At 37.7% G+C, this 106,532-nt stretch overlaps 4 protein-coding genes across 6 annotated transcripts; 2 read left to right on the top strand and 2 right to left on the bottom strand.

Annotated features, from left to right (window-relative positions):
• Positions 1 to 4,265: 4,265 nt before the first annotated feature.
• Positions 4,266 to 17,480, bottom strand: LOC124163730 (motile sperm domain-containing protein 1-like). Of its 3 annotated transcripts, XM_046540802.1 has the most exons (5): positions 17,082 to 17,470; positions 16,759 to 16,922; positions 13,810 to 14,002; positions 8,332 to 8,496; positions 4,266 to 4,713 (listed from the first exon to the last, which is right to left on the bottom strand). In XM_046540802.1, the coding sequence occupies exons 1-5, from the start codon at positions 17,221 to 17,223 to the stop codon at positions 4,682 to 4,684; spliced, it is 696 nt and encodes a 231-aa protein (XP_046396758.1). In that variant the 5' UTR covers positions 17,224 to 17,470; the 3' UTR covers positions 4,266 to 4,681. The 3 variants fall into 3 exon arrangements, with proteins under 3 accessions (XP_046396758.1, XP_046396760.1, XP_046396759.1); XM_046540804.1 differs by lacking the exons at positions 4,266 to 4,713; positions 8,332 to 8,496 and adding an exon at positions 8,522 to 9,142 and having other exon boundaries at positions 17,082 to 17,476; XM_046540803.1 differs by lacking the exons at positions 4,266 to 4,713; positions 8,332 to 8,496 and adding an exon at positions 9,328 to 11,769 and having other exon boundaries at positions 17,082 to 17,480.
• Positions 17,481 to 17,779: 299 nt separating this feature from the next.
• LOC124163733 (sm-like protein LSM3A) lies at positions 17,780 to 24,408 on the bottom strand. The gene is made up of 3 exons (XM_046540806.1): positions 24,125 to 24,408; positions 23,938 to 24,039; positions 17,780 to 18,167 (listed from the first exon to the last, which is right to left on the bottom strand). The coding sequence occupies exons 1-3, from the start codon at positions 24,143 to 24,145 to the stop codon at positions 17,985 to 17,987; spliced, it is 306 nt and encodes a 101-aa protein (XP_046396762.1). The 5' UTR covers positions 24,146 to 24,408; the 3' UTR covers positions 17,780 to 17,984.
• Positions 24,409 to 24,571: 163 nt separating this feature from the next.
• LOC124163732 (viral IAP-associated factor homolog) lies at positions 24,572 to 35,331 on the top strand. The gene is made up of 5 exons (XM_046540805.1): positions 24,572 to 24,819; positions 24,925 to 25,054; positions 25,331 to 25,556; positions 34,143 to 34,351; positions 34,870 to 35,331. The coding sequence occupies exons 1-5, from the start codon at positions 24,814 to 24,816 to the stop codon at positions 34,986 to 34,988; spliced, it is 690 nt and encodes a 229-aa protein (XP_046396761.1). The 5' UTR covers positions 24,572 to 24,813; the 3' UTR covers positions 34,989 to 35,331.
• Positions 35,332 to 35,405: 74 nt separating this feature from the next.
• Positions 35,406 to 80,363, top strand: LOC124163729. The gene is made up of 17 exons (XM_046540801.1): positions 35,406 to 35,954; positions 36,294 to 36,547; positions 40,478 to 40,812; positions 50,887 to 51,132; positions 52,498 to 52,656; positions 54,428 to 54,660; positions 58,222 to 59,137; positions 60,166 to 60,259; positions 60,806 to 61,047; positions 63,085 to 63,471; positions 65,220 to 65,341; positions 68,496 to 68,778; positions 71,560 to 71,819; positions 72,438 to 72,554; positions 73,858 to 74,054; positions 76,676 to 76,819; positions 78,074 to 80,363. The coding sequence occupies exons 1-17, from the start codon at positions 35,704 to 35,706 to the stop codon at positions 78,418 to 78,420; spliced, it is 4,587 nt and encodes a 1,528-aa protein (XP_046396757.1). The 5' UTR covers positions 35,406 to 35,703; the 3' UTR covers positions 78,421 to 80,363.
• Positions 80,364 to 106,532: the final 26,169 nt, after the last annotated feature.

The following is a 106,532-nucleotide window of genomic DNA, read 5'->3' as shown; positions in this document are numbered from 1 at the left end:
AGGCGATATGATTAATTAAGTACAGTTTACCTGTCACGATACGTCTCTCGTCCTTCTAGTCTTACAAACACATCCTACTTTTATTGAAGTGACTTTTTAATTGCAGGGTCAAAAAATAAACAATTTCAATTTCCATAAATGAAAATTATGTGACAATGTGAAATTATATTAAAATTCACATAGTATGCATGTTTGGTACTAATTTAATGTTTAAAATTGAACTGAAGACCCAAGAAAGTACAGGTGTTTCATGCTGGGATGCCATTCGCCCCCTATACTAACGTAATATGTACATATGTATGTATAAATATACACTCCCAACCAGTGGCATAGCCAGGAATTTTGTTCAGGAGGGGAGAGGGTCCAAGGGAATATTAAAAAAAAGGGTACTACATCTGGCCGGGGAGAGTTGTCCCATGACATTGTAAAAGGAGGGGCAGAGAACTGTGCCAGCACGGTTTGCAGCCAATACCTGTCCCCCAGAGACACCTTAAACCCTTGCCTAGTCAAACAACATTGTCACATGCATATGAAGCTCTGAAACAAGCCTGAACTACCAATAGAAGCCCTTTCTGTGAATCGCCAAAACAAGGGATTCCTCCTTTGGATCTTTCACGCTCGTCCCTTCCTGCTTCTTCTTTCACGGAAGTCTTTTGTCATGGGCGTCTCCCTTTCTTACCTGGCAACCTTGCCCCCAACCCCAAACTAGACCCTTTTGCCTGTCATCAAGCAACTCTCAGTGGCTGGACTCTTAAGGAGAGGGTTTTTAAACATGTTACACAGTCAAGAAATTTTCATTTTTCAAATATGTTGAAAATCCATAAATTTTCAATATTTTGTTTTCTTTTACGATTAAGTATGTGTTTTTTATATTTTGGGGGAGGGGTACACCTCCCTACCTAGACCAATGCTCCCAACCCCCCTCAATCAAAGCAGTAACTCCTGACACCAGTGTAAAGAATGCATTTGAAAAATCTCACATTTTCATCCCCACCCACCCTAAGTATTTGTCTAGTGCACAACTTAATCCTTAGGCCTCGGGTACGATGTGAGCGGCAGCGGTGGCTACAATACGAGCGGCAATTTTCTAACCGCTCAGGTTTCTCACCTTTTCTAATTTCAGTCTTCCTTTGTTTGGCCGTATTCTCACTACTTTGACGTTTCTCTGCTTACATTTTCAACTACACTGAAGGATGAATCTACTGAGCGGCAGTGGAAAAGAAATCCGTCTGGACTTGGAACCATGAGCGGCACTGGGCGGCGCCGCTCACTGTTGCTCGCCACTCAAACATATCGTTCCCACCCTCAATGGATTTACACGCAACTAAATGAGGACCGATATCAGAGCGGCGCCGCTCACGCCGCTTGTATCGTACCCGGGGCCTTAGACTGTGGGAATGCTTTTAAACGTTTTGTTTTTCTGGGATGGTCGCAAGAGTTAAACCATATTAGCGATCCCTTCAGGAAGGGAAAGCGCACTTGGGCTCTACCCGGGTGGCAATTAAAATTTTAGGAAACTGAAGAAGGTAGTGGATCAATGGTCAAACGTTTAAAAACGTTCTTGCAGTCTAAAGGTTAAAATATACTTCCAACCCTTTGGATGTCCCAGGTGTCGTCTATCTCCTCCCCTCTTCCTTGAAATCGCTGTAACTCCTAAAAGGCATTTGACAAAGTGATTTTTCCATGGAGATTTTAACTGCAGTCAGTGATTTCTCCAAGTTTCCTTAGGCATCCATCCATAAATGCAGAAGGAAACCTGGAAGGGTCTCTGCCTACACCCAAGTCAGTGAATCTGGCTCTACGCATTAAATGGTTCATTGTGGCACTAGATAAATTATGAGAACATGATTGAAGATATAGCAATGGAATAAATGCATTCAGATAATCTCATGATGACTAGATTTAGATTTATTTAAATCTTAAGGACTGCTTTTATTGATAAAGCCTGAATCAAATGATCATTTTCTTTTGTCACGAAAAGTGATCACAGGAGCAATCACTTTTGCGACAGGAAAAGTGATTGTTCTAGTGATCATTTTTCTGAATTACAGTCCCTCCCGCCGTCGCCTTTCACATCAATTCCGGTATCACATCTCGTTGTCATAGGACACGCATCACGAAAATATATATCGTTCCCACAATTGTCAAAAATTGCGCTGCAATTGCTCCATACGGGCATGTGTTCTGATTGAATGATATGGTGTTTTAGTGGCGGTTTCAACGACCGGACGGTTGATGAAAAAAGTGATGGGAATCCTCATCATTAGAGTGATCAGTAAAAGGGCATTTCCACGAAAATGTCAACTTTTTCTCTAAAATTAAAATTTATAGTGGAAATATTTTATCTTGATAAATCAACAGTTAAATCATTGAATTTTATGAAATCAGCATTGGATTTGCTCAAACAACTTAGCTACTCATTTGGTGATCGTTGAATTCAAGATGGCTGCCCGAGATTTGCTATGAACTATGTATTTCATTGTAGTTTACAGAGTAATATTTATCAACAAACAACATAAATAGGTTTATATTGCATAGTTAGGTCTTGTGTAGTATAGCTTTGGCAACATTCTGAAACAAGTTTCAACTTTAATATGCAATGTATTCAGGTTTTAAAATACGGATATAAGTGCACATGCAAAATTGGTAATTCCGTCACAAAAACACTTAATTGTTTTTATTTTATCACAAATTTATAACACACTGATTTTATTTTCTTCCTGGAAAAGTAGGTTCAGACACCCTTTAAGTTCTTAAAATTAGATTCTCTCAAAAATGCTTAATCGAGGCCACATAGCAGCGTGACGGAATTACTGTGACAGAATTACCTAAAATTAGGTAACATGAGGTGTGTGAGAAAAGTAATGAGACTGGCAGTATTGCGGGCGATCTGGCAATGCTGTGCCCACCGGCTTTTGAGAGACCAATTTCTTCATCTCTTCCACATCCTCAGTGCGAGATTAAACTCCATACATCAAACACATTATTTTTGACAGTGCCATAAGTGAAGTTGTGTTTTTGTTGAGTGTCACAAAAATGGAGCATCAGAATTTAGAGCAACGTTGTGCGATAAAGTATTGCGTTAAACTTGGTGATTCCGGGAGTGTACCTTTTATATAGTTGAAACAGGCCTACAGGAAACATAACAGGATTTCAGGTTATATAATTAACTTTGTTACTAGGTTTTGTCAGGTAAAGAGATAAATTATTTGTGGGTAAGCTGTAAAAATTATATTTTAAGTTCAGTTGACTATAGTCTCCTTATCTCCACCATAAAAATGCATTGCTTAAATATGGGCTACGCAGACGGTACATGTGCATGAGTATAAATAAAATATCCATAAACTCAGGTTGAAGTAATACGGTCCAAATTTGATGTCTTCAAATTTAACATCTCCATTTATAAGTGGGTTATGTTTTGGAAAAACTTGCTAGTGTGTCTTATGACCTATGGCTGCTGGAAGGGCTGGTTAGTCTGACACAGACAGGAAACTGCAGGTAGCTCAGAATACACAGAAGTTGGGAATTTTATTTTGTAGAAGCTACGTTTTTTAATTTTATCTCGTAATAATTTGTTTACTGTTGATTCAGAGTTGTTTGAAGGTAAATGACCTTATTGTTTTTGAGTTTGAAACAAGAAGCAATTGGTAATTCCTTCACGTGTTTGTTTATGACTCGGATAAACATATTATTAACTTGTAGTTCTGTCAAATTGTGTTATCATAAGCGATGACTCAAACATTGTTCAGAGCCTTATAGAAAGTTTTCAAATTCCACTTAGATTCACAGAGTTTTGAAGATGTTTGACATCATTACACATAGGAGTTTGACCTGGGAGTAATTCCGTCACATGTTAATTTTGGGCATATTTAGAAGGCATTTCGATAATTAATTTTGTTTCTGTAATTGAAAATCACCATCATATAAGTTTTTTGTCCATTCACAGTTAGAATTTTTGTAATTACTTTGTATTTTAAAATTTTATCGAAATATCCTATTGCATCGTTTTCTCTAAATGTAATTCCGTCACAAATGGAATTGCAAAAAGCAATTGCCGGTGATGATCATTTGCAAGTGATCGCGACAGTGATCAGTCGGAAATGACGGATAAAATGATCGTACGATTCAGGCTTAAATTATTCTACAAGGATGCACTAATAAACTTCATTTCAGTAGCACTATCAATACAGGGCAATCTAAGAAAATTGAGCAACAAACAAAATTTCAGGAATGAAGAGAATTAAATTACTCCTAATGCCATCAAATTTGCAATGATATAAATTTATTTCCATAAAAGAATAGGAATTAAAAACAATCAAGGAATATCCATACAAAGGAATAATAAGCTGGGCTTTTCCACTGCAGATCAAACAATAGGTAACATGAGTAAAACTTTACAAAAAGCACCATTCAAACATTTTATCAACCATAATGGTCAAGTCCTCCATTTCCATGGCATTGCAGTTCAACATTCACATTTTTGCCCTTGCGTAAGGGCAACTGAGAGTGACTTTGTTCATTTGAGGCTTGATAATCACTAGAAAAACTCTGAAGTTCACAACATTTGACAAAGTATTCCCAAATTTCAAAAGCTGTACCAACAGTCTTGAAAGATGAAATAGTCAAAACTGTTAAGTACAAACAATGATGACAAAATCTTCTCCAATATCTCTCACTAAGGTCACGATCGTACTATCAAAATTGTCAATACACCTGAAAAAAAAAATCACTGGTCAGCAATTTAAGCACAATATACTATACCACATGGTCAATTGAAAATTAAAATATTTTAAATCCTCAAATTCATAACAATAGTTTTGTTTTGACAAATTTTCCCTCAAAGTTTTTGCTCAGAATTTCCATTAAATTCATTGAAGTGTCTCTTGAATTTCAAATGCTTCAATGAAATGTGACCTGTTACAATTTGCATCAACAGTGGAACCCTAATCTATCTTTCCCACATTCATCATTTGCCGTTCTCGGTGCCAAATCAAGTTCCATACAGACAATGTAATTTTTTCCTTCATCTATCGTTCCCTGAAATATTGTTTTCCTGCATTGATCTTTTGAAGATCGCGGTCCCAACATATACTTTTCCCGTACCCACAGTTGGACAGAAATGAAAGGAAACTAACAATGTGTCATTAATGGCTAATAGCAACAGATGGAACTACCTTAGGAAGAAACTCAGAGCCATAGGATAGAAAAACACAAACATTAGCGCAATTCCCAAAATCTACTATCCCCCTGCATTCAGAACTCGCCCACCACCCTCAGACGCTTTCCTCTTCTCTGAAATCAAACATAAGGTCCCAGGTCATGCAGGCATCTTATTATGAAGACCACAAATCATTACCTTCGAAAGAAAATATCAAGTTACACAAGAACAATGGAAATGTGTTTTACACCTCCCCCTTTCTCGCCCACTGACTTTTCTCAGCCTACCTGCTTCAAAGTTCCCCGTTTCTGGAGGACAACTGCTGCATGAGTCAACTATTAGCCCAAAAGGTATCTAGCACTGACTTTTGGCAATTGGTATCATACTTTCATTAGATTGAAGCATTAGTAATGTGCACGTAACTCAAAAAGAATGAGTCCAAGCACAGCGCATTTCTGACATTTTGGTATTTTAAGCCAATGATATAGTTGGAAAAATACGATGGAGACTTTGCTTCCTGGCAAAACTCAATATCCTCGCAGCTGAGCTTATCGGCAGTTGATGCTGCATTTTTTTCCAATAACAGGATATCAGGTGACAATTTACTAGTTATACTTTTAGTCTCATTTGCCAGAGTTAGTGATGAAGGGATATCTTCTTAGGGTATTTTGTTTCTCACTACTAGCAATTCAAATTCATTTGCTTAAATGATACTATGCTACTTAGAAATGAGTGGGTAAGTTGCCTTCTCTTTAGGACAAAAAATTTCATGGCACAGTCATATTGTCATGCTTCACCAATTGCAGTTGGCTCTATGTACGCCATACTCGATAGCATCAGTTCTGACCTTCACCTCAGACGAGTGGTTCCGTATTTTCCAGGGCAGGTTGACTTCAAACCAGCAAGTGTTTTCCATGTGAGTTTAATAAAGTCAGGTTTCATTTCTATTTTTCTATAGACCATGGCCCTTCCAAAGAAACAAGTGAGAACTTTAAAAGATGGACTGAAAACAACTGAAGGAGAAGAAAAGAATCCGGGCTAGTAGCGTGTGAATATTGCAAAATGCCTCGGGTTGTCTGCTATCACATGACGGTAGGTGTGGGTGTAGAACGAGATAGCTGGTGAAAACATGAAGTGGGATGAAGCTGAGGATCAGGTGAGCGTGCCGTGGTCAATAACACAACATTGCTTACGGTTTACACGATTGCCTCAATTATTTAAAATATACTTATTAGAAAGGAACATTTCAAATAATAGACTATTTTTGGCCTCTTGAGATCCATCTCACAACCAATCACTACCAAGCGGTGTTTTAGGCATAACATGCACAATGCTCTCCAGTGCACGAATACTATAAATGACGTTGGATGGATAAGAATGTTTACATCAGACAGAAATCCATAATAGCAGTGCAAGTGCCAAGACGGAGTGCAAACATTTTTTAGGTGGCGTGTTCCTTTAGGATATTTGAAAGAGATAATAGTCGAATCAACAATATGCCCTTAGAGTTACCATAAAGTACTAATATTTCAGTAAACAGCTAAAATCTCATTTGAATCCTTCAATGAATATAATAATTATTCACAAAAATCATGTGATTCCTGGGACATCGGCAACCTAGTCAAACATTCCCGCATTCATTGTTTTCCCACATTCATAGTTTTTTGTCCATCCCCTTGAAAAACTATAGATCAAGGTTCCACTGTACTTAATTGCTACCTGAGCCCACACAAACATCACTTTGTAAGCTAGTCATGCCAGGGATTCACATTTAAGAATATCTTGATTATCAGACACGAGTAAATAGGCTACCTTTCCAGATTTCCAATTTTAGTATTAAGGACAGTGTGTGTATTGTTGTATAGTGTTTAACATTAATGTTGGCGTTGTCACTTCATTTTTTTGTATTCACACCAAAGACTGATTAGAAGTGAAGATTCTTGTTCCAGTTTTTTAAATTTATCTCATTGTCATTTATTTAGGGTAAAAGCTGATCGATTTTGGTTTTTTCACTGGCCAGTAGTGTGCTAATAGGAAAGATAATAGGTCAATAATTTAATGTATTTCTGTGTTCTTTTCCTTGTTTTTTTTCTTATTGCATTAAATTTTCTGTCATACTCATAATCTGTGTGGTAAGCTCTCGTTATTTCATACATGCCAGCCATCTGCAAAGAGCCCCTCCCACAACACAACTTCCCGTTTCTCCCCTCTCTCCTTTTTTCCCCCCTCTCCCCAACCCACATCCCACGACCACTTGTCCGACCCCTGACCCTCCCAGCGAATCCTCCCCCACCATATCACAATATATACGTTAGTAAAATGGACTCAGTATTGAACATTAACCCTTTTACTGCCATTGGGCCGATATATCGGCCCAGGCTGGTTGAGAAAAAACTGCCAGGGGCCGATTTATCAGCCTGCCTAATTGGCCTTTTTTTTCCGTGATTGTGGCCTTTTCAATGGCTGTAATTTAAGTAAACCCCCATAATCTATCTATGGTTATAAGATATAAATATATCTTCAGTATTGGGAAAAAATCTAGATTTATTAAATGAAATTAATAGCTTTTCGTCTGAAGACTTTCACAGCTTCTTTTATCTATGTTGCTGGTGGTTTTCGGGTATTGCTGTGTAGAAAACATTTTAACTAAAAAATTTAATTTTTTAGTTAAAATGTTTTCTACACAGCAATACCCGAAAACCACCAGCAACATAGAAATTAATAGCTGAAAATTTTTAAAATCTGAAATGTTGCTCATTCCGGAAAATAGCCTTGGCAGTCTTAGCACATCCCACCCGAAATGGGCTGGGAGTAAAAGGGTTAACCTATGGAAGATGAACCGTCACATACAAGATGCAGTTGATTTTTTTGTAATTAATTTGGAAAAAAGTGTTATATGTCGCAAAATGTTGCAAATTGATCGTAATCCCTTGAACAAAATGCTAGGAATCTAAAAAGTGTTGACAATAACAAGTTGTTGCAGCATATTCCACCAAGTTTTATATGCAGTTATCAATTCGATTGCTGATTACTACATAAAAAACATAATGGAGGAATTTAACAGTACCAACACGCATTAGTGGCAAGCAAAATATTGTGTAGGAAATTGTCAGAATATAGTGAATGTAAATTGCAATGCATCATAGCACTGTGTGTGTTTAATGAGCACTTACCAAATATATACGCACACAGAAGCTTCAAATTTACTGAAACATGGAGATCAGGAGGTAAGATGGATTTGGTGTCTCCTTGTAATGGCAAAAGCAATGCAGCTATACAAACACAAGCTGCACAAAGCATTATTAGTTTATTTGGTTCACTACCTTGATTAGCTCTTCCTAAAATGAAAATAAGTTAATATTAATAACAAAATATTAGACAAAGAAGACATATTAAACCAAATGTTTATAAAATTTGTCCTTAATACCCATTAATTGACAGAAAGCAGTGAAAAAACTGGGTGCAAAAATTATATTAAGACTGCAGTTGAGGTTTCAAAGAAACATCAAATCAAGTCGGTTCAACGTGAATTAAAGATGCCACAAGTTACACCAGATATCACTCTACTTGAATATACAAATATTAGAAGAATCCACAGTATATTTATAAACAATTCAACAATGAATTTCATTACAAAATTAAAATAGAGAGGAAAGACCACAATAATTTAAAATATTCATTGTGGACCAAATGAACTGACATGATCTGTACACCTCATTTTCCTTAATCAATTCAGGTGGACATACAAGTACACAATATTTAGCTTTCTCTGTTCCTTATACACCATGAATTCTCATAGCCGGGTCACCTGCATTTGCTCTGACCGTAAGCGTCTTCCCAGTCACACATGATGTATGTCAGTGCATGACCTTGTGCACATTGTTCAGATATATATCAAGGCTGTTATCTAATTGCTGAAGCCAACGTGAAAATCATAAAAACTTGATGAAGTATGAGCAGGAAACTTTCCCCTTCCCAAAATGCCTGCAAGAGCCAATGCGTAAATACAGGTCAGTTAAAGTGTTAAACATTGATTAGGGAACCAAAATCTAATATTTATGGCTACTCTGATCATGGTTCTATGGCATGTTTTAGTGTACCCCCAAAAACCCCCCCTTACCCCCCAAGGAATTCCTCTGAAAATCCTCCTAACTTTTTCGCTCAAAGGCCCTCTGAATCAAAGGCTCGGAGACTCTAAGTCTCGGAACTCTTGTCTCTGAACTCTGACCTCCGAACCAGCCCAACCTGGAGATCAAGACTTATATAGCAAGTATGGTGGAGGAACACTTGCACCTGGAAATCCAGGGGAAGTTGGTGCTGAGGCATAAGATAGCAGTTAGGAGTGAGAAGTCACTTTGTCCTATCATAACTCTCTCTCCCACCAAGACCTCATCCTACCATGTCATTCCCCTCTTTGACTTCCAATGGCTTGCCTGAACTATTGATCACACCATTTGCCTGTGTCTCCAACCCAGAAGATAGAGGAGAGGAAACCCAGCCGTATGCTGTTCCCCCCAGCCCCTGGTTGGATGACGAGAAGTGTTCCAGAGTTTCCTGTAAACACGGGCTCTTTGCGGGAAATTGGGACTGTGGCCCATCTGGCACATCGAAGCCCTCCTTCACTAAATCTGCCACTCCATTGTGCTTTGTTCCGGCTGCCCTCTCTTGCTCACGGGCTTTCATTGCGGTGACATCGGTCGACTTGTGAGAGTGAATATCAAATCATTTTTTTGGTGCTGACAGGCATAACAGATTTGTACTAAATTTTCTCTTATAGGTTAAGATTTGCTTTGATATTATTAGTTATAATTGTTGATTATTGTAATACTTGTGATATTGAATATTTCCACCTCGGAATACTATTTGATTGAAAATAACTTGTAATTTTTTCACAATTGTTTCTCTGACTGCTGATTATTCTCGTTTTGTGGAGTCTTTCCCCCATCCAGTTAGTGACAGACAATCAGAGTTCCCTGTGTCTGGGCTTACATTACGAATCTCCAAAGATTTAAACACGTAATCCCACAGTTTGGTCACTGGTTATGGATGTTGGAGAAAAGTTGGTGAGAGTAATAATGCTCTTGGAGATAACATGGAAAGCAAATGCTGGCTAGGCCATCATCAGAGGATGTTGGAGCACAGCATCAGGTTGGTTGTAGGTTGAGTGAGTGTACTGCTTGCAGGATGCATAGGAGTGTGTCGTGAATGGGGATATAGAAGAGTCGAAAGTGCAGCAAAAGGGGTAAAAAGAGTTAACATTTTCAAACCACTAGAATTGACACTAAAAAAAATTCCAAATCTTCAGAAGTGTCATGCACCCATTCACGTAAAATCTTTGGGATAAAATCACTTAAGTGTTCACAGTCTATTAAATGTTTTGCAAATTGGGAGCAGTTGTTTACAACTCATGATCAATGCACTTTTAGTCTGATTTCAAAACTGTACACTAAAGAAGAAAATAAAATTTACTCAAATCTTGTGATACCTATCATGTAGGGACAAGGTCCCTAAATTATACTACAGTAGAACCTTGATCTATCATTCCCACATTGATCGTTTTCCCATATTCATCGTTTGCCGCTCCTGGTCCCAAATAAAGTTCTATACAGACAATGTAACTTTTTCTCACATCTATTATTCCCTGTAGTATCGTTTTCCCACAATGATCGTTTGAAGATCACTGTCCCGATGTAACATTTCCCCGCAACCATCGTCCGACAACAATGAAGCAAAGTATTTACACTGTGTCATTTATGACTAATAATGACATGCATATAGTTTGAATCTTCCCCAAAATATGGAACCTTTTCTCGCCAACTGACTTTATGCAGCCTACCTGTAACAAAGTTCCCCATTTCTGAAGGTCAACTGCCGCATGAGTCATCTATTAGCCCAGAAGGTGTCTAAGAAAGATTTTTGGCAACTGGTGTCATACCATTAATGGATTCAAATATTAGTAATGTGCATGTAATTAAAAAAGAATGAAATCAGACACAACATATTTAAGCATTTAAAGCAAGGAAATAGTTAAAAAAAAATAGGCAAAATACGATGGAGACTTAGCATTCTGTTGAAACTCTATATTCTCACAGCTGAGCTTCTTGATAGTTTATGCTGCATTTTGTCCGAAAACAAGATATCAGGTTACAATTTACATGTTGTACTATGTATCTCACTTGCCAGAGTCACCGAGGAAAGGATATCTTCTCAGAATATTTTGTTTCTCCCTACTAGCCATTTGAATTCATCTGCTTACCTGGAGCTATGCTACATAGAAATGAGAGGGTAAGTTGACTTCTCTTGCCTGCAGTCGGTTCTATGAACGCCGTATGTATTAGCATCAGTTCCCATCTTCACCTCGTACAAGTGGTTCTGTACCTTCCAGTGTGGATTGACTTCAAACCAGCGAGTATTTTTAATGTGGGTTATATGAAGTCAGGTTTCATTTTTATTCATCTTCAGACCATGGTCGCTTCCAAAGAAGCAGGTGAATATATATACACAAAATAATTGAAGAATATGAGAATCCGGGGGAGAAGCGCATGAATATTGCAAATGCCTCTGGTTGCCCGCAAGCACAAGATGGTAGGGATGGGGGTAGAGTGAGCTACCTGGTGAAAACAAAGAGTGTCGGATGAAGCAGAGGATCAGGCAGGCATGCCACTGCTAATTAATTAAAAATACTTCACGCTTTACATAATTGCCAAAATTATATCAAAAGTTTACATATTAGGAAGGAATATTTCAGATAATAAGACTATTTGTGGCTAATGTGATCCATCTCACAACCAATTGAGCCGTGACAATATAACGGATGGATTAATGCCAAGATAGCATGCAAACATTTTTTTAGAGAAGTAACTTGTTCCCTTAGGATATTAGTCGAATCAACAATATACTCAAAGTGTTTCTTTAAAATTCAAATATTCCTGTGAACAGCTAAATTCCTGTATGAATCCTTTAAAAATAATCACGATTCGCCAAAATCCTGTGTTTCCTGCTACACACGCAACCTAGTAGAACATTCCAGCATTAAGCCGATGTCCCACGGTCAAATTTGCGTCAAAATATTTGCATCAAAATGTTTGTCCAAATATTTTGATGCAAATATTTTGATACAACTGGACTGGGGGTGTCCCACGATGCATCTCATTTTGATCAAAAACAAACGAAAGACGATATTTATGTAAACAATTAGGAAACTTGTGGAGGTGGAGGATTTTTTCTTTTTTAGCAGGCGAAATTGTCTGAACAGGCCTCTTGAACATTAAAGATGCGAAAAAAAGAAAACAGAAGGAATGCTGAACTTGGCCTTGGCTGGAAAGGGGATATGAAAGCGTTGGAATAAGCATGCTAAACATGTTGGAGAAGGAGTTGGTCGCCGATGTTCCCGTTTATTATCGATAATAATTGACAAGTGAGGATATTTTCATGTCCCTTATCAGCAAGGTTGAGGGCAGAATAAAACGCCAGGATACAAACGTGAGGCAGTTTATTCCCGCGAGGAAAATGTTATTAATAAATGATGGACATTGTGGTTGAGGAGACGTTATGAATAGTGCTGTAAGCGTGCATTTAAATCACATTTTTCTCTCCTAATGTAGCAGTTTCTAAAATAAGGTCCTTATCCGATAATCATAGTAATAGAAACGGGCAGCTGTAGTGTTCCATAGGTACAATCGTCAGTTCATATAAGTCATTTCTCCAGCTGCTCGCTCGCATTGTATGCATTCCACAAAGCGTAAAATTCGGCCACGATACCTAAAGTAAATCTTTTATTATTTCCAAAACATCCCTCCTGGTATTGCGATTCTAAATATCGCTTCCTTTCTATAAAAGATCAACTAATTATTACGGATTTCCTAGTTGAGAGCTTCCATCGCCTATCACTAAGACAAATTTTTGCTCATATTTACCTTTAGGGCCACTCCAGGCGATGAAATAGACGATCACGAACGTATATATATATATTTGAAATAATGTTTTGTGAATTCACTTCGTGGTGTGTTGATATTATAAATTTAAAACTAAGCCTTTTAGTATTCCATACAATACTAATGAAAAAACTCAACCGGTTTCGATCTTTTCAGGTCCTTATCTAGAGGTTTACGATTAAGATAACGACCTGAAAAGGTGGAAACCGGTTGGGTTTTTAATGCATACTGTGTGGAATACAACAAATTTTATTTTTGTGTCCATAATAGACATAATTATTCATTAAAATACTCATGCAGACGATAAATAAGTTTAACCTATTTGGCCTGTGTGTCAGCGCTTGGCGATGCTTTTTTGTCAAAGGCTCTGTGATTGGTCGGTTTCATCCAATTGGATGAAAATTTAGAACCTGTCCTATCCATTTGTACAAATCGGTGATTTGTACAAACGATAGGACCAAAAGCCAGTTGGACAAAATTTTGACCGTGGGACAGGGTGCGCGTCAGTTGCATCAAATTTTGATGCAAATATTTTGACGCAAATTTGACCGTGGGACATCGGCTTTAGGCATTTTTTTGTCCATCTCCTTGAAAAACGATAGATCAAGGTTCCACTGTATTAAATTCGTGAACTTTAGTTTTCAACTGATAAATATTACACTAACAGAGTATTTACAGAGGGGTAAAAGATGCATTTTGAAATACATATGTATATACCTTGAGATCGACTTTCCACAGCTCGGCCTTGCTTATGCTGTGACTGACGACTTCTGTCTCCAGGTAAAGAGCTGCCAATACTTCCAACTCCTTGCAAGGATTTGAAATCTTCATTTTCTGCTTGAGGATGTTTTGCAGATTCAGGACTTCCACCAGGGAAAAATGTTGCTAGGACATCTCGTTTTCCTAATATCTGTAGAGAAATTATAGAGATAAACTCATAATGAATTTCTCATAATCACGTCCACTGGGTGGTGGGTCAACCTCTAGATACAGAGATGAGCAGCAATAAAAGCTAGTTTACTCATAGAATAAGCAGCAGGACAAAAAGCGAAGTGCATTCGGAGGGGGTACTGACTGACTTATCCTTGGGTAAGGAGGGTCTTTTAAATGATCCTGATACCTGTGAAAAAGCAGTGACTAAGCGACAGAAGGCCACCAACAATTATGCTTCCCAACACGTGGAGGAGTGGGCAGTAGCTCTTCAAGTGAATGAAGGTGGAGACCTAAGTGGTCGAGGGCATGTATACCAATACAATAAAAAATGTTTTCGACAAACTAACTCTCCGAATTCACAAGAAATTTAAAAATTTAGTTCCTATTATTTTCTGAGCAAACTTTGTATTCAGTATTTTGTCTGTTTGCACCTTAGTATGGGCTTTTGCACTAACTGATTGGCAGACAGACTGTAACAATAAGCCACCAACAACCGAAAAACCCTTCCCAAAAGATTCTGTGTGGCAAATAGAAGCAATCAGTATGGCTGCTCCTCCCAAAATGTAAAAGTGGAAGGAGTGAATTGCAGAGTGTTTCCAAAGGCCAACATCATGTGATCTGAATCTACCAACAGGATGCAAGGAAAAAACTCACCCACCAAAAAAATTGAAGTGTCTGGAGATCAACCTCAGTTGGCAGGAGATCAATGCACCAAAACAACAACACATCATCAAGGAAGGCAGCAAGGCTATTTATGTCAATATTAACTTCCTAAAAGTTGAGGCTATAAAGATTTTGTTTTGAAAATCATATTTATTACACTCTAATGAAAAATTTGTTTTTTTTATGGTATCACAATCTCTTGAAATACTTGGTTTTAAAACGCATTCAGGAAGTGTGCCAAAGTAAAATCTACAAAATGGTATACAAAAGCTTGACAATAAGTTACTTCAAACATCCTTTGCTTCTGATTATCACTTGCCAGCGAAATGGTAGATGTTAGCATGAGAGATGTTCCATTATTTAAATCAATGTCAACAGATTTATGGAAGTTATTTTACTTTCAATAGGGATTACCCCAAAAAATGTGTACATTTCTGATAAATAGGTAATTATATATTTATGCTAGTGGCTCCCAATGGTTATCTAAAAATTGAATAAAAAATGAGTTACTCTGGTAGTCCATGCGAGTCATTCCATTTGAAATCAACACAGATGCCAACCTGACCCTCTTCGATAATCATCAAATTAGGTGTGTTCATTGCACATGTCAAGAGAATGAAAAATATAACCAAATCACAGAATTTTATCACAAGTAACATAAGAGTAATGGCTACTCCAACTTCTAAAAATGTGCGGAAAAGTTGACCAACACTCATTACATAAATGGCTGTAGCTTCAGTTCTGATAATGATAGAAGAGTAAACCAGGTAATTTTGGAAAGGCCTTGAAACAAGTTTTGCAATGATATGCAATGTTGTCACATTAGAAGAATTCTCATAGTAAAGGTCAGTGACCTTGACATTTGAACTCTAATATCTCAAAACATATCACCTCCAAAATATATGAAAAAATATATATTTGATTCTTCGTATTACTCTTTACAAGATGGGATGATCATGGGATTAGGAGATATAAATTAATGTATACAGCAATGTGTTGCATTAATTTCAAAATTAACTGTATTCAGATCCCAACAATGGGACTAAAAGCACTGAAAAGGTGGCGTTATAACACAGCACAGTCAGTCAGCCAGAGTCAACTGTCCAATAGCAATTATTGATAATATGTCAGATCACATACACTGATATCTGACCATCAATGATGCAAAACATGGTTTAAGTCTCCCAGCAGAAAATATGTTAGGGAGGCATGGTGTACGGATTCAGAATTACAGACACAAGTATGAAAAATAAATCATCTAGACTTCTTATTCTTCAGTACCAGGAAGCAGTATATATCACTCTTTGAGCTTCCGGCCAAGTGCCCGGGAGAATGAAACAAGGCACTGTAAACCAAAGTATACAGTTGTTATAAGAAGGGGTAAAAGGACTAATACAGTCACCTTTCAAGCTCACCTTGTTGATATTTGGTCTCTACCAATTATCATGAAATTATATTCACTTAAAAAGCAACCTTTCATCAAACAAAACTAAAATAATTCAAAATTTATTTACATTTTAAGGCCCCTAGCACCCCAATTGCTTTTCTTCAGCATTATTTTTGTTTATTTTCATTCATATCTTTTGAATACACACACCTGAATATGTACTACTATGCTAATGGTAATGCCAGAATATTTTCATGGTTTTTTCTTAATTTCATAAAATAATGCAATTATACCTTCAACATTTAGTGCTTTGAGGGAACATTGAATAGCATCCACCCTATAGCCAAGTTGAAAAAAGGCAAGTCGCTTTCACTGATAGAAAAATGGAAAATAACACTTAATATTTCTTAGCATATACAATTATAACTAGTGAGCTGAATAAAAAGATGTTACCTAAGAGGCGATATGAATCAAAATGATATCATGAACCCGAGTGCGACATTTGGAAAACAAAACGGCTTTAGCAATCCCTTATCATACGGAGGTTATAATCCATTCATAAATATTTACAAAATATTTCATAAAAAGAAACTTCGTTGGCCTTTAATGGTCGTAAATATAAGGTTTATGGGATCCAAGGACTTCAGATAATGTATTATCACAATAATTATCAAGAAAATGACCTGTTTTGATCCTTGATCAAGCATCTGAATTCGAAAGGTATCCACACGATTTAAATAGGCTGGATTTACTGCAACAAGACGAATAACTATGTCTATGCAGCAACCTCGCTTGATACATCCTTCTGGGTCGATTACATTATACTTTCTTGGATCTGTACATAACACTGCAAGGCAAGAAAGGTACACCATCAAAATTTACGGCAAATAAATGAGTTGTATTACACTTAATATTATTACTACTACTACTTAATTTTAGACTTCCTACGATTTTAATTACAGACGATATTAACGCTTATGATAAAATTAATTGATAACCCACATACCTTTGAATCTTAGGGGAAATTCATAAGGATTGTAAATGGTCAACACTTGTTTATGTGAGCTATAGTCCTCTAAATAAAAATTGATTGCAGAAGGAAATACAAAAACAGGAATACTTCCATCCAACGCACAATCTGGTTTCATAACAGCAGTTAATGCTCGCGGGACATAAAGTTAACGAAAAAATCTAATTTTCCAAGGAATTTAACTAATAATATGAGTACGGTAGATGAATAACACTACCTAACACCATTCAATGCACTCGCTCACATAAATAAGGACGAATACACAAACCAGCACCAAAGAAATCTTTCACTTTCCAAGTTTTTAAGGCCAAACAGCTGTACTACGCTTCAACTTGTTTTCATCCTACCCTGGCGGCCAAACAATGGAACTAAAAAATGGCGATACCTACCGCGGGAAAACTATGAATGATCGAATATGCAGTAACCTATAAAGGATAGAAACAACATGTTTAGGCAACCATTATTCTTCTCCCAGGTAAAAAGTGTTGACTATCATTTTTATAAAGGATTTTAATGGAAATAAAACTATATATCTTCTAGCCGCAACAAATCATTACCTGGGAAGTACGGTTAAACGACGAACTGCGAGCCATCTGTGATGCATAAAATATTATACTGTCACGTCTCATCCCTCGCATTCACAACAAGGAAATTCATCATAAAAGCAGACTCACTACCCCATGAACCAAAATATTTTATTCAACAGTTACATATAATTAGAAAACCAAACACTCGGCCGTTTCTTTTCAAGTTGTGTACAACTGACACACAACACTGGAGCAAATCATAGCAACAAAAATAGAATCTCATTAAGAAAACAGAGTGTGAAATGGAAAATAAACTTATAAGGTCGACATATTCCGAAGAACAACTAAAGAGTTAATTAACTTCCTCCCGCTTAGGTGGAGATATCAAAATGATTCTATCACCGCGAACAAAGAGCATAGGAATAATTCGCTTCCTCTCCGAAAAAAATTCTTCGTAGGTCTCGTCATCAATGTCAATATCTGTGACGGTTTCTTCGACGTCACCAAGAACCATGTTTAAGTGAAGATCAAAAGCCTAAAATTAAGAGATAATTAAAATCGACATTAGTGATAAGAAAGTGAAACCTTCCTGTTGTATCCAGGGTGGTAGCCCTGTCCCAAGGATAAGACATGTGAGGACGGGGCACGCCCGGCAGTTGTTGGCGGGACTACGCCATGCGTTGTATCGTGCATAGCCCAGAATTAAAAGTTTATTTCCTAATGGACTCTTGTGTTTTCCTGCAATAGAACAATTTGGCGACGAGGACGGGATATTTGGAGTCCGATACTGTCGTGGGTTATGTGTCGTGTGGTTGAGGCTTTACGTGAGTTTCGAAAAAAAAAAAAACTGATCGGTCGACCGCGCCTGTGGTACGTGCCATTCTGTATCTTCACGGACCTATTGCCTAAATATGAGTATAGGAGTTTTTGATCAAAGTGTTGAGAGCATCTCGACCTACCTTCTGCGCCTAAACAGCTATATGAGGACATTACGTCCTCCTGTTGAGGATCTCGGCAAGAAGGATTTCTTAATTGGTCACATAGGAGGGGCAGCATTGGAGAAGCTAGCTGTGAATCTTCACCCTCTCACACCGGACCAGCTGACTTACGAACAATTAGTGGAGGAGCTTAAGACCATATTTACACCGGTGCGCTTCTTTCGTGCTGAGAGGCTGATCTTTCAACGTCGTGTTCGTGAACCCAATGAAAGTTTTTCGGAGTATGCCCTGGCGTTAAAGAAGTTGGCTGCCACCTGTGATTTTGGGAACAGTATGGAAGATAGATTAATTGACCAATTTCTGTATGGTCTTAATAGTGAAGAAATAACCACTAAATTGGCTGGCGAAAATGTTCCTTTTAAGAGATTCGTGGCCAAAGCGTGCTATATGGAAGGATCTGCGGAATACGCCAAAAGCACTGGGGATAGTCCTGCCTCAGTTTCGGTAATTAATAAGAGATCTCAACCTCACTGTAAGCCATTATCACCAAAGAACATTGTGAAATGTTTTAATTGTGGAGGGCCTCACTATGCTAACTCATGTGACAAGCCTTTGAAGTGTACCCATTGTGGCAAGGACGGGCATTCAGTGAAATTCTGCCGTCAAAAGAGTAAAGATAAGTTCAAAATGAAAAAGATGGTAAAATCCGTGCTAGAACAGACACCAGAGGAATCTAGTGACGAAGACTGCCACAGGCATGTGGGGTTGTTGCAGTTGCATCAAGTGCAGGGAACCCAACGAAATCGGCGCACGTTGACTGTTCAGATTAATGGTGCACCTGTAACTATGCAAATAGATTCGGCCGCAGATGCATCCTGTGTAGGAGAAGATATTTATAAGAAACATTTAAGCCACTTGAAGTTGACGCCCACCTCTATGTTATACAATTGTTCCAGTGCCCCCTTATCATTACTCGGCGAATGTCAGGTTAATGTTATGTTTGAAGGAATTGAATATGTGTTACCTCTGGTTGTGCACAAAGGGAAGTTTCATTGCTTGATGGGTCTTCCGTGGCTAGAAGTGCTTCCTATAAATTGGTACAGTCTTTTCCCAAAGAAAGCTGTAAATGTGGTTGCCAATGGTAAAACTGTGTTAGAGGATCTTAAGAAAGAGTTCCCTTCTGTATTCTCTGGAAAGCCTGGGCTAATCAAGGGTTATGTCGCCCAGATTGTATTGAAACCAGATTCTGTACCAGTTTTTGTATCTCATAGACAAGTGCCTATTCCATTGCGAGACAAGGTAAGAAAAGAGTTGGAAAAAATGGTTGAACAAGGGATTTTGGAGCCCACGACCAACACACAGTGGGGTACTCCAATTGTAGTGGTCCCGAAATCCAATGGCGAGGTGAGAATCTGTGGGGATTACAGTTGTTCAGTAAACCGTTGTCTGAGTATGGATCATTACCCACTACCACTGATAGACGATTTGTCTTTACTAAAAGGTGAGTGTTTCTGTAAAATTGATCTTTCTCAGGCATATCTACAGTTAGCCGTTGGTAAAGAATCACAATCTATATTAACTTTGAGCACCCATGTAGGTTGTTTTAAAGTAAAGAGAATGCTGTATGGGATAGCTTCTGCGCCCGCTATTTTCCAGCAAACCGTTGAAAAAATCTTACAGGGTATTCCTAACTTATTTGTGTATCTTGATGATATTCTTATTTATGCTGAAAATTGGTGTGACTGTTCCTCTGTTTTAAAACAGGTATTAGGGCGATTGGCCCAACATAACATTGTCATTAACGTACCTAAGTGTGAATTTTTTGTTAACAGAGTCATATTTTTAGGTCATGTGCTAGATTCTCATGGGTTACATGTTGAAGAATCTAAGGTTAAGGCTATTGTGAATATGGGTGCGCCTTCAAATGTGTCTGAGTTGAGTAGTTTCCTAGGAGCTGTCAAATTCTATTATAAATTCCTCCCAGATGCATCTACTTTTATGGAACCCTTAAATAAACTATTGAAGAAAGATTTCCCTTGGTCTTGGGGTAAAGAACAAAAGGAAGCCTTTGCAAAATGTAAGACAGCCCTTAGTAGTAGCCAGGTACTTATTCCTTATTCCCTTAAGTTACCTATTAGACTAACTTGTGATGCCTCTCAAGTTGGGGCTGGGGCAGTTCTATCTCACATTCTCCCTTCAGGGGAAGAGCGCCCAGTGGGCTTTGCCTCAAAAACTTTTACCTCCACCGAACGCAATTATGCTCAAGTGGAGAGAGAGGCTGCAGCAGTAATTTTTGGTGTCACCCATTTTAACAAATTTCTTTGGGGGAGAGAATTTGAACTGGTTACTGACCACAGTTCTCTCACAATAATTTTTGGGTCAAAGACTGGTGTCAAGCCCCTCGCTGCTGCACGTCTTCAGCGTTGGGCAGTATTACTGCATGGCTACAGATTTAAGATTGTGTATAAAAAAGGGATAAATATCCCTCATGCTGATGTTTTAAGCAGACTTCCATTGGCAGATGATACACCAGTGGAGTCTCCTGAAAATGTAATATGTTTAGTTAAGACATTAGGTGTACCTTTGAATGCCCAGTCGATTGTGCTAGCCACAGAAAAAGATCCTGATTTATTAAAAGTACGGATGTACATCCAGCATGGCTGGCCCTCTAAATGTGATGATCTGCGGTTACAACCTTACTTTAAGAGACAGTTAGAACTCTCTATTAATAACCAGTGTGTCACCTATGGTTCGAAAGTTTGTATCCCAAAAGCTCTACAACGTGATGTCTTAAATTTGTTGCATGATCAACACCCAGGAATGAGTAAAATGAAAGCACTTGCTCGTGGTTATGTCTATTGGCCCACTCTTGACCAGGACATTGAAATTATGGTAGCTTCTTGTGAGCCATGTCAACAGGTCCAAAACTCACTTCCTCAAATACCATTTTCTCCTTGGGCATGGCCAAAATCTAAGTGGGAGAGAGTTCATGCCGACTTTTGTTATGTAGAAAATAAGACATTGCTTATTGTGGTAGATGCTTATTCTAAGTGGCCGATTGTTGCAATTATGAAGGAAACAAGTTCTTCTGCAGTAATTGAAAAACTTGAGTCCATGACAGCTGCATATGGGTTGTTTAAAGTGTTTGTCTCCGATAATGGCCCACCTTTTCAGTCCCAAGAAATTAGTGAGTTTCTTACTAGTATGGGTGCCAAACATCTGTTTTCTCCCCCATACTTACCAAGAGCAAATGGTCAGGCAGAGAAAACTGTGCAGCATGTAAAACAGGCTCTAAAGAAATCGGTGCTTGATAAATCATGTGAAGTATTGTCCTTGCAGCGTAGGATTAACAAATTCCTAATGGCTTATCGTACGACGCCACACACTGTAACTAAGATAGAACCTGCAGAGTTATTCCTGGGGAGGAAGCTTAGAACAAAGTTGTCCCTATTAAATCCAATGAGCATTGTGGAAGACCGGGTGACTTCCTGTAATGAGAAGGTGGCCTCCAAACATAGCACTAAATTACCGGAATTGAAAGAGGGTGATACGGTGTGGACACAGGGTGTTAAACACAATGTAAAACAATGGAAACCTGCGACAATAGTAAAGCAAGTGAGTGCCAAGTCCTTTGATGTCTTGTGTGATGGGAAACTAAAAAAAAATGTCTCCCTTCAATTCCTTCGTCCAAGAATTGTGTCCTGTGAAGATAAGAGAAATGAGTTTACCCCACCTGCTAATGTCAATACCGAGGAGGTTGCTAAAATCCCACTTCCCCAAAATGATATTTCCGAGTCAGACAGTCCAGGATCTGCTACCCATGAGAATACTCATGAACCCTTGCCTAGAAGCCCTGTATTGGCTAAGCCTTGTTCTACTCCCTTGAGTCGCCCATCACGAAAAAGGCAGCCACCAAAATATTTGAATGATTTTCTTATGTAATGTATCTTATGTTTCATGTATTTAATTTTCATGTTTGTAAAGGGTTATTTTAGTGGAGGGGAGTTGTTGTATCCAGGGTGGTAGCCCTGTCCCAAGGATAAGACATGTGAGGACGGGGCACGCCCGGCAGTTGTTGGCGGGACTACGCCATGCGTTGTATCGTGCATAGCCCAGAATTAAAAGTTTATTTCCTAATGGACTCTTGTGTTTTCCTGCAATAGAACACTTAACCCAGTCAACACAACAATTATGGCCACAGTGTGGCCGAACTGTGGTTTACCTGTGGCAACTATGGCTATGGCTAGCCACAGCTTGCCATACTATGGCCAGACTGTGGTTGCCATGTGGCAAGCCATAGTGTGGCTTGCCAAACACATATGCAACTATGGCCACACTTTGGAAAGCCACAGCTGCCACAGATGATGAAGTTTGTTTACGGTTGCTATAGATGCAGACTTGTTGATGAGTTATCAAAATGAGAGTTGGTTGATTTCATTGATATAAAGAAAGTGTGTTAAAGAAAGAATAATATGTATTAAAGGCTTCCACATTATTTATTGATTTAATCTATTTCGGCGTCTTTCGTGAGTACTGTGATGTTGAAATGTGGGGAAGATTAGATAGACCACCGTAAATGTTGTAATGACTAAATATGTGATTTTACCTGTTACAGATTGGTCCATAAGCCTAGCTAAAATAACTTGAGGTGGATGTGTAACATGTTACTGTCTCAAATCCAAGGCAATATTGTAATACTAGCTTATCTGCAATGTTGTTATGTTTTTTAGTGGCTAACCTAGGCGATCATTAATGGTTATATTATGTTATTTATGGTGCATTTACTGCAATAATAAAGTACTTACAAACATCATTTACTAAGTAGGAACTTTTATTTGCATTTACCTTTCTGATACTCTATATCGCAAAGTGCTACTTGGGGTATGGGGTGCCAACCAGAGAGCTTTTTAACGTATTTATTATTTAAATTGATGGTAAATTAAAATTTTTGGTTCGCATCTAATTTTCTAAAAAATCATTATTTTTGCATTGATGGGCATAGCTAGGATTGAAGGAGGCATAATAATACTAGTAAAAAGGAATTATTATATGTATAAATATTAATATATTAGTAGTGGAGCATTGTGGCTAGCCAAAATGTGGCCATAGTGTGGCTATCCACACTAAAGCCACATTATGGCTAGCCACACTTTGGCCACAGTGTGGCCGGGGGTCAAAACCATTATGGCGCCATAATGGCAACCCACTATGGCCATAATGCCTTGCCACAGTATGGCCATAGTGTGGCCACATTGTGGCCATAATTGTTGTGTTGACTGGGTTACTTAAGACTTTTGAATATGGAAGTTATGCGGCTACAAGACTGCTTTCAAGTCACGGAAAATTATGTGAATAAAACATACTTACATGCAACTTCCCAACGAGACGACGCCCATTTCCTAACCTAACTAAAATATTTTCATCTATGCTTAATTTCAATAAGTCAAAGGGGTCCTTTATGACTGTCTCCTACAAAAAATTGAATAAGCTCTAGCAAACATTATATATCGTCATCAAATAACGACAAATAATTTAGAATAAATTATGTGGGTACCTTAATGAATGTGGAATCCATTACGGACCATATGCTAACTCAAACACTGCTGTACGTATAGTTGAATGGACCGAAGCTCCTTAGGATCGTATATGTGGTATATACTTCACAAACTTCGATTCAGCGATGGTTAAACAATAAGCCAATCCACGATAATCTTCTATTCAAATTAGCAATCGTAACTTAAACTATCGGAAAATAAAAATAACTCAAAGATACCCCCATATGATTTCTTCCAGAGCGTAGCCAGCTGTTTAAATTATTATGCCCACCGCGCAGAAAACTATCGTTCCTTTCGACAGTATCGATAGCGACACAAATATCGATTGTGGTAGTCAGCTGCTCGAGTTATCAAGATTGCCAATTTACAGTATTTTAAATGCATATTGACTCCCACGAGTTTTCTTTTGCCTTAGTTAAATCCTTTAAACTCTGTATTAAAATCTTCAATACTTTATTTTACAATTATAGAGATTTCTTTGAGTCTCTTAAGTTGGATATATATAGTTGCAAAGGAAGTACCTCAAAGTGTATGTTGGTAATAATGCAGTCATTTACACTTTCACGGGAAGAAGTGCGTCGAAGAGTATCATGTGGCTAATTTTAGTTTGTTAGATCTTGTAACACGCCTATTTAGGTCATCCTGTAGTTTTTAACCTGCGTTAATATTTGGGAATACCTAACACAAAATGCAGGTGTGCTTGAAATCGAATGGTGTATTGGTTTATTTACATCGTAAAATATAACCTCATCCCTAAAAAATCGTGGAATTAATCTTTATACGGTCGTTTTCGTCGTAGGATCCTAATGCTGACACTGAGTGGAATGATATTCTCCGCAGTAAGGGAATTATACCTAAAAAGGAGAAAGAAATATCTGAAGAGGAAGTGGTGCAAATCGTCGAGTCAACTGTCAATGAAAAAACCCAAGGTAATTGCGGTATCTCTGGTAAAACCCTTGCCTGAGATAGAGTTTCTTTGGTTTCCTATATTTTCATTGTTACGAAGGTACGTAATTGAAAGTGCACTTTGTCAGGCATTGTCAGATCTTTTTGTCCTTGCGTACGAAGTGAAGGAGTACTGAAAGCTGTAATGTCATAAGTTTTGGGTTGATTGGTTAAATTATAGAGTATTATTCGGAGGGTCGTTGAGGATGCCTGCTTTGCTGCCCTTCTGTCTAATGAGATAGTATGTTTTAATTCTTTAGGCAATAAACTAGAGGATTTGACGTTGGATGAGCTTGATGAATTGGAGGATGAAGAAGATGAACGCGTTTTACTGGAGTACAGAAATAAGCGCATAGCAGAAATTAAAGCCGCTGTAGCCAGGAATCGTTTTGGTGATGTTCGAGAAATAAGTGCAGCTGATTATGTCGAACAAGTTAATGAAGCCGGTGAAGGGATTTGGGTTGTACTTCATCTCTACAAACAAGGGTAAGGCCAATGGAACGGTCTAAACTTTTAATAATTATTGAAAATAATCATTCATTGCTGGATTATTCTTCGCAGCAGATGGGCCAAGAATGTATCAATGGTTTCAACTTATATCATTCTGGCGCTTCAAGTATAAAGCTTTTCATAAGTATTATTTCAGAGTAATTGAAGTGATAAATTTTGAACTTGTCGAGGTTTTGTATAACAGCAATGACGATTATCATTGTTATTATACAGGGAGCGCTACCAGCCTCCGTCAAACGAATATAAGAACTAAAAACTCGAGTTATGCCCCTTGGCACATGAGCCTATTTTTTTAAAATAAGATAAATCCCTCTTCAGGAGCAAGCTTCATCAGGTACTTTTGAAAAACTTATTGTATTCTGTGGATAAATCTCTTCATCTATAACATGTTTTTTGTACCGTTTTGTATCTCATTTGACATTTCCTATATTTGATAACAAATCACCTGACAAATATTTGATAGATAAATGATGATCTAATATTTGATCTGGTCCATTATCCAATATTTAGATGCAATAAAGTGTGCATGATTGACTTAAGTTTGTCTTCTAAGGATGATTTGGTCATCTCAGTGCTCTTATATGTACGTACTTGTGGTTTAAATGATTAGTAGAGTAATCAATTTAAAGTAATCGTAAAAACTATGTATAATCTCATGTGACCGCCTTTTCTTAATTTTTGGGAATGTCCACCTGACCAAATATGGACATGCAACTTGCCTGAAACCGTTTTCACGTGATGCTTTTTCCTGTGCAAGTTTGTGGCTGGCCGAATGCACAGTTCGGATGCATAAAATTATAATTATTATGACATAATTAGTTTCACCCTTTTATATTTGTCTTTAGTAGCACCCAGATCCAAATGTATTGTTAACATTCAAGAATGTTCAGTAAACATTACATCTTGCTGCCTTGGAAGTAATATACCAGTTTTTAATAGTATCACTTCTTGCTCCTTAATAGGGTTCACTCCAAAACTCCCCCAAAAAAGCCAAAAATTCCTTATTCCTTCCTCTTGCCTTAAGTTTGAGCATGTCCTCTGTAAATCTCTATCTCGAGATTTCTAGAGAGGGACAATATCATGGCAATTCTTAAGCCTTCATGGAATGTTCTCAGTATCGCCACCGGGTCAGAAACTGCATATGTATAACTGCTGACGTTTGAATGTCCAGCCCGGCCATCGTCCTCAGGGCTGTGAGTGGTCCCGAGAGCACGTCACGAAGTCTACTCCCCTGTAAAGCACTAAATCTTTCCTCAATTCTTAAGCCTTAAATTAGTAGTCATGGTCATAGGTGCTAGAATCCGTATCATGATGAAACCCATGACCCCTGTGGATGTGGCAAAGCCTACTCAGTGGGGAACAGCCAAATCATCAAAACTAACCTCGAGTAGCTATAACAGACCGTTATATGGAAAGAGTGGAAAATAGCTAATGATGCAAGCACAGGAAAAACTTAGAAGTTAGTATGCTATTCTAAAAACCTTGGGGATTGTCTGACGAAGGAAATGATCTGCATACAGATGAAGGAAAATAACTTCAAGTACATTTTACCCCTAATTACACGTGAATGCTAATCTTGGAAGATTTGAAGGAGAATATGGAAATTTTGTGAGGAAATGACAGCCAATATGAAGACACCAGGACAAAAATTTGCTGTGTACATGGGAAAACCTATTGCAACTGCCTTCCCCCACCCCACCCTTCCCCCCCCCCCACCCTTCCCCCCGGGGGCAAAAATAAATTTAGTTCAAAATGAAAGTTATCAACAAATTTTCCTTTTGAAAAAAAATGATATGAGTATGATACATGAAACTAAATATAAATCATTATTTTTTTCAAGCAAATAATTATAAAAACTAATAAATTGCTGTCATAATTTCCTTAAAATTTTGGTTTCATTAACCTTTTCCGTGCAAAAAAGTTACAGCTTGAATGACCACAGCTAGTTTTGCCCCCTCCCCACCCCTTCTAGTTCTGGTTCTGGGTACGCCCATTGCTATGTACAGTCGGATTCAAAAGTATTGCAACAAATAGCCCACTTTTGCAGCAGTTTGGAAATCGAGTTTCGGCATTTTCTATTGTACCAGTGGGAGGGAAGTTTGAACAACATTCTCATCTCCCGTAATATTTTTATAACAACAGCGTTAAAGGGAAATGTATGCGGGATATGTGCAATGATTAATACCACATTATTTATGCAGATCCTGCTAGATAATACATGCATGTTGCTTCATGTGCCAACCTTCCAAGTTTACACCGACCTGGCCCCTTCAATTAAGCGGGTCTCGTGAGTGTCTACGTATTATTGAAAACGATAGAATATTTGGGTAATACGGAAAAGGACTTGATGGAGCAGTTTACCTGACTGAAATATTTTCCATATTATTGGTGCACTGATATTTCTTTAAAAACGAATAATGATACCCGCGGAAAGCAAAAAGAGAATTTTCTCCATTCAAAATTTTAAAACGACAGCAGTGTTTAATTAAGTTAATATGCGTTAAAGTGGATAAAAAAATGTTACTGCAGTACTATGTAACTCCTTCATGCATTCATTACAAGCTTTGTCAGGCAAGGGAATGAACCAGTCTTCTAGTGTCACTAAATCAAGCTGATTTTAAACACTCAGTGGCATTATTTGCTGTGATATTGCGGCGGATATCTAATATGTATGTTATGTTCACTATCGCTGATCGAAAAGCTTCAGCATTAGTTGTAAGACAATATACTTCGACGGATCGGCCAACTTACGAGAGAATGTAAATTGACGTTCTGGACGTAGATGTATTATCTAGCAGGAGCTGCATAATTTATGTGGTATTAAACATTGCATATTTCCCGCATACATTTCCCTTTAACGATGTTGTTATAAAAATATTACGGGAGGTGGGAATGTTGCTCAAATTTCCCACTGGTACAATAGAAAATGCGGAAACTCGATTTCCAAACTGCGGCGAAAGTGGCGCCGCTCCATTTGTTGCAATACTTTTGAATCCGACTGTACAATATAAACACCCATAAGGAAGTGAAGAAGAATAGAGAAAATTAGTAACAATACAAATGCGAAGATGACTCCTGAGGAAAAATGCGTAATTCGTGTGATGTGGATACCCATCAGCTTTGCAGTCAGTATCCTGGATAATGAGGACTGAGTCAGAGCTGGTCCATCAAACACTTTCTTTTTCACAAGAAGCCAGGATCCAACAGATTTGATGGGAAAGCATCACATCTGACATATCATCATCATTAGTCAACAATCCTAAGATTGGTTTGACACAGCTCTCTATTCCTCTCTCCTATCTGCTGTCCTTTTCGTAGCGACGTATTTCTTCTCCTTAACATCATTTATGACCTGTCCAATACATATAACTCATTTTGGGCTGTCCCTTGCCCTTCTTCCCTTCCTCCTGTCCTTCTACGATTGTCTTCATCAGGCCTTGTAATGTGGCCAACTATGTTGTCCCGTATTCTGCTTAAGGTTTTTAGGAGACTTCTCTGTTCTCCCTCTTTTCTTAGCTCTTCCTCGTTATTTACATGTTGTTTTTATGTTTTGCATTACATTTTATCTTCATCATTCTTCAGTGGCACTACATTTCGAATGCTTCCACTCCCCACTTCTCTGCTGCTGCCAATGTCCAAACCTCGCTTCCATAGAGAAACATACTCCATATGTAGCATCTGATGAGTTGTTTCCTTACTTCTAGGCTTGTATGATTTGTATTATGATTCTTTGATCATTCATTAATTGCCAATGGACAACAATTCTTTTAAAATATGTACATATTTTTCCAGAATATTAAGAGACCAGGGTTTTGTACTCGTAGAGAACATATTAACGAATGCTTAATGATTAGGAAACCCCTGGTGATATATATAAATAAATGCTAAGACATGCCACAAAAACGAAGGCACAAATAAAATAAACACCTGCACATGTAGTTTGAAAGTTTCCTCTGCCTCACTGCATGAATTGAGAATCTTGGAGCAGTCCTGCACATGGCTGCTCCAGAAGAAAGGAAAATACTCAAATGGCTGTATAATTCTCCCACGGCTCGTCCACCTTGCAAGTCAAATTATTTTCACTGTGTTGCTGTGCGGGAAGGGGAGAAATTCACCGCAGGGACCAAACACCAGCCTCTCACCCGGAAAGCCCAAAACACGTACACATTCACTCACAACAAACAAACACAACAAGATCCTTTGTGGGGGCTGTAGGGACCTCCACTAAGGATTCTCGCTCCACAAAAAAACGGGATGGGCCTGCTAGGGATAGCCAGTGATTTGTGGAAACACACGCACTCAATAAGCAGTCACTCACACATTCACTCACCTACAGATGGCTTCAATCTTCCGGGAGAAAAAAAATTGCTCCAAAGAGAGCGTCGTCGAGGATCAGCAAGGGGACGAGGAGACCAAACGTATACGTACTTCAGCTTAAAAGTAGCCCTCTTTAGCGTGCTGAAGGACAAACCAAATGCACTTACAACACAAGGCTGAAAGTGACTTCGAAAGTATCCTCCTGGTGTTAACAGGGCCGACTAAATTTCTATGACCCTCTCCTCCTTCCCCTCCCTCTTCCCACCATTCCCCACCTTCTCCCTTCCACTTTCTTATCCTTGCCTCCTCAGCCTCTAGTCATCCTTTCAGTCCCCACTTGTTTTCTTCCTGAAGAAGACCGCGAAATGGTCAAAAATTTGAAACTACATGTCTTGTGAGTGTTTATTTTGTGTGCCTTCGATTTTGTTGCCTATCTAGGCATTTATTCATATTTATCACCTCTGGGCTGCTATTATGGATGGAATAGCATCATGCTATTCTTCGATATTGCAACCGATGTTGCTATAATATAGCGTATTGCAACGCCTATGCTATTTGGTATTACGAACGGTTGCAATTCGTGTTTTTACTACACCGGAAGACGTAATTCTCAGAATAGCATAGGCCCGTTGCTATTTACTATTATGAACGGCGAATTGCAACCGGTAGGCTTGCTATAATATTACGCGGTCTTCGATGCCGAGCAATTCGGTATTGCAACCAGAAAACGTGCGCATTGCGATGTCGAATTGTTTTTCTGAGGTTAAAGCGGTTAAAGTAACCTAATCAAGCATTGAAAAATGGAATAATAGCCAAAAATAAAATTATATCAGCTTTATTTTAATTAAATAATAGTAGCATAAGTGATGAATATTTAACTAGTTAAGTGATTTGGTTAGGAATTAACATTCGAGCTTAATATATGAAGCACAAGCTTGCTTCATCGACAGTACGAAAACAATAACAATTAATGCAAAGAATTACTACCATTAGCCCAAATTTTACGTGTTTTATTCATATTTACAATTCATAATTTTATTTCATCACTTGACTTGCTACTAAAAATATCCTCAATGTAGGCTATCAGGTCGATTCTTGAAAAATTTCAAGCTTGTGTTAACACACTAACTCGCCAAATATATTAATAGTTATAGCTTTCAATGAAAACCATATATTACCATAATAATACCATATACTTTGATCAGCCGTTCATTTCCTCAATTGGACAGTATATACGCAAATACATGCAACGAGTCGAAATTGTTTTCCCCACTATTCGCTGCCTTCTACAATTAAAACTAAAAATTTACTAAATTATAAACACGGGCAGTCGACTTGAATTACTTGCTTGAAAACAAAGGATTTCTCCGAACACCAATAAAGTTTCCGAACAAATATGATTCACCACAAACGTTTAATGGAATATCCATGCACTACATCATTAATGCAATATATATCATGTGGAATTGAATACAAATTGTTTCCTCTATAGACAAGTAAGTTATTCACACAATTAAGTTTCAGTTTATCGGCACAGTTCAGGGTCTATCAAAAATTTCAGTGAGCACATAATAAAATCAGCTGATACGAAAACAATGATAACTGACACAACAGCACTTTCCACACGATTCACTATTGCTAGATTCACTTTTTCACAGCTGTTCCATCCATCCTCAAATTCACCATCACCTCCCTCTGCTTTTTCCAAATATGCAGCTGAAATATCGATACTATTCCATCATAATACATGAAAGCACAGCTGTGACGTTGCCACCTACTTCATTTCCTAAACAGAGAATGAACACTGAAATTAGGGAGTCATATAATATATAGATAACATTAGAAACGAAAGCTTCTAGTTCATACAGTAAAACGATATCGTCACGAGCAATACAATAAAAGTTGATACATATTAATTCTGATATGCAACAAACAGACTTCGAAGCCTAACACATTTACGAAGAAAATCAAACATATTTAGCTTTCAATGATTATTTCGCATAGCATATATCTCACGGTAAAGGACCGATCGGATATAGGTAAATCATTGAATATTTATGTCCGATAAATCATCATTATAACAACGAAATTATGACCTAACCCACCTGTCTGAAGCCATTGGGAAATTATCACAACCACAACAAACAGCTGATTTCTTAAATGAGATTTTCAAAGCGTATTATATATTTCCAAGGTTTAATATAATTTTTAAATGTAAATAAAGCAATTATTTATAATTTCAAGTCAATATTCCGTAAAATACAGAAAAATATATAAAATATCTTCTCCCTCATTGGTTACGCAAACTGTTCAGAAAGTTTTTCATACGGGAAGAGGCGGAGCTTCCAAATAGCTCGCGCAAGAAATAGCATGCTGCTATTCCGAACAAAATTATTACTACGCTTCATTCATAATACGGGGTCGTTGCTATAATGACCCGCAGAATAGCGTATGCTATTTTTTGCAACGCTTATCCATAATAGCAGCCCTGTTGTCCTCCTAAAGTTACATATAAACGGATCGATTTTTCTATCTATAACAAAGGGATAGGACAATACAGAAAATAGAGGAGGACTACATTGATGAAGTCCTCTGATAACTCTGTATATTTTATGAAGTTATGAAATCAATAGTCTTCCTTGTGATGGCCTTTGTCTGATCAAACTCAAATTAACATTGGACTGCTCCCTAAGGATGCCCTATGCATTTATTCTGTAGTTCTCAGCAGTAGTGAAAACAGTGATATGGCTCTTTTTAGGACATCTTGGCTCAAAGCCTTCATTACTTGGTGCTCCTGATTAAAGCTGATTTTAGGTAGAACTGTCTCTTAAAAATTGAAGATACTTCATGCCTTTGGCTACATCGCGTGGTAGATGACTTCAGGCAATGGTAGCAAGGGGGAGATATTGGGGGCTTCATACCTCCCCACCAAAATTTTTCCTTTGTAGCAAGTACCCACGATAAATATGCATCTGCTGAGGGGGACCTGTAAGCCCATGGGCATCTATCCTCTGTCTCTCCATTTTTTGATATACACATATGTAGTTAAATTTCATAATGTCTGCGAATAACCAATGATTAACTTTCAGCATTATTCAAATAAAACGTATAGCAGATTTGAATCAGAACGTGTGTGAATTGACAATAAAATATGTAATAGAAAAGGCAGCTCACTTACCACTCAAGCTCCTACTCTGCGAATTTCCAACTACATATGTACTTGTTGGGTTGGAAAGTGCGATTCCTCCTATGAAATCCTTCTAAAGACTTTTATTAATGCAGGAACTGAGTTTAAGTCTTTGTAAAGCAGCAAGTTCCACCAACATATTTAATGAAGACATACGTTAGTATCAGCATGCCTGGTGAAAAGTTCCATGTCTAAAATGGCATTTTGAACTTGAAGCATTGGAAATGAAAAAAATTATGCATGAATAGAAATCCAGTAATTAGCCTTATAACAATTCATGTGCTTGGAAAGTACCAGATCTACTATCACCTTTCTCAATTTCAAACAATATCCATCACAACAGCCTGCATAAATTTGAACGACTGCAGAAGAATAAAGTTAGACTCGTCTGTTCCCTTCCCTTTTTTCTGATAGCGGGAAGGAAGAATAGGTAAACCAGAACTGGGATTTTTTCAAACTTAGCTGATGTTCAGTGTGGGTGGTTCATGAATCATCCCACTCATGTGGTTTTGTAGTCAATAGTTTAATCAAAAGCATCTGTAAACGTTTAATATATAAATAAAATGACAATATGGCAATGATATACTGGATGTTTTAGAATTGTTCTTTCTTTTCAATTGGCGACTTTCTTTTGTAATGGTAATGTTTGTATTGGTAATTCAGTTTATTGAAATGTTGAAGAATTTATGTATGTACTTCAATTGTTTACATATTTTCTGACTGAATTTATACGGTGTTAATTTTGCTCAGTATTGTTGATATGAAAATAACTTATGTAATTTATTGTGAATCATCTGTAACACCCTCTAAAACGGGAGGGTGTTGTTATTGTAATTTTTAGATGTCCGTTGGTTAGCGACCAAATGTATTTATGTTTACTCTGTGTAACTGATCTGATGTTAATTAAGTGAAGTGTCTTGAGTTAAAGTTACATTTTTCACTTACATCTAACCAGTGTGTTCTACAATTCTGCTTAACGAAACTAACATGAAGATAAGCATGCATGTGTTGGGACGTCTTTGATTTTCATGCAATTATATTCCGCTCTTTGTTTTCAGGATACCTCAATGTGCTCTCGTGAATCAACATCTCACGCATTTGGCCACCAAGTTCCCAGCTACCAAGTTTCTGAAGAGTGTTTCAACCACTTGTATACCAAATTATCCTGATCGCAACTTGCCTACTCTATTTATTTACTTTGAGGGGAAAATGAAGTCACAATTGGTGGGTCCTACTGCTCTGAGAGGAACATCATTAACTATGGATGGTAATTATTTATGGATGTATTATTGAAATGCTCATAATTTTCCATTTAGTTTATGTGATCTGAGGGTACAGCTTATGAATCCATAGGCTACATGAGCCCTACGTCTTCCTTTAAATTGAGTTCTCTTTCTATGAATTAAGCAGTACTAATTTCAGCAATACATAAAAAAATGAAGCAATATATGAGTATTAGATGCAGCTTTTGGCAATGATGGTAGTTTTGGACTCTGCTATCTCATGCTACACAAGGAGCTTGTTAATAAAGCCATGTTCTTTTTATTTGCTCGTGTGTGCATGGACTCAAATTGCTATGCTAATGAAGCGATTTGCAATGTTGATGTTAGTCACTTTAGAAAGAGACACTTAATGGGAATTGTGCATTCCTGGGAAATTCCTGCGTATGATCGGTTTTAATCCTCATTTGCATAAATACTTTAAAAGTATTTACACGTTTTATCTTGTCATTGTTCTCTTTTTTATGTAAGAAACACGATTGAAATTGTTGTATTTCTTCCCTAGAACTTGAGTGGCTGCTAGGGCAAAGCGGAGCTGTAGAGAGTACCATCAAGGAAGATCCTAGGCCAAAAATCAAAGATGTTATGTTTTCTTCGTTGAAGATGAGCGAGGATGACGAGTGAAGATCCCAATCATCGTGAGAGGAAATTCATGTGACGATGACATTACCCTTGGGTGCTTGGGGAATAATTGCTGGCACGCACCAATCAACAAATAATTTATCATTGTGTTACCATAAAAATACGATCATCATTATTTATTAATTTATAAGAAGTATGCATTATGTGACAAATCCAAAAACTGTTATCTAGAAAGCCTTTCTTTCTCAATTACTAAATTCATTTGTTAATCGAATATGAGCCGGTGGTTTCGCAAGTGTTTTTTTGTACTTGGAATTTTAGCTTCCAAGCTTTTGATGATGTTTACAGTATTTTGTAAATTTTATGAATAAATATTATCTCTAATTTTGTTGTGTTTTTCTCCACGAATCGTTATCTCCTTTATTGTTTCGGCGTAATTGAGCAGTTGTGCACTTGACTCTTCGTTCAATATGGTGGATGACAAGGACATAGCATTGAACGAAAACTTTTGAGACCGCACTGTGAGAGATGGATCCTTAGTTAATGTTATATTATTCATGTTAAGCTAATTTAAACCTGTAAGGTGTTTAAAATCTTTATTACCGGAAACAGTTGGTGACATTGAAAGTCTAATCTAGTTCGATCATCGCGAGTCGAGAGTATTTATGTTGTGTTATTCATTGTTTGTATCCCGGCATTTACTTCGACGTCAATTCAAGTATTTGTTAAAATAAGTTTCGCAATAAAAGGCCCTTTAATGGATAGTGACAGTTCAATTCTCTACGAAAGCTGTACTCACTCAGCGGGCGATGTTAATTTGAGCGAAGACGAACCAGCAAGGCTTGCACCATTGGAAAACTGCCTCGAGGAATTCGAAGAAACGTCATACCAAGTTGAAACTCAAATAGATGAATTTGATCAAAATCCTGGAGGTCCTCTAAGTATCGAAACCCACGCATCGGACCCAATCCATGAAGATTTCGAGGTCATGGGAATCGAAAACACATGGTAATATTGTTTTGTCTCTCTTGAATATTTTCTTCTTGTTTTTCCTCTTCAATGGTGTGTGGATATTAGTTTGACAGTGGTAACGTAGAAACTAGTTGATCAAGTATTTTTATCCTTACTATCATTTCTGACATAAATGTCAAGTTGACAATCTGGCGGTGTTATTGTTGTTACAGTGTTGATTATTCTTGTGATTTGCGAAGGCACCACTGTCATAGTCGTATAGTGTGGTTCAACGATATACTGCAATATTCCTTGCGATCCGTTGCATTTTACCTTTTATACTTTCAAGGGCATTTCTTTGTTAGATATTCAGTTTTTACTGGCTACCTCCTACAGGACCGATGAGGATGCCTTCTCTGGAGCTGCTCCTCCTGTTGAGCCTTTTGGAAACGCGATACCACTACCGCCACCTCCTATATCTCACAGGGATGGTGTCATTCCATCAGATGTTCATTTCGATGACCCTGACTACACAACCACCAGCAATGATATTTCAGCGGGTAACATCATCAACCCTCATCATGAGCTCGATTCATTGTTCTCATCGCCGTCTAGTGTACCCACAGACATTGGCCTTGACGATGTGAAGGGTGAGTATGGCTCTTTTGTCAACATGTAGCTAATAGTCTTAATGTCCAAAATTTAACCCGTGATTGTCATCGGACTCGGCATTGATGAATTTTTGTTCAAATATAATCTACCATTTCTATCCCAAGGTGTCCGACTGAAAATTTTTTTAATGCTTTTTTGTGGTTAATATTGGGCTTCATTTCGCATAAAGAATTGGGGGCATGGTGCATTATTTTATTTTGCCCTGCTGCTGAAGATCATTTGAGCTTAAATTTTGTTGCGAGGGAGCATTGGGAAAAAGGGGTACTAGTAGGCGATTGCTGGCAAATATGATGTTTTTCTAACTGATTTCGGTTATAGAGGTAATCATCTCCAGAAGAAGTACGTGTTGAAAAACACTGAATGCCACTCTTGTGGTGCAAAAGGGCATATTACCAAGGTTTGTGGCAAAAGACCATTGATACTGGTAGTATTATAGAAAAGAATAATAAACGCACTGTATGGTGTAAAGAAGGCTGAATTTGTTGAAAAATGCTTGTAAGGAAGCTGAGGCACTCCTATTGTGGTGATACCATAGGCTGACAATACCGTGAGAATTGGTAGAGATTTCAGTGTCACAGTAAATTCTTCCCCAGATATGTTTCATTATCCTCCTCTGGCTATTGACAACTTGTCCTTACTCAAGGGATAATTCTACTGTGCGCTGAATTTGGCACCAGCATATTAACAGCTGATGATAGGGTCGGAATCACAGGATATTTTCATTCTGAAGGAGACTGGTTACAAAGTCTCATTGAGGTGGATGTACAGGTGGAATTTAAGGTGTAAGGTTATTGCCTCATATAATAGGGCAGATCAGAAAAATCAATTTTTTTCAAATGTTTCTGGCCCGATGAAAAGAAGTTGTGGAGCTGAGTTTATTAGGCATTAAAAATTTGAGACCTCTGAGTGAACCCCTGACCCTTGCTCATTGGCCATTTAACGGAGGAGGGTCAGAAATTGACAAATTTAGTCATTCTCTATAGATTTTGAGGGGTTGCTGTTCTAAAGGGCAAACATTTAATGCTTGACATATCTACCAATGTTTAGCCATAAATTGCCGATTGTCTGTGCTTATCCACGAAGAAAATATCCCAATGCCCACCTAGGTTTGAAGATGGAGGAGTAGCGGGGTGCTCTATTTTAATTTCTTTTTATATTTAGTGCATATTGATAATCTTGAAATCCTGTGGAGTTAAAATACTAATGGCAGGAATTTATAGTTAGTAATTCAAGAGCTCTGTAGATGACCCATGCCAGGAGATAGATCCCTGGAAAATGACTTGTTGTAGCACAAACTGGATATAGCCGATGTATGCATCAAAAATGGCTTTTTTCCTGTTTTTGCAGCACAGAAAGCAGAAAATTTGGCTAATTTATACAGTTTTATTTATTCCAAAATTTTGGTGCAATTCCATCAATATTTTAGTGTCAATTTAAGGAAAAATTTCTTTGGAATATAAATAAAGTGGATGACTAGCATGATGACTAATTTGCCATAGTAGTCGGTCAAAACTGCACCAAATGAAAAAAAGTTGATTAATTTACTCACTGATATCAATTGATCCCTGGATAATTGTTCAACAAATGCTTTTTAATCCTAATTTTTATTTAAAAATAATGAAGCTGCATAGAAAAAACTCTTTATGACTTTCAGAAGTCCCACCAGTCAGCAAGAGCACGTTAATGTTACATCCAAGGAGTGGTTACAGTCATAGGGAAAGAACATGGAAACAGTCGTCTAAGTACCATATTCTTGGTCTTTCAGAATTGAGAAATCAATTGTGTGTCAGGTATGGGCTTTTGGACCACCGAGCATCACATTATTGGGCTCCTAGAATTAATGTTTGAACTCCTGGCAATTAATGATGAGTTCTCAGTTGAAAGAAAATAAATTCCCGAAGGCTGTAGTAGGATTTTCTGGGCAAAAAGATGGGGGTGGGAATTTGGAAGGATGACCAAAGAAAACGACAAAAATTTAAAACTAGGAAAATCACGCTCACACTCACGCACCTCACGCATTTTGTTCTAAGGAACAAATGTCTCGGTGGGACACACGCACTCACACACACAGGTTTGTGAAGCTCTTGCTTACGATGGTGAACGTCAAACACTCGGGAGTTAGGGATGGGTAGAAGGGTTGTAAGTGCCCAAGAATGATCTCCGACACCTGGTGTTTCTCTTGCCAAGCAGGCCTCCTCAAAGGAGAATGTTCATTAAGTTTGAAATCTTAGGTCAAGTAATGACCGTTGGTGGATTACTGTGAATGGCTTGAGGCAATTAGTTGAACGAAGGGAGGGGGGAGGTATAGAGCCAATAATAGGAAAGGGTCGGGTTTTGCTCGGAGGGGCCGGGAAGTTGAAGTGGGGGTGGGAAAAGATGTTGGGAAGGGAAGTGTAGGTATGGGAAGGGGGGGAGAACTCTATAGAGCGGGTAGAAGAGAGCCGTTACTATATGTTTTGTTGATGTTTAAAATCAAGGAAAAAAGGCAAGATTTGACTGGCCCTTGGTCTCTGTTCATGGTTTTGCCTCGGTGTTTTTGAATGTGGATAGATTCGTAGAAGTCTAATAAATAATCTGAGGCATGTTTAATTAGGCTGATATCATTAATGGTGATCGAATGAGAATTAGAAGCCATATGATGGGCTACAGATGACTTATTGAAGTGGCTGAGTCTGAAGCACTCAGCGTGCTCCTTGAAGCGTGTTTAAATTCCTCCGTGTCTGCCTGATGTAGGATATATTGCACTCAGGTCAGGTGACTTTGTATATTTCGGACTTCTGGAGGAGTTCTATCAGGTATTTGGGGTTTCCAAGGATAAATCTGAGTTTGTTGTCCTTTTAGTGGATGTGGGGTTATATGGGAGTTTTACGTATTTTTGGTCTTTGGCTGGGATGAGTGTCATGCTGTCTTGAATACATTTTATGTTTTTTAGCTTATTGAGGATCTAATCGATGAGCTGTTCTGAATAACCATTCGATATGGCGGTATGTTTTATGTATTCGAGTTCCTTTTGAAAATTTGTTCTGTTCATTGGTACGTTGACTAGCCGGTGGATAAGGGAATCTAAGGCTGCGTGTTTGTAGCTGCTGTGGTCAAAGGAGGTGTTGTGGATATAGTTATTGGTGTGAGTGGGTTTATGGTATATGCTGAGAGAAATTTGGTTTTCTTTGTTTCAGAAGTTTTTAATGTCTAAGAAGGGAAGAGAGCGATTCTTTTCAACCTCACATGTGAAGTTAATGGATGAGTACTGATCATTGAGCTGTGCAAGGAACTGCTCCATAGGGCAAGCTTAAGAGTCATAAACAGCGAAGGTGTCATCAACGTACATATACCAGACCCATGGGGAGTAGGGTAATTTTTTACAGCAGTGTTCCTCAAAGAAGGACATGAAAACGTTAGCCAGGAAGGGGGATAGTGAATTACCCATTGTGGTACCGAAGTCTTGCTTGTAACAGGTCTGGTTATAGTTTGAAATAGTTTTGACTCGAAAGCCATTTTGATCGATTGTATGTGGGAGAGTTAATGGCTGATATATTAGGTCTCATGGGACAATCTTTTTTGTGTATTTTGGGAAGACGTTAGAGATATGGTAGGCGGGGATTGGAGACATAAAGTTTGAACTTAAGGCCTTTGCTGATGAGATTATTACTGGCAGAAAATGTAGCCTTAGTATCCTGGATCAAGGGGTAAATGGGATTTTTAGGAAGTGTAGTGTAAGGGCCCAAGGACCTGTGTGTGTGAGTGCGTATTATCTTCTGATGGTAGTGCCTGTGTAAACAAGCCAAGGAGCTGAAGGATGGGTTATTTAGTTTTTGCACCAAATTAGCAACAAAGTTTATGAAAGCCCAACATTTCTCATTTTATATTGGTACTCAGTGTAACGTTTGCCATATCTATCACTATCACAGATCCATCAGCTTGTCCGGGTGTGTGTGGAATAAGGAATCTTGGGAACACATGTTTCATGAGTGCTGGGCTGCAGTGTCTGGGTGCGACTCCAGCTTTGGTGCAGAGATTCGTGAATCAGCAAAAATTTCTCACCCCACTGTGCTCATCACTATCTGCACCAATATCAAGCTCTCTTTCTTCAGCATCACCAGCTATGTCAGCATCATCTTCACTGTCATCTCAGTATGCTGCCCTTTTGACTAAAATGTGGAGTGGCCGATACACTGTGGTCAATCCGAGTGAATTCAAGAGAGGATTGGGTATCACACATCCTCAATTTAAGGATTTTAGACAGGTAAGCTTTATTGTTAGAGGTCTGGGTGAATTTTAATATTACTGGTAGTCGTTAGATTATTATAATTTTTATAATTGCTAATATGTTTGTAATTCATCAATCACTCATTTTATTTACTCCCTAGAAAACTTTCACCAGATGATTTAAATTTATGTTTTATTGTGTATTAAATATGTAGTGGACTTACTTCAAACTTTGTGAGACAAAAAATTTGGAATTTCATGGTAATGAACTTCGTCAGAATGTTCCGTTTGAGGAACATCAGCAAAAACATCACATTTCTTTTTCAATCTATGGTGAAATTCTTTAGACATTTTTTTCGTTCCTTAATATTATTCACCTATACTCATATGTGAAGAAGAATGTAAGATTTGTTTCTGCGTTTTTGAAAATTCTACTGAGCTTACACTAAATGTCTCAGAGCGATTACCACCCTCGTCTTTTTGTCCAGATTCACAATGAACTTTCCGTATTTCTTGACTGCTTGGTTGAAGTTGGTGCGACTGAGGTCATTGATGTTTTAACTTCGTCTTTATTCAGAATAAGGCGTTGTGAGTTTAAACTTCCGCGCAATATCGCTTTGACGCTCTCCATTTTCAAAGCAACTGACCTCTTTCAATTTCTCTTCTAGGTTTATGGATTTTCTTGATAACTTCTTGATTTTTCTACCCGCATTCCTATTTTTTGTCATTGTTCTCTTGGTTTTTACTCTGTATGGCTCTATCGAAATCACCTTCTACTGCTGCATTGTATTCCTGAGGTGCTGAGAGCCTACGACTGCTGGGAGGGAATGAAGCCATTGTGTTTGAGACTCTATAGCGGACCCTTTTATGTGTTGATGCTATTCATACGCAACCTGGCCACCACTCCATTTCTCCCCCATGAATACTGATGACCTTGAAGGCTTTAGCGTAGACCCTCTACTAGCAGGGCTATTCTGCTAAACGGGGCCAAACGTCTGGCCGGCCGTAAGTTTCTTATGGCCTGACCCGAAATTACGGCATATTCCAATTCCACTCTCGAGGGGCCATATCGTATGGTCTGGCCTAAAGTCTTAATGCCCTTTCTGTAGGCAAGTATGAGAATTATAATTGGTACTATAAGTTGGGTTCACTTTTTTTTAACACTAGTCATTTTTTGAGAAGGAAGTTTGTTCCAATGTGGTTAAAAAATTGATAATATGTTCCTTAACCAAAATGGACTCTTATTCAAGGATAAATTTGGATTTTGTTTAAACGCTGATGCAGCGGTTGACGCTGGAGATCTTAGAAAAAAGTGTAGAACGCAAATCAAGGACGAGAAGAAGCAGAGCAAATTTGTACCATGTAGTATTATAAAATTCGTGAATGGGGAACTTGCATGGGTTGTCGATTGCTCTAAAAACTATTTTGGATAAGTAAAATGGATACATTAGCCAACAAAAATACCTGAAGGTTCTCCATCCAATACCCAAAGAAATAAAAAAATGGACTTTTAAATCGAGAGAAATATCTCCGAGCCGACCACTGGGCGAAGACACCCGAGCGTTGCCGAGGCCAGGGGTGATGTCATAGGTGCCTCTAAACAACCATAGGGAGTTGGGAAATACGCTTAGCGCATGCTGTAAAATTTGTTTTGAGGGAGTGTTTAGCTGCTCATCGTCACTTTATTTTGTTCTGTTATCCTTGGGCAAGTTTTTCTATTGGTATTGTGACACGATTATTGCTTGGGATATTGATAATGCGACATTGGGATGATGGAGTACAAGCGTTTCACTTCGTATGTTTCAGTTAGCAGAAGAATGGATGATAATGTTGCCCCTCGTTTGAATAGTACACCTACATCTACATCTACAAAATTCCCCGCAAGCCACCTAAAAGGTGTGTGGCAGGGGGTGTTAGGGCACCAGCCTTTTTTTAGGACACCAAAAATTGATGCCACGACCCTCATGGAATTTTTTATGAAAAATTATTGTTGTACGTCAGTGGCAAATCGAGATGTAAAATAAACTTGTAATACTGGAGGATAATGATCATCAGCTTATGAGCTGTGCTGTTGAATTTGGCAATGCCATACTAGCGGAGAAGGTAGTCCTATCCATGCTGCGGTACGAATTCACAGCAAAACTGCACACAATCCACATGTGAGATCGCGAATCGGTTCCGCTTCCAACACACACACACAAGCGACAACCTATTTCAATTATATAGATAAATCCTTGAACAATATACTAGCATATACCATTAAAATATAGTGGGAAATAGGCAAATACGATTACCAAAAACTGTAAGTTACTACCATTCTTATATTCATCGTGTACAACTTACAATAACAGAGCTCGTTATGATGAAAACAACTATTTATTCACTGATTTAAAGCCTTAAATTAGCCCACGCAAGTGACACGGGTGACTTTTCTAGCTAGGCATATAATTGATTCAACTAACATCTCTCTCAAATATCCAAAGGGGACACACCACCTCGCGAAAAAATGATTTCATGCCGTCTCAGCTTTTACACTGCTACGATGGATTTCTGTCTGATGTATACATTCTTATCTACCAATCGCCATTTCAGCGGCACGCCCATCTGATCCTCGGCTTCATCCAACTTCTTATTTTCATCAGGTAGCTTGCTTTACCCCCGCTCCTACTGTCATGTGATAGCAGACAATCCGAGGCATTTTGCAAAATACACGCGCTTCTCCACCAGATTTTCTTCTTCTCAATTATTTTGAGTCCATCTTTGGAAGTTCTCACGAGATAAGAAGATCAATTCGAATTGCTATCAGGGAGAAACCAAATATCCTGAGAAAAAATCATTTCGTCTGTGACTGCAACAATAGAGATTTATAGCACAACTCACAAATTGTAACTTGATATGTATATGTTTTCGGAAAAAAATATCGCATCAACTTCCGAGAAGCTCAGCTGCGAGAATATCGAGTTTTGCCAGAATGCTAAGTCTCCGTCGTATTTTGACATTTATTTCCTCGCGTTAAATGCTCTAATAAAGTCAGAAATACATTGTGTTTGGTCTTATTCTTTTTTAAATTACGCGCATATTTCAATCCAATAAAGGTGTAATATCTATTGGCGAAAGTCATTGTTGGACACCTTTTGGGCTAACAGATGACTCATGCAGCAGTCAACCTATAGAAATAGGGAACTTGGAAGCAGGTAGGCAGAAAAAGGTCAGTGGGGAAGAAAGAGGGAAGGTTGAAACACGATTCTATTACTCTCCTGTAACTTGATATTTTCTTTTGAAGCTTTTGATTTATGGTCTTCGTAATACAAACTCTGCCTTTTGTTTGATTTTGGAAAGGAGGAAAGCGTCGGAGGAGGGGCCGAGGGCTGATGGATGGTCGTAGTTACTATCCCACGGCACTGAGGTTCTACTAGTGGGGGAAACTGGGGATTTTTGGATTTTTTCACCCGATTAATTTCGGTTCCCCACGTCGAACTCTTTTCACTGCTCTAATCCGCGAATTTGATGTACACCCATGTCTCGTATAGCGCAATTTCGATTAGCGCAATTTCTATATAGCGCAAATTCGTTCCTCGGGGAAACATTGCAACGCAGTGTAGCCTAATCAAAAATTTTTAACGCTTTCGTGATAAAACGTGAACTTGCGCTAAGTACACACGTAATTTATATCAATTTACGCATATTAATATTATTTCTTGCCTCAAATCTTCTTTTTTGTTTATATATTAATCGAAATTCATTGCTGTGCAATTGCCAAAAGTATTACTCGTCATTGGGTCCAGATAGCCGGCCTACCGAAGATTTATCTCGTCTCCTTAACAGAATGATAATAAATAATTTAGATCGTTAATTAAGCGTGGGGCTAGTGGAAATGAGTTTTTTTTCAGCAATACGGTTTGAGACGTATTTTTGCCGTCGTAGGTTACCGGGCGATTGACTTCCAGGTAGAGGGTCTACGCTAAAGCCTTCAAGGTCATCGGTATTCACGGGGGAGAAATGGAGCGGTGGCCGAGTTGCGCATGAATAGCATCAACACATAAAAGGGTCCGCTATAGAGTCTCAAACACAATGGCTTCGTTCCCTCCCCGCAGACATAGGCCTTCTGCGTCTCAGGAATACAGTTCAGCAGAAGAAGGTGATTTAGATAGAGCCATACAGAGTAAAAACCAAGAGATAATATGGCAAAAAATAGGAATGCGTGTAGAAAAATCAAGAATTTATCAAGAAAAACCATAAACCTAGAAGAGGACTTGAGAGAGGTCAATTGCTTTGAAAATGGAGAGCGTCAAAGCGATATTGCGTGGAAGTTTAAACTTACGATGCCTTCTTCTGAATAAAGACGAAGCTAAAATATCAGTGACCTCAGCCGCACCAACTTCAACCAAGCGGTCTACACATACGGAAAGTTCATGGTGAATCAGTACAAAAAGACGAGAGTGGTAATCGCTCCGAGACATTTAGTGAAAGCGGTTGGTTCCAGAATTTAAACGGCAAGCAGGTATTTTCAGTGCGGCAATATCAGGTGAATCTGCAAGTGTTGATAGCGCAGCCACCACAACATTTTCTGATGAACTCCAAGCTGTTATTGAAAGTGGCTCCTTTCCCCCTCAACTAGATCTAGTGTTGACTAGACGATATTGTTTTGGGAAAGAATGCATTCTCGTTCATTCATTTTCAGGGAAGGAAAACCTGGGTCAGGTTTCAAGGCATTTAAAGACTGTTTCACGTAGCTGCTAATGACTCGGAGGACTTCAAATTAAAATGATTTATCATTCATAAACTCCGCTAGCTATGAAATGGCATTTAAAGTAGCATTTTCCTGTCATTTCGATGAGCTACAAAAGGGTCTGGGTGACACAACAGTTGTTTTTAGACTAGTTTGAAAAATCGTCAACTGCCGGCAACACATTACGATCCCCTGAGATAGCAGATGTTAGCCCACCCGCACGACAGGATGGAATTTCGAAAGCACGTAAGAATTTTTTTTAACGTGAATAAAAGTCTTTGAATGCGTGAACACTATCTTTAAAGATGTTTTAAACTATAAATATTTATAGACATAATGTTTTCTAAGGCTTTTTATGGGAATATAGATGTTTTAGAGGAAATTCAATACCAAAGACTACCAGGAACGCATCCCTATCTTCCCTATGTTAAAACGCTCTCGTACAACACAAATTCGTATAGCGCAAAGACCCCAAGGAATGCATCCCTTGCGCTATACGAGACATGGGTGTAGTTCGTCAACTTGCCTAAAGTGGCGCTGCATGCACTAAACGACTAGAGTTCTCTACATTTTTCCAAGTCAACTACCAAAGACGAGCCCCCCCAAAAATTCGTTACAGAAGTGAGGAAAAAATGTGTAAGGCTTGTAGATTTTCCCCGGAGTGTCCAGATATCGAGATTCGAGTGATCAGGGTTCTAATGTTGATTATATGACTTCTAAAATGCTTAAAAACTTAAAATTTAATACTTATAAAATTTACCGAGGCAAGGTCCTCGGTTTGAGCCCCCCTAATATTTTTTGTAAGTCGGCACCCTTGTATAGAAGTGTTAAGATTAGGTTTATTGGCTATTATTTTCTCTACCTCCAGTAAAGCGACAATGCGCTATACCGAGTGTTTATTTGAGCACCATGGGGGTCTCGTTTTATCGAGGTTGCACTGTATTTATTTTCAAAACAATCAATGCTTTTAACTTCTAAGTGCTAATGCTCTTTTATATTTCAGTTATAGTCATTATTATTTGAGATAATATTAGTCAGGGTTCCCACTCAACCTTGAAAACTTTAAAACCGTGAATAAGCCTTGAATAACGCATACCATGAAAAATCCTGGAAAAAGCCATGAATTTCATCCTAAAGCCTTAAAAATCTCTCAATCTTGATTTTACTATCGTAGAACTACGATTGACAGATTAAAAGAGAAATGGGTTCTTCGATCATATTTCAAGGTCAGTCACGTTGTAACGTTTCAATTAATTTCACTTCGTTTTCACGTTACTTTCAAACATTTTATTTCACTTTAAATAATACATACTCGGGAGCAAGGGAACACCCGTCCGCCATAACTATCACAATCCGAGTCCTCTCCTTACTTCCTCCCGCGCCGTCAACAATCCCAACAATTACCTCACTCCACCTCTGCTGCTTATTATTGCTTTTATTTCGTCACACCAACAACCAAAACAAACCACTCAAAATTAGGTGTTACAACGTGCAGACATGGCCACGGGTTTATCTGGACACGTATATTGGAAGTGCAATTATTGGTCCGTGTGTCATGATGACACATTGACCTTAAGCCAGTACCAAAGCCGGGAAACTGGTAATCGAAGTGTTCATTAACTCATGCGAAAATTCAGACACTTCTCAACTTCCCTGGCACCCTGGTCCCTCTATTTTCCCCACTCACATCCTTTGGCTGGAGCTGAATTTTGCAAATGATATTTGACATCAGGAGAGGTAGCACTTTCATTGCTACGATTGCATTCACGGTGTCTGTCGCGTTTGTTAAATTTGTAGTTAAAATGCGCCCGATGATTGTTACGTGATTAACCCATTAGTGCCCAAATGATTTTTTTTACAAAAATTTCAATTTTTTAACCTGAATTACTTTATATGAACTCATTGATACTAAAAAAATGATTTTTTAAATTTTTTGCATTTTTCAATGTAGAAATATTTACATGCAACTCAAGTTGCTCGTGGGCACTTGAGTGAACTAAATTCAGGATCTTCATTAGTATTGTAATGAGAAAGATACTTTTTTTTAAATGTTACATGTTAGTCATTTTATTCTTTTATATCACTAATTCGGATGCATCATAGATACAATGAGCATAAAATATTAGAGTTACATTTTTTTAAACAGTTTTTACCGGGTGTTTCCACCATGTACAAAATATTTCGTCATTTCTCATGAAATGCAAGAAAACATTCTGGGTGTAAAGAAATATTACATTTTTTGCAAATGTAAACTGTTCTTTTTTTACACTGAGCACATACTTTATACTTCGATGACCCTTTAGTTATCAAATGGTCTAAGTGATCAGTCCTGATTTCCTCAGCCCCCGTATGTGATTGTCTAAAACCACGTCCAGCAGATGGAGATCCAAAATGCCTCATCATGTACAGAGCGCATTCTCGTCGAAACTGTAAATGGTCCATTGTACTCCCCACATGTTGGTGTAACAACCAGCCCTGAACACATGACACGTCTACTGCCCAGGCGAAAAATGGCCACCACCACTTTTTTGTCCTGATGTTCACCCTATACATGGCCAATAGTTGGTCACATAAATCTACTCCTCCCATGAATTTGTTGTACTCTGCAATGGCAAGAGGAATAGGAACAGTAACATTTTTTTTCTCTTTCCTTGAGTAACGGTTTACAACCTTATTTCCTCCCTGGATACAATTTGTCATCATTGTTACCACTGCATTATCGTTCCAGCGAGTAACAAGTATGTCACCATTGGTTCTTTCCTCCATCGTTCCTCTAGCTTCTTTTTTGAATTTATTTTTTTCTGTTAACTCATTTTCTGCATACTTCACTCGATTTTCACGTAGTGTGCCAGTCCCTCCAATTTGCATATCCTTTAAAGTGTACAGTAACTTTTCAGATGTGAAAAGGTTATCGAAGAACAACCTTGAACCTTTTTCTAGTTGACTCTTTTCCAATAAGCCCACAACTACATCACCTCCTTGACCAAGATCAGACTTCGGGATTCGAGTACACAATCCTCCATAGGGCTCTGCGTGAATTATATGGCCATTTGATTCTGCCAGACACCATAGTTTGAACCCAAACCTAATTGGTTTTCCTTTTATAAACTGCTTTGCGCCATGTTTTCCATAATATGGAATTATAGTTTCATCAACACAGCAGTTCATCCTGGGAGGTAATAGCTTAAAATTTCTGTTTAAAAATTGAAATATTGGCCGTATTTTATATAATCTATCAGAAGTATCAAGGTTTGTGTTGTCTGCTAAGTGTAAGTAGCGGAGAATATCATCAAATCTATTCCTTCTCATTGTTTCTCTGACAATAGTGACATTGCAGTCATCATCTGTGTTCCAAAAGAGGCGTTTTCTGGGTAAAAAGTGGTATCCAGAGAATAGCAATATGCCAAGAAATGCATATATCTCTTCACTAGCTACGCTGAATCCATGATTCCCTCTCAAGTTCGCATACATATTTGTTTGTTCTACTATGTGCAACACGAAATCCTCAGAAAAGAAAACCCTAAAGGAATCGAAGGGTGACTGATTGATCGAGAATCTACTCGGAGTTAGAGGGGGGATAAACTCAGGTAATTTAAAATTTAACTCAGTTAAATCGCGCGACCATTTTTTTGTTGAATCTTTTAACTTGCGTTTTTTGGCCATCCTTTTGCACCCTTTGTATGTCGACGGTTGCTCTGACTGCGATTCTTCAGGCAGAGTTTCCCTCGAATGAAGCTGTCCTTCTGCATCCAAAACACGTCGTGGTAGATGCGTTGGATCTCCAGTCACTTCCGCATCTGATTCATCGGAATCTTCATCCGTAATAGCCTCAGCACCTTCCTCCGGTCCAGTTATAATTATTGTCTGCGGCCTGTGTTCGTCACCCTCTTCCTCAAGTATATTTATTATTTCATTTACGGTCAGACGCTGTCGAGACCTGAAAATACATCATTTAAGTTTATATTTACACGGGAAATCGTAAATTCATATGATATAAATAACTTGTTAAATGAACTTACATTTTAAAAGAATGTCTCAATAGACGAACAGTCTCAGCAAGAACAGCCCTCACTGCAAATCACTCGGCACCTACAAATGCTAATAGCAAAAAAGCTAGTTCATAAATGTTATAGACGTTTAAAGCATGGAAATGATCAATATTATGTAAGGTAATGTGGGGAGTATGCGACCCCTAAATAGCATACATCAATTTTAACTAGCTTAGGAAAATTTTCTAGGCTTGCTAAAACATGAGATTCAATGTATAATATGTAGGTGAATCACTGAAAAAATTCTCTCTCTATACGGCGGGGAAAGTGCGCCCCCCCATCTAAACTAAATATAATACCCGAGTTCCAAAATTTAGAGTAAAGCAAGGAAAACCATTCCATAAAGAAGAGGAAACAAGATACAGTTCTTACCTTACACCTCCGATGCGTTTATTCTTAGAGAACTGCGGTGTCGCCTCTCATCAAAACCAACTAAGACTACGAGATGAATGGACGGGTATATTTTCTAAGCATGTGAAACGAGAACTAAAGGGATAATTATTACAAAGTTGTTGGCTCTGGTTCCATTACAATGTATGGAATATGTTGCACTACCGCCACCTGCTTTGAGAACAGAAATACGATCTTCCTCAAGGGAGGTCGCACTTATCCCGCAGTCGCACTTACTCCACCTCACCTTAACATTTAGTAAGTAATACATAAGAAAAACCTTTTTACACCTTGTTGAATGCATGGGAAGAACTGAAACTGGTATTCAATTTTTCAAGGCAAAGGAGACAAATTCTAAGGGAAAGGCAAAAATTAGTACTACTATGTGCCCACGAGCAACTTCAGTTGCATCAAAAGTTTGACCATCAATAAAAAAATTATTTTCTAGCCAAATCACGAAATATTTTACTCAAAGAGAATTACATATTTACTTACCATTTTGGAGTATTCAAATCCAATATGCATTCCGCTGGACAGATGGTATATATTCCCGAGCAGCACAGAGTCAGAAGCACAATTGGCGGCGACGGACCCTAAAAGGGTCGGCGCAGCAAAGCACCGTTATCTCTTTGCTTGGACGCTTTTAAAAAATAACCTAGTTAGAAGAAGGAATAACCCTTAAATAGGGTATTCTCCTGCATATTTGTGAGCTTCCAGGAGGGAAGGAGAATTTTTTTTCCTTGATGCAACTTAAGTTGCTCGTGGGCTTTAATGGGTTAATATTTCTGCCTAAAATGGTTTATCTACAAAGGGTGAATTTGAAGACATTTGGACCGTAAAAACCTGGAAAAAAGTGACTTTTATAATTTAGATTGAGTAGGAACCCTGTTAGTTAAACTCTTAGCTTGATATTTATGTAGAATAATGGATAATTTTTTTGCAGCATGACTGTCAAGAATTCTTGGCACTTCTGTTGGATACCCTTCATGAAGAGCTAAATACTGCCACTGCTAAAAAGATGCCAGCATTCTCCAGCAACTTCCCCATGTCCCCCACCCCTATGCTTTCATCTGTACCATCTGGTTTATGTGCTATCCCATCTCTGTCGCTTCCATCCAATAATTTATCCAATGGATCAGCTACGAGGGAGAATAAGGCTGCAGGCTGGCCAAAACCTTTCTTTTGGAGGGTAAGTTAGCTTCTTTATTGTTTTCACATGTCATTTTTTTATGAACCATCAAATTTGACAATTTAGTCCTTTAAATTCCAAGACAGAGGCCCTTACACATATTTGGACCTTAACCTCCAGCCTCACCTCCTTGCATATCATTGCCAACTCTATTTTTAAATTGCATTGCATAGTCATTCTGGTGGCCACTTAAGAATTCTACAGCAATGGAGTTTGACTCCATCGCTGAAGGTTGGCCCCGGATGTCTTCTCAAGAGGAGGTGACATTGGAGGAGACCAATATTAAATAAATAAGATGGAAAACTCACTTCCCAAGTGTATCACCTAGAATAGTATTTCACAAATATATAAGTTTTCACAGCATCCTATGCTTTAATCATCATTCCTTTTGAGTTAACACATAAGTGGTTTCCTGTACCAGTTATTTATATTAAAATAATCATTTTCTCTTGTCTTGCGTGCCTTCTTTTGTGCTCTAAAACTTAATTTTCCTTCTCGTACAGTTGCAGTGTTTATTGTTGTGTTGATGACTATTGAAGCATTCTAATTACATGGTGAAGTACTGAAGGTGTAAACGTCTGCACCTATGTTGTGATATTGTCGTTTTATGTTATTATAAACACTTCATTAGTAACTTACACTGACAGTGTGAGCATGTGGAGCTGTTAAAGCCATAATGTACCTATACCGCATAATACTCTTTATTACCTGAACTTACTTACCATCAGATTGTTCATATTCTTTGTTGAAGGAGAAGCAATCTGACCCATGTTCATGGAGATAAATTTGTATCTACATATATAGATGTAATTATTTGGCCCTGTCATAGGTAGAGTAGATGATTTACTTGGAAGCGTCTATGCTTATGGAAGCTTATCTTGGAAGCGTAATGATTGAATTTGCAACCAATCTTCATCAATCTTCATTCAGTATGAATAATCACTTCATAACTAAGCACAGTTAGTATAAGGAATTATGCAATAAAAGTAGAATAATGTACTGGTTAAATTGCTCCAAATATTTAGCCTATCAGAAAAAATATCTATGTAGGAACACGATTCCTGCAATGCTCAACGCATGTTTATTAACGCTCAAAAGTCTTCCAAAGCCATGGTCATACCTACAATCTTTGTGAGCTCCATGTGGTTTCCATGTCTCAAAAGTAACAGCCAATGGATTTACCTTTAGTGGAGGGGGCATGGTACTTACTAGGCTGTATATCTTGTGTAAAAATCAATTTGAACATTTGGAACTTTGAGAAAGAGGGTTTTCACATTTCTTGATTTTAAGCAATTTGAAATTGAATCTAATGCTGTGTAATCCCTCCTATTGTTGCACGAAATTCACGAAGGTACCTTTTTTCAGGACAACAAATCTTCAGGTATCTCAGAAGAAATGGATACATCGACTAATGAAGAACATAGTAACACAAAGGAAGGCAGTGAGGAGGATGCTCAGAAGTTGGATGGTGAACAAAATCAAGAACAGCGTGAAGGAACTGACGGCAATAAATTGTTTGAAACGGTAATTATAAAGTGATATTTTACACGACTGACACTCAAACAAGCTTGGATTATTTAGGGAAGAAATCATTGTTGATTTTTTCAATTTTATTCACTAATTAAGTTTTTTTTTTTTGTGTGAGTCATGATTCATTATTTTTAAGCGAGACCATTTTAGTATTTGAAGGTTGATGTGCTCCCTGTATTTAGGATTATCATTCGGAAACGGTACTATATGATTTTCTTAAATTTGGAAGTACATACTCACAAATCAAGTGAATATGTATTACAGTTCGTATGATGTAAAAGAGAATTTACTTGAGTTGAGAATGATATTGACTTGAGAATGGGTCCTCTGACAGATGAAGTAAATTCCTGTTCTGTTTACAAAATACTTGATGCAGATTTTTAGACAAAATCACCCACTGTGCCGAAGTGTTATTTTCATTATTATATTAAGATATTACGATCGCTTTATTACTTGGAATGTTTCCATATGAGTTTGTGTTTGCATTCAGCTACGTGCACGGTGTTGGTCACCTAAGTAGCAGTGACCAATGGTGTGCTATTAGAGGCCAAAAAAGTGAATCATTCTTCGGTCATTATGACGGAAATGGCTGTGAACATATTAAGCATGCATAATACATATGCTTTATTAAATACATAAAAATAACCCTACATGCTCTTAAATGATAAGTTTACCAGATTTCCTGAAAAAATTGCATTTGCAAACTTCTTTATGGTAAAACAAAGGTAACGAAGATGAGAATTTTTTGCATCTGCGATGGCATAAAAGATCAGGTCATTACTGAAAATAACTCGAGTTAGGTAATATTTCAGTAGATTGAGGTTCTTATTTTTAGTGCTAAAAGTGAAAATCTTTTCTCTTCATGAATATATATAAGCATAGTTATCTTTATGGATTTTTTCCTGGAATTTATTAGACAAAACAAACACATCATCTTCATCATCAATTTGTTGTGAAATTAAAAAAAAAACTTGTCATGAATAAAATGGTTGTTGATCGCAAGTTTCGCCTATTTTCCGAATCCATCCTTTCTTTTGTTGGAAACTTGCAAACTTGAAGCTCCCGTAGGCAGGATGGATGGATATGAGTTTCTGCCACTAAGAGACACTGTTCGGAGAAGGCTCCTAGTGAATGGCATGGGTAAGAGGCGTAGGCTTTGGGGCTTCCAGGGTGGGATAGAGAGTTTAGAACGTGGTAGGAGAAAGAGGAGTGTGGTGAGAGGCCTTCGTCCTCGACAATGGTTATGCAGTGGTGCCAGGATTTTTATGTCACACTCATCCACCTCCATGGAGGGATAAGATTTTGTGTGCACTTATCCATTATTGGTAATGGCACACCAGCTTCTTGTGGGAAAGGACTTCTGCTATAGAGAAGTTCTGAATTATGGCCTTATCCATTGGCTGTGACTACTTTATGGTCATGTTTGGGGGTAGAAATAGCACTTATACAGGGCCCGTTCAATAAGTATCGGGACTGGTTCGCTGTAGGCTCAACAATGCAGTCAATGTAGAGGGGTCCCCGACCACTCAAGTGCACTTTAGTTCAGTCGCCTAAGGGCAAGTGTTGAGACAGCAGGTTGATTGTTGTGACGTGTGATTGTTTGTGGTGTTGTCGCACCAGCATGGAGCACACTGTCGAGCAACACTAGTTTGCGTTTAATTCCTTTAATATTAAGTTCCTTTAATAAAAATTTTGTTCCAGGCTAAAAAAGTTTTCCTTGACTACATAAAGAGTGTGCTGATTGATGATATTTTCTTGAAAACAGCTCCCTGTCACACCAACATTCATCAGAAATGAGACATGTGTTAGTGGAGCTCTGGAGGAACCAGCAACCTCATGGAATCACTGCAGTCCTTGTCTCACACCCTCATCTCGCAGAATTGAAAAAAATGAGGTTCAGGCTCAACAGATGTCCATTGAAGCAAAGACACATGGCGAAGAAATTGGCCAACTCAGAAGAACCTTGCCTTTTCCTGGAGCTCTTCCAATTCCATCCAGGTTGAGTATCAGTTTGTCAACATACATTTGAGTACCAGATATTCAGGAATTATTTGTGAATTTGTATAACCAGCAAATTTCATTCAATTATTGCTGAGGTTTTGCTCAAAAAAGCTACTAGCCAGAAGTCAAAAAATTGTGTATAGGAGATGTTTGGAAATATGGGTTTCATGATTCAATCAAAATCTTAGTAAACTGGTAGTTCATCAGGAGATTCCCAATAATTAGAGATCTGTGAAAATTTGTGAGATACGATTTCATGAAATACAGCAAAATTGGTAAATAAAAACCAAATTTTGCCTTTTTTGCAAATTTTAAGTGAATTAGTAAAAAAAAGCACATTTAATGAGTCATAATCTATGAAAGCCTAAGCCTTGTTTAATGCTGCTGTCGTTCATTCTCTCTACCTAATTACGTTTCCAAAGTCAATTGGCTTGTTTTGTCTAGCACATATTGCATTCACATAATATCGTGCACTGTAGTGATGTCTCTGCCAGAATCTGCTGTTGAATTAATCACAGCCTCTCTCTTCGGTTCGCATTTATCAATCTTGAAATTCTCGGAAATATCTAGAAAGATGTGCTTTCTCTCCTGAAGAATTAGATAATCTGAATCAATAAAGTGCTGAAAGAAATTTAACGTGGCTGCAAAAAGCGGAAATATAAGCTCACGCACTGTTGTGCCATCAACGGCGCAATTTGTCTCGTTTGAAGATATCCTTAGAAACCCATGGTTATTTGAAAGCATGAAGAACTAGCAGTTGGAGTAAGGGAAGAAAGGAGCAGAATAATAATAATATATATTTATTGGGCAAGATTGGGACTAGAAATTCCCATCTTCCATCTAACCCCTAACCAGAAAGGATAGGAGGAGAGGGGGTGCTAATTATTTATGGATGGATCTTTGGATAATCAGCTCTCCACTGAGCTTCATTGCAAAAAATATCATTTTGACACACCCTGGTTCAAGTTTCTTTGTATGCGATTGGGTTCAGCAGTGTTATCATACTTTTAATCTGAGAATGATTTTTCTGCTGACTTAACTGATGAAGAAATTTTGTTAATGTAACAAAAGCAAGGCTTTGAAGTCACAGCTCGTGTCATATTGATACCAAATTCATCTTGCTGTAGATGGGATAAAAAAGTCATTTTGGATGTTATTCTATTTCCCTTAAGGTTTCTTGCATTTTTCTCATCTTTTAGTGAGAGAGTATTGAAGAATCACTGCAGCAATAATTAATGCTCAAATGGGGATTAGAAACCTGGCCCTAATAAAGCAAAGCCTTGTTATAGCAATCTAAATTTTCAGTCCCTTCTACTTCTTTATAAATGACCTCATTGTTTAACCCTTTGAGTGCCATGGGTTTTTTGATGGGTACTCCCAGAAGTGCCATGGGTATTTTGCTAATTTTGTAGACCTTTATTAAAAACTTAATAATTTGCTTATTTATTGCTGTTTTTGCACAATTCTTTTTGTATTTGGTAGTGAATTCATTCATCTAAATCAAAATTTAAAAAAATTGGCAGTTTTCTTTCGTAAAGCTCAATTGTTGTAGTTAAATTTTAAATTTTACGAGATTGAATTATTTAATTTTTCACTTTTGACCAAAAAATGGGCAAACAAAATCCTTTTAATATGAACCAAACAAAAATAAATATGAAATACCATTGTTTTTCTATAAAATAGTCACAATTTCGCAAAGAAAATTGCTCAAATTTTCAGTAAATATCTTTTTTATTTTTCCAATGATAGTTGCATAAAATTCAGGGGTAATTGAATCGTATTTCTTGAAAACATCTTTCCAAACCAAGGGATTGAGCGAGAATTAGTGGACCAGTCCGAAAAATATGGATGTTCTTCTAGTGATTTGATTTCCATGAACACCGTAATAAAAGACCTCATTTCCTCCACTCTGACTGGACACCATTTCTGCATTCTCGAATTCGGTGAGAGTCTATTATGTGAAGCCTAAAACTGTTTAGACCTAAAAGAGTACCTGTTGGTCTCCTTTACAACCATGTTCCAGAATGTGATGGCAAAGAAGAGGTTGAATTACACAATTGGAGGAGAGTTTGGTGGCGGTAGACGTTTGGGCCCAGGTTTTTCAAAATTCAAAATTTGGAATCTGGGGTATATCACAATTGCCCTGAACTTCTACAAATTCTGGAGTGTGTTCACAGCTTCCACTTCCACTGTAAAGTTCATCAGAACTATTACTATCATCACTAAAGTCAATTATTACCGGTGTCTTCTTAGCAAAGAGTATCACACTTTCATCTGAGTCTGATAACGTTCCCCTTCACTCTTGTTTCGACGAGAATAGGCGCTGTCCCCACTTCGCACAGAACCGTTGTCATGATCACTTCGCTAATTTATGAATTCAACTAATCTGTCATCGTCAACACCAGACGCTAACTCAGTTCTCGACGTTGACGCTATTTACTAAACCATAAGGCTACTTCAATTTCGAAGAGGTAAAATGCGACTACAATCCCGCTCGTCGCAGGATGAAACTGGCCAAGCCAACAAAACTGTGAGCTTTACATATATGGGGTAATTTCATTGAGTAAATGACAGCAAAAGACGGCAAACAACGAATTCTTTTGAGCTTTACATATGTGGGGTAATTTCATTGAGTAAATGACACCAAAAGACGGCACACAACGAATTCTTTTCAGCTTTATATATGTGGGGTAATTTCATTGAGTAAATGACACCAAAAGACGGCACACAACGAATTCTTTTATGTTCACCGTCATCATATTTCAATTACTACTGCCTTTGATACCATGAAAACAACCCGGTGCACCGGGTCGACAATGTGACTCCGATTTCCAACCTCCGCGGTGCCCCAGTTGACCGGTACACAAGCTGTGATTGATTGCACGGTATCAATTACATACTTAGTACCTTACCTTCTCTCTTTCGGTGCTAAATATAAAAAAACGTGATTGAAATGGCACATTCAGCAACAAATTATATCTTTCGAAGTAATAGAGCATAGATACAAACCTCGTGCCTTCCAGTAACGATCATATATCGCTCGCGCTCTGAAAAAAATAAGACGCGCTTCGCAGTGGATAAAATGTTTCAAATAAGTTTAAAGGAAATAGGAACTAGCCAAAAATAACACCACTGATAGATATACAAAGTACAAGGTATATTAGATGAAAGCCAGTTGATTTTAGGCGACAAACAATGCGGCTTATGAAGTGTAATACCAGGAAGCTGTTTCGTAAGAAGCAAAAATGGCGCTCAGAAATTTCCATCTGTCATATGGTCACAAAAATTTACAAATATGTTGATAATTGCAATTAAAAATTCAAATTATATTGCAACATGGTAAAAAATAAACTGTTCTGGCGTTATGTACTATAAAAAATACCAATTGAATGAAAAAACATTGTTTTAACAGGGTTCATAGTCAACAACGATATATCGTCGTTGGCACTTCTGGAACATTCTGCAATCGACGATATATCGTTGCGTGGCACTCAAAGGGTTAAGGAAATCCCTTATGAGATTACTGATCATTTACTTTGGTTTTCTTTTCCTTTTCAGGGGAAATGTTGGCATTGAAGACATAATGAAAGAAGCCAAGACATCCAATGTGAATGTTCTGGCCTCTGATTCGTCAAATAATGGTGGCATGAAGTTTGACTCAGACAAATTCATACGCAGGGCGAGAAGGGGAGTAGTTGAGTGCCGTGGTATGGTTCAGGGAATTGGCATCAGCAGTACAGAAGGAGATCTCTCACATAACGATGGTTTATCCATGCTCCAAGATCAACTCGATGGGGAGGACAGTTTACCAGTGGAAGGTGAAGTCTTGTCTGGGAAGACGAAGAGGGTTAAAGACACAAACATAGTGTTGCGGGGTGTCGGTGGAATGTCTCCATTGTCTGAATCGATGCAAGATGGGGAGACAGACTTGATTGTGGCATCATCAAAAAATCCAAGTGAGCACTTCAACAATGTGAAGCGAATGCGACTTGCTGGAGCCAAAACCCAGAGCTACGCTAAAGCAAATGGTATTCTAGGTAAAAGTATTGGTCTCATTGGATGTGAAACGGCTGTGTTAGGGAAAAATGCTGAAGTTATGCAAGGCATGGGAGATGAAATGGATGGTTTTGATGGTGATGGTAGTATTTATTCGTTAGCAAACAAGGTCACATCACCAAAATTTGGTGTTGCCCTGAGCAAGAGAGAGAAAACACCTTCACCCACAGAGTGCGTGGTGGACAAGATTGGGAGCCTGAATGGACTCAATGGTAGCTTTGGCAAAACTACTCGCATTACTGGTGGTGGAGTAGTTGGGGGAAGTGATGGACTCAGCAGCCTTGCTGAAGATGATTTCAGCAGCACCAGCGACAGTCTCGAGGCTGAAGAAGAGGAAGCAGACCGCCATTGGCAAAAGCATCTTGCGGCCAACCGCTCAACGATTGTTGATACATTTCAAGGGCAATTCAAAAGCACCGTAAGTTCATTCTACTTTTTTCTTAACCTTTTTTGCAATATTGTTGCATAATATTAAACCTAACATTTTGAATAAGGTTTAATTTGAAGAGTGGTTTGCTTCCCTCTTTGTAGAAGCATTTAGTGGTTGGATAATGAGAACCGGTGTTAAATTTATGTGGTATGTAGTTTTGGCTTTTGGACCTGGAGACCTGAGTTCAAGTCTTTGGTGAGCAGCTTCACAGAGCATATTGAAATACATTATGCATGTCTTTCCAAGTTAAATTACTTTTATTAGTATTCATAATTACATCACCAATCATAGATCAAAGTAAGGGAAAATGATGAACAATAATTGTGAAACAAAAGGGAATATTGAGTTTAAAGTGATTATAATAACACATTTTTCAGTGTGAAATTGTTCTTATGTACCCAAGCTATGAAGAATTTTATTTTCAAAATTACGTTGTAAATTTCCTACCTTACGTGTTTCCTGTTTTTGTTTAACTCTTTTTTCTTCTTTTGTTAATGGATTTTTGTTAAATCATTTTTTCAATGGACTTTGATGTAAACAAATTTGTTGTTATGGCTCTCTGTCATTCTAGTTCCTTTAAAGGATCACAGCTATGCCATCAGATTTTGGTGGAAATTTTTTGAACGAGTCGCCATATTTGATTTTAAATCCTGAAATGCAAACGAAATATGGTTAAAATCGTATTAAAAGTGTTAGAATATTGCATTTTCAACTGGTTCTGGTAATTTATTTTGACAACATCATCCAAATGCAGTGGTGGCGTTAGATAAATGAAGTTTGTTATACATAGTTAAATTCATTAATTTAAAGCATTTTACATTTTGCATTCGTTAATTGTAAGTAGATTAATGTAAAATGACTTAAACCATGCAATGTAAAATGAGGAGACAATGTATCCTTATATCAAATTATTGGACTTTCTGCCGTCCTACATATGGCCTTACCTTCTCTTTCTTTCCATCCACCCCAAGTTTTTGAACCTGAAATGACATTTTATTCCTGAAATTCTTTCACAGGTAGTATGCTCTGCTTGTAAACATGTTTCTGTGACATATGAGCCGTTCATGTACTTATCCGTCCCTCTACCTCATGCAATGGAACGCCAAATATGTGAGTTTTTGCAATTTATATTTCCTCCCCCATGTGCTCGATTTTTTTAATGCATATGCTTTTTGCAGTGTGTGGTGCATTCAGTCTTCTCAAGTATAGATAATTTTCTCTTTCTGGTTGAGAATTAAATTTATGTGTCTTATTAATGAAATTATTATTTCTTTGAAGATTTAGTTGTTGGTATCAATATTCATAAATTTTCTAAATTTGAGGTGTTGTTGATTTTAAACTTTTGAACCATGAGATTTTTTAATGCATATGCTTTTGCAGTGTGTGGTGCATTCAGTCTTCTCAAGTATAGATAATTTTCTCTTTCTGGTTGAGAATTAAATTTATGTGTCTTATTGATGAAATTATTATTTCTTTGAAGATTTAGTTGTTGGTATCAATATTCATAAATTTTCTAAATTTGAAGTGTTGTTAATTTTAAACTTTTGAACCATGAGATTTTTAAATGAATACATCATGTTAGATATTTCCCAAGTAGAATTTACACAAAAATTTCTCTGTTATTGGTCTTGAAAGCCATCCCTTAATTCTTTGTAGGTGTCACATACATTTCAGCGGAAGCCAGACAACCTGTTCGTTACCTTTTAACTTTAAATAAACAGGGTAAAGTTTCTGAAATGAGACAGCAGCTTTACAAGATTTTGGCTGAAGAAAGCAAATGTAATTCACCAGCTTCATTGTCATCTTCATCTTCATCTGAAATGAAAAATTTACCTCAAGACAATAAACCAGATCTTGCTTTGGCTGAAGTCCTGGATAACCATATTGCAAAAATACTTGTAAGTTTTTATTTCTCCTAAAATATAAATCAGTCTTTACTGTGTGGAAAGGTAAATAGATTAATTCCTCCAAAAATGTGCTTCATCTTACCTCCATTATCCGGGTTCTTAATATCAGACTGTGCTGTACTGTTATTATTAATCTTACTTCCAGTATTCTCCTTGCTTAGGATATCCTAGATCTTATTCCTCTTTCGTATACATATTGCTAAGTAAATATTTAATTTCAACAGTTAGTTTTGTATCTTTAAATGCTCACCAAACTTAATGTTCAAAAGTGCTTGCTTCAAATGTTAATTTCTCTTATCAGTATAAGAGTAGTCACTTGTTTGTTCCTTGAGCATATGGCTAGAATTATTTTAATATAGATATGTGCGAATAGTATCAGGGAATACTCGAGTACCTCAAATACTAGAAAGTATTCGAGATCTTGAATAATTATGCTTAAAGTATGATCTCGAATACTTTGAATTTTGTGCCATACACTGTCGCACACACTTCATTCATAGTTGACTAGGAAACAATGAGGACTCTATAGTCGTTTAGTGCATGCAGTGCCGTTTTAGGAAAGTTGACGAACTACATCAAATTCATGGATATTCACGGAGTGGTGAATAGATATTGTTTGGCATGGAGGTCCGAAAATGATTGGGGGAAAACTCTGAAAACCCCTGATTTCCCTCCAAAACCCTTCAAAAAAATTGAAAATGGCGGGGGAAAAAAATTGACTTTTGGGGTGCCTTCCGTCACGCATTCAGCTACTGCTCCCAAACCATTCCACTCTTCGGAAAGATCATCATGAATTTGAAGGCTTAAAGGATGTGGGGTTCCTCTGACATCAATTTTGTTTCTCTATGCCAAAGGACGCCTCCTCAATGATGCGTCAAAATTGGAAAAGGATCGAAATTTTCATTAAAATAATGGTAAAAAAAACCTGTGGGTCTCGTCGGTGACTTCAATGACCGCATATTCGGTAGAGGTGGGTTAAACTGTTCATTTTGATGAATTGTTCACTTTGAAACTGTTTAGTTAAAAGAACAGTTGAAAATATCTGTTCATGGCGAACAGTCAGGGTCATTCAGGTAGAAAATACTGTTTATCGGTTGTTTAGGGTAAATGAAAGTTTAGTGTGGTATCGTATGGGTTTTACAGCTTGTCATAGTAATTTCAAGCAAATTCTGTCCCAGGCCTTTACTTGGTTATCCATGTGCAGGACAATATCTGCTGTCCACTTGTAGAATAAGCCAGAATAAAAAGAATATTTATCAACCCAGCATCTGATGTTATTCGTGTATTTAACACCGGAAAAGTTTTTAAATGCTGTTCTTATGAGCAATTTAGACTTTCATACACAGCTCTTTCTAAAGTTCTTTATAAATATGTTTAGTATAAACGTCATTTGTGAATCTCTCTCTTAGACTCCTCGGTAAGATATCGATTTTTTTCCTCTTATCGCCTTATATAACACATAAGGCTGTAAGAGGACATTATAATAATACCGCCAAGATTTTCTATAACACCGAATTCACATGGTTTTAAAACGAATTTTAGCAAAAAATAAAACCACTTTCACGGACCTCTATACATACCTTTATATTTATACATTCATCAAGTGTAATAGAAAAATAGCATTTACTATGCTTTGTTCAATTCTAGTATTTGAGGTATTCGAAATATAAGATGTTTGAATATTCTAGGTATGATTTAATATTGGAATTTGATATTCAAGTTAGAGAAATCTGCTACTCGACCCATCTCTAGTTAAATACCTTATATCTTTAGAGTTTGTTCTGTCAAAGCAATTGATGTAATCTGATGCATGTCATTTTTTTATGTCAGTTTTTCTCTCCCATATTTTGAAAATTTCCCTCCAGTCACTTTTGCTTCAAGATTGGAGGCATAACTCTTGTGGATAAAGAATTCTTTACATTCATTTTCTTTTAAGATAGGATTGCTCTTGTGGATGGAGAATTGTTTAAATTCATTTTCTTTTAAGATAGGATTGCCACCTTCAAGACAGATTTTATGGTTTTTCAGGATGACAACTACCTTCTCCGCTATGTGAATGACACCAATAGAAGTATATATGCTTTTGAGTTGAGATCTCCTCCACCAGCATTTGGTGTATCTCCTGCGGGCGCTGGAACAAGTCCTTTAAGAGAATCAAAATCTTCAACCTCCATCCATACAATCGCTGAGCCCTTAGATTTGACGCATGCCAGGGAATTTGAGGGAAAGCCAGGGTGCAGTGGAGACCTTGCATGTGCAAATGGTTCCGATGACAAAAGGAAAGACCCGGTGATTGTTGGTGGTGTTGGGACATCCGATGGATGGAGGAGCTGTGCAATATGTCTCGAGGAAATGGACACAGACCTGCGAGTGCATTCTGCTTGCAGTTGTGTCCTATGTGAATCCTGCATTGAGGTAAAACTATTCTCATTCTTTTCAATTAATGTAAATATATTTTAATGCATACAGTAAAACCTCTTTTACACAATTGACGGTGATGAAAAAAGTGTACATCGCGGGAAAGTATAAATTGAGGGAAATCCTAATTTTCAGGCAACAAAAGCAAAATCAGAGCCCTGAGTTGCATAACTTTATTTCATTTAGATGCTGTTGCTAAATAAGTGACGAGTCATCTCACTGTGGCGTAGATAAATGAATAAACTAAGTTAACTTCAAATAAAATTTTTCTCACATTTCATCTTAACCTGATTTGAGGTGGTATATATCTTGATATAGTTATCAACTCTTGGTGGAAAATGCTTTGATTTGGTATAAATAATTATTTGATTTTAACCCTTTGGCTTAAAGGTTTTCATCTAAATTAAAATGTATTTTTTTAAATACCTAATTTACAATGATAAAATGTCCTGGTATCATCACATAATTAAAAGTTACGGTAGATTGATTCAATCGAAGAAAATCCCATAAAATTTATGATTACACATGATTAAAAAAGAATCAAAACATTTGAAAAAGTTCTTCATCTGTAAATCGCGAAGGTAGATAAGTTGTGAAAGTAATCTTGAAGAGACCACCTGTAAATGGAAGGTATTAGCTCAACATTTTTATAAGCGGACAAGAATATCAATTTTGCCCCTTCATATTTTTCAACATGCACTTGGTGCAAATTCAATGTCATTTTCACGACTACTAACATAAAATTAACAATAATTATCAAATCCTTCTATAGGAGGAAATCTCACTTTGAATATGTTACTGTAAATAATAACATTGCTTTGTGCATTTTAACTCTTCAAGGTAATGTTATTAGTCGCAGGTACTCTTATAAGTGTGGAGAATGCGAGTATTTTGGAAAAACTGCTTGGCATTAACTTCATAAATAATCGTCGACTAGTCCGCATGACTCATTATATAAGTAATAACTGATAGTGAATTTCAACTCCGAAATTTAATGTTAGTAATCAAGGTGATTGGTGGGGGTCGCATGCCTGTTTAATTGTGAAGTAATATAGTAGTATCGAGAGATAATAGAGTAGTGAGAATGTAGTAAACCATCCAACTCCCTCAAAGCAACAATCTTGGTAACTACCTCAGTCAAGTGTAACTGTGTTACCATTTGCTATATCATGCAAATGCTGAAAACTTCTCGTTTACCAACAGGAGTTGAATAAAGTTATTCACTGCTATTGAAAATGGACAAAAAATGGTTGTAAATTAGAGTCTTAGTTCACCAGACCTCAAATTTTAAGTCCAAGGAGCGTATCATAGGCGTAAAGTATTTGCCAAAAAATAATGCAAAATATTAAAGGCCGTGAAAATGGTGGCCTACGTTACCCACCTTCACCTGCACTAATATTATAAGACTGCCCTCCATTGTTGATTTTGAGTCCCTGTGTAGTCTGTGTCATCTGCATGCATGAATTTGTAACTAGCATTGTTGATATTCACTAAAGAATTCACCATTTGGTGAAAATCTGAGAAATTTCGATAAAGCGGTGATCTTTGTGGCATATAATTACCCATAACGGTTTCTAAAAGAGTCATTGTTGTTATCTTCACCACAAAAGCAGACAGCCTGAATTTGACATGTTTTTTCTGTGGAATAGTGATATAAAAACCAATTTTTAATTTATACCTTAGAAAAAAAGTAATTATTGTATGTATATTCAAATCTCTAATCTTCTTTAAAAATTCTATTGCAGACTTCATGTCGTCACTATGGTGGGGATTCCTTGGCCTGTCCTGTGTGTGGGCAAGTGGTCAATCCAAGGGAAGAGTTTCTACCGTTGGATAAAGTTGGAAACTATCAACCTCCAGCAATCAGGTGAGTTTTTTTCTTAAAAATCATGTAAAAATCTTACAAAACTTCTTATCCTGGTAGAATTTAATAGGAATACTTTGTTCGGGTATCATTAGTTAGACCTCTTAGCCTGGAAAACTTATAAAGCTGTAACTTAGTGTCCTCGAAAAATTTGCACTCAACTAATGGGCTTTCATAAGGGATTTAAAAATCAAACATGTTAGAAGGGATAATTACAGTAGAATCCTGATTTAAGGTTTTGCAGGGGGGACAAAATTTAAAACACTAAATGCGGAAAAACACTAAATGAGGACCTGCCTTTTTTTTCAGGTTTTAGGGTCTGTAATGATTGGAATGGCTTTTTATGAATAAAAAATATTATTTTAAGTAACTAAAAGTTGCTGCATGCAGCAACAAATTCATTGATTAAATGTTATTTGCCGAATTAAGGTTGGATAATACTTTTCAAGAATCAGCTAAAAAAAATGGGTAGTAGAAATAAGTAATGAGAAGATGACAATTGTTTCAATGAAATATTTTAAGAAAATTATAATATTCATCAACTTAAAAGCATTCCCACAGGGAATATTATTATGGAAATTAGTGATTCCATTTTACGCATATTTCAGTGGCCTTGTAGAAAATTTAAATTTTTTTCTGTAAAAGTGACATGTAGGTGACTATAGCATTTCTTATATAATAAAAAAGGTGGTAGTAGGTTCTCGAAAAAATCATCATTGCATCAATGAAGATGAGTGAAATAAAGGGACAGCAGAAGATCGCTAATCCCGAATTCTAAACTACCGAATATCTAGGAAAAGGGAGATTTACTGGAATTTTGTCAATTTAACGTTTACTGTTGCCTCGGCGAAAGGAGCGATTTATGAGCCTCCTGTGCGCACATTTTGGATTTCGAGGTCATCCAAAAATGGAGAATCTTTTTTCTAGTATGCGTACAAGTCGATGGTGATTCAACTCGATGATAACACCAGATTCGTTGTCATATCCGCGGCCTCATACAGGACGAATGGAGCCGGGAGAAGTTGCTTAGGTATGCGGCGCGCTGATCACCTTGACACCGACTCACCGTTTCTTGGCAGCTTTTAATAAAATTTGGTTGGACCTTGAATAACGATTAGCTAAACTCTGTTAAGTGAAAAGTTTTAATCTTCAATAGAACTGGATTTCATCTGAAAAATTCTCAGTGCCTCCGGAGTTTGGCAATTTCGTCCGAGTTATGATGTCGCAGTCAACCACCAAGGGATTCATGCTAGATTTTCGTATTTTTCCGCGCTCATCTATTTTACCGTGATTATGCGGTGATTTTTTTCCAGCATGAGCGATTTATTTAGAGTCATGGACTGTGATAGTTCGTCAAAACTCCGATTTTCATTCGCGTTTGACATAAAATAGCACCAGATAAATATCTTTGAATCGGCAGCGATATCAACCAGCCGCATGTCGGTATATGGGCTCCGGGATATCTAAATTACGATGTAAAATAATGTTGTTCCGTTAGGAAAGAATGCTTTCACTCACGATCATGACAGAGGAAACACTTCCTCGGTTCTTTCGCTGTTCCTCCGTGGAAACTGACCTTGGAATGGATTATAAAAAGAATCTTCTAGTGAACTGCGCAAATGATATCGGGCCTCTTTTGAAAAGAGAAAGTAGCCGACTGGAAAAATATTGGGCTAACAATGGACTACCCGTAGAGAGTAGAGTTGAAAGGGACATAAGCCGTCAATTGAAAACATTACGAGGAAACCATCATTGTGGCGGCCCTCGGAGTATAACTCGTGTCATCAGTCGTCACGTATCATCGAAGTTCACGAAGTGAAGGATAAGGTAGTTAGAGGTTAAAAAGGGATGAATTTGCTCCATTAGATCGGATCTGATACAAAAAGTGTCTGGTGTTTGGATCAGAAGGGGAGCGAAACATTACGAGAAGACAAATCACCTAGCTTGCGAGTTGAAGGTCGACCCAGCGCTGCATTCGCGGAAGAAAGCAGTTGAAGAAGCGTTCCCCGGTAGATTCTATTGACTCTTGGTAAAATTTCATGAGACTCTTCTTGTTGATGAGCAGAAATTCGAAGATTTGGATAATCATTTGCATGAGCCGTCATGAAAAAACGTTAAATCGGGCAAAACAATCTTGTGCGGGAAAAATTTTTACGACCATAAATGTGGAAAAACGCAAAATGCGGAAACACTAAATACGGATTATTTTTACATTGCCCTAATAGGGAATGAATCGGGACCCTAAAAAATAAACACTAAATGCGGAAAAACGTTAAATGCGAAGACGTTAAATCCGGATCCGACTGTACTTATCAGGGTTCTTCTGTATGTAACGTGTTAATTAGCATGATACTACATGTGAAGAGGAAGTGTCATATAATCTCTGCACACTACAGTCGCAAAACTAGTCATAACTGTACCGAATGAGTATCTAGATACAGAATACCAAATGATTGCCCTACCAGCGAGCTCAGTGTCTTCTAATCCTTGGGCCATTTTCGTATACTTTGCATGGGGAAAAGGCCCAAGGCTGTGTGATGGGCTGTTTGGTGTCATATCAGATTTTTGACGAGAACTTGCAGAAGCCATGTGCTGGGAATTTTGCTGGGGTGGCACATTTTCACCACAAAACTGAATGATGATTTTAGATTTTGTATGGTGATTAACAATGTGCCACAGAATGCTGCAAAAAATTATGTGCTGACACCATCTCTGAAATGTAGTGTGCCTGTTTGACCAGTTGCTTTTACAGAAATAGCATTTTATCACATTATAGTAGATAAAAACTACCTTTTTGTACTCTACTATAGTATATTAAGCAAGCGATATCTTAAAATGTTTTAAATCTCAATTTTCAAGTTAATAAGAAAAAGAAATTGAATGTTAACGACTTTTGTTGGATCCATTGAAACATAAATATCAAGCTGTGGAATAGCGGAAAATTATGTGAAAAAAATTGAACTTTGCACTAACAAATTTCACTATTGCAAAATCGCTACATTTTGAGGCCCTTGAATTTTGTTGTATCGTGATTCAACTTTATATTATTATCTGTGGAATAACTTGACTTTATCCTTATCTTACCAGTAATTTTTTTTTAATCTGGAACCATTGCGTGTATTTTTTATCTTTGCCATTTTTCTGTGCATTGGAATAGGATTTTGCAAGTACCACTAGTCTTCCGAGTGGATGAGGAAGGTGATGGGAACAATAATCGTAAAACGATGAAGCTTTGGGGTCATCCGGCCCTTCTGAGGCTCCCATCGCGAATACAAGCCAAAGACTTGTATGAAGCAGTAGAATATATACTTCCCAGCTGCCTTCTCTCCACTCACAATCAAGAAGCATCTGGGGCTCATCCATCAAGTCCATCCTCATGTACGTCCATGGAACAAGAGGAAGATGGAGCCAAATACCAGCTGCTACTTGTTGATGGACAGGTACTGCAGTTGTTCTAAATCATCTCTTATGTATATGCTGCTTTTTTAATTTGGGTATTTTATTCCTGATTTATACCTACCGGGAATTCTCAGAAATATGCACCGCAAACTCTGGTTTATCCAGGCTAATCATGGGAAGAGGCGGCGTGAATAATCCAAACTTACTTGTTAATCTTGTATAATTTTCATGATTTACGTAAATCGATGTATTATTATTATTATTATATTTACACACATTGTCCATTATTTTAGAAAGCTTCCTGGACTCATGGAGATCTTTCTTTTCCCGAATGTGATCTTTTTAGCGGTGATTACTTGATTGTAGAATAGACTCCTGATTATCCGGGCTAATGATGGGGAGGGACGGCACGAATAATCGGAAAATGCGGATAACCCAAGCTGTCACTCATATGTCTTGCAATGTTCATAATTTACGTAAAACAAACAATATATTATTATTTATGCAGTTATTGTACTCTTATTATTAATGCTCCATTAAGGTCTGGTTTCGAAAACCACACATCTGTGTCTGTGTGATCTCGGATACAGAACAGTGTTTTGCACGAATGCTTCAAAACCATTGCTCGATGTCGGAAACTACATTGTCAGGCACTACGCCACACAGTCGTGTCTCACACAAGTTGCCCGGATTTCAACTGCTGCCGGATGTGTATCCATGATCACGGAGCACGGTCGCGCACTGCAAGGCTTGGAAAACACGAACATGGTGCTCCCGTGAATGCAGCTAGCACGCGATCACTTCCGTTTTACGAAGGGGATTCTGAATGAAATGATAAGTGCAATGTATCCTAGCATTAATGTAGTAATTCCGATGATTTTGCATCCGATTTTATTTTTTTATAAAGATTGCGGAAAAAATTGTGCAGAGTGAAAATCATGCACGGATAATCCGCAACACGGATAAACCGCAGCCGGATAATCGGGAGTCTGCTGCACTTGTATTCCCTCTGCTCCATATAATACCTGGTTTCCGAAAACCTTGCATCTGTGGCTGCGAGACCACAGATTCAGAAGAGCGGTTTGCATGAAAGTTTCAAAACCACTGCACGATGTCAGAAACCACAGTATCAGGCACCACGCCACGTAGTGTCATCTCTTAGAAGTTGCCCAGGATGTAACTGCTGCAGGATGCGGTGCACGATCATGCTCCACATCCTGCAGTGTGAAGTCATGCACGGATAATCCGCAACACAGATAATCGGGACTCTGCTGTATTAGAAAATCCATTTACTGGCACTAGAAAAATTTGGGAATGTTACTTTATGAATGAGAAATTTATTGCAGTTTTAAATATTTTGTCTATTAGTTCTTAATTCCATGTAGCAAGAGAAGAACCAACCCTTTTTTTGTACAATGCAGTAGCTTTATGATGGGTTAGACTTATCCATTCTGAATGAGTGACCCACTGAAATCAAAGTGTCTTCTCCTCACCTGAATAGGCTCATCTTCTCTGGGACTAGTAGCGATTAAATGGGTCTCAAAAAAAATATTTGCCCTGTAACTCAAGTGATGGAGCCATGTGGGGAGAGGCAAGTCCATGAAGGGTGAAAGAGGGAAGGAATCAAGAGAGAGAGAGAGAGAACTAAGGGGAGGGGAATAGAGAAATAAGGTCACCAGGCTAGATCACCAACTCAATGTGGTGTCTTTGACCTGGACATCAATCACGCGGAACAATTTTATGCCGATTCTGAGAATCCACAAATGCACTATGATGATATTTTTACAAAGGTATAAGTTGAAGCCCTAGTGATTCATTCTCGTATCTCAAAATGGAGCCAAGAAATACCAAAGCTAAAACAGGATGTCCAGCGACCAAGGAAATCTGGAATTGTGCGTGAATTTTTAATCATTGGAATTATGCATGAATTATTCATGAATTTTTGCTCCTTTCAGGAATTTCAAAATCTTTAATTTTAAATTCATTCCACATAAAATTTTACCATTTCAACTCCCACTTTCTGGCCTAAAATGTGTTTTTCGTAATATTAAGTTCAGTATCTTGGTAGAATTTTTACAGTCTCATCGAGATGTTGAATGTCCGACGAGACAACAGAATCAAAATGTCTTGAACTCATGACTCAAGTAAGATTCAAAAACATGAAGAAAAGAATTCTAGGTGATATCAACATCTTCTTAGGAGGTCTAAGCAGCTTCATGGCCTGCATTGAATAAATTTAAATTTTACATACAGTGTGTGTTAACTCACCTATTCCTTGTCCTTGTAAATACATAAATATAATATGTATTATTTAAAAGTATTGAAGTAATTCGTAGTAATCACATAAGATTAACCTGTAATTTTGTAAAATTTCCCTGGAGAACCAAGAATTATGCATGAATTTTTTCAGCTTTAATTGGCTGGATACCCTGTAAAATAGCTATTTTTAGATAAGATGACTATTTTTTTCTCCAATGATATACATGACGTGATTTTAATAATGCTAGGACTAATGCTACACTTTGTAAGTTTTGAATAGTGAAACTAGGCCCTTATTATCTACAGGCATGCCAGCCTAACGATGATATTCCCAAAGTCCTGAAAAATCATTTTCTGGCATGGTCCCCTAACCCCTTACATTTCTGAGCGTGGCATTACAGGTGGTAACTCTGACAGAATTTCGGAAAGAGGAATGATCTTAACCTTTGCGAAGTTCAGTAAAACCTCAATTTAACCTTTAATTTAACTTAATTAATTTAACCTTTTCAGATTTTTTAAGGAGAATCTTGCATTTAAGTTTGCTTTACACTCCATCTTTGCAGGGTTATCATTGCTCAAGGTGCATGTACACAGTGCACTGTCGTGGTTGTCGATTGTCAGCTGTGCCATCAGCTGAGATCACGCTCCAAGCTGGTGATACTCTTGCAGTACGTGTATTTGCCAGGGATCTAAGTGCAATTGCTGGTGGGGAAAGTTTGCTACCTCTTTTTGAGAATGAAGTGACTGAACACAGGAGCATGCATGGCAGGTGGAAGGAGGAGCCCTTATCCTTGTACGACTGTTTGCAGGCTTTCAGTGAGAGGTACAGTATAGAGCTAGTTGTTTCATGGAAAATTTAACATTGAATATATTCACTAATAAGGTCCCAGCTGAAAACTGTATGCATTATGACTAGAGATGCGTGAAAATGGCAAATGCGTTATAGATGCGATGTGTGCAAATAAATGCGACATAGATGCGATGACTGGACTTTTATGATATTTTTACGCAAATTTGCCATTTCGATGGAAAAATTCGTGCATTTTGTGCCGAGCGCAGTTTAAATGCTCTGCCGACACTCACCGCTTATGTGAGCGACTGGCGACAAGTGGGCGTGGGCAAGCTACACCTCCACCACTATTTGTCTAATTCATAAATTTATTACTGTTCTGCGACATAACTATTTAAAATATTCTGTATTTTGTCATATAACTGTGTTTCCTTGCATTTTATCGCCATCTACCTCTTTATGAAAATAAAAAATAGACGCTACCAAATACGATAAACTGTTTTTGAAAGTGCAATAAAATAAAAATGAGAGTGCAATTTTCACGTATCACTAATTATGACTTTAGATGGGGATATTTTGTACTCCCTCACTGAATTTTCATGGTAGTCTTTCATTATCCTCGCTGACTGGCTTCTGTGCTCTCTCTTTCAGTGAAATGTTAGATGAGCACAACCCCTGGTTTTGTCCAGTTTGCCAGCGTAACCAGTGTGCAACTAAAACTTTATCAGTATGGAGATACCCTGACTTCCTCATTGTCTACCTCAAAAGGTGAGTAGATGTGAAGAAGGGACTTAAGAGAGATTTGGTGAGGGTTCCAGATGCTTTTAACTAAACCTTGCTCTTAAAATTTGCTAAATTAGCTTTGATATTAATCTTAGATACGTAATAAGAGGTTTTATATGAATATTTTGGAATTAATTTACAGTAGATCCACAATACTACAAGTAGATGTAATGGAGTTTTGTTATACCCATGTATTTGTATTGATTTTAGTAATATATAGTGGATTAGGTACTTATCTGGAGGTTAGGGGTAATTTTCTAGATGGCTGCTGTTGCTGGAGTTGATATCATGTACTGTAATAAATTGGACTCTTTCCACCAATATCAATATCAGGGCCTTGCAACAGCAGTATTAGCAATTTAAAACTTAGTTCAGAAGTTAATTTTGCCATATTTTTGCATTCACTTGATGTATAAGTTTGGAGTAATTCAGTGGCTGTGGTCTGCCGGGTAGACATTAAAGTTAGTTGTGACAAATTTCTTTGCCAACATATGGATTACATCAATTCATTCCAGTAATTTTACATTTTCTCTGTTCCATACATCCCTTTCCTTTACACTTTTATGTTCTGCCAATTGGCAGAATTATGAGCCCTCCTTGCATGTGCAGAAACTGCCACACCTTCTTATTGCCCAAACTCTTTCGACATTTTTTACTTAGTGTGTCTAGATATATTATGCCTAAATTTGTGGCATGGTTGAAAACATTGTGAAAGTCTACATTATATTTTCAAATTTTTGAACTAAAAATACTTTTAAAAACCTTTCTAAAAACAGAGAAAGTTTTGGCGCTCTTATAACAACCCACTCAAAATGGGCTGGCAGGAGCAGGGTTGATGATCATATCAAAGTGTTAAATGACACTAAAATGGTGAAATTCATCGTTGCGTTGGGTACAGTTCATTGATGATTACTATGAGTTGTACATACTTGGCATGTTAGCCAAGTATGTACAACTCCGAGAGGGAAAGCAACTTAGCTGAAAGCTGCTCATTGTGCAAGTAGCTTTCTTTCGGCAGGCTTAGTAAATGAAGATCATACAAAACTCATCTATTTTGCTCACCACATGGTTCTTGGTACCCAGCAAATTTTCCCATCTCCCTCGACTTTTCCTCCCTTGGGGCCTAGTCATTGGTCAGGTTATCATGAATGAACTGTGCATGAAAGCATTAGAAACATCAAGCCGTAAGAATATTTTAATCTCAATAAGTCATTTGATCTAATCCTCATACCTGTCTGCTGGGGGTACGAATGGTGTGTGATTCTCGGGTTTGCTTGTCTTTTGTCAGGTTTGTTTTCCATGAGTGTGTGAGTACCAAACTCGATGACAAGGTGACATTTCCACTGTGTGGACTGCATGTTGCACCTCCAGCTTGTCATCAGTCATTTTCTCAGTCCTCCAATCACTGCAGTCAAATGCAGAGACAACACCACCGCGGCTCTCCACACCCTTATAACCTGTATGCTGCTGTCTGCCACTTTGGGGGTGAGTATTAGGTTTTATTTATTTTTATGATTCATTGATCAATGGTGATGATGATTTATTGGTGGTTTAGTTTAAACTAGAGATGGGTCGAATAGCATTTTTCTGAAAGTCAAATATCGAATATGAATATCTAATTTTTTTCCCCTGAATACCTCACTCAAACATTAAATACTGCAGTGCTGAATATACATTTTTCCACCGATTTTAAATACAAACGGCAATAAAAATAAAAAATGCTTAGCTTAAATGACGATTTCGGTATATTGAGTCGCAGGTGAATATACACATACAGAAATTTATCGTTAATATCTGAGACCCAAACAGACAAATGTTTGTTGAATTTATTTGGAATGACCCATATTATATCATGTAAGTGTAAAATATAAATTAATACACACACTTAAAAATAACCTTACCAATTGAAGCCCTTATTTTTTATTTAGTAAATGGGAAGCCACAAATATCTTAAGAGGCACCTGGCAGCGTAGGATTATGATTCCAATAAATATGTGTTAAAAAGAAATTGTTGTCTTAATTTTTATCAAATGGTGGCTGACTTCATAATAATTTTTCTTTACATCAGTAAGACTTAGAAGATAAGTATTCCAACCTGATTAGCCACACCACTTACAGGCATTTGTCCTTGCTAATAAATCTTGGGAAACAGAACTCATCCTCTTGAAACTGTCCCCTCCACTTTATTAAGTTTAACTCCATGTCGGTCTAATGTAGCAAGAGTGCTGCTTAGGGTCAGTCATGAAATAACTTCATCAAAATCCAAGTTTGACGTATTACAAAATGTAGCCCCTAGCGCCAAATAAACAGAAATATATTTTTTGGGATACATATAATGATATCCTACTGTGCCCCCAATACCATAATAGAGTAGTTTCCTTCATCAAAGAAAACCAAAGGCATAGATAGCGATTCATTACCCACCATTAGTGTATTCATAATATACAAATTATTTGGTTTTACAAATTCCAGTGCAGACGAATGTTAATGGTCAATTTTGACTTCATTTGAAAAAGGTCAAATTGGCGGCCACACGATGCCACTCCACGTGACATCATAGGGACCCAGATTCTATATGAGTTGTCAGGAGTTTTACATCGTCTGAGATTACCAATGTATGCATGTGGCAGAGAGCTCAGGGAAACATTTCTTAATGATCACCTATTAAATTTGCCTATGGTCGGAGTTTCCTTCGTTTGATAGGGTATTAATAATCCTTATTTAAGCCAAGCGCTACCTGCTAGCAGGATACTCTGCTACCTGCTAGCAGCCTGCATCGTATTGGCGCTCCTAGGATCTTGCTACTAGCCTTGCACCAAGGTGGCCGCACACAGCGGCAGCTGGAACCAGAATGACGTCACACAGGCTTTTCCCAGCATTCATATTCAGCCATCGCGTTTTTGCGTGCTTGAAAATTTTCGCTTTTCATTTAATCGCTAAAATAGATATCATCATTTGAAAATTTAAAAGCGTGATACGTACTCCAGGAGTAATAATCTTTCCACTTAGGAAATTACAAAAAAAATAGGAAACCACCCTATTTTTTAAAAAAAATGCAACCTGCATTACACACAAGCTGTTTTGATCCTTTTCAAATATCTTTGTGACTGGCCAGTTGTTCAAGATCGAGTTTTGAGCAGTGTCGCGGCAGGAGGTGGGACCTGCGAAACTAGGAACATGGGATGGGGAGAGAGAGAGGCAGGCATTGCCATGTTTCTCTGAGGACTTTTTCAGTGAATGGGAACAAAAGGATGCTTCAATAACCCTCTTCCCACCGCTAGCTGACTCACAAAGCTTACGCCACAGAAATCTGAAAGCGACTGAATTTCCTGGTTGCATTTTGGTTGATTTTCAGGAAGTCACATGCCTTCAGCATTCAACCTCAATAAAAACTTGAGTTTTGCTTCTCAGTTTCAAAGATATTTGAAATGAACTCTTAATAGTTGATTAAGTCAGGGTCTATAATATGGCCCTTTGTCTATTTTTCCTCAATTCCAATGCTATGGTGAAAAATGTCTTAAAATGAATGCATCAAGTCATCCTTACCGTAGAATATACTGACAAATTTAAGTGCAGTAATTAAGTTACAAAGTAGGAAATAGTGATCATCTGCAGTTATGCTTTTAGTCAAGATATTGAGTCCCCTTAAGGTATTTTTCACTGTACCACACACCTAGATTGTACTAAAAGTATAAGTCTACCGTCAAAGTGTCAAGTGACACTTAAATGGTGAAATTCATGGTTGCGTTGGGTCCAGTTCATTGGTGATTGTCTTAGTGATAACTCAAAAGCTCACTTTGCAGGTTAGCCAAGTATGTACAACTCAGAGGGTAAGCAACTTAGCTGAAAGCTTCTCATTGTGCAAGTAGCTTTCTTTCGGCAGGCTTAGTAAATAAAGATCATACAAAACTCATCTATTTTGCACACCACATGGTTCTTGCTACCAGTCAAATTTTCCCATCTCCTTTTGACTTTTCTGCCCTTGGGGCCTAGTCATTGGTCAGGTTATCATGAGTGAACTGTGCATGAAAGCATTAAAAACATCAAGCCATAAGAATATTTTAATCTCAATAAGTCATTTGATCTAACCTTCATACCTGTCTTAGGTGCATCTGCTGGTCATTATACTGCATACTCAAAACATCCTGGAACATCTGAGTGGCATTACTTCAATGATGAAGCTGTATCTTGTCAGAAGCCAAGGGAAGAGGACTACAGCAATGCCTATATATTATTTTATCACAAGCAAGGTAAATATTTTTTTCTTTAATTATTAGTGGTTGAAATTTTATGTCCGTCAAATAATTGTTACTAGTCATTTGTACTTTTTTGTTCCGGTTCAGTTCTTAGCTTTGGTAGTCATTTCCAGATATTTTTTTTAGAACTCACATTGCTTAGTGAAAAAATAAGAGCCATTTTTACTTCTCCTATGAAAGTGCCTGGTTTCTTATTGTGACGTAAATTACTGCCTGAAGTTAGGGTAATTTGTATCTCTCTTTTAGTACTCTCATTGCCTTTAACAGAAATCTTTCTTTTGGCGCATCACTGTCGATTGACTCTGCCTTCTTCAGTTTCAATTGAATATGAGTCAATTTTATGCCGTAACTTTTTGTGGGTGATAACAGATTCCATCTACTGCTAAAAGAGCTTTTTCATATAAAAAAACAAGCGATCAAGGCTATATTTCAAGTCCCTACTTTCATTCCAGGAAAAACTTTCTTTGCCTAATCAAAAATCTTCACTCTTCCTTCTTTGTGTATCCTTAAGCATATCTACTTTGTTAAAACAAACCCTTTTCAATTTATTATGAATTCTCAGGGCTATATTCTGAGTCGACCCTGTAGGGCTAACCAACCCTTGAACAGCCCCTACTTAAACCAATCTCACCCTACTTGTGCCATAAAAAGCCCTACACCCTGCAAAAACTTGGCTGACAAATTTTGTCTATCAATGTGTTTTCCCAATCCTCCCCTCACAACCTTCCCACCAAGCATGCATGTACCGTCCACCATCATCCAAGCATCCTAACTTCCTCCTCCCCTAAGTTTCCCTCATAACCCTGATCACTCCATCCTTCCTCCCCCACCCACCCTCTCCCTCTCACCGCAATTGGGTTCATGATGTGGCACTGCTACCCAATCCTTGTTAATCTCCCCCTTAGTGAAGATCTATTAAAAACCATCTCTGGTTAAAATATTTGTCGTGTTGGATTTGAATTAATTCTGTACGCAAATTATTTTTGCAAATAAACTGTCTAAAATCATTGCATCGAGAAATTGATTTTATTCGTTGGATGACTTTATGGAAAGATAGGCTCGTATTAATTGCTATTTAATATCTTTGATGTTGTTCATTCATATGTTGTGTGATTTGGCTTGATATATCCCAGGCATGTACACACTTATCAGCAAATCTGTGGTGGAAAATAAATTGGAGTTATATCATTACATATGACCGTTGGCATTTTCCATTTATTCACGATGTAAATAATTATTATTTTTCAGGCTTGTCTTTTGATCTATTCAATTTGCCAAAGAAAATGCCCACTGAAGTGGATGAGGAGGAAGACGAAGAAGAGGAGGAAGCTGCCAAGGACTTGAAGCCAAATATTGAGCAGCTTATCCTGGACCTTGATTCATCAGTGATGCCCGCTGAAGTGGATGAGGAGGAGGATGAAGAGGAAGAGGAGGCTGCCAAGGATTTAAAGCCTAATATAGAGCAGCTAATCCTTGACCTTGATTCGTCTGTAGAGCAAGATTGGAGGAAGGAACAGAAGAGTGTGGGTCAGGCAGCCATGGTTATATCTGCGGCTGAAGTGTGCACGGTTATTGATAGCAGCAGCCCTTACTGAAGGTGATTCCCTCTCCAGCATGAAATATTTGGCTTTTTTCTCACTCGCCATCCTGCTGGCATCAACTTACGTGCACTGTGTTATTGGAAGCGAGTGAGTAGCAAACCCAAGTTCTGTGATTAGCGGTCTAGCTTAAGGCTGCTCGAGTGCCTAGGTTCCTGTCGCCCATCTGTAACTTTGTAACAGTTGACTGATATCGAGTGTGATGTGAACCATCACATAGTGCGTGTGTGTGGGTAATTTGCTTTCTCTTGAGTCTGTGGGGAGTTGCTGTTTTGATTCCAAGTCCTGTGTTATAGAAGAACATGTGCTTTTGGGGCCAATGGACGTGTGCCTGGCATATTTAAGTGCCTAACTGGCGGCCATGAACTGGTAGTTCTTTGCCATGCCTTGGTTGTCCTAATTCCTTTTGCAGTCGGTTGAGCAACACCAAGCGTACCGGTTAGTTGGGCTAGCTGAATGACGTGAAGCAAGCAAGGGTAGACAGTGATGCAGTCAGTTCATTTGTTAGTGAATCCATGAAAAGGTGTCCCATTGAAGTGAGGTAATTGCTTTGAGTGGCCATGCTAGTTAAAAGGGATGGTTAGGAAAATACTGCCAATTTACCAGTTGATGATTGATAAAAAAGTAAACCATCCTTCTTGTTAGAAATTTAGATGGTATTGTTTGGGCTTGTGATAGAATAAGTTCAATTGAGTCCATTGTAAATAAGATGTCACTCATGTATGCCTGCTAATATTTATGTTCGATGGCCTAGGCTGCAAGAAATTCATTTTGACTACAATTTCAGGGATGATTTTTATTGCTTAAAATGCATTTATTTAAATGGTTATCTAATTTCAATTGTAAAACAGGGTTTTAAGGAGTGAAAAATGCTCTCTTGCTTCTTCTTTCTTTTGTGTGTTTTTTTTTCTGATTTTTTTCGACCACAATAATTTATTGAAACTGTCTTTTGAGTATTCATCCTTTATTTAATTATTAAATATACTTTTTTACAAAACTTATTGTTTTTAATTTTATTGTTTGAATTTTGTTGAAAGTTGCAATTCATGTTGTTGAAATATTCTGCTAACTTATTAGCCCATAATCCTGCCATCTCATTTTGCTAATTATTTGAATCATAATTTGGTAATAGCTCAACTGTTATTTCTAGCTTTAATGTATTCTCATTGCATATTGTCACAATTATACATTGCTGTCAGAAATAGCTCGTTTCATGCTTTTTATGTCTAACATATTTGAGGGACTTAAATATGTTATCTTGGAAAGGTGATGACTCTGTCATTGAAATCATATCGAGGGCGGGGAGGAGTCTTTTTTTATGAAGTTGAAAGAAATACACTTGAAGATACATCGATAATTAAATATCATTTGGTCGTTATTGTGCAAACAAATGTCACCTTTAATTTAGTTTACATCTAGAATGGCTTTCTGTTTATTGTTGAGAACAGAGTTGTGTGTGGTTATATTTGCAGAATTATGTCATGAATGATATACTGTTGCTTTCTATTGGCCTCTTAGGCTCTAAAGTCGTTGATTGTTAACAATCATTGATAGTTACGTGAATAATTTTGGCTATTTCTGTAAGTTGTGTTGTTTGTTCATCCCTGTAGTAAAGATGGAAGTTAATCGTGATACTGTATTTCATTATCTGAAAGTGAGGTTTGGTCAAACCGTATACCTAGTCACAGTGCAGTGATTTTATTTTCTAAGCACATAGATGCTTACTTAAGGGAAAATACGTAATGAAGTTTGTTTTGTATCCTGATGAGATGTTACTGATTCAATCCCAATCCCTGACTACTTAGTTGCTCTTACTTTAAATCAGGGTGTTGGATTGGTGTTCCATTGTCCATATTTATATGAAGTTGTTTTGTATAATTAATAAAATGTGTTCCTTGTAATTATGATTGCTATGTTGAATAAATAAGCTGTAGATTGTAGTTTCTGGCTCTCCTGCCATGTTTTAGAAAGTGAGTGAACCGAAGTTTTGAGTTAGAGCAGTAGACTTTCTGTGAATTGTGGCATAATGTTTTCCAATGGAGGATATTAATTTTTTTGCCCAGTTGAGGGCAAGGACTCATTATTCATTGATGGCAGGGAGTGTGAGAAAAATCCACATAAAACAATTAACCATAAGAAAATCTACTTGGCCGAATGGTGCGAAACTTAGTAGATTTCATTTCAATCGTAAAGCATCGATCGAGTTGACTAATCTACCCAACGCCTATATTGGGCCAACAAGTACACCTGATAAACAAACAATAAATAAACTATCAAAGCCCCCAAGCAATGAGAGGGTTTTGAGATCAAACTCTGGAAACTTATAATAATAATAATAATAATAATTTATTAATTTGCCAGACGACAAGTATTGTACATACATTGTATATGGCACGTCATGTATACAAAATCAAGTTATTTACAAAATGGCAGTTTAAATACAAAGGCAGTTACAAAGATAAATATTCATCAACTGAGTAGAAACAATTGGATAATAAAAAGTTTTTACACTTAGTTTTGAATGTCGACAAACTCATAGGAGCTTTTAGGTTCTTCGGAAGCTTGTTATAAAGCCTTAGAGTCATTGTTTTAAAGCCACAGATAGCTTTCTTAGTGCGTACAAATGGGATATGCAAGTCACCCTGCTGCCTAGTACCCTGGTTATGAATATCCGAGTTTAGTGCAAAGTCCTTAAAGTTTGACTTGGCATATAATAAAACAGAAAGTATGTAGACACAGGGAATGGGTAGCACGCGAAGACATTTAAACAAAGGGCGACATGGGGTTCTACATGGTTTGTTTGCAATCAAACGTATAGCTCTTTTTTGGATTTTAAAAATGGTCACTGCATGGGGTGAAGAGCCCCAGTGTAGAATGGTGTATAGTAAATGGGGGTAGAATTCCCCATAGTAAATAATTAGAAGAACATCAATGGATACAGTGGATCTAATTGATCTGATTAGGAAACACTTAGAGCTAAGATGACCAGCTAGATTAGAGACAAGTTTTTCCCAGGAAAGATGCGCATCGATATTCATTCCCAGAAACATGGTGTCGTCAACCTGAGGAATACATGTTCCATTTAGGTCAACATTAAGCAAACTAGGGGTTTTATTGAAATTAGAGAAGTAAATAAGTTGGGATTTTGTGACATTGAGATTAAGACAATTCATGTTCAACCAGAAACCAAACTTAAACCATAAAACTGCTACAAACTGCTCTTGACTAGAAAACCATAATTCCCAGAATGACTGTTGTCTTGATATAGGTTTAAAAGTGAAAAATGCTGGTTTAAAATTTCTTTTTGTCAATATTCAGAGTCTTAAAAATAAAAACCTTGAGCTCGAACTACTACTGAATGAAATAGGTACTGATGTTCTAATTCTCGCTCAGCATTGGCTATGTAAAAGTGAAATATCCATTTGTGCCATTGAAGGTTTCCATCTAGTTTCATCTTATTGTCGACAGCAATTCAGATGTGGTGGTGTTGCTCTCTACTGTCGTCCTAAGGTACATATCATTGATTTAAATATTGATCACTCGATAGAGAAATTGTGTGAATGCCTAGCTGGTCTACTGAAAGTTAATCACCAAAGTTTTGCCGTTTTATCTATATATAGGGTACCCTGTGGAAATTTTAATGATTTTCTACATGTTATGAATGATGTTCTTGTGTTTGTTCTAGCCAGAAACTTGATGGCTTAATAATATTTGGGGACTTAAACATCAACTACTTAAAAGACTCAAGCATGAAAACTGATTTCCTAAATCTACTCAACTCCTTTGGTCTTCATGTTGTAAACACTGATCCCACAAGAATAACCCCACAATGTCAGTCCCTTCTAGATTATTTCATTACGGACATTCCAACATCCAAGCTGGTGTGTAAGACTCTTAATACTGGCCTCTCAGATCACTTAGGCCTTAATGTATATATTGATTTTGGTAAAGCCACATGCAAACCCTCCCCAACATATTTAACTAAAAGACATTTTCATTATGACTCACAGACTGAATTCACAGTCTACCTGGCACAGGAATCCTGTGATAATGTTTATGATGCTTCTGATGGTGATAGTAAATTTAATGCTTTCTATAATGTTTTTGTAATGTACTTCAATTATGCATTTCCACCCAGAAAGACTAAGCAAAGGAAAACAGACCGTACCCTAAAAATTTACTCTCCAGAGCTCATAGCTATGTCCAATCATGTTCGTACGCTTCACTCTCAAAGGAAATTGAATGATCCAGCCTCACACCAAACATATCTAAAAGCAAGAAAGGAATTCAAGACCCTACTCTCTGCTACCAGAAAATCTCTAATAGATAATTACATAAAGAACTCTAGTAATGTAATAAAATCAACGTGGGATGTCATTGGGAATCTGACAAGAGCTTCCTCTCAGGAAAGTCACCCGACCTCTATGAAATTCAATGGCTTCAATGCCACAGAGCCTATGAGTATTGCTGACATGTTCAACACTTATTTTTGCAATATTGCTTCTCAGCTTACAGCTAACATACCATCACCCAGCACTAGCCAAAGTCATTCACTCCATGCAATGTTTCTCTATCCAACTGATTCCTCTGACATTATAAAAACAATAAATTCTTTCGACAATTAATTTTCTGCTGGGCTTGATGAAATCCCTATGCCTGTATTAAAAACTGCCTCCAATCTCATTTCTATGCCCTTGGCTGATATTGTCAACTCATCCTTCTCTTCAGGTCAGTTCCCATCAGCTCTAAAATGTTCTCGTGTGCTCCCTGTTCACAAAAAAGGCTCTCGTAGTGAAGCTGATAACTACAGACCAATATCTATTTTGTCAGTTTTCTCCAAGCTATTTGAAAAATTATTTTATACACGACTGCTGGGCTATTTACTATCTTGCAACTCACTCTGTGACAACCAGCATGGTTTTAGACCTGGCAAATCCACTATCTCTGCCTCTTTTGAGCTAGTTGATAACATCTTACTTGGCCTAAATGACAAACTCCTAACTGTAGGAATTTTCTTTGACTTAACTAAGGCCTTTGACCTAATTGATCATAGTATCCTAAAAAACAAGCTCATCACTCTTGGCATCACTGGTCCTGCCCTAAAATGGATTATGTCCTACTTAAGTGACATAATAATAATAATGTTTATTTGTCCAGAGATCTAGAAGTACAGGGGGTGCACTGGATATAGGACACGTCAAGATAAAAATATATATACAATAAATACAAATATACAATGATGCAGGATACATCAAAATTTGTTTAAGAATTCATCTACAGAATAATACATTCTTAATTTCAAATATTTAAGTAGGTTGGTCTTAAAAGTAGTGACACTTGATGGTGCCTTAAGTTCAGGTGGCAATTTATTGTAGAGTTGAAGGCCCATACAATTTGGACCAGCGCTGGTATTCTTGGTGCGCACATACGAAACATGCAGCTGGTCAATTTGCCTCGTGGAATGATGGTGGACATCACGGTTCTTAATGTAATGAAATAGATTTCTTTTTGTGTAAGCAAGTAAATGAAAAATATACACACATGGTAGTGGTAATATGTCCAGTTTCTTGAACAAGGGACGACAAGGTGAATCATAGGGGGCATTGCACATCAGCCTTATAATTCGCTTCTGAATTTTAAAGATTTCAGTAGAATGGGGAGAGGAACCCCAAAACAGGATACTGAAAATAATGTGCGAGTAGAATTCACTATAGTAAATGGACAATAAGACATCATTATTTACCGTGTTCCTGATGCTTCTTATGAGAAAGCATGTTGAACTGAGCTTGCTGCGCAATTTGCTGATGTGCTCTACCCATGTCATATTTTTGTGCAGGATAACTCCGAGGAACTTTGAACTGGAAATTTGTGGGAGTTGTTTCCCCTCTACAACAATTGGTATTGCTTCGGATTCTTTATTTTTGTTACAAAAATGAATAAGGCCAGACTTTTCAAGGTTCAATTTAAGAAAATTATTTTGACACCATTCATATAGGAGTTTAGTGGCAGTGACTGCTGTAAGGGACAAGCTATTCAATGATGGGGCAGATACAATAACATTAGTATCGTCAGCATAGAGTATAGGTTTGACACCTGTGACAGATTTAAGAGTACCTGGTAGATCATTTATATACAGCAAAAACAGAACAGGACCCAAGACAGAGCCCTGTGGCACACCTAGTAGGACTTCTTTACCAGGAGAGATAAACTGAGTGCCATTTTTGTATAATACAACATGTTGGTGACGTCCACTCAGATACGATTCAATCCACTTATAAGGAGTACCTCGTATACCATAAAAACCCAGTTTTAGTAGGAGTAGTTGGTGATTGACAAGATCAAAGGCTTTAGAAAAGTCAAAGAAAAGACCCAGAGTCTCCATTCTTTTGTCCAGATTTGAAAGTATGTGGGTCACCACTTCATAGGTGGCTGTGGATGTGGATTTAGATTTTCTGAACCCATTCTGAGAAGGGGACAAGAGACTAAATGACTCAAGGTATGATACCAGACGGTTGTAAAAGACCTTCTCAAAAATTTTACTGAGCTGGTTTAACAAGGAAATCGGACGGTATGAATTCATATCCTGTTTGCTTCCTTTGCCTTTGTAGAGAGGAACAACTTTGGCAGTCTTCAGAGAGTCAGGGAAAACTCCCAGCCTTAAAGATTCATTAATGAGGAATAGGACTTGATCCTTAATGACAAGGATAGATCTTTTTACAACTCTCCCGGGGATACCATCTAATCCTTGACTATTTTTATTAGGCAATTTGTTAACAATATTGGTCAGTTCAGATTCAGTACAAGGAAGCAGGTACAACGAGTTGCTTGGCGATTGGGTTACAGAGTAGTTAGGGGAATTGCATGGGATTGTGGGATCCGACTGAGACAGGAAAAAATCATTGAGATTGGATGACATGGTAGTATAATCAGAGATCAGTTCCCCTTTAGAGTCTTGTAATTGAAGGATGCAATGTTGATTGTGGTGAGCTTTGGATTCTTTGATGATTTTCCAAATTTCTTTTGATTTATTGTCAGCATTTACTATTCTTTGATTGTTGAAGGATTTTTTTGCTGTTTGAAGAATTTTACGGTATCTTTTCTTAAGCGCCAAGTACTCTAATCGATCTGACACTTCAGTTTTATGTTTGTAGTGAATGGCAGCCTCCTTCATCTCACTTGACAGACGTCTAATTTCATCAGTAATCCATGACTTTTTACGCTTGGAAAGTAAAGGATTTTTCACCTTCTTCAGGACTAAAGGAAAACAAATGTCAAAGTAATGTTGAAAAGTAGAATAGAAATACTGAAAACTATCATCAAAGGACATCAAACTATACATTTCAGACCAATCATGTGAATATAATGTTTCTTGGAAAGTTGCTATATTCTGCTCGGTAATATGTATATCTTTTGTAGAAGCTGCTGGAGTAGGGGGAAGATGAATGAGAGATAGAACAATTGGGAGGCTTGGGGATAGGAGTGTCAAAATCAACATGTACACAGAGGCCAAAGTGGTCAGACAGGCCAGTATTTATAGTTTCAAATTGTAGCTCAGAGGCTGGGATGTTTGTGATGAAATAATCAATGCGGGACTGACAATTTGCAGTAACTCTGGTAGGTTCTGAATTTACAACCTGTAGCCCAAAGGAGGAAAGCAAATCCATGAGGTCACTCTTCATAGTGGAATCTTTTAGAAAATCAACGTTTAAATCACCGAATATATATAATTTAAATGACAGACAACAAGTTGTTTGTTATCCATATGGATCCTCAACTATAAAATCTGGTCCCTTGAAACTAACCAGAGGTGTACCTCAAGGATCTCTCCTTGGTCCACTGCTTTTTTTACTTTTTATTAATGACCTTCCGAATCACTTGTCACATGGTAGAACCATTCTTTATGCAGATGACACCTCCACCATTGTCACAGCCAAAAGTGCTCAACATTTGGTGGACATCACTAATTTGACCATTAAGGAAATGCATCAGTGGTGTAAAAACAACAACCTCATTATTAATGAAGATAAAACTCTCTTCATACAATTCCTCATTAAAAGCTCTAACAAGAGAGTTCTTCTCCCTCATATTAATAATATTAATCACTCCACAAATGTAACTTCAACAAAGTTCCTGGGGTTCCTAATCTCAGATGGCCTCGATTGGTATCCTCATATTCAGGCCATAATCAATAAAATTTCTGTGGGTACTTATATGATCAGGAAATTATCTCCTATTGTGTCATTTGAAACCCTGAAAATGGTTTATTATGCCAAAGTACATGCTCATATTTCCTATGGAATATTGCTTTGGGGAAATTCAACTGCTGCCAAAAAAGCCTTTTCTGCTCAGAAAAAGGCAATTAAGACTATGCATCAAGTTCCTATCCGCACCCCTGGCAAGCCCCTCTTTGCTGCATCAAAAATCCTAACACTCCCTTCTCTCTATATCCTGACATGTGCCAACTTTATTAAAGCAAACCTTGATAAATTTCCTTCTAATGCCACCTTCCACCATCACCACACAAGATCAAGTAATAATATACACCACAAGCAGTACTCCAGCTCCCTCTGTTTAAAGGGTCCCAGGCATTCAGCCACTGCTATATTTAACAAAATCCCTGTTGAAATAAAAGATTGCACCTCAATTTATGTATTTAAGAACAAGCTGAAACTCCTTCTCTCTAAAAAGTGCTATTACATCATTTCCGAATACAGTAGACTCCCGATTATCCGGGCTAATGATGGGGAGGGACGGCACGAATAATCGGAAAACACGGATAACCCAAACATAAAATCCAATGTCTTGTAATGATCATAATTTACGTAAAACAAACAATATATTATTATTTATGCCATTATTCTGCTTTATTAGCGTGCTTCCCGGACTCAATGAGAGCTTTCTTCGCCAGTTCGCGATCTTTTTAACGGCAATAACATGGTTGTACTCGTATTATTAATGCTCCATGTAAGGCCTGGTTTCGAAAACCACACTATCGTAGCTGTGTGATCGCGGATACAGAAAAGTGATTTGCACAAACGCTTCAAAACAACTGCTCGACGTCGGAAACTACATCGTCAGGCACCACGCCACGCAGTCGCGTCTCGCACAAGTTGCCCGGGCTGCAACTGCTGCCGGACGTGTATCCGTGATCACGGAGTGCGTTCGCGCACTGCTAGGCTTGGAAAACACGAACTCGGTGATCTCTTGAATGCAGCTAGCGCGCGATCGCTTCCGTTTTACGAACGGGATTCTGACGGAAATGATAAGCCTGGTGTATCCTAGCATTAATGCAGTAATTCCGATAATTTTGGGTCCAATTTTATTTTTTTTATAAGATCGCGGGAAAAATTGAGAGAGAGTTAAAATCATGCACGGATAATCCGCAACCCGGATAAACCGCAGCCGGATAATCGGGAGTCTGCTGTATATGGAAGATAATTTGTAATTATGATAATCTCCATGATGCTAGTTGTAACATCTTATTTTGTCCATACTATTGTATTGTACTTATTTATTTCATCAATTCTTATGTATTTAGAAAAATTATTTTTATTGTTTCCATGTAAATTGTAAATCTTGATGACACATCATCATTGTATTTTTATTTGATATTTGTATTAGCTTTTTTATGACGTAGCCATGCAATTGTACTCTTGCCAATCGGTGAAATAAATTATTATTATTATTATTATTATTAGATAATAATGGATTTGAGCCCCAAAGGACGAGCCCTTAACGACCACATCCAAAATCCTTATCGCTGAAAGCTTATTTAACTTCAAATTTTCAAGTGATTCAATTTTTAAAACGCAAAAACGTGTAATACAACTAATTTGTAATGTTCCGTACCATGCACCCTGCCTCTCTCTTTTCAAAAACTTTGTATTCTGACCATACCTTGTGTCTCTATCTATGTTCTAAGTCTATTTACTTTGAGAAACATAAACCAGTACATGACCAATGACAATTTACACTGTTACCAAACCAGGACCTGTAGAGATCTACACCAATCTTTCATCAGGACCCTCAAGGTCCTAAACATATGGGCCTGTTGATTTTCAACAGGCTCCCTCCTGACATCAAAAATCAAGAGAACACAATGATGTTCAAAAGGAAATTGTTGATGTTTCTAAATAATAATCAGTTTTACTCTATCAAAGAGTTTATGAACTCAAAATTTGTTTCCTGATCGAGTTGAATATTAGATTATGTTTCTCTCCAGTCTTATATATCCTATGTTTAACCTTAGTGATTGCAATATGTAATACCTGGTAATAATTGACGTGCCTTATATCATGTACTATGGGGGAAAAAAGTATCCCAACAAAGTTTGTGCCGCCACCATCGCTTCGCAGGAGAATGGGTTCCCTTTCTAACAGTATATAATCCTTGGAAAGAGACGAGGGAAATTCAAATACGGTCTTTTTCAGCCACCAAGGTCGTGACGGTGAATTTGCCTGCCTCGAACGTATTTCGTACTCCTCTCTACAATGATGGCGCATTTGAAATCCCTAGGAATAGTGCCTTACTTTTACCGCTATTTCGCTCTAACCCTCATTTCCTTTCCTTCTTCGCTCCTACTCCGGCACTCGTAATAAAATTCACTGAAAGCCCATCTCCACTTCCTCATTTTCTCGTCTATGAGAATTTACGGGATAAATATTCGCTAGACGTAATCTGCAAGGCAGCAATGGCGAGGAGCGATTTTGAGCATCAGGAATTACCCTAAATACACTGGTCAACAAAAAACTTTTTTCTAACCTAGAGATGTTGTTGGATGATCCTTGAGGTGCTTTTCGTCCTGTTTCCAAATCTCGGCTCAGATATTTTCTATCACGTCTACTTTCTTTAGGACAACCGAACTAAATAAGGGTTCAAGAATATTTAAGCAAATAAATCGTGATTTTAAAAATGTGAAAAATAGGTACTTTCGTAGGATTTTCTTATATATTTAGCATCTGGTAAGTTCCTATTCAGTGTCAATCAGTAATCTGATAACATGTTGCTGAAATTTCCTTGGTTCTATTTTTCCAAATGTAAAATATCTTGTTCGAAACCCTCTCTCTGTTCATCTCTAAAAGCGCTTAGGTTTGGTGGAAAAAGGCAGGGTTTGAGTCGAGAAAATAGATTTTAAAATTCATATTGCAGCCCATATTTTGGTACAATTTAATTATATTAACATAGCCACCAGATCATGATAATTTTCTGCCATGATATTTCCTAAAAAATGTCCCGATACATTTTTAAATGCGTTCCACGCGCTTTTCTCCATTGATCTCACTTGCTATTGAAATTCTGTATCCATCAATTCCTAATCTGTGGCCCAATACATATTCCTTATTTGATCTCACTTAATTGAACAACTTTTTGTTTCAAGTAAGTAAAACCAGCACCATATTTGTCCATGGCTTCAAAAAAATTTAAAAAAAGTCCTTATTTAATAGGAGGAGGAAAAAGAATATTTTTTTGGATCAACCAAAGGCTGAAAAAGGACATTTTTGGATCCAGGGACGAGTTCTTTACGTTCCAGACACATTGTTTTCAAGCAACAATTTTTTCTGTCCCTGATATCCCATTCGCAGATGAAGCAAAACATTTCGTATAGCCAAGCTGTAATCCTAGTAACATTGCAATTACTTTAAGTGGCCACAAATTTTCCACGTATATTTTCGGTAGTGATTTTTTTCTGAAAGTAACTGCATATTCTCGTAAGATTCTTTCATTTCAGTTTCATGAGTTAACAGTATTGATGGGAGCTCATTGCCATTATGTATGCCTTTAAAATAACCTATGTGGAATAAATGAGCAAACGCTAATCATCTGTGTTTAATTCGAAATTAAGAGTATCCATAACAGAGAGAACATCATTGCAAAAAGCAAATCTGTTTTGGTGAAGAAACCAAATCAAATTCGTCATGGCGAGAGCGGGACATCAAAAGTTTCGAATTTGGATCCAACAATTTTCAACCCTTAAATCGTGATCCTAATATTTTACCATGCTTTCAGGATAAAATTTAAATCGTGAAGTAGATCATTTAAGTCCTCTTGCATCATAAAACGAGGTACAGCAGATTTACTCGGTCCAAAATTTGGGTCCTTCGAGTTTCCGAATCCTTCATTATGATGTTCTTGATTACTTTCTGAATATTTTCTAGGATTAACATACTCCATTGGTTTCGGCACTTGTAAGTTTTTGGAGTGAGGGAACGGTAGTATCGCTGATTCAAAGTCGTCTGGATTTTTTACAGTGTGTTTTGACTTTGCTGTAATTCCTTTCATTTTTTCAACAAAAATAACAGTCTGAACAATGATCTGCCAAATTATGGGGACGGCAAATTCCTTATGACGTAGTCCCTTCGACCAACCAGTAAGAAGCTCTACATTGGTGGTACACAACACATGGGGATCCCATTCTTTATCTTGGCCACCCAACAGGCAGTCAAAATAAAGTTTATAGTCCTGTCTGAAAAAGGGAGTAATTTTCCACCTTTGAGCCTTAAAAGTAATTTCACCGTATGCGTAATAAAAGTCATTAGGATGGTTCACGCACTATATATGCCTAAATTCTGATTAAAGCTAAGCCACTTCTCAGCGATTACGTTGTAATAAGCTGTAATTTCTTGCGAGCAACAAAAGTCTATCTTCTACTACCTTCAGAGAAATCAAACATCTTCTCGCTCCTACAGCTGGTCACATGCTGATGTGAAGTTGCAGCTGATGCAGCATTGCTTTGAACAAAACGATAAGATAGTACAATTTTAAACATAGCTTGACAGAATAGGAACGCATTACATCGTAGGACAACGTGTTTTGGCAGGAAAGTTTTATTTACAGTTTCTCATACACACTCACTTTCTCACGATACATAAATGAATTAAATTACTACTTTCTTAAAAGCAAAAATATACATTAAGCTGTCCTAAAGAAACTAACTGTGACAGAAAGAATCTGAAAAATACGCCTTAGACAATTATCACTTTAAAAGGTTTTAGTGCGACAATTGCGGTTGAAAATTTCCTCAATGATATGCACATGATTGCTACAAATTTAATAGACACACAATTTTTCGAGTTAAATTCCATAAATCGCAAAACAAAATTAACATATTATTTTTTCCTAGCCAGTGGTAAAAAAAACTTTATTTTCTGCAATTTGATACCTCACTTTCTTTTTAATGTATTGGGAAACCAATTTTGTAAAATTAAAACTGCATGCTATGTTGGTGTCAAATTACTTTTGACAATATATAAGGGTCAAATAAAATATCTAAATTAATGTGGACGAAAAATACACTCCAATGAATTCACACTTCACTTGGGACAATGTCTCTCCTTTTATTAAATTCGAAATCTCAGCAGCAGTTTGATGTATTATTGTCAGCATCAACATCTCCGGTCGTAAACCTAGGAGCTAGCCGGTCACTTCTCAGGTGGAGGTCTTCTCCGACGCGTTCTGGCAATGTGCACGGCAGTCCTTCCAGAAAAGCTAAAACTTCTTCAAAACCAACTGCATTAAAATGCGTGGCCCATCGAATATTCTCGTTGACTGCCTTGTTTACGTTAAGGGAAAGCTTGCTATGGCCCATAGTGATTTTTGTCGTTTCGAAGAGATATGCGAAGGAAAATTCAGAGGAGCGTTTCCAATACGCGCACATGATGCCGTCGAATGCACCTCAAATTCTACGGAGTTCATCGCCAGTCATGCTCTGGGTTGCGGGAGACTCGGTAGTCGGTCGCGTATTTGGACGACGAAGATAAAAATGGTTTGCCTTGTTTGAATTTCCCTCACTGACCAAAGAATAACAGCCCACTGGAAAGGAACCCACTATCCCGCGGAGCGGTAGTGGCGGCACAAACTATGTCGGGATACTTTTTTCCCCCATAGTACATAACTAATTGTTTTGTGAAATGATCTCCAGGCAAATAAAGAGTATTATTAACTTCACAATAGAAATTACGTTACCGAAAGTCTTTTCCACGGCATCATATATGCTCCGTTAGTTTTCAAACTCTCAGCTAAAGCATCTTCCACAACAGCACTTTCAAGAAGTTGTTCCCTCAGTGATGGCACCTCCCTGGTCTACTTCGAAGTGGAAAAGTAAAGGACATCGGGGAAGACCCTTGGGATATGGCACCACGGGGAAGGCCCTTGGCATGTGGCTGTAATATTTCATTTTTGGCCGGTCATTAGTTTTCCTGACTTCTCATCGAGGTAGGAGGTTTCATGTACCACATCCTCAGCCAGGCAAAACCGGATAAACACCTTAAAATAAAGATAATTTCATTGGTACACAGCCAAACAACTGTATTTCAAGTGAAGATTACCGTCGTCCGATAACGATGTCGCCAGAAAAGGCTTAAATGATTCTCTGTGCACACAACGGTAGTTATAACTACCGTAAGTTTCAATGTCACTTCAGTAGATGTATCAATCTAATAAAAATTTGAAAGTCCTGCCAAATCACCAGCATAAAAATATGTATAAAGAATATGATATCTCTTAAATCACTTCTCAGCTCTTACCATGCATGAAGACATCACCACAATGAATTTTAGTGGCAGGAAAGAAAAAAACACAGAATTAAAATACAGATATTTTATATTGTCATTATTCAATCACAATAATAGTAGCAATTCTCTCTTGTTACCATGAACTACTTTGCTGAAACAAATACTGTCTTTCTCTTTTGATCAAAAATTATTTTAAGTGCATTGGCAGAAGCCATACTAACTATCTTCAATAGTTTCTCCAACGAATGTCTATTGCCACATCGTCACATCATCCACTTAAAAAAAAAACAAATCCACATCCACCATTGTTATATATGTATATGGAACTTATTCCACTGCCTTTCTGTCTTCTGAATGATAGTTTGGTAACTGAAGAAATGGCACCTTCCCCCAGTCTCGGCACCTTTAATTCAACACGAATTATCTCCCCATCTTCTCGTGCAAGGCCACAGATTCTTTTCTGACATCACTCGATGTGAAGTGCAGCTCACACACCTAAAATTAATAAATCAGAAAATAGCAACTAAATTACTTAGTCATTTCATTTTCAATTTAAGGCATTTCTGAACGAGAAATATATCTAATGACTTGGCTGGTAAATATAGGAGATAACTATACATACCTCAATGATTTTTTATATAAAACTAGATATAAGCATAAGATAATTTGAGATGATGAAAGCCGGACACAGTTAAATTCCGGTTCATCGCACCACTCACGATTGTAATAGAAAAAAGCATATTTCCATTCACGGCGGTTCATACACACTAATAACATATACAAGTTTCTGACGAGACTCAATGAATTTCTCATCATTGCTTTCCATGCAACTTATTAAGTGAGTATTGTTGGTCTTGCGAAATGATACATAAGCTCAAATTAATTTGAAAGCAAGAATACCTTAAAATGTATGTGCTTTACCCGTAGTATACGGTACTACGCCAAAAATACAATGACTCAATAAGTTTCATTGAAAATACCCGATTATATAACTTAGGGCGTAAATAATTCAAGCAGCTTTTCAACTCTAGGTTATGAATGAATAGTTAAATAAGTGTTTTTAACTGAGTACTGAGTTTCAGACGCATAACACACCAAAGGGCAAGCTAAGAAACAATATTCGATTCTATAAACTTGGCTGCTAAATTATAATTCCCAGTAACTCCTTCAACCACACGTTTACTGAACGAAATAATACAAGAAACAATTAAAATAAAAGAATTTTCAGTCAAATTGCTGCTACAATATTTTAAATCACCACTTTTAGAATTGGAGACATTCATCAACATCCCCAAGCCACATCTAGCTAGAAATTACATAATATAATAATAATAATATAATTTTATTTCTGTTGGTTACATTATGCAACATAGAAATCGTCAGGTATACATGCATACATAAATATATACAAGGCATAAAATAGAGGGTCACATTTTACAACAATCACAGCCATTATCAAAATATTCTGCTAAGGTGTAGTATGCTTTCTTAATTAGGAGCTCCTTTAGATATTTTTTAAAATTGGATATGGATGTAATGGATTTTATGCTCGGTGGTAAGCTATTGTAGATGACTGAAGCTGAGTGAAGTGGACCGTGCTGAGATGAGGACAGAGAATAATGGGGTTAGTGAATGTTATTATGATTACGAGTGTGGTAGGAGTGTACTTTGTGGTGAGCTGGGAAATCTTCTGGGTTTTGCTTTACAAATAGGGCACAGTTTAGAATGTAGAGGGATGGAACAGTAAGAATTGACAGTTTTTTTGAATAGGGGTCTGCCAGGGGTACGTGAGGGAAGGCGAAGGATAGCTTTTAGGGCTTGCTTTTGGAGAGAGAAGATCTTTCTGGAGAGAGAGTCATTTCCCCAGAATAATATCTCATAGGTGATGTGGGATTGGATTTTACCATGAAAAAGTAATTTCAAGGTGTCTATAAGGTGACGATTGGAGCTAATCTTCTAATGAGGAAGATGCCAACTGTTATTTTTTTTTGTAACATTATTTACATGGTGAGACCAATCCAGGTTTTCATTGATTGTTAACCCAAGAAACTTTATGGCTTGGGAACGAAGGATGGGGTTATCACTTAGTAGGAGGCTGGAAGAGGGAGGACTTCTTTTGTGATGGAACTGAAGATGAAAGGATTTCAGGGAATTTATGGTGAGACCATTGGATCTGCACCACTCGTTCATGTCAGAGACAGCGGTTCTGCAGAGGTATCCAAGTTCAGTGGAGTTTTTTGATTGTAGCAGACATGACGTATCATCAGCATATTGGAGCAGTTTCCCAAGAGTAATTGAGTTGGGAAGGTCATTTACAAATATTAGGAAGAACAGGGGTCCAAGTATTGAGCCTTGAGGCACACCTTGATGAACTTCTAGTGGCTCTGACAGGGTAATTTTGGGACCTTTCGCAGTATGATAGTTAAATTTGACTTGCTGCTGCCGGTTAGTAAGGAAGGATTTTATCCAGAGTAAGGCATTACCATTGATACCCAGCCTCGAGAGTTTAAAGTACAAAATTTCATGATCAATACTGTCAAAGGCTTTGCTAAGATCATAAAATATGCCAACAGTGGAATTTCTATTATCTAGAGCCTTGTGGATATAGTTTAGTAGTTGGAATATGGCACTGATTGTTGATTTTTTGTTTCGGAAGCCATGTTGACTTTCATGAAGCAATCTTTGTTGTTCCAGAAAACTTACAAGACGATTATATAAGATTTTTTCAAAAATTTTTGAGAAGTATGAGAGAATGGATATAGGCCGATAGTTGTATGGATCTGACCGGGAGCCCTTTTTGTAAATAGGGGTAACGTGGGCTAACTTAAGATAGTTGGGAAAATATCCATTGTCAAAAGCGGAATTAATGATGTCTGCCAAGGGATGGCATATGAATTTGTTAGCTGCTTTGATGATTGGAATGGGGATTTCATCAAAACCTGAGGACCATGTATTTGGAAAGGATTCTATGACTTTTTGAACCTCTTTGGGACAAGTGGGAAAAAGAAAAAAGGACCTAAAGGATGGAGAGCTTTTGGTGAGTAAGGGGTATGGGGGAGGGGAGTCAGTGGTTTTTCTGCTGAAAGTTGAGTTATTGGTAGCAATAATTACAGGATCTGTAGTTAGGGTACCATTGAAATTATCATGCATAGCATTATGTTGACCTGATTTGGTGTTGCACTTAATAACATCCCATGCTGATTTTATGGGTTGGTCGAGGAAGTGATGTACATCTCGTTGTTGATTTTGCGGTGTGTCCTCACTCGCTCTTTTAAGACCTTAAGAGATTGTTTGTAAGAGGCCATTAGGCAATTATCAACATATTTAGCTTCCTGATGAAGCTCTCGTAGGCGTCGACTCTCAACTACTATAGGTCATGGGAGTAGAGCTTTCTTTTGGAGTCTTTCGGTCTACATCTAAGGCATTTCTTGGGGAAAGCTGCATTAAAATACATGGTGAAGGTATCAATGAATTTTTTAAATTTGTCTTTTGCATGTCCTGCTTCATAAATATCATCCCAGGTTTCAAGAGCTATTGAATTTACAAGGTTAATGATTGATTCATCATCAAGAGTTCTCTTATGGATAAGATGAGGGATTCTGTAAGAGGTTTTGTTCAAGGACTCAAGCGAGAAAAGAAGAGCACGGTGATCAGATAGTATAGAGGTTACATCCAAATAATTACAGCGTGAAAGGGTAAGTACATACCTTACTGTTTTTCGTGGAGGTGGAATTGTCTCTTCTGATCGGCCGAATCCACTTGATCTCCAACTCAAGATATTTTGGAAGGCTGAAAACTTTAACTTTGGGTCCACTCGAGTTTTCTACGCACACCGGCACTGAACACGTCAAAGGCGTTTTTCACAAAAATACCTCACAAACACATGTCTCTTAAGCCCAGCGAATGAAATTCAAGAAAAAAGGAAAATTCACTATCCTTTTCAACAACTAACACCACACATAAATCCCTAAAAATTCGTGAAACTTAACGAACTTCACTCGTACACAACGTAGTAGTTTCAAGGATATCACTACTTCGCTCAATGATGATCTTATGAGTTGACTCATTAAAACCGATAATGCGCAAATAGGCAATTATTAGTTTTTAAAGTGAATATTAATCCACAAATATAATCTTCCTCGGCAGTATACTCTCCTACATGTTACATGAATATTTTTGGTCGCTAATATTAACTCACAGGTTTATGCATTATACCGGTATGGATACACCAATATACATAATGAAAATCCCTACATATAACAACGCTGTAATACAGCAATAATACGTTAAAAAATACATCACGTATAGTACACATCAATTTCCTTGGTAAATACATTATATACGCGAGTTATTGTGCTGTGTAGGTAGATTAACAAGCGTCAATGTAAAATGCTAACCCAGTCACGGGTCATGTTTTTCTTCCTTCTAAGTAGTCATTTATTCATCCATAGTGTTCCACATTCTTCCACAATATACTATAAGTACAAAAATAATTCATTTAATACCCTCGAAAAATCAAGTTCTTTTCGTAACAACAAACCAGGATATGCGCCGTGTACTGCATTAGCGTTGGTGAGCGAGAATGTCAAAATCATATAAGTCTGTGGTAAGAATTTATTGAGAAATAATTAAAACTATTAATTATTGAAGCAATAACACAAACAATATTAAAATCAACCTCCAAATACACTCGCGCGAAGAATTTCTTCGAGAAACCAACACTAATTCGTCCACCGATCGATGCTCGCATGAAATCTCTTTGTAAAATTACCAATTTACTAGGATATCCCGGATTAATAGCGGAGTTCAAAATGAAAGAAAAGATTTGAAACCCACCTAGGAATTTCTGTCGGCTGGAACTCGTTTCTTGGAGTGGCCATGGAAGAATCTTACATGGAATGGCAAGTATCATTAAATATCTACCAGATGCATAAGAATGTCTATTTAATGGAAGTATTTCTACTGCTTAATCTACAAAAAATACCGTAATTTTAAATACTGCTAGTAATTTCAAAAAAATATTTGAAGAAATGATACATACTTCAAAAATAAAAAAAATTTGATAAAAAAGAAGCCGTCGAAAGATTCTGCAGAATTTATTATCATTAAACGCATTTAATAAATCAAAATTGATAGATGAGTGTTAACTGTCTCAGTTCCACGATGGTTCTACGTATCCACGTCCTTTGGAATATAGCATTCGCTTCGTTACGTACTTGGGTGTCGTAAATATATTTTTCACTTAAAGCGCAATAAAAACGATTCTCATATTTCATTTGTCGTTTAAGTTTAAAAAGTCGCCGCCAGGGGTTAAGATGAGTTTCAGTACTCATTTGTTTTTAATTCCTAATGTCGCCGGGGGTGGCGCGAGGGGACATAAAAGCGGGCATTACAAACCTCATTTGTTTTCAGTTTACAATGTTGCCAAAGGGGCTATGTCCACTAACAACGGATTGCTCTGTTTTCATATGGTCGGTAAGGGGTGGGGCGGGGTGGGGTGGGGTTGGGTTGGGTTGGGTTGGGTTGGGTTGGGTAGGGTAGGGTAGGGTAGGGTTGGGTAGGGTTGGGTAGGGTTGGGTTGGGTTGGGTTGGGTTGGGATGGGTTGGGATGGGTTGGGTTGGGTTGGGTTGGGTTGGGTTGGGTTGGGTTGGGTTGGGTTGGGTTGGGTTGGGTTGGGTTGGGTTGGGTTGGGTTGGGTTGGGTTGGGTTGGGTTGGGTTGGGTTGGGTTGGGTTGGGTTGGGTTGGGTTGGGTTGGGTTGGGTTGGGTTGGGTTGGGTTGGGTTGGGTTGGGTTGGGTTGGGTTGGGTTGGGTTGGGTTGGGTTGGGTTGGGTTGGGTTGGGTTGGGTTGGGTTGGGTTGGGTTGGGTTGGGTTGGGTTGGGTTGGGTTGGGTTGGGTTGGGTTGGGTTGGGTTGGGTTGGGTTGGGTTGGGTTGGGTTGGGTTGGGTTGGGTTGGGTTGGGTTGGGTTGGGTTGGGTTGGGTTGGGTTGGGTTGGGTTGGGTTGGGTTGGGTTGGGTTGGGTTGGGTTGGGTTGGGTTGGGTTGGGTTGGGTTGGGTTGGGTTGGGTTGGGTTGGGTTGGGTTGGGTTGGGTTGGGTTGGGTTGGGTTGGGTTGGGTTGGGTTGGGTTGGGTTGGGTTGGGTTGGGTTGGGTTGGGTTGGGTTGGGTTGGGTTGGGTTGGGTTGGGTTGGGTTGGGTTGTAATAAAGGCAAATTCTATTTTAATGTGTCTCTTGCAATGACGTCTAGTCCCTTGGAAGACAATTTTCCGTTTTCCAGTGTTGATTTTGAATAATAGATGGCAGCACTCGTACGAATAAGTCAGATATTTCTCGTCAGGTGGCAGCACATGCGCGCATTAATTTCGCTGCTCCCTTAGGTGCTTCGGTGTATCTCTTGCACACCTACTCGCTTGCGGCCTGGAACATGGATGGCATCTATGTGAAAATGATGATATATTTTATGCTTGTAATATATACATACAGTGACTAGGATATTTGATAATTTTGTTTGAATGACTCTCCTTTTGAAGGAATTCATTTTCATGACAGCTTCACGGACTAAACCATCCAGACACTCTTTGTCCAGTATTTTTCCTTTAATTTGCTTCTGTGAACTTGTATCGTATAAATGTTGAGAGTGTCGATGTACCTTAAATGGCAGACTTAACAATGTAATGCATGCTAATATCACAGAAGTGATATTATTTTGAAGATGTAGTGAATTTATTCTTCTTGGAATTGTTTTCTGCCGGCCTCTCGAAAGCCTCAACGAATAGCTACTCTTCGTGGGCATACATGTGACCTAATTAGGGTTTAAACCTAACACGATACGCATTTGTGTTTCATGGAAAATATAATTATGTGAAAAGAAAGAAATGTTTTGATACACTATTTCAATTTAATGAATCAGTTTCTATTAGTAGCATTTAATTTAATTGTTTGAAAACCCATCTGTTGGGTTGGGTTTTAATGAAGGGAATTATTGTTTAATGCCTCTTTTGTAATGTCGTCGAAGCCTTTCGAAGACAATTTCCCGTGCCATCGCATTTGCGCAATTTGTATAGACCCTCAGAGTAATGCCCCGTTCACACTACGTCCTTTTTACGCCGGTTAGCCCCGACCATGGTTACAAAACGAGGTGTGAACGCAAGTTCCCGTTAACCGTGGTTGGGATTCTGACCACCGTTTTCCGACCATGGTTGGCGGTAGTTCATGCGGGTGTGAACGCAAGTTGGTTAAAAGCTGGTTAGAAAAAGAAGAAGGCGAAGCAGCAACGAAGTGGGATAGGAGGAAAGAAAACAGAAAATAAAGTTTCGAAGAGGAGACGGCCGTTATTGTTGAATTATATTCGTCAGAATTAATTCAAAGGAAAGTGCTATTGATTCATTCCGTAATGTGTTGTATAGTATGAGATTTTAAACCTGATTTAAGTTATGCGATATACTTTATAGTTCGTGGTGAATTAGCTATTAGCTCGTATTGTATTGTTACGGACAGATTGAATAATCTATATTAATATTTTGCTAGAATTAAGTAAAATGTGCGAAACTACCATACTAGAAATCCGAAGGTCACAATGATTTTAATGTTTTGGTAAGAGTTCTTTGTCCCAGTTCGAAAAAGATCACTTATGTTCATCCTTGAACAAAAGTTCTTCCCATATCAATATAAAGTATCAGGCTAACGGCTAGTCAGATGTAACGATAGAAAATAAATTTAGAAACGTCGGGTGATACCACATATCGCAAAAATTACCACGTTCTCTCTCTTATTTCATAAGTTAAATTTCAACAATCGTCACATTTCTGCAAGTTATTCGTCCACATTTGAAGAAGAGGTAAAAGAGTTTTAATTTACGGTATAGCATCAGATTGGATCATGTCCTTTGTCAAAGTCAGAAAACAATAATAGCTAAGAATGTAATGCAGCGAAAAGTGTATCTCCATCCCAAATCACAAGTGTCTCAAATTGAGGCTCAAGTCTCAAGATTAGGTCCTCGATTTTCTTCACCTACATCAATGATTTGTCGACACATCCGAATCAAGGGCAAGTAGTAGTATATGTTGTTGATATCAACCTAATTATCAGTAATATTCGCTTTCATTCGTATTAAATAGAGCAGTAGAAGAATGCAAGCCACACTATGGATGAAATGATTAGTTGGACGAACACATTTGAATTACCTTCTACGTAGCAAGGAACAATGATTGTCGACGCTGGAATGCAATTTTTAATTCATAAGCAGCTCATAATATGCACATATGTTTAAATTCATCATCAATATCATTGCAATTAACACAAGAACCTTTCCCTGCACATTCTATATTTCCTTCCAACAAGTTATTCGCTCTTGTCAATTCATTTTTCACTTGGAATTACTCTACCACTCATCAGATGTCGCCAGGGTCTAACCATGGTTGAGTGTGAACGCGCGTTGGTTCTGACGTCATCTTACGCTGGTTAAGAAAGATGGTAATGTGAACGGGGCATAAGGATCTGAGTATAGAGCACACGGTCTTAATAGAGCATGCCTATCCTTTACACTACAAAGGTGTCGACCATGGTGACACTTATACTTTCCCGTTTACACCATAATGGTATGATCATAACTTCCCGTTTACATAGCGCGAATACCGGTTGTACCATTGTTTCATAAAACGTCATTTAAAACGCGCAAATCGTCTTTCAACTGATATTTTTCGTTAGTACTGTTAGTATCTATCGCACTGCACTTTGGGGAAGCGATAAATATAATTGATAAATTATTCCAGCATAGAAAAAATCTGCATTGCTTTAAGGAAGTATTTAGAAGGTGATGGTAGGAGATGTAGTAAATTTATTACATATTTTTTGCTTGTCAGATGATTGCGGATTCGATGTTTCTAACATATCCACTCAAAGACTAGGATTTTTGATAACTTTCTTTGAATGACCCTCCTTTTGAAGGAATTCATTGTCATGACAATTCCTCGGACTCAACAATCCAAACACTATTTCAACCAGTTTCATTTCCTTCGTAGTTTAAATAGCAAATATTGCATGATCCGTAAATTGTTTTGCACATTCACTCGTCGTGTGGCCTAGTGTTTATGACCTGCAATATTAATTTATTGAGTGTTTCCTATAATTTCCTTCTGTGAACATGTGTCTTATAAATGGTAAGACTTTCAGTGAACCTTAAATGGCAGACTTAAATATCCAATACCCTTAAGTGATATTATTTTTAAGATATATTCCATTCCATATAAGATAGTCCATTTATTCTTCTTCGAATAGTTTCCTACCAGCCATTTGAAAATCTAAACAGACCTAGAGTTGAAAAGCTGCTTGAATTATTTACGCCGTAAGTTATATAATCGGGTATTTTCGATGAAACTTCCTGAGACATTGTATTTTTGGCGTAGTAACGTATATTACGGGGAAAAGCACATACATTTTAAGGTATTCTTGTTTTCAAATTAATTTGAGCTTATGTATCATTTCGCAAGACCAACAATACTCACTTAATAAGTTGCATGGAAAGCAATGATGAGAAATTCATTGAGTCTCGTCAGAAACTTGTATATGTTATTAGTGTGTATGAACCGCCGTGAATGGAAATATGCTTTTTTCTATTACAATCGTGAGTGGTGCGATGAACCGGAATTTAACTGTGTCCGGCTTTCATCATCTCAAATTATCTTATGCTTATATCTAGTTTTATATAAAAAATCATTGAGGTATGTATAGTTATCTCCTATATTTACCAGCCAAGTCATTAGATATATTTCTCGTTCAGAAATGCCTTAAATTGAAAATGAAATGACTAAGTAATTTAGTTGCTATTTTCTGATTTATTAATTTTAGGTGTGTGAGCTGCACTTCACATCGAGTGATGTCAGAAAAGAATCTGTGGCCTTGCACGAGAAGATGGGGAGATAATTCGTGTTGAATTAAAGGTGCCGAGACTGGGGGAAGGTGCCATTTCTTCAGTTACCAAACTATCATTCAGAAGACAGAAAGGCAGTGGAATAAGTTCCATATACATATATAACAATGGTGGATGTGGATTTGTTTTTTTTTTAAGTGGATGATGTGACGATGTGGCAATAGACATTCGTTGGAGAAACTATTGAAGATAGTTAGTATGGCTTCTGCCAATGCACTTAAAATAATTTTTGATCAAAAGAGAAAGACAGTATTTGTTTCAGCAAAGTAGTTCATGGTAACAAGAGAGAATTGCTACTATTATTGTGATTGAATAATGACAATATAAAATATCTGTATTTTAATTCTGTGTTTTTTTCTTTCCTGCCACTAAAATTCATTGTGGTGATGTCTTCATGCATGGTAAGAGCTGAGAAGTGATTTAAGAGATATCATATTCTTTATACATATTTTTATGCTGGTGATTTGGCAGGACTTTCAAATTTTTATTAGATTGATACATCTACTGAAGTGACATTGAAACTTACGGTAGTTATAACTACCGTTGTGTGCACAGAGAATCATTTAAGCCTTTTCTGGCGACATCGTTATCGGACGACGGTAATCTTCACTTGAAATACAGTTGTTTGGCTGTGTACCTATGAAATTATCTTTATTTTAAGGTGTTTATCCGGTATTGCCTGGCTGTGGATGTGGTCATTCACGGAAACCTACCGCTGTGACTACAATTTTTATTCATTCAAGCATGGGCTGTTTTGACTTCACTCATCATATAACATTGGTATGAAAGACAGAATGGATGTCATTGGGTTGCATATGTTCTAAATGTGGTTGTGGGAATAGTTTACTAGTTTTTTGTCTCTATACCTTCTGTTTATGCTCAATATGTTTCTAATTAGCAGTCTTGAATGAAATATGGTGACCTGGAGTGCAGCATGTAGTGGACATTAACTGTTGCGGTGAGCACAAATTTTGCAAACCTAAGTAGGAAGGATGGGAAAAAAGTCCCTGTGAAGCATTTCTGGTTCCCCCTCCCACCTTGTGAGGTGACCTTGGAGAGGCTCTGAGCGCTGATACAACGCAGGATGCTAGCGGGTAGCTGAGTACCATGCTATCTGGTAGCGCTTGGCTTAAAAAAGGTTTATTAATACCTTATCAAACGAAGAAAACTTTCCGACCTTAGCCAGTTTTAATAGGTTATTATTAAGACATGTTCCTCTGAGCTCTGTGCCTCTTGTATGCATTGGTAACCTCAGACGATGTATAACTCCTATCCTTTCGTGTAGAAACTAGGTCCCTGTGACGTCACGTGGAGTGGCATCGCATGGGCACCAATCTGGCCTTTTTCAAATGAGGATAAAATTTGGCCCTTGCCATTCGTCTAAACCGGTATTTCTAAAACCAAATAATTTCTGTACTATGAATACACTAATGGTGGGTAACGAATCGCAATCAATGCCTTTCGTTTTCTTCGATGAAGGAAACCACCCTATTGCTGAATAAATTCCATATTCTTCTTAAGCAATGTGAATTAAGCTCACATGAGCAGCAAAAAATACTCCCTAAGTATTTAAGGCTTTCCCGAGTAACATTTTTGGTTGGCCCTCTGTTGGCAGACGGTGGGACACAGCGGTTGGCCCATGGTATGATTTGGCCACCTCGCCAACTGTATCCCAACCAACGATTCCCCAACGATGGGCCAACAGAGCATTACAGTCGGGCCTTCGTATTCCCAACCAGAGGCCAACCCCTCTCCAAGGATACACCGTTGGCCCTTTTAAATTCTGCCATCCGTTTCCCAACAAAAGCTATATTTTACTGGCATTTCTCATTTTTATAGAATGAGAGTTAAATTAATTTACCTTCTCACTTGATATGATACCGGTAGATAGAATCTTTACCTTTAACTCCCTATAAATAAAAATGAAATTAAATACATTAACAATCAATGCTATAGGACAAAGTAAGGTTACAGTGGTTAAAAGTGGAAAACAAAAAATCAATATCAGTTCAGAAGGTCCCCAACTTTTATTTTCACAAATTAGGACAATTTTTATTAGGACAAAATTAGGAAAATTTCAACAGCACCTTTCCATATTACAATATGGCACACACAAAAACTCTCCATCTTCTTTGTAGGGTAATAAAACACACTTAGATAAAATCTGGGTGGACTGCAATTTGCATCCAGGTACTAATTTTTTTTACTACAAATATACCAATGGTACCACTTCTAAGAGGTAATTCAAAGAAATCCTCCTTAATTTCAAACATGTCACACTGCAAGATGTACACCCCTGAGTTATTTGATTCAATTGCCTTCACAATTCCTATTTTCTGGTCTTTGGTAACGAAATTGTTAAGTTTAGTCCATTTTACTTAATTGGATTAATAAGTGCAAGATTTAGGGATATTAATAGGAATCACAGAAACACTGATTGAGTATAATAGTTGATGTATTTTCCATAAAATAATAATTGTGCAGTTGTTATTTAGGTTTACTCATACAAATTCAATCTCATTCTCTTCAGAGAGGACTAAATCACTCACTTTGTCCATTGAAACACTGTTTTCATTAAAACTTCCACTTATACTAGATATGCCACAATCTGAAAAAATATACATATCGATCTATCTAAATTAATGATGAAAAGTTTAAAATTCCACGAAACTATCTGTTTAAGGTAACATGATTTTAGGAATGCCAGTTTTGTAAGACTTACCAAATGAGGTCAATGCCTTATTTTTGTTAGAAGCACTCGACTTATTTTATTTAACAGCTATCACAAAGACAAAGCCCTTACAACCAAACAAGTCTTGGTTGCTAGGGAAACATGTGAACCGTATCCTGCAACGTATGCAATCGAGGTATACATCGTGCTTATTCACGGCCCATATCGAACTTCCATCGGTTAAGTTTAGACTCGAAACAGACAGATCTTATAAGTCTACACTTTTTCATGTGCCCTCCGGGATATATATACTAACAAGTCGCATTAAAGAAGCCTCCGCTTCTTGGAACCATTTATGTCAAATACCATGCTGAAAACACCAGAAAATTAGCAGAACATTACTTAAAAAAGAGTTATACATAATTTCCAAAACTTATCTTATAATATATTCTTAAAAAATTAACTTAAAATAATTATTCTGCCTGCACATAGTCGATAGCACTGACTGTCAAAGCAAGCGATTATGCCATCCCTATTTTTAATGAATAGATGCTACCGATCCGATAACCATTTGATACGATAAATCGATTACAATGGAATTTCACCCATCTCTACGTTGAAGATCTTGTCGGAATTTTGTTTGCAGCTCTCATGGCGGAAATTGAGGAAATGGTATGATGTCCCAACGGTGGCCCAATGATAATCTATTTCGTAGGGCCATTGTTGGGGATTTCCGTTGGGCCAACAGCATAAACCGTTCCGTTGGGCCGACGAACAATATCTGCGTTGGGCCAACAGCGGAATTTGGTAGGCATATCCACCCACAATGAGCCAACCGTGACTACGGTTCCCCAACCGAGGCCCAACGGTCAATGTAACTTGGGATATGAGCATGGGCATACCCAGCAAGGGGCAGCTGCCCCCCCTAGAAGCAAAAATCTCAAAAGTCTTCAAGAAAAATCAGTACTGAATTGAAATTAAGGTGTTCGACAAATTTT

This window comes from Ischnura elegans, chromosome 8 (assembly GCF_921293095.1).
Source record: "Ischnura elegans chromosome 8, ioIscEleg1.1, whole genome shotgun sequence".
Lineage (NCBI taxonomy): Eukaryota > Metazoa > Arthropoda > Insecta > Odonata > Coenagrionidae > Ischnura > Ischnura elegans.
The sequence above is the reverse complement of the archived record's forward strand: the minus strand, read 5'-3'. Positions and strand labels throughout refer to the sequence as shown.

Bases quoted from the DNA above. Each gene is read 5' to 3' on its own strand.
- LOC124163730 (XM_046540802.1), bottom strand. From the start codon at position 17,223: ATGAAACCAGATTGTGCGTTGGATGGAAGTATTCCTGTTTTTGTATTT. The intron at 16,923-17,081 runs GTATGTGGGTTA...CTTGCCTTGCAG, and splicing joins ATTTCCCCTAAGATTCAAAG to TGTTATGTACAGATCCAAGA. The intron at 8,497-13,809 runs GTATATACATAT...TTTTCATTTTAG, and splicing joins TGTGGAAAGTCGATCTCAAG to GAAGAGCTAATCAAGGTAGT.
- LOC124163733 (XM_046540806.1), bottom strand. From the start codon at position 24,145: ATGGATTCCACATTCATTAAG. The intron at 24,040-24,124 runs GTACCCACATAA...AATTTTTTGTAG, and splicing joins TGGATTCCACATTCATTAAG to GAGACAGTCATAAAGGACCC. The intron at 18,168-23,937 runs GTAAGTATGTTT...TCTTAATTTTAG, and splicing joins GTCTCGTTGGGAAGTTGCAT to GCTTTTGATCTTCACTTAAA.
- LOC124163732 (XM_046540805.1), top strand. The intron at 25,055-25,330 runs GTAATTGCGGTA...TTAATTCTTTAG, and splicing joins TGTCAATGAAAAAACCCAAG to GCAATAAACTAGAGGATTTG. The intron at 34,352-34,869 runs GTAATTATTTAT...TTTCTTCCCTAG, and splicing joins AACATCATTAACTATGGATG to AACTTGAGTGGCTGCTAGGG.
- LOC124163729 (XM_046540801.1), top strand. From the start codon at position 35,704: ATGGATAGTGACAGTTCAATTCTCTACGAAAGCTGTACTCACTCAGCG. The intron at 35,955-36,293 runs GTAATATTGTTT...TACCTCCTACAG, and splicing joins ATGGGAATCGAAAACACATG to GACCGATGAGGATGCCTTCT. The intron at 51,133-52,497 runs GTAAGTTAGCTT...ACCTTTTTTCAG, and splicing joins CAAAACCTTTCTTTTGGAGG to GACAACAAATCTTCAGGTAT.